A 119,705-nucleotide genomic window follows, 5' to 3' on the forward strand; every position below is an offset into this window, starting at 1 on the left:
GATCAATTTCTAATAATAATAATTTCTAGCTTTTTTTGTTAAAACATTCCACATATGGATATATGAAGATCATTGCCAGCATTCCTAAAAATAAACCAACGTTGCAGCCTTGACAGCCAAAACACAGCTCAAGATTAGGTCAGAAAATATTTTTATTTATTTATATTTTAAAAAAAAAAAACAAAAAAAAAAACAACTCTTTTACTTTTTACTGTTTTATTGGTTTTATTTTGGTGTAAAACACTTTGGTCAACTGTGTTGTTTTAACAGTGTTATATAAATAAAGTGGAGATGGAGATGAAATATAGGATTCAGTTAAATTTATTTAAACCCGTTTACTGAAAGCTGTTTACTGATATGGTAAACCCGTTGGCCATTTCACATGATGGTACCACTATCAGAGATGTAAGTATAATATGCTCGATAATGACCCTGAGAGAGAAACTATCTTTATTTTGATAGTCATTTAGCCTCATGCTGGCCTTTAATTTTGTTAATCATAGAAAGCAGGAACTGCACCACTGATTAGTCTATACTGAAGAGCAAGTGCGACTCACCATAAGAACTTAGTGTGATTTCTCTTTGGAAGCAACCAGCTACAAGTGGGATCAAGTTCTTACGGTGCTTTTTATTGAAAAATGTTCAAAAGGAATTTGTACAAAAAAAGGAAAACCAATGAACACTGTGTTATCGCAGTTAATAATTTGTTACTGGTATACCTACTTATTGATATGGGTGAAGTTGATACTCCCTGTAGAGTTTGTTAGTAATTGTGTTGCAGTACCTATGAGTCCAGTAGAGGGCAGACAGACCATTTATGTTACTTGGTTGCACGTTTTAGGCAGAAAAGGTCTGACAGTGACTCGTGTGTAAAAATGCTGCAAATGGTTAAGTAAAGAGATCATTAAACACAGTTCACGTGTGGACCTTGGATTTTATGAGGATGCAACAAACACAAATAAAAACTTGAACCATCAGTACACTGTACCACTGCTGGGCTGGGTCTGCTACAGACCCCCCACAGAATTTCACTTCCTGTCAGTGTAACATACATGTAGAGATTTCAAGAAGTCAGTTCCTTGATGAAAATGTACTTTCCATTTCAAAGTTGTAGTTTCCCTTTCAGTGATTAAAGATGTAACTTGTTGTGTTAAGAATTTAATAAATTTACAACCACCTTAAATGTGTACAGCACTGCAATGTGTTGAGGAAAAAAGAAGGGCAGACTTTGATTTTTATTTATTTATTTATTTTATTATTATTATTATTATTATTTTTACCCTGTTAAGCATCATAGCATGCAGATTGATGATCTGGCTGCTGTGTTGTGCCTAGCTTGCTTCGACAAGGAGAGCTTTATGAGCATAAGGCTTCACTTTATAATCTTTATTTATTTTGAAATATGGAATTTGTGTAATTTTGCAGTACATGACCAGAGGGAACAGAAAAAATGAAAATAATGAAGAGAAGTAAAAAAGAAAGTAGAAAAAAGGAAAAAGAGACCAAGACACCAGACAACCAATTGCTTTCACAGGTAAACTAAGCTAAAGACAACTAAGAGACAATCATCAGGAACTTTAGGAACTTTAGGAAAAAAAAAAAGTAGAAACACTCAGAGAGCGTGGACCTCTGTCAAGCCATCATAAATTCTTTTGCCAATAAAATTTGGGCATTCATTTTGAGTCAGACAGAAAATCTAATGGAAAAATTATGATGGTAACTGGTGTTTTAATTTTGTTTACACCCATTTGGATAGATGCTTATCTAGATAAACTGTGTGACTTTGTTTTTTTCATATCTGTTTTATATCATATTGAGTAGCTCCTGGATAGCTCAGCTGGCAGGGCAACTATCTCCTATGTGGGAGGCTGGATTTCGAATCCCACTGGGGACATATTAACACCTTCCAGTTGGGTCCTTGGGCGAGACCCTTTACGCTACTGCCTACTCTCAAATCTAAGTCACTTTAGAGAAAAGTGTCTGCTAAATGACTTATGTAATATCAGTGTATTTACATACGAGCACAGAGCCTCTGTATATGTATTTCATTTGTATAGTATGTGTTTTGCATAGAGGAAAAAATGCTGTTTGTTTTCCGGGAAGCGTATTTCACTTCGCAAATATTATCTCACAACACCTTTTAAATTTGAATCCGTTATGTAAATATATGCTGTCTTCCATGTGACTCGTGTTTCTGTCACTATATTATGTTACAGTGCATCCTGAAAATATTGACAGCGCTTCACTTTTTCCACATTTTGTTATCTTACAGCCTTATTTCAAAATGGAATAAATCCATTTTTGTCCTCAAAATTCTACACACAATTATGGAGAACTGAAACTGCCACAATAAATACAGAAATATAAAAATGGCTCAATAAACAAATTGATGTACTAATAAATTATACAACAAAATGTAAAAAATAGTTTTTCCATTAAGAAACCTATAAAACATGACACAAATATATTTTTCTTTTGTCATTTTAGCTGTTTTAAATTAACTTTTTTAAATATATTTATTTGCTTTTCCATGTTATTTTCAGTTCAATTTATTTGGTGTTTATTATTATGATTATTATTATTATTATAATTTCCTACATTATTTTTTACATTTGCTTTTCCAAGCATATTCATTTTTTGGTATCCTTTTTAAAATTCTGTCTCCTTTTTACATTTTCACGTCTCATTTTTTACATTACTGTATGCATGTGGACCTCATTATGAAGGTGTGTCTTGGGCCAGAGCCTTGCCTATTGACCAATCAAGACTGAGCAGATTACAGGCTGTTAATGCAGGGAGAGCTGTGGAGGCGATCCTTCCTGCATGGTCTTCCCAGTGAGACTGTGGGAAGGAAATTAAAGTTTTAGGTTGGCAGAAATGACTGAATTTCAACAGGTGACTGTACAGGATCGTCTCCTTTAGCTGAAAATCACACAGTCACTGATTACTTTTTACTATTTAGTGTGGATGCAGTAACTGAGAGGCTGTTCCAGCTGCAGATGTGCACAACTAACAGGCTGAAGGTTCTGGTGAAACAGTTTGTGATGCTCAGAAAACGTTGCCTAGATCGTTGAGATGAAAACTGTTTTAAAATGTTCCATGAACGTCCGCTGAAGGTCACAACTAAAATCCAAAGAACATTCCCCGAAACACCATTTCACTTCCTCCTTTCCTGTCCACTGCAGCCGCTGCTCCAGGAGCAAACGCGCTGCTCTTGGATTGTAGAGAATATTCGAGCCTTCATTTAATTCTGTCACCATACAAGTCACTTGTAAGGTCAAATATGCAGGAAAAAGAAATAAATTCAACTACTTGGTGGTTATTTCATTTGATTAATCAATAGAGTGTTCATTGTCAAGTACCAGCGGTCAGGACAGGGTTGGCTGACCGAATGCAGTGACCCTTTCCTGACTGCATCTCTTAGCTGTTCCCCGGTCCGGCTTGGAGCATCATCGTCTCAGTTTCTCATCTTCTCTGAGACGTACACTATCCACAATGACAATGTAAAAGTGTTGAAATAGATGTAATATTGTTTTCACTTCCCAACCACCAGTACCTTTAACTACAAGTGCTTATAAAATACAAAAATAGTGCAAAACAATCAACTTCATATTGTGTAACGGTTGTCTCAGGAAGACCCAGAAATTCAGCCCACACACGATGAACAGTTTGAACAGTTTATTAATGCTGGGATGGGTGGAGGCAGGAAGGCAGTCGCTTGGTCCAGGCAGAGGGATTAGGCGGAGATCGGTGGTCAGTTCAGAAAAAGGGTCAGAAACCAGGTTGGCAGGAAGCAGGAGAGTCCGACAGGGGATCGGGCAACGGGAAGTCCAATGGAGGAAGCAATGGTCGGCAACAGGGATCTAGAACGAGACAGTAATTAGCACAGGATCTCACACAAGGATAGTTGGTGACCATCTGGCGGGGAAGCAGAGACTGGGAAGGAATTAAATAGGGAGATGAACAGGTGAGGAGAGTGAGAACTAATGAGGCCCAGGTGGAGCAGATGTGTCTGATTATGGGAGCTGCAGGAAATGCAGACCAGCCCTCATGACAGTTTGGTCCGGTGTGTACACCGGCTGCCTTCATTGCGTCATCATTTGGTTACAGCTTCATCTTTGGACTTTGTCAGGCTGTCTTCAGAAAGGACAGTGGGAGCATACTCAGCTGGAGGAGAAAAGAAAAAAAGGCATTAAGAAAGTTAAATGTAAAAGTTATACCACACAAAGCACTGTTAAAGGTGTTAAAGCGATTAAAAAAAGAGAAAGGCAAATAAAGTGGACGTTAAACAATTACTTGTATTCTGAGTTGCGCTCAAAATACTCCTCACCCCTTTTGATGGTTTTTTTATTTTATTTTATCTCATTATCAAAACCAGACATTTTTTTTTCTTTTTCTTTTCTTCTTCTTCTTCAGTTCTATTTTGTAAAATGATTTAATTGGAGTTTGCCAAAATGCACCTGAAAGACTCTCAGACCACAAGAAACAAAATTCTTTTGTAGGAAACCAGGCCAATACCATCCCTAAAGTGATGCATGGTGGTGGCAGCATCATGCTGTGGGGATGTTTTGCAGCGGCAGGAAATGGGAGACTAGTCAGGATAGAGGGAAAGATGAATGCAACAATGTACAGAGACATCCTGGATTAAAAAAAAAAAAAAAAAAAAAAAAAAACTGCTCCAGAGCGCTCTTGATCTCAGGGGCGACAGTTCATCTATCAGCATGACAACAACCCTAAGCACACATCCAAGATATCAAAGGAGTGGCTTCAGGATAGCTCTGTCAATGTTCTTGAGTGGCCCAGCCAGAGCCCAGACTTGAATCCAATTGAACATCTTTGGAGAGATCTGAAAATGGCTGTGCACAGACGCTTCCCATCCAACAATGATGGAGCTTGAGAGGTGCTGCAAAGAGGAATGGGCGAAACTGCCCAAAGGTAAGTGTGACAAGCTTGTGGCATCATATTCCAAAAGACTTGGGGCTGTAATTGATGCCAAAGGTGCATCAAGAAAGTATTGATTAAAGGCCGTGAATACTTTTGTACATGTGATTTCTTAGTGTTTTTATTTTTAATAAATTTGCAAAAAAATAAAAAAAAATTCACATTGTCATCATGGGCTATTGTGTGTAGAATTTTGAGGACAAAAATGGATTTATTCCATTTTGGAATAAGGCTGTAACATACTAAAATGTGGAAAAAGGGAAGCGCTGTGAATATTTTCAGGATGCACTGTAACATAATATAGTGATAGAAACATGAGACATGGAACACAGCATATATTTACATAACGGATTCAAATTTAAAATGGATTGTAAGATAAAATTTATAAAGTGAAATACGCTACCCAGAAAAACAAAACACATACTGTACAAATTAAATAAATATACAGAGGCTCTGTGCTCCTATGTAAATACTCTGATATGAAACAGCTATGAAAAAACAAAGTCATACAGCTCATCTAGATAAACATCTATCCAAATGGGTGTAAACAAAATAGAAACACGCTTCCTGCCTGTCTTTTTTTATAATGGTGTCTCAGTAATATAGTCCATGTGTCCAGGACTAACAGAAAAAGTGCTCTGGATAGCTAGGATAATTTTTTATCATTCATGAATGTACAAATCATCTTATTAATGTACTGTCTTTTGAACAAAATATCTGAAACCAAAAGTTTTGTCCAAAAGCAAAAATTTATTCAGTTCACAAACAGAAAACAGACTGATTCATCTTGAATTTACCATTCCTCCATTAACTGAGTGTGTGGATGTCATGTTTTATCCAGTAGAATCTGCATTATTTCATGCTTTATTTCAGTTAGCTTTAGTTAGTTTGCAGAAGTGAGTTACAGCGGCACACATTTTAATACAGGCTGTGGTTTGGTCACCTAAATCCAAGTTAAGCATTAGTGGATGTTTCTTGCAGCAGACAAACTATTTCATGCATATCTGCGAGAATCAACTAAAACATGTTTTATGTCACATATCAGAACTTCAGGGATGTAGGAGTTTTTTAAAAAACAAAAAAAACACAAAAAAAAAAAAAAACACACACACACAACAAACCTGAAAATCTGGATCAGAGGTCGTACCAGGAAATCAGAATTTAACAGACATGGCCTCTCCAAGACAAGGAGTTAAATGTACATTATCACATTGGCTGTTGAGTGTATCATGACGAGAGGCGCAGCTCCCCAAGACCAAATATTACCAATTACCCAGAAAAAATTAAATCTCAGTTTGAGTTGTTTTCAGGTAAGTAAGCTAAGGTTTTATTTCATACAGTCAACAAATAGATCAGAGATAGAGTCACAGTAGAATTAAACACAAGAATAATATAGTTTGTACATTTAATTAAAAATCTGTTAATTTATATGTACAAATTAAGAAATAGATTTTGTATTTGATGACTGAAACTCCTTTAACTACAAGTGCTTATAAAATACAAAAATACGACAAAAAGATCAACTTCATATTTTAATATTAGTTCAGTGTAAAAGCTTTATTCTCTGAAACTCAGTTTAGTTGGTGTGTAAACTGGCTGCCTTCATTTGCTTACAGCTTCATCTCTGGTCTTTGTCAGGCTGTCTTCAGGAAGAACAGTGGGAGCATGCTCAGCAGGAGCAGCACAGCTGGAGCAGAAAAGACAAAAAAGGCATTAAAGTTAAATGTAAAAGTTATACCACACAAAGCACTGTTAAAGTCGTTAAAGCGATTAAAAAAAGGCAATTAAAGTGCAGTTGACTTTATTGTAGGTCTCTAGAGGTGTACATCTACTGTCTATAATTTGATGCAGTATTTTTTTGCAGCTCGTCCCTGAGCTGTCACCTTATCGTGGTGAAGGAGTTTGTGCGTCCTGACGATCCTAGCGGCTATGTTGTTGGGGCTCATGCCCCTGGTAGGGTCACCCATGGCAAACAGGTGTCTAGGGGAGGGACCAGATGAAGTGCGGCTCAAATCACCCCTATAATGATGAGAAAGCAAGGACCAGGGTTTCCCTTGCCCGGATGTGGGTCACCAGGGCCCCCCTCTGGAGCCAGGCTCGGAGGTGGGGCACGTAGGCGAGCGCTTTGTGGCCGGGCCTTTGCCCATGGGGCCAGCCCGAAGGGGTGACATGGGCCTCCCCTCCTGAGGGCTCACCACCTGCAGAAGGGGCCATAGGGGTCGGGTGCAGTGTGAGCTGGGCGGCTGCCAGAGGCGGGGACCCTGGCGGTCTGATCCTTGGCTGCAAAAGATAGCTCTAGGGATGTGGAAGGTCACCTCTCTGGTGGGGAAGGAGCCTGAGCTGGTGCATGAGGTTGAGCGGTTCCGGCTAGATATAGTTGGACTCATCTCGACGCATGGCTTGGGCTCTGGAACCACTGTCCTTTGGAGGGGCTGGACCCTTTTCCATTCTGGAGTTGACCTTGACTCAGGACGTTCTCAATCCCCCCAACACGTCTTCCGATGAGGAAGCAGAGTCTGTGGTAGCTGGTGCTGGATCTCCCACCTCTGGGGCTGAGGTCGCTGAGGTGGTTAAAAACTTCTCGGTGGCAAGGCCCCGTGGGTGAAAGAGGTCCGCCCAGAGTTCCTTAAGGCTCTGGATGCTGTAGGGCTGTCTTGGCTGACACGCCTCTGCAGCATCACGTGGACATCGGGGACAGTTCCCCTGGACTGGCAGACTGGGGTGGTGGTCCCCCTCTTTAAAAAGGGGGACCGGAGGGTGTGCTTCAACTACAGAGGGATGACACTCCTCAGCCTCCCTGGTAAGGTCTATTTAGGGGTGCTGGAGAGGAGGGTCCGTCGGATAGTCGAACCTCGGATTGAGGAGGAGCAGTGTGGTTTTTGTCCCAGCCATGGAACAGTGGACCAGCTCTACACCCTCTTCAGGGTCTTTGAGGGGGCATGGGCGTTTGCTCAACCAATTCACATGTGCTTTGTGGACTTGGAGAAGGTATTCGTCCATGTCCCCCAGGGACTCCTGTAGGGGGTACTCCGGGAATATGGAGTGCCGGACCCGCTTGTACGAGCTGTCCAGTCCCAGTACGACCGGTGTCAGAGCTTAGTCCGCATTGCCGGCAGTAAATCGGAATTGTTAGACTCTGCCAAGGCTGATCTTTGTCACCGATTCTGTTCATAACTTTTATGGACAGAATTTCTAGGCGCAGCCAAGGTGTTGAGGGGATCCGGTTTGGCGGCCTCCGAATTGGGTCTCTGCTCTTTGCAGATGATGTGGTTCTGTTGGCTTCATCGGGCGGTGATCTTCAGCTCTCACTGATGAAACGGCTGGGATGATAATCAGCACCTCCAAATCCGAGACCATGGTCCTCAGCCGGAAAAGGGTGGAATGCTCTCTCCGGGTCTGCAATAGGGTCCTGCCCCAAGTGGAGGAGTTCACGTATCTTGGGGTCTTGTTCACGAGTGAGGGAAGGATGGGGCGGGAGATCAACAGGCGGATCGGTGCCGCCTCTGCAGTGATGCAGACGCTGCATCGGTCTGTCATGGTGAAGAAGGAGCTGAGCCAAAAGGCAAAGCTCTCGATTTACCTGTCGATCTACGTTTCCACCCTCACCTATGGTCACGAGCTGTGGGTAGTGACCGAAAGAACAAGATCGCGAATACAAACTGCCGAAACGAGTTTTCTCCACAGGGTAGCCGGGCTCTCCCTTGGAGATAGGGTGAGAAGCTCAGTGATCTGGGAGGGGCTCAGAGTAGAGTCGCTGCTTCTCCACATTGAGAGGAGCCAGATGAGGTGGCTCGGGCATCATGTTAGGATGCCTCCTGGACGTCTCCCTGGTGAGGTGTTTCAGGCACGTCGAACCGGAAAGAGGCCCCGGGGAAGACCCAGGACACGCTGGATGGACTATATCTCTCGGCTGGCCTGGGAACGCCTCGGAATCCCTTCGAATGAGCTGGTGAATGTGGCCGGGAAGAGGGAAATCTGGGTTTCCCTGCTTAGACAGCTGCCCCCGCAACCCGTCTCCGGATAAGCGGCAGAAAATGGATGGATTTTTTTAATCAATTGATGCTTTCAATTTACTTTTTGTCCACAATTTTAAATATCTCTCTTTGACTTTTCTATTTCCTCCTAAATCCATCAATCTGAACAGTTTTACTTGAACTGGTGTCTTTGGAAGAGGTGAGGATTATTACCAGGAGTACTCCTGATAAGGACATTAAACAATTACTGCTACTCTGAGTTGTCCTCAGAATATTCCTCACCTCTTTTGAACATTTTTATTTTATTTTATCCCATTGTCAAAACCAGATAATCTTTTTCTTCTTCTTTTCTTATTCTTCACTTCTACTTTTGTGAAATGATTTAACTGACCCTCATACAATTTAAGTTTATTGCCCCAGTCACTATCTCATTGTGTCAAAGGAAAAATATCTTTTGAAACAAAAAATGCACTTTGATTGACAGAGGGAAGGGTTTAAGATGGCATATGGCAAGATAGGCGGTAAGTGATGGAGCATACACACGTGGACAAAGTTGTTGGTACCCTTCGGTTAATGAAAGAAAAGCTCAATGTTCGTAGAAATAACTTGAATCTGACAAAGGTAATAATAAATAAAAGTTCTATGAAATTTAACCAATGAAAGTCAGACATTGCTTTTCAACCATGCTTCAACAGAATAATTTTTAAAAAAATACTCATGAAACAGGCCTGGACAAAAATGATGGTACCCCTAGAAAAAAAAGAAAATAATTTGACCAAAGGGACATGTTAATCCAAGGTATGTCCACCAATTAGCATCACAGGTGTCTACAATCTTGTAATCCAGAGGTGCCCAGCTCCTGTCCTCAAGGGCCACAATCCTGCAGGTTTCTGATATGTCCCTGCTCCAAAACCACCTGACTCAAATTGATGAGTCATTGTGCAAAACCTAATAGGCTATTGGATCTATTTCATTTGAGTCGGGTGTGTTGAAGCAGGAAACACTGGAAAATCTGCAAGACAGCGGCCCTCAGGGACCGACATTACACTGTTAATGTGGATTTACGCATATTTTGTGTATTGTCCATTTAAATTTACTGAATCCCCTTGAAATTGAGCATCTTTGGGCATAGATCTTAAACATGTAAGTACATAGTTTACCATTAGAGTGAAGGTTCGTACCTGATGAAGGTGGTGCTGTGGTGGCAATATTGCTGGTCAGGATCAGGGGGTCAGTGGTCAGGGAGGCAGTGAAATTCCCAACACTGTCTGAAGATAGTGTTGAAACAAAATGGTGTCACTGTTATGACATTTTATTAAAATTATGGTCTCAAATATGTTTATGTAAAACAAAAAAATGTATGGTGGAATGCTGTGCCTTACTTCCATTTACAGTTCCAGACCCAAGGATGATGACATATGTGGTATCACTGGCACTCCTGGTGTTAGAGGCGTTCAGATTTGGAACAGTGAACCCACACTGAATACTTGAACCATTTACTTTGCCTTGGATCTGTGTTACAGTCTGAAAATGTTAAATGAAAGGAAAAGCAGAAGGACATAAAGAACATTTAGTTGATGAATGAAATATTTTGCCTCATGTTTTACATGGAGGATAAATCTGGAGAGTGTTAATTTCACATTTCAGTGAAGTGGAGGCCTCACCCTGTCTAGTGATGTGAGCGTGTTATTTATGTTGTTTCGAGTCTGTGTTTGGAAGAAAAACGACCCACTGCTGTTTTGAGCACAGACAAAGAGCATCGAGGTACCCTGAAAAACAGCAGCAGTCATCAAAGGTTGAGCTGGATCCTCAGAGTGAACACAAGGAGGAAAGTCAACATCACGTCTCTGTTAGAGTCAAGTAAATAAAATGAGGAAGTACTGCACATGATACTTGAGTTTCCAACCTTTCCAGTTTTGTCCGTACTGTACATATCTACAACATCATGTAACAGACAGCTTCTTTCTTCATACTACGCCTTCACATTGTTTTTGAAAGCCTTTTAGTTTGCATGATATTTGAGATATACAAAGCTAAAACATATTTGACTGTTTTTTATTTTCCATTCCTTAAAATTAAATTTAGCTGAGTACATTTTAGTTAAAAACAGATATGTTGAAGGAATATAAATGATTTGTATTATTTTATAAATATTTTGTTGGATGAAACTAATGCAATGCCTTAATCTTTTACTCTAAAAACAGCTGTTTAATTTGTCAGAGATTACTTCTAAAGTCAATTTTTAACATTTTAAGTCTGAAAATATCAGTAACTGTATCAAATTCAACAAATGTTTGCATGTGTGATTTTTGCTATTAATCAAGATACAAGTTGAAACAACATGGACACAACAGGGTGCGGCATTAAAAAGTGACGCTGTGTGAGTTTAGTTATTAATAACCCTGGTACAATATTTGCTGGGTGTATATTATTAATGCTTAAACACAGATCGTACAGACTGGGATGCTCCTGTGCATGGTTAACTCGCTGTTAACACCACATGGGATAACATTAAATCTGATCTTAAATCCCCAGACTTTTAAGAGTCAACTGAAAATTTGTTAGTGTTAGCATGAACATTTAGGGATTTAAACAAAAAGGCAAATGTTGAATTATGAAATTTGACATTTTTTTTCCCCATCATTTAAATTTATATCACTTTTGATAAGAGACATTTAAATTTAAACTTTAACCTCATTAAACTTTAAAAAAAAACTTTAAACCTTATTAAACTTTCCACCTCACCACCACCACCACCAGACAACTCAAACTGCTAACTTTTACTTAATCATTAACAATGTCTTTTACTTAATTTCACCACACAATTCTCTTTCTTGTTAATTTGATATTACAGTTAAAACACTTCAGATTTTAAGGAATAGCAACTTGATTTCAACTAAAGTGTTGTGTTGTACCACAGATGCATTCGAGGTGAGCCCCAGAGCGATGAATCCAGAGGAGTTTCCACTGAGCTCAAAGGCCATTTGGGTACCATTTGGAGGCGTTGGGGTGCTGGCATGCACAGATCCAAAAAGACATACGCCATTTCCTGCAGGGTCACAGCTATCCGGTATACTCACACACACTTTGGTGACTGCACACCCTGTCCGTGTAATGCTAAACTGGTAGACAACATAGAAACCATAACAATATATATATTAGTGCTGGGCAATGATTAAAATTTTTCATTTCGATTAATTGCAAGACATGTTGCGATTAATCGCGATTAATCGCATTGTTTCGCGGAAAATGTCTCTTTCCTTTAAAAGAAGGCCTATGGCTATATAAAGAAAATGTAGTAAATTTTGGTTTACAAACACTACATCAGGGGTCTCCAACCTGCAACTCTGGAGCTGCAAGTGGCTCTCTGGACCTTCCACAATGCCTCTAAATACGTGACTAAAATATTTCTTTAAATTTGTTTTTCTTGTCATTAAGTTGGAAAGCAGGGACTTTTTTTTTGTGTGTGTGTGTCTATCCTCTTTTTATAAAGATTTTATGTTTTTCTTTATTTTAAAACCTAAAAATGGAAATAAAAATGTGGTTCTTCATGAATAACAAATTTCCTATGGTGACTCTTCATTAAAAATATATATATTGAGTTGCCTTTTTGAAAAGACTCGTAACATTTGCAGCTCTAAAGGAGTTTTATATAGCTGGCTGAGGGAAAAATGGCTCTTTGGTTTGGAAAGGCTGCAGACCCCTGCACTAAACACAAACAGATTTAGCAGTTTTCTCTTTAAACAGCAACAGTTAAAATATTTCTTTGTATATATTTATAAAATCAAATATTTATGACAAAGAAGGATGAATATTTAGGATTTACTAACTAATAAGGTAAAAAGTCAGCAGGATTAATTTAAAGCTGTGAAGCTGCTTCCTTCTAAACACAGAAGGAACAATATGTGATGAATATCAGCATCAGGTGAACAGACAGAAAGCAGGATTAGAATCTCACAGCTTCTAGATGGTGAGGAGATAGAAATATTCACAATATGCACAATAACTTCCATCCATGCACCTTCAGTGTTTCATTATCCAAATTTCTGGCCTATAATTTCTCGAACCTTTCATTCTTAACTTGACTGCACCTGCACCTCCAGCCTTTGCTACCGGGAGTTAAGGGGTTAACATCTCGTTTCCGGTCTTGTATAGAGAAGCGTTTCCCTGTCAGGATATGACCCCTACCCCGGCCCATGGGAAAAGAGAACTAACCTGCGGATTAGCTGCAAATGACAAATCTGCATTGACGCCTGGTGCTACAAAAAGCATCACTGTGGTGAACAACAGGATCAATGTTTGCTCCATTTCTGCAAAGATGAAACACATTGAGACAGAAGAGTAAATGTAAATGAAGCAGATAAAAAAAAACTTACATTTTTCTTTTGCAAAATTTTAAAGATAAAAAGTTCTAGACTTTTTATGTTAAAACTTTTTTTAATTTAACATTTGAATGAATAATTTCAGTTCCATATAATATAATATATAATAAATTCCATAATTTCCATATAGTAAATTAAAGCAATATATATATATATATATATATATATATATATATATATGAGAAATCAAATTAAAACATATTTTATACTATAAATAGTAGTACCAGTAGTACCAATTTGTCAGACTTATTTAAATCTTTTTTCCAAATGATTAATACTATTTTTCAAAGTATTAAATTTAATTTAAATTAATTTATATGCATTAAAAAAATTAAGCAAAACTGACTTTCTATAATCATACAAATAAATAATGAAAACCAACCTCATGTGTGATTAAGGTTTAAGAGACTTACTTCGGTGCTGTAAAGGTTAAATGTTGACCTGAAGGAATATTTGATGTAAAGTTTAGCTCTTTCAGCTCCTCTGAGTTTGATCCCTGCAGGTGCAATATTTATATTAGCCCTGACGCAGGAGAGGAGGAGGAGGAGGAGTGTGTGTGACCATGCATGTTCACTTTCCTTTCCTTTCCAATTCATTAATGAGACGATTAACCTGAAACTGGTATGCAGTTAATTTACTGCTCTACTTCTACCGCAGTCACAGTCCACACAGCCAAAACCAACATGGAATCAAAAAGAAAAACCGAACTGGGAGATACTCCTACTTGTAGTATTAGTCGGCTAAAGTAAGGACATCATAAAAGGGAAATTCAGCAAAATGCTTGCAAGCCGTGATAAAAGAAACACATGGAAGGAAATTGCAAAACAACTAAATGCGCCTTAAGCCTTTCTCCTCTAACTTACCTGACTCAAATGAAAGGAATCCTACAGCCTGTGAAGTTCTGTGTAGCAGCTTATTAATTGGAGTCAGGTGAATTAGAAGAGAGACACTAAAAACCTGCTGGATTGCAGCCCTTGTGGCACCGAGTTGAATAGCCCTGCTCTACAGGCACCTCCTAACCACTTATGACACCTATGGAGGTCTCTTAAATATGTGGAGGAGTAGGAGTGATTCTTAGACTTCAGAAAGTTGATTGAAACTGAGACTGAGAGTAGGACTAAATTCCACAATTTCTCAGCACTTAGGACTAAAATGACACTCTAAGATGCTTGATAAATAAGGCCCCAGGCTTTTATGTTCATCAGTGTTAAAAGATGAAGAAAGACAGGTGTGCTTCAATCCCATCTGGCCAGCTGCAGGTAGAGAGTGAGGAGAAGTCGACTGACACCAGGAAGTGCTGGAATGCCAGGGAGACAGGGCAGAACTTGGAGGATAAGATCTTATCTTAAACCTGGTGAAGGCACCTTACGGTCATGGATATCTGCACAATGTTGTTCAGACATTTCTGCAAAGACATGGATGGACTAGAAAACAAAGTCACCGTGATGAAAAGAAATCCCTTGACAACCATGTCCAAGTACCATTAAAAGCCCAGCAGCGAGTGGACGTTGTTCCTCGGAAGTATTTCACATAAAGTTGATATACTTTAAGTGGAACTGGTTTTGTAGGAGAACTTACTATTGACTTGGATTTCTCTGCAGCAGCAGCTGTTTTCTTCCTCTTTAGATCAGCTCAGTGTGAAAATTGACTTTTGTGCAACATATATCTGATGCAACAAGACCCTGTTCAGCTAATCATTTGTTGTCGTCTTGGCAACAAAGAAGTGGAGACAGTTGATGTCATGATCATTTTGGTGTTTGGGTGAAAATTAAATGTCCAGTCCGTCTGTCCACAGAGTGTGTGAACGAGGACGAGATCCTCTCTGACTGTGTTTATGCTCTCTGTCACTTCCTCTCTTTTGACTCTCTCTTTTCTCCCTCCTCTTCACCTTTTCCTACTCCTCATCACCTCCTGCTCTCTCAAACTGTCCGCTCTATACTCTGCTCCCTCGTTTCTCCTCTCCCCTCTTTCTGAGCTCCTCGTGTCCTTTCCTGTAATGACTCCTGACTTCTTCCTCGCCGACTGCGTCTCTTTCCAAACGCTCTCTTCTCATCTTTCCCTCCTCATGACCTTGATGTGATTCTTTTCTCCCACTTGAGTTTTTATTATTTTCTTTTTTCATTTCTTTGTGTCCCTTTTCTCCTCTCTCTCTCTCTCTTCACCATCTCTGCTCTCCAGTCTTTCAGTCCTCTTTCCTCCTTTCCTCTTATCAGCCAACTGTCTTGTCGCGCTCTCCATCTTTGCGACGGCTTCCTCTCTCTTCCTCTCTTTCTCTTGTTTCATGTTTCTCCTTATTCTCTGTCTTTCTTGCTCCTGCCTCATCGTACGTCTGCCTTCTGCCTCCTTCTCTTGTTTCCTTTCTGACATCATCCTTCCCCTCATCCTCCTTGTTGCTTCTTCTTTCACTTTCCCCCTGGGTTTTGTCCCACCCTACATGGGTTTTTAAACTCCTATCATCTTGTTTTGAATCTCCTGAGCATTTCTTGGGTTCATCAGGCTTTTTTTCACTCTTCTTTCTATCCTTTTCCTTCCTGTCTGTGTTTTTATTTGTATTCTTTAGTCTTGTCTTTCTTTTCTGGTGATTATAGTCTGTACTCTTTTAACATAATATGTGACCCTCACATAGCCAGGATCACAGAGATCACCATTTCTGATATGGTGAATCAGAATATGTCTTTACTGCACCTGCATTTTAATGAACTCAGACTCAAATACAAGTGTTTTCAAGACTTTGCTTTACTTGGCTTTTGAGACGTACATGCAGAGAACTGTACACTGTTGCCCCCCTGTGGTCACAGATTCTGATGGGTCACAGGTTTTGCTGCAACACCGGCACATATTGACCCCAAAAGTATTGTTTTTTGGACGCCGTAGTAATAGCAACGCTACATCTATTAGTCTCTTGTTAATCAGATCAATGTCACTGTAACATGAAGCTAAAGAATGACAAATGCTGATAACAGACTATTTCAGTTAGATATTGTTTGCCTTTATTTTATATAACTGTTCAGTATTAATGAGGTTTGCTAGTGACAAAGCTGTAAAATCTACTAGTTATAAGACAGCCATCTAGAAAGGCAGATCAGGTTCAGATATCTAGTGAGAGTAAAACAGCAAAAGGAAGCAAAGCGAAATCTTCCCTAAATCATTGGTGCTGTGCAGACGTTGGAGACACAGGTCTGATCATTTAGGGGCCATAAATGTTGTGAGAGAAACTATGAACAGGTTCTGAGATACAAATAAGGGGAGCTTTCCTCTTTAACAAAGAAGTTTACATGTGTTAGAAAAGATTTATGGTTCAGCTATGCAGGGGTGGGTCAGGAAAAGTTTTGATGGGGGCCCAGGCAGGGGCACTGACCAGGAAAAAAGGGGGCACAAATGATTTAATTTTTATATTATATTATAAGGTCTTGGTTTTATGTAATATTGAACTGATTACTACAACTAAAGTGGTCAATTAAATTTAAAAAAGCAAAGAAAACCCCAAGTGAGCATTGTCTTGCTCTTTCCTTTGATACGATACAGTAAAAACAGGCATATTTCAGGCATAGTTGCGACTGGTGATTAATCGTGATTAATCATGGTTAATTAATCTGATTAAAAATTTGAATCAGTTGACAGTCCTAATATATAATTGTATATATATATATAGGAGAGGTGCATAGGACCCGAGCTTGAGATGAACAGGAGGTTGGGTGAGGGAAGAGCTTTTTATATACTTCCTTCCTAAAGCTTTCATCCTGCAGAACGAGGTTTGTGAACTCATTATAGACCATACCACTGCAGTTATCCATTACATTCTGCTTATTACCAAAGTATAGTGGTTTCTGCTGCTCACTCACTTGCATAAAGACTTAAAAAATACAGATGGAAATAAAATGTCTTTCTACACTTTAATTTTACATTTACATTAACCATAAACTGACAATGTATTGCACATAGTTTTCCGAACATTTAAAAAAAAAAAAAGAGAGGAAAAAAATAAAAAGAATTTAATTTCTGATCACAGAGCATATTCAGGCTGGACAAGAAACTTTGATTTTGAGCAGTCATCAGACACGCCTGTCTTCCTCACTGTGAACACAAGGCCTGGATTTTGCTTCTGTTTATCAGGTCAAACTTAGCTTGGATAAAAGTGGACACATGATTTCTAATAACAATAATTTCTTTTTTGTTAAAACATTCCACATTACACAAAGTCGATTGACAGCATTCTTAAAAAAAATAAACAGCCTTGTGCAGCCTTGACAGCCAAACCTCAGCTGAGGAAACAGGCTAATGTTACACTGTAATTCTAAAGAATTATAAATAACTAATAACTATTCCCCTTCAGGATATCCATGGAAGTCAAAGCTACTCTTCATGGTTTAAGGGAAGATCAGAAAATATTTACAGCATATTTTTTAATTAAATGTTACTAAATTAAATTTCCTTAAACCCACTTAATGAAAGAAGCACAGCAGTTTCAAATAATGGCACCACTACCAGATATGCAAGTATAATATGCTATAATATAAAATATTTTATTTTTAGTAATTTAGTCTCTTCCTGGCCTTTTATTTTGTTTGGTTTTCTTTATTGTTTTTCTCAATTGCTAAACCACTAAACCTTATTATCTAAACCCACTGATTGAATCAGTCACTCTTTTGGTAAAACCATAAGCATTTCTCATGTGTTTAGACACAACTTACCAACACACGTTCATTGTGATGCATCTGTGTTGCATAATGGTAAGCACACATGGCAAAGTCAAACACAATTAAAGCACAGGTGTCACTGGCTGAACACAACAACTCAAAACTGATCACACTTGTGGCCAATGATGTGAAGGAATATATATATATAAGCCTGTTCAGAGAGTGCTGGTTTGTGATCCACTACAATGGATAGAAATCTGAGAGGAGGAGTAGTTTGTGTTGTTTGTGTGAGAAGTGGTTGAGGTTGTCCGCGAAGACAAAGAACACTAATATCTGATGAAATCAGATCTACTGTGATTGACCATGTTCTTGTCTACAATATGAGCATGAGCGAGGTTGGACAAAGGGTACAACCAAACATCAGTAGATTCACTGTGTCCACCATAATCCAAAGATTTAGGGAACAGGTAATTACCTTTTTTTTGACATTACAGTATGTAAATGTTAACAGTAATTACTATATGACTATGCTATATACTGTACCACAGTATACTGTAAATAAATATATGTTTCAGTACATCACTGTGCCGATGTACTTTAGTACTGTAATGGAGGGTTAGTTTAACTGTTTGTAGGCCTAGTAATCCATGTATATTTCTGTAACTGCATGTTCTCTTTTTGTAAAATTGAAAGACTGCCACATGGGGGTGGGAGGACAGGTATGTTCTCCCCATACCAAGAGACCTAATTGTCACTATGGTCCATGAGAACAACACCATTAAACTGTGTGAAATTCAGCAGAAGATCATTAAGGAGCATGTACATTTTGAGGGTATCAACAGTGTCAGCCTCTCTACTGTTGATCGTGACCTCATGCGCAACAAATGGAAAGACCCTATGAATACATCTACATGGATGAAGCTGGGTTTACTGTTATCTCGTCAGGAGAAGGAGAGGCCGTAGTGTGATTGGCCAACGGGCCATTGTTGGCATCTCTCTCAGCAAGGTGGCAATGTCACATTGTGTGCTGCCATGAGCAATCATGGGGTTGTCCGCTGTCCCGCCAACCTACGACCCTACAACACCTGCTCCTCATTTTCCTCAGTCACATGTGAGATGCTCTGTTAGGGCAGCAGGATGAGCATCCCTTGTTTTGAAGTCCTCTAGCCTGACCCAGTATGAAGAAATGATACTGTGGCTGAGTAATGCACTTCTCATTTGTATATGTGTTCGTACTTTTATTTTTATGTAGGCTTACTGCATACAAGTGATAAATGCACAGGTTATTTGTTTTGTAACATGCATTTAGCCTACAGTGAACAAACTTTTATTTCTACAGCGTCATGTCCTGAGTATTGTTTTTTTCCATTTTTCCCTGTAGCGTTAAGTGACTGCTCAGTTGTGTTTTTCATTTTGATTGACTCAGGGCACGATTTGACAACAGTTCAGTTTTGGGAAAGATTTTGGAAGATTCTGAGGTTTTATGAATGTAGTGTGGAAGAAATTTTACTTATTATACTCTGTATATAATATTATAATCACACCTATAATTACTTCGTTTACTATATTAATTTATAAATTGTATTTACACTGATTGTTACTATGTTACACTTTTTACGTTGTGCATTTTTAGTCATCATGCTTTAATTTACTTTTAAAGTTTATTCTCTTCATATACATGCTCTGTTAAAAAGTTCACTACGAAGGTAAGGTGACCTTTTTCTGGTCCTTCCTCAGACCCTTAGTCAGACTGGTTCTGGTGGAGACACAACTATGTGAGGTTGTTTTGATGCCAGCTAAGACCCAAGGTCTTCAGGAAGGAGGATTCTTTCTACAGAAATGTATAACTATTGTTTTTCCTCTTGCCTCTCTTTTGACTTCACGTGAGTTAGGACGACCACTCTCATTACTTGCAAGTAATTCTGTATTCAATAATTCTTCTGTAATAAACTTTATATACTTTTACTCATTCCAAACTCTTGGTCATTTTTCTACAACAGTAGCATAAAACTTGGGTTTGGTGTTCAGTTAAGAGAGAAGGAGAGAAGCTTTCGAGAAATGTGTCTTAGCAATAGAGAAAAAAACTGTAAAAGCAACCAGTTGGAAGTGGGAGTTCTTACAGTGTTCGAGTAAAATATGTTCAAAAGGAATTTGCACAGTAAAGGAAAACAAATGAACACTAATAAAAGGTAGCTTAAAACATCAGTACACTGTACCATTGCTGGGCTGGGTCTGCTACAGACCCAGTTCCTGTCAGTGTAACATACATGTGGACATTTAAAAAAATCAGTTCCTTGGTTAAAATGTTCAGATACTTTCCATTACAAGGTTGTAGTTTCCTTTCCGGAATTCAAAATGCAACTTATTGTGTTAAAACTTTTAAGAAATTACCAACGGCCTTAGATGTGCACAGCACTGAAATGTGTTGAAAAAAAGTGCTGAGTTTGAATTATTATTTTTTTTTTTTTTTTTTTTTTTTACTTTTTCATAATTAAGTATAGTTTAAGGCATTTCCTGGTTTATGATCCTTAGTCTCTGTTCTCAGTGTCGCCCTTGATAGCATTTTTTATGCAGTCAATTTCATTTTCTCCTAAACTGTCAGATTTGTTGTCTTTCTCTTTTGTGTCACTGGTCAAAGCTTTGGTATTGCTACCTGTGTTTTCTGGCGTGGTGGAATGGAGCACCTCTCGTATGCCGTTAAGCTCCACCAGACCGTCGTGCAGCTGCGTGGCCACCTCCCTGATTTTGGCAGCAAACTCTGACTTTGCCCCTTTCTTGAGTTCTCTGGAGTCTTTGGCCACAAAGTAGATATCCATGCCTACGAAGAGGCCGGTGAGGACACCAGTGGCCATACTGGCGATCTGGACTGCTCTGGCTGCGGTGCTACCCGCCACGTTTGCGATGTGCACCACACGCATGATCTCATTGGCGTTGATGAGGATGGCTTTTCCTGCCATGGCGCCGTCCATATAGAAACTACTAGTGAGTGCAGGGAAGTCCTGGTTGTATGCGTGTTTTTTCATCTTAACAAGGTCAAACCTACGCAGATTCTCGATCCCCTGCTTGATGAACTTCAGGCAGTTGTTGAGGTCGATCATCTTCTCCTGGTAGTCCTCCACAATCTTCTCCACCTTCTTGCGGTCCATAGAGTTATTGACTTGGTTGGAGATGCCAGCACCAGCTGATGTTAGACCACCTGCTGTGGCAACACCCAGCCCTACCGCTGTCACAATCAGAGAGGTTCCCATTGTAAATGGAGCCAGAGCCAGGCCAGCAATGGTAGCAACGCCCCCGATGGCACTGGTGGAGCCACCGGTGATTTGAGCGATCTTTGTGTTCTTGTTGAACTTGTCCAGGCCGTCGGCAATGCTGTTGAGTTCAATGACGTGCTGCCAGAGGCTCTCAGCGCGCTCTGAGAACAGTTTGTTGAAGACACGGATGCCCTTCTGCACTTTCTCTGCCGTCACAGCAAATGCCCTGAGAAGGGAAAGTTGGGGGAAATAAAACATGTAAAACTGAGGAGAAAGACTTATTTCCAGTCTACCATGCAAAGCGTAGATTGCCATTTTGTTTGCACAAGTTTTAAGATATCAGTGGAGGCAAATATATTTTACCATGTTGTGCCACTGTTTGTCAAACTGCATTTAAAAACAGCAAATCTCTGGTAAACCATTTGCATTTTGATGACAGTCTTTAAATTATTTACACATTCCATCTGTTGATGGGAAGGAGGACATTTTGGATGCAGCTATACAAGCTTCAACTAAAAGCTTGGTTACATACTAAGGAAATTAAAAAATGTATTTTAACAACCCTTATGAGACAAAAAGAAATAATTAAGTAAAATACATTAGCACATATTTGGGCTTTAACTTACTTGGCCTCTTCTTTTTCTGTCATGTCTTCATTTTGTGAAGTGTCGTCCCATGCTGAAAAAGTAAAAAAAAAAAATAATATAGCAACCATGTATATATGCATTATAAAGACAAAGCATGAGGACACAGCAAACCCATATGTGACTGAATTTGAAATACACAAGCATTAATGATTTACACCGTCCATCCTTTTGTGAGGACCCACTTCTTAACATAACTGAGCTTGACATTTGCTTGCTTTTACTTTTTATTCCAGTTTTATGTAATTGTTTTTATTTACACTGTGTAGTGTTTAATTTTGTAGTTGTTTTTGTTGTTTAGCACTTTAGGCAACTGGTGTTACAGTTAATGTGCTATATAAATAAAATTGTGGGCGTTATTTTTTAGTCAGAGCACTAATGGAAAAATTAGCCCTACCTCCCTCCCCATAGTAAAAAAAATCCCTGGATCTAGGTGGTGATCTGGATTACCCCCAAAATATAATAACTTGTTCCTTTATTCCATTTCTGAGATTTCCTGAAAATTTAATCAAAATCCATCCATAACTTTTTGTTGCTAACAAACAGACAAAGAAACGCTGCCGAATACATGACCTCCACCTTCACGGAGGTAAAAAACACCACTGACCTAAATCAAGAGCAAAATAAAATTGTAGCTTACCCTCCACAGCGTTCCACCAGTCCATGAGATTCTCCATATCCTGAAAGACACCTATAGATTATTAAGGGACTGGCATTTTAATGCTTGCTTAAAATAAAGCCACAGATCATTTTAAAAGTTCTCAGACTATTTATATTGATTTTTTCCCCCTTCCCAGAGACCAACCTGACTGTTTTCAGGCTGTAAGGGGTTAATACGGAAGTCCTCCAAATGGTCAAACAGGGACTTGCTGGCACCTTTATTCTGAGAAAAAATAAATAAATAAAAGAGATTACAATTCCAAATCCGTGCCAGGACTTCCCCCCTTCTTTATGAACAAATGTATGGGTCTGCAGTACAGTTAAAGTGTATGTAAGTGAGCCAATTAGAGAGAGAGGTATGCAGCATGCAACAATTCAACTTATCAAGTTATTCTCATTGCCCCTGTTTCCCCTTAATACTTTGTGTTGCGGTTTTTAGCTTATGCTCCGATAAAGAGGATAATGTGTTCTTTAAAAAATATGCCATCAACTTAGTGCTGTTTTTATAAAGGTAAATGATCTCATGCTTCTTTTGACATGTTAAAAAAAGGAAACGGAGAAGCAAGTCTGGTGCACATCGTAGCCCAGTCTTATTTCACAAACACATGTCAGGGTTTAAAAAAAAAGCTAAGAAAAATGTTGATAACAGTAATATCTGAGCTGAGTGGACATCCTGGAGATAAACACCAAATGGCTGGAAGAGCGAGGTTGTTTTCAGGGTGGATGGGGTAGGGAGCTGTGACTGAAACAGACCTTTTGTAATTCTGAACCACAAAGCAATATTTCTACACAATCTGGTTGACAATTACACTAACAGACAGAAAGAAAAGCCAGAATAAAAAATAGCAAACGACAAATATTTTTCTGTCTAGTTTAGAGAAGCAAAGATTGTTTCTTTTTCCTTACCTCCGCTGCACTGCCTCCAGCTGTGTCCTGTACATGCTTCTGAATAACTTTGGTCTGAAATCAATAAACACAAACAAAAACAAACAAGTTTTACAGATTTTAATGATAACTTTGAGCTTTTAGTTACCTAATGGTTGCAAACTGCTCGGCTGTTTTTTAAGGTACAAGTGCTCATATTCATTAAAATACATTTTAAGCAGACGTGTCCTCTGTGAAACTAGTGCAAGGATTTGCTTATACAGTCAGGATCTGCCTGGAATATTAGTCATGCACAATCATAAATATCACTAAAGAAACTTGTCAATACTGCATATTTGTAGTTAACAGCAAGAAAGATACAAATATGAGACAACCTATTAAAAGAAAAAAAAAGTGGGGGGGTGTATTTTCAGTTTTAGTTAATGATTTTTGGCTCCACGAGACAACTCTTGAACCTTGATCCACCTACATCTTGGAAATAGAAGTGGAAGCAACACATTCAGCTGCAGATGATAACTTTCTCCATCTAAAAATATTTCAAATGGAGCAGAAAGGACAATTTATTGTTTTTAACCTAATACTGCAATGATAAAAGCAGTGACTGTTAGCATAGAGATTAGTTCTATATTAACCAGCTCCACCAGAAATGAACTCATATTCCAATACTTTAAGCTTCTCCGTGTGCATTGCTGTCATGCAATTCATTTCCTTTAGTAAACAGGTCAGCTGCACAGAGAAGCACTCCTCACTTACTAACTCAGATGCATATTCCCGCTAAGTGCATGAGGGGATTGGGGTTTTCTGTCTGAATTACACTGATATTTTCTTTACATACATTTACTACCTTCCTGTGGTTCTGGCCCAGAATTCTTCACTAAAACTGGGACATATAAATGTGGTCATCCTGCCCCACACAGAAAGCATTAATGCTTGTTTAATGAAAGCATTATATAGTAGAGACATTTCACACTATTATAATCGTGCCAGAGGACCAACATTTTATGTGGGCAGCTACAATATTTAATGTGTTATAAAGTTTTGATTTATTAACTTTTTCTTGAAATGTAATATTCAAAATGAATGTATTATTGAACATAGATGTGAATGGTGATCAGGGTGCAAAACTTGGGTAAAAATTCTGGTTTCTCCAGTGATATTCAAAGAATATTTTTATACACAAGTCTCCAGACTGAAACGGATTCATATCTGATTATAACTTTTGTCAGGATGAAAGAGGGAATTTGGGCAGTGCTGTGTTTTCCCCCTCTGTGCAGCACACAGATGCATGGTGAGAAACAGGTTTGTACAAGTCAGATTCTTAAAAGTTACCTTGACCTGAGGCATGAAAGGATTTTGTCTCTTGGGTTTCTTGACTTTAGTCTGAAAGGAACAAACAGGATCACTACTTTACTGTTAGTCAAATGCAATCATGATATCATCCCTCTGAGCAGTAACAACAGTTAAATGAACACTTGTTCCTGATAAAAACAATACTTTTAAAAATCATAAAACAAGTTCAACAAGCATAAAGGAAGCTGAGGTAATGTAGCTGACAGACAGACCTCCTCAGTTTTGTCCTTTCCATCCTCTTCTTTCTTTTCTTTTCTGGATGAAGACTCTTTTTCATCTTTCAGTCCTTCATCAGACGCAGCCTGGTGAAAATAACATAGTAAAACCAAAGAAATCAAATAAGCATAAACATAACAAGAACATATATAATCAACATATTTGGTAATGAATAAAGACAATGTTCTAGTTAAAGAAGCCACTTTCATCTACTGGTGCAACACATACACACACAGAAGTGAACACTTTCCCTGGTGCAATAACCTCATTTTTATCTAGTATAATTTTTTAACTCAAATTCTATACAAAGTCATATCTAGCTATTTTTGTCTTTATTTATCTTTATTCTTATTTATCTGTGTGTTGCTCTTTTTAATTCATTTTGCTCTTTTTACCTGTGTGCTTATTTACCTGCTTTGTTTTCTTATGTGCTGCTGGAATTGTGAATTTCCTGAGGGGGTTACCCCAAAGGATTAATAAAGTTAAGTCTATGTCTCTAACAGCCGGCCATTCACCTTGACTGCAGCTTGAGGCATAAATGCATTAATTTTCTTGTTTGTTTTTTTTTGTTTTGTTTTTTTGTTGTTGTTTTTTTGTTTGTTTTTTTTTTTTTTTTTTTTTTTACTTTGTTCCAAAAAAAAGAAAAATGGCAAGACAATAACACATGAAGCAAAAACATGAAACATTTCTTTTCACCAATTAGTGATTTATAAGACCAGTAACTGAGTCAGTTGTCAGCGCTTCAACACAAACTATTCCTTCCTCTGATGTGTATGCATAGTATACCATGTGACTGTTCCTACTCTCAAATACACACATCCTCTTTCGACTTTACTTACTTTCTAAAAAATTAACTATATTTCTTTATCTGCTTTCATTTCTAAAAAAATGTACAAATTTCTCTTCAAACACCCTTAAAAGCAGCAGCCTCCCAGTAGAGTCTTGAGTTTTTCCAGTATGCCACCCAGATAAAAAAAAATAAACATTCAGCTTTAAAGTTTTTATGGAAAATTGTGTACCACATATACAAATTGTGTAAAATATGCATTTTGACTACCTTATAGTGAACTACTTTAAAGGGAAACAATATATTATTACTGATTGTTGTGGGATTAAATTTCCATGTAACATGTTTAACTGAAATGTCCTCTGATAATTGTCTGTGAGAGTCATGCTGTTTGCATGACTTTGGACTTAAAGAGCTGACAAGGAAGCAGGAACTGTAAAAAGTAGATCGAAACGGAGCTGCTGACATGAACACCTCTGGTTTTCACCTGCCAAACATATGTGGGTTCTTAACAACGACTCAAACGCTTAGAGAAAAAAACTCCAAAACTCACTTAGTATAACAGTTGTCTTGGTTAATACAAGAAATCATATTACTCTGCTTGCATGAAAAAACTTTGGGGTTAAATCTAATACTGTGATTTGGAAGTGAATCCTGCTATGATGTCAAGGCAAACTCACCGTTGTGCTCGCCGGACGGTTCTCGTCACCGTCTTTGGTTACAATAGATTCATCATCTTTGGTGCCTTTGTCAGCTGATCGGTTCTGCAGTAAATTTAAGAAATTCATCAGTTTGCTCAGAGGAGATTCAGGTTCACATTTGGATAGTTTCTAAATTAAACCATGATTGTCATCCAAATTTCAGAAACCCTGTTTATTTGATCACTGAGACTGAAGATAAGTACAGAAAAACAGGAGAGACAACAGTTCTTCTGTTACATGCTAGCTGTATATTATTTAAAGAACAGAACTAAAACATCTAATAGATGTAGCAATAAGAACATTCTTCACTGGAGGGAAACCTTTACTGTATTTGTGTTTTTTTTGTTCCAACAGTCCAGTGGACGCTTCCACCAAAGCGAGCAGCTAATGTTCATCAGCTAACAAGACGACCCTTGTACTTTTTACATGTTTAGTTGTTCTTATGCTGCTTTGTTCATCTTCTGAAATCAAACCACAGCAGTTTCCTAAATGAACGAGATCAAGGTATACCTTTGGTGTATACTGGATACAAAAACGCAAAAAAATTGTTTGTCTGATGTTTGGCAAGAGCAACAGGACTTTCGGAGAGATCCCCCTTTTTTTCTCTTAGGGGCTTGGATTTTTCTTTTACAAGTCAAATAATTTTCCCAAAGGTCATCCATATATCTTAAATACCATTTGATATAATTTAGCTATTGCAAATAATTTGAATAGCCTAGTTTGTGCAATACCCCGATTAATATGCTTTAATGAATACTAAGAATTTGCTTAGCTTGAGTATTGAACTATCCCAAAACATGAAACTCTAAACAAGAGGAACAGACAAACAGTTGAGACATTATTTAGTAAATGTTGACCTTACCTTTTCCTCAGGTCTTCTTTGTTGTACGTTGCTGTACGCAGACATCCCCTTCATCTCCTGTAACACAACAGAGCACAGACGGGCCAAGCAGAAGTCAAAACAGTTTTATAGGGAACGCATGTTTCTGAGCAGGAGCAGTGCTTTATTATATGTGAATCTCTTCAGCTGATCTGGGTGGGACTGGTGGTGTTTCACTTCTTTTCTTCCTTTCCGGCGAGATCAAATTACTTTTGACCTGGCAAGGACGCAAACATAGAGGGACTCAGTGTACTAGAGTAGAGAACAAGGAGATTGACTGCAAGCTGGCAGGAGTAGGAGGGGGAAGTGGTAGCATTATGGAAGAGGAGGAGTTTGAGGACTGAGGGTATTTCTGGGAGAAGTTGTTCAGTCACATGTGTGCATGCCGTCAATGAGTCATGAGCAAAGCACATTAGACTGATTCTCCACGGCTTTCTCTCTGTCTTCAGTGTCCTTCTGAGAAGAGAACAGAAAATATTCGTTTTTAAACCATATCAGGCAAAAGCAGATAAACTGCTATGCAGTATTAAATAAAACACTAGCAGCATTAAAAAAAATTCTGGTGTAGTTAATACAATTTTCCATAGCAAGAATTCAGCGTCAAAGTCTCAACAATTGCTTGAGTTGTTTTCTAAACATAAGGAGAAACATTAAGTATGGAAATCTTTCTCTTTCATAGAAGAGAGAAAGAAAAATAGCAAACTAAATAGAAAGAACGCTTCAAAATCATAAGTCACACACCAAATATGAGAAAAGCGAAGATGTAAAGTCTCTGTGATGTGGAGTAAATAAGTCCAACATGCAAAACAACTGATGACCATTTGTGCAACACAGCTTTCATCCCTATCACCATCATCATCATCGTAGTCTCATCACCACCATGATAGTCGGTCATGGTTATCACACCACCACCACCTGCACATTCAACTGTAAAGCTACTTTATTTGTAGAGCAGAATGGATTCGGTTTGGACATGGCTTCAGCCAGGATGCTCTGAGAGGGAGAAGATATCGTCACAAAAAATGTTCAGGACAGAAACATTTAGTTAACTCCTACTTTTACAGAGAATAAACACATCTGTTTAACATCTGGACACAACACAACAAGCAGCTCCATGAGCCAAACACAAGCGGTCAGTTTGATCAAATGAAAAATATAATTTGAAGCAACAGGATTCTCCTTGAAAAAATACAATTTCCTATTATAGATCTTTCTTTGAAATATGTTTTCTTTAAAAAAATAATCATTTGAATGTCCAATAGAATGAAACAGAAGGAGAAAATATGAAAGAATCTGTTTGTTGCTTGATAACTTTTCACTGCTCACAGCTGGAGCCTCATCATCTGATCCACTCTGCTTCTCATGCTGCTTGCAGGAGACAGGAATCATCACTTTATGAAAACACACATGAACATTTTTCCTTTTTTTTCCATTACTCAAGCACCATCAGTTAATTAGTGTAGTTGTCCTTACTTTGTTTGCTGCTTGATATGGATTCATCTTTGTCACTGCCGCCACTGAACTTCATATCTTACCTTAGAGGACTCCTCTGTCAGGCCTTTGGCAGAGTGTTCATCATCCACAGACAAGTCATCCTAAACCAAGAGAGGCAAGGTATGTTAGAATGTAACAACCAAAATGAAAAAGGCTTATTTGTTTTTATTTAAAGATATTCACCATTTTACTAAATAACTGCAAGACCAGCTGTGGGTTAGCATTAATGACCAGCTACAGAAACTAAAGTTACCTAAATGTTTAAGGAGTTAAACACAAGCTGAGAGTGCTTACTGGTTTCCTTTCAGTTAATACTGGCTGAAGAAAGCTGAATATTCGTTAGTAGAGCATAATTAAGGATAGCTGTTGGCACTAAACAGCTAGTAAGATAACTAAAAGATAAGCTAATGCAACAACCATCCTAAAGGAGAATTTTAAAGCCAGCATGCATTTTACTTGTGATGAGCATTAAAAAAATATGAATCTGTCAGACTTAAACATTTTTAAGTAGTTTCATAGTTAATCCCTAAATCCACAGCTTTTTTAGTGTCCTGATGAAATATACCATAAGATAGCACCTCTCCTCACTTTGCACTTGTCTTGGACCAAAACTGTCTGCAGTTCTTCACTTTCTCAAATGTTTTACCTGCGACTGAGATTTGGCACCTTTCTTCTTGAACATGCCAGAGATTCCTCCCTTCTCCCGTAACATGAGTCAGCATTAAATCTATCTCATTCACGTCCACATACAGCTGCAGTAAATTTGTCAGTTTGGGATAAAGGTTGCATCTGAAACCTCACCTTTGTGTAGTTATCTGAGAGATTGTCACTGCTGCCTGCGAGTTCACTAGCTGCAGACAAATTCTCCTGAAGGCGAGAGACAAATGGTGACCATTTAGTGTTCATTCATTCATTCTCATAACTCTACAGAGCCAAGCTTTAACAACGATCCAAAGACCCAACCTGAGATGGTGTTTTAGCTCTAAAAGGATATGGAGACTTTTTAAATGCCCCTGTCAAAATCCCCTCTGACTCCTGAGCAGAAAAAGTCAAAACTAAAGTTGCAGGTTTATCTTAAAGATCCTACTGGTCCCAGAAACATCAGGCATTGACTATTGTGTGTTTTTTGCTTTTGTCTAGTTATATTTTCAAGCTGATTCATAAACCAGCTTTTACAAAGCTTGCCTTATTGATATGCTTGACAAATACCTGAGATGGTGATCTTGCATCACTGGACTTAAGGAACTTTTTAAACATCCCAGTGAACAACCCTCCAGACACCTTGAAATAAAAAGGAAATCACGTAAAATGACATTAGTAAAAGACATTTTTTCCTAAACATGTGTTTTTTTTGTAGCCTTTTCTAAATGAAAATACCAAATCCTTTGAGTTTTAAACTGGTGCAGCTGTCAGACAGACAGGCAGGGATTTAGTGTGTCACACATTTGCCAGCGCCTCTTTCAAATGGCTGATGCATGCAGGTTTTTGATCTTCCAAACAAATACATTAAACAAAACTGTCCATTCATGAGCCAAGTTCAGCACAGTCACCATGGATCACTGGCTAACACCATCAGGGTTATTTCACTATGCAATGCTCCATCCATAAATAGTTTAAAATCACATGCAAACTTTCAACAGTGGTTCTTGTGGACCTGGCAGTTCACATTATTTTAGCCAGTCTTATTTTACCCCCTTTGTTTTGGCTTTAGGCAAATGACAAAAACAGCTTAGATTTTTAGCTCAAACAGAAAATAAATCAATAAGTACTACAATTCTTTTGCTTTGTGCGTCTGTAATAAAACAAATATTTTTGGCTTCAGGACATTTGATACAAAACAAGACGTTTGTATTTCATGTCAGGTGGTAGGGCCAAATCACAAGTCAATAAATCGAGGAAATAACCTAAATAAGTCCACTGTTAGTTGCAACCCTGATAATTTATGTGCAGAGATTGTCATTAATGTCATTCAAAATTATATGAACTGATTAATGAACTGTTTTTTATTGTTAGAGCATTAAAATATAGAAACTATTATCAAATGTTAGACTTGTTTATAGTCAAGATATACATTTATTCATTGTAATTCTTTTGTTGTTTTCAGTTATAATTGTCTTTGTAACTTCATACTTATTTTTACTATGGCTTCTTATTTTAAAATATTTACTCCAGTGTATGCAGAGGGGTTTTATTGTGAACATTAACCTTTTCTTTCTTTCTTTCTTTCTTTCTTTCTTTCTTTCTTTCTTTCTTTCTTTCTTTCTGTCTTTCTTTCTGTATTTTCTTTTTAATTGAAAGAAACTCACCTTTGTGTACTTGGTGTTTTCAGACTGGTTGTCATTATTGGCCGAGAGCTCCAAAAGATCCTGAAGGACAAAAAAATAAATAAAATAAAGCACCCATCTACCTCTTTACTCAAACATCACTATAATACATATAAGTGGCAGGTAGCTATTATCAGGTGTTGTGAAAGAAATGATTATGTTTCACCTGTGAAGGCCTGTGGACATGTCCTAGTTGGGGAGATCGTTTCAGTAGCCCACCCAACATACCAGATTTTTCCTAAAGATGAAAGCACAGAAAAGAGTTCAGTTTCACAGCAATCTTAGGAAAGAAAACCAAAAGATTAACAGTCGAAAGTGAACTCACTTTCAGTGTCTTATTTTTTGTTAAGCTGCTGGCTTGTTGGCATGGAAACCTTTTAATGCATTAATGTTGTCAGGCAGCGTTTTTAGATAGTTCGTACAGTCATATATAAAAGCAAATAATTTAACTTTAATGTAATTTCTTGTTTGTGAAAAAAAGCAACCTGGACAACTTCTTTTCTGTAATCAGCCAAATTTAATTTATTGTCATAGAAATTGAGTTAAAGTAGGCAATCCTCTGGTCTGGTTGGGAAAACTGCTCATAATTTATCACTATTACAGGGTGGTGTGTTTACAGTACTAACTGAAACAGCTTTAATAACAGCTTTACTGGGGGCCAGATCAGGGCCAAAAGTTTGAAACTGAAAAAACGGAATCTGAAAGTTTGAAAAATAAAGATCTAAAGGTGAAATGAAAATCTGAAACTGTAAATACAGTACTGAAGATTACAAAAAAAAAAAAAAAAAAAAAACAAAATCTGGATTTGAAAAATCTAAAACTGATAGAAAAAATGTCAAACTTGCAAAAATTAAAAATCACTATTGAAAATGAATTTTAACGATGTTTAAAAATGCAAAACAATCCCACTGTAATTAAATTAGATATAAACATTTGATACACTTTGTATTGTTTTGAATACACTGATTTGTTTTTCAAAGTTCACAATAAAAACTTTCATTTTCAACTTAAATTTTCTCAGTTTCAAATATTTTTTTTTCCGCATAAACAAACATTTTGGCCCTGATTTAGCTCCACAGAAAAGAAGCCCAGTTAGGGCGACACTGCCCATGTCGCTGCTGTAAACAGAAAGAAACAGTTGCTGGCCAAAACGTTTTAATTTAGCTAGTAATGGACAAAAGTACCATAGGGTAACAGTAACCGAGTTACTTTATTTAAAGTGTAGTGCATTAGAGTACCTTGGTTACTGGCTAAAGTAACGGCGTTACAGTAACGCTGACTGTTTTTAATACACGTGCTCGTGACCCTGGTGCGTCAGTGTTTGTCCCCTGATAAATACACGGTAAAGAAACGGAAAGAATATGATGGATGATAGGGTGTTACAATTGACAGTGATTTAAACGCGCGGGTGTTTCTAGTCTTCTCGTTGTGCTCGGTTTATACAAGTTTTTTTTATTAAAAAAAAAACTACATATTGGAACACTGCTTTTACCGTTAACTCACCATTTAGTTGGCTGCTCTGTCCTCCTTTAATGTAAAGTTATTCCACTGGTTTACCTACGTTAGCAGATAAGCTGAAACACAATTGTGACAAGACTCAGGAGTTCCTGTCCTCCTCTGATTGAAACTGTCGGGTGTTTTGCTCTCTCTCTCTGGGCTCTGGGGTTTAAACACCTCTGTGAACACAAAGCATTCAAAACATTCATGAAATCAGCATCGCCGAGACAATAGAAATGAGCCGAGGTTAAAGTAGACTACATATAGAGCGGCTCATTACACTGCCTTATCATGTATGTTACTAATTCACATTTATATACTTTTTAGTAGCCTAATTTATTTCTAAATAATATTTAAAACTGTTAACCAAAGTGCTGCACAGTTAAAAAAAAAAAAAAAAAAGTGCAGTTTTAATATTTGTCAATAACAAATACCCAAACATTAAAATTAAAATAATAAAATCCATTTATTTTCAAATTTAGAATCCAAATTTTATGTGAATCTAAATTAAGCAGACCTAATGTTTTAGTGGTTTATTTAAATGGCTGAAAATGTAAAAATGAAATATCTATCCATTTTCCCTGTAATCCTTATTGTGCACAAAGCATTTGAATCCAGCTCCACTTTGAACAACTCCAATGGTTTGAAGTAAAGTATGGGATTTGGCACAGACTTATATTGTATTCCTGGTTAAATACTTTATCATTTCTGCTTCACTTTGTTATTAGACATCTGAAAACACACAACACCAACCAGTAGTTAGACTTGGTGGATGAAAAAAAAAAAAAAATCCTTAATCCACTCTGAACTCTGATAATAATTAATCTGTCCAGATAAATGCAGATCACAGTAATTACATGTTAAATATGAAAATAAGATTAAACATGTTTTATGATCTTTGGTTTGTTAAACAATCAAAACAGAAAGATGATTTGGACATCATTTATTGGAGAAATAAACAGACACAACACATGCTCCTTTTCATGAGTTCTTCATATTCCATGTTCCCATTTTCACCGTTACAACCTTTGAATTACAATTTATCAGGAATTCTCATCATACAAAACTTAAAGCTGATTGGTTTGAAAACTTGCTTTTCACATCAACAAGTTTAATACACCCTAAATAAAGCCACACCTAAACACAGAGCAGTGTAACATCATAGACATGCATCTGCTTCCTTTATTAGTACATTTACTGCACATTGACAATAAATATAAACAATCCTCAGAATCTTTGGTACAGTACTGATAAAGTATAACTCCTTAATCCAAGCTTTGAGAGTGCAATAAAAGATTACTCTTTCCATGAGAGAAAATAAAGCTTTCCTTGTCTATCAGCACAGACCAGCTCACTGGGTTTTTGTGGATTCACCTCTAAAATCTGAACCGGACCTCCACACACAAACATCCCCACCTATGGAAAGAAAAAAACATAATCAATGCATAATAGGCTTCATAGTTTCACAGAGTCTAAAACTGTACACTAATAATATTAGTTCCTGTTTTTGACTATTTCATGAATATGAGCAGATTAAATGATTGAAAACTGTGGCATGCCTGTCTTTTTGTGTTTCTGTCCCACAGCTTCACTGTGTGGTCGGAGGAGGCAGAAATGATGATGCTGTCAGTGATTCTCAGCTCGCTGATCCGGTCACCATGAGCCTAATGACAAAACATCAGTATTAACATCACACATGATTTTTAAAGCCACTTTCTTGCACATATTTGGGATTGAGAAAAACTATTTTGATAATAAAATAGTTGCTTATTTTTCCAAAGTAAATATAGCTAATAACGTTAATCTACACATGAGAATTTTTAGCTTTTTTCTTTATTTTGACTTTTTAAATTGATAATCTTGTAGTGTTTAAGTCTAACAATTGGGATTAAAAAATAATGTTTTCTTGAGGTTTGGGCATTTTTTTATATATATTATTTTATGATATTGTTTAGGCAGAATCATAAGCTGGAACCAAACAGATGCAATTCTTCTGGCTCTTACAGGTTTTCTTTTGCTCCATGAGGTAACATCTGGCTGCTGATTGAACCACATGTTCCCATCCACGTCTCCACACACTACAAACTCTGAAACACACACATGCATATGACATTACAACTGCAATAAAAACAGAACTTGCACTGGAAGGCGCTAAAGTGGTTTGATTAATGCATCAGTCACCTGAGTGGTTTTAGAAGCAGCCATTTCTCAGGTTCAGCCAGTCATGTGTTAGATTTGCTCCTGTTCTTTATTTTGCAACATAAACTTGAAGATACAGCGTGTAGCTTATTTGGATTTTTATTAGCAAAAATCAAGTATCGCTTTCATAAATACGTATTTTACCAAAGTCTAATCGTAATCGTACCCAAATGAAAGAGTTCTTGTAGCTTAGTTGTTTATGGTAAAAAAAAATCAGGTATTTATATGGAATGATACCCAAAGCACTTTACATCATACATCACATTCACCCATTCACACACACATTCAGGCACTGATGGCGAAAGCTGCCATGCAAAGCGTTCAACCAGGACCCATCAGGAGCAGTTAGGGGTTCAGTGTCTTGCCCAAGGACACCTTGACATGAACTCGACTTGGCTGAGGATCAAACCGGCAACCTTCACTTTACAAGACGACTGCTCTACCTTGCTAAGCCATGCCGCTGCAGCATAAATACATAGGTGGAGGCGCACCCAACTGGAGGCTGCCATGTTGCATCACCATCTTTGACTACAGTAGCTGAAAGGGGACCAACTTGTTGGCCTTACGTGTTTTACATGCAAGCACCCGCTGTTTCGCGCACGCGCGGGGGTGGTACATCAGTGGAGCATTTACCAGATGGAGGCAACTGATGAAGAAGAGGGACTTCAACACTGACATGGAGGTTGCAGGCTTTCTGCTGGATAGTTAAGTTAATTCAATCTGTGAATTTTGGCGTTGTGTTAGAAACAGGGCAGGGTAGTCCAGCAACTACTTTATCCTCCCGTTTAAGTCGGATCATTTACTGTTACTTGCTATATAAAACAGCAGAAACGGCTAATTTGTTATTTAGCCTACAGTAAAAATGCTCCATTGCAACAGTTTTCCGTTGTTACTCTTCACAGAAGTCATACCAGTAGGCAACCGTGCGCTTCTTTTAGACGTATTTTCTGAGAGCTTTCCCTCGTGTTTTATAATTTATTTCAGCTGATTGTCAATGGGTGTGGGGGTAGTTGTTGTCCTTCTAGTCAGACAAAATAGACCAAAGTAATACCAGTTTCTCGTCATGATTTAATCACTAGAACCTCAAGCATTCTAACGCAAACATATCTATCAGATAATAATTATTTAGAATCAATACGTCGCCCACCTCCTTGCTGAAATACATGTTATTAAACACAGAGTAATGTTACAGCACGGGATCTTCATCTTGCAGTGCCGACCACTGCCCCTGTTTTGACTCCCTCTTTCTCTCCCTTCATCAGATGATCTCAGAGTCTGCAAATCATGAAAAAAGATTTCACATGATAACATTAGCTATTAGCAGCAGCTTGCTACCAAATATGTAGCGGGCATGCTTATAAACTATCGGCATTTAAAAAAAAAAAAAAAAAAAACAAACATTATTACGCATCGTTCTGTACCTTATCACCTGACGGGATACTCGAACTTCTGAGAGATGTTGGTATTTTCACATTTATGATTCTCCGCAGCTTCAGTAGTTGTAATAACGCTCTTCAACGGTGAGGTTCCAGTAGAGAGCTACTCGGTTGCTTGCATTACATTAGAGCACCACTATATGGGAGTAATTCTTACACACTGGGGCTTTAAATATGACATATTTTTGCATTTTTTTCTAAGTCTAATCAATGAGACAAAAGAGTAATTAGCTTAACATTTAATTAGTTTCAGCTGTATTCTCTACCTTTGTCCAGAGATATAGCTGTTATCAAGCTTCCTTTCTCCTCTTCCACGTCACACTTCATGTTCATATAGCTAAAAGCTGTAGTGACCTCAGTCGTGGGGCCGATACCAAACTGAAAAAAGAAAGAAAAAAAGAAGTTTGTCATCTGTAATTCTTTTAAACATAGAGAATTATTTTTGACATTATAATCAAAACAAGTTGCTAAAAGCATAAAAAAGTGTGCTTTTTCTGATAAAAGTAAATTTTTAAACCCTTTTACGACCCGATGCTTTGTTTAAAACAACTGTACAAAACCTGAGGGTTTTCTGGCATCTTTAAAGATGTTCACTAAAACTTCTCATTTTTCAGTCTGTGAAGAAACTATAAATATGAAAACTATTTGAGACATTAAATCTGTTACAACAATTTAATGGGAAACATTTGTCTTAAAAACTGTTGATGCAATGTTTTGCTGTAGCCTTGACATCTAAAATACACATATATATATACACATATATATATACACATATATACCACCGTCTTCTGTTTTCACATCTAAAATTGTTGTAGCTGTTGTGTTTTTTTGTCATTATAATGGCAATGATGGATATGTTATATCCAATTAGAATAAAAATGATCAAGAAGAGTTAGGTAATTGAGTAAAACTCACAAAAAACCCAACGCGAACTTTGTTGTTTGACTCGCCCACCAGCCACAAGCTTTTCTCGTCGTTACGAGTCACCCCCAGAATACAGACATCATTTTGCCAACTGGAAACAAGAGACAAAACAGTGACTGGTTTTAAGGTTTACTTTAAAAATGAACCCTCACTCTCAGAATCTAAACTAAGCACATGATACTGATTAGAGCTCAACTCTGAGACAAAACTCATTAGATGTAAAATAGCCGAGGCAATGACTTATTTAAAGCATGCTGAAAGCTACCTGCAGTTTGTGCTGTTCCAATCATCAGTCTCCTGGCGTGCCACATCACACAATAATCCCATGTCAGTCACACCGATCAGCAGTGAGCAGTAGAAGAGGCGCACCATTGGGTTCGTTACTTTATACGTGGTTACCTTCATCAGACTGGAAATGGCAGAAACAGAGGGAAGAAGAACTGGTCAGTGAGCAGAATCAGACTCACTGTACCACATCTGCACAGCTCAGAGCATCTCATGCAATACAGTGAAAATTAAACTTAAAATGTCAGGGACACGTAGTTTCTAACTACTGAGACACTTGAGGTATTAAAAGTATTGATTTATAGAAAAGTTTTAAATTAACAGAGGGAAAGGGGGTGAAAGTGTCACACCTAAATAAAATATTGCTTAAAAGGAATTAAAATGAGTTTCTTATCAACGGAAAAAAAAACTCCAATTTAATAGGAGATAAATGTCAAATTGAATACTGAAATGTGACCATTTTTTTGTATCGTGTATTTTATTTATTTTACATATATTCTGTTTAACCAATCTTCATTCCTATGTTGATATGCTGCAGCTTAATCAGTTGTTGCTGTTTTTCAAGTGCTTTATAAACAAAGTGGTCTTGGCTTTTTCTAAAATTCATGTATTAAGCCTACAGGCGTAGTTTTTCAAAGAAAATGTTAAATTTTGATATTGAGAATTCAAAAGGCTGTAGCTTTTGAGTGGTTAGAAATAAAGGCATACTGTAAATGAGAAAAATGTTGAGTTTTTTGATAGGAGTAAATTTGCATGTTGAATCAGAGTCACAAAAAGCTGTGGAAAAAATGTACTTTTTTTTATATTTTACTTAGCTGTTTACCTCGCTTTGTTTTGCTGCTGGTTCCACACCATCTTCCACACATCAACAACTAAGTATTTCTGGTAGCTGACAGCGAACGTATCGCCAGGCATGCAGCAGGCAGCTACGATGGAGCTGTCTGACACCTGACATACAGAAACACTGTTAACATAATATCTGGAAATATTTATTTTAAATTAACATTGATGAGACAGACTAAACTGTAAAAGATTACAGTGTAGCTAACAATACTGTTGAGATCACTTTCAGATATTTCTATGAAATATCCACATGCCTCTAGTTAATGTTTTCCCAGCAAAAAGCAGTGAAAGCTAATAAAAACGCTTCCATCTGCATCATCATCTTTATAATTGTTGTTTCTCAAAAACCTTTTTTGTGCAATTCTTTACCTGTTTGTGGCCAACCACTGTGTTATGTCGCCACAACTCCAGCAAACCGGTTTCGTAACAAGCAAGCAGCACATCATCAGTCTGAGAGAAGCACACAGCTGAAATGGGGCCTTTCAGGTTTGGAGGAGTCTCTGAGCAGAAACATCAGACATCATATCAGATCTCAAAAGTTTGTTTTGGCTGAATCAGCATTTACAAGTTTAAGAATAAAGAACAGCAGCAGACTGAGTGTATGCAGTTTTACTTGTTGTCCAGGTCCAGGATCGGAGTGAGCAGTCCTCAGAAACTGTGAGGAATTCTGAGGCTCCTTTCTTATGGGCAAATCCATAAACTGCCCCACTGTGACCCTGGAAGGTGCCAAAGTGCTCCACCTGCATGTAAAAGTACAAATTATTCTATGGGTGAAACAACTAAACTATGGCTGAAATTAAGGTATAAATGAACGTGAAACTCTGTGTGAAGCCATTTGGTCATCCGTTAAAAACTTGCACAGAAGTTAAAGCAGACGTTTAATGAGTTGGGTGGGTTTTGTCGTTGCTGACAGACCTGTAAGGGTTTCCAGAGCTGCACAGTTCCATCATCAGATGCTGTGATAACTGTCATGTTCTCTGGCTTCACCTCTTTCTTCTTGTCTTAAAACCAATGCAATAATTCAAAAGCATTAAATACTGTTCTAAAAAAATGGCAAAAAAATGTCACATTATATTGTAAAAGAATAAAGTGGGAGGACACTGGATAAGTTTTCCTACCTGTGTTTGGGAGGAGAGAGCAGTGGTGTATGCGATGCTTGTGGGCAGAAATGTGGCAGATTTCTGTGTTCGTTTCCCAGTTCCAAACATGCAGTGCACCCTCCGAGCAGCCGGCCATCACATGCAGTCCCTGCACATAGAAACACCAACACACAGTCCATTCAGTCTTCATCAGGTCAAACAAAGTCTTCATCAACCCAGCTTGATATAACAGATAACCTCTTTGCTGCATCAATAAATGATAATTTGCTCACCAGACAGCAGACGGAGGTAAGTGGATTCCTCCAGGAGATTTCTCTGAGATGCTGACCTGCCTCCAAGTCCCACAAACAAAGCCTCCCATCATTTGAAGAGCTTATCTAAAAAGGTAGGAGATACGGGAGATAGTTTCTTCAGACTTAATAATCATATGGCTATTTTGTGTAATAAATGAAAACCAGAGTCAGAAGTTAAAATTTCTTTTTTTAAATAAAATATAACGTGAGCACACCACACAGCCTGGAGTCCAAACACAGCCTGTGATCCAGTCTCTGTGAGCATGAGGGAGCGATTTAGAGAGAGTAGCAGGAGACGAGCTGACATCCCACACCATCAGAGCCTGAAACAAACATGCTTCGTCAGAAGTACACACTTGTAAATTATGCTGTAAGAATGTAACTAACAAAAAAAACAAACTGTAATACCTGCTAATGTCTGGCTTTTGAGCACAGTGGTTATGTGTTTAACTTAAATGTTCGGTCTCCTGTCAAACGACTGCAAAAACTATATTTTTAAATGACTTTTGATCAGAGCTTGTGGTAAAAAAAAGTGTTTATTAACTCACACTTTTCTGTCTATTGGGAAAGTGGGTCCAAAGGTTTGTGTTAATTTATATTTCAGAGACAAACATTGTACTGTTGCATTGCATTCATTAGATGACTTTACTTAGTTTATAGTTCACCTCGTGTGAAAAGAGGTTTGCAAACCAAACAAATGAAGTGCTGAAATATCCCATCTTTCCACTTATGTGAATTTGCATTATATTCTTTAAATTATTTCAAGTTTTAATCTATTGCTTACAGTTTAAAGGTTTTTGTGTTAAGAAAGATTGATAATACGAGCAGAAAGACCTGGTCTTTTCCACCAGACAGCAGCTGTGCACCATCAGGACTGAAAGCCAGACAGGTGACTCCTCCCTTGTGGCTCCTGAGCACCTCATGTGGATCATTCCCAGATTCAAGGGCCAGTTTGCTCAATAACCACAGCACAATGGTGAAGTCATCTAATCCACAGGAAAACACAGAAGGCAACATAGTAAAAGTTTATTTATAGAAGCCCGGAGTGAGGGAGTGAAAACTAAATAGGAACTGCTTTTTAAAAAAACATGATCGCTACTGTTACCTGAAGCAGTAGCCAGATAAGTGGAGTTTTGGGCCAATGCCAGGATGGTTCCCGTTTGCACCCCAAACACTCCCAGACTGATGAGGCCTCCCATCAAGGCCTCCTCTTCATCTTGTCTCTTCCACACCCTCAGTAGTTTGTCACTTCCTCCAGAAACTAGCAGCTCTGGCTCATTCTGCTCTGCATCCACAACCACCCACAGCATGCACTGTACAGACATGTCAAGGTCCCTGGAGGTCCAAATCTTCTCTCCTATGATCAAAATTATTTCATGTTTGTTTATTAAATTCACTTCACGGTTAATAAAAAAAAAAAAAGCTCTAATTTCTCCTCTGTTATTACAGAGGTTAAAGGTGAGAAATAACACAGAAATAAAAATAAAGCTGAAGAACCATGCAGGCCTTATTTATTTGCCAATTAAATGATCATTCAAGTAGTTTTATGTCCAAATTATGTTTTCTTTTTTTCTATCATAAATTCATGTTAAGCTGCTGGAGTTTTTCTGTGTAAACTCATACTTAACATATTATGTACCTTTCCATTTTTATAGAGAAATACAATTATTTAATTCAAGAAGTGACATAAAAGCAACAGAAAAGTGCATGAATTAGTATTGAGATGAACACGGTTCATCTTTTAACAAACCTTTATCTTTTATTTAAATACAAATTTCAAAAGGAAAATTAATAGTTTTGTTATTCCAACTTAAAATTTTCTAAATAAAAGTTTTATGTTTGAATAATTTCAGAATGTCTTTTTCTCTTTATTTTAATGCTATGAACACATTTATAGTTCCTTGTTAGACTGCTGCCTGACCCAGCAAGTCCATCGAGTGAACATGAAATATAAACACACCTGAGTCCAGACTGAAGACTTTAATGCCGTCACCATGGTAACCCACAGCAGCATAGTCTCCATTCACAGCCACGCACAGAGCAGCAGGTTCAGACATTACACGTTTCATTTTCTTCCGAGGAGGCTCCTGCTTACAGTGGAGAGACAAACAAAACAAAAACACTTTCATTTTAAAGGAAATATCTGTGGTTCAACATGTTAAAATGACCAACTTTCTAGTTTAAAAACAAAAAGTAAAAAAAAATAGTTAGAAAAATGATCAGTCATCCCATAAAATGTATTTATATGTTAGGTTTTCAAGAAATAGCATTCTGATAAACATGTTAATGCACAACATTGAAGAAAGCTGTAACCAGTTAAATTGGTTCTATGGCAGGAACCTTTGAAGGCATGGCTTATATAGTAGATAAAAAGAGGCTTACTTCATCACTTTTTAATGCAGCAACTGAACGTCCAAGTCCCCCTGACCAGAGCTGGAGCTGAATACATGCAAAAATAAAAAATAAATGTACAAAGCACAGATACAAAGAGCAGTGCCACAGAAGTCAAACCACAAACCACAAACAGTTAAAGGCTTAATTACATTCAACAGAATATATTCATGTGCTGAGTAAACTCTCACCGTGTGATCTGAGCCGCCGCTCAGAAGCAAGGCGCCTTCCTCCAGGAAGCTCAAGGCTTCAGTGGCTCCACTGTGAGCCTGGAAACATCCCACACAGGTGGAGGTGGGTACAGACCACACCCTCACCTCTCCGGATACAGAGCCAGAGCAGAGCATGGAGGACGAGGGGGAGAAGGAGAGGCTGCGAACTGACCGCTGGTGACCGCACAGAGACTGGAGGAACAGGGAGGAACTTTAGGATAGAAAAAAAAAAACTTTCTCCCGAAAAAAGCTCCACCTACCACATTAATCATCATATACTGCACAATCTAATCCATTTCCCAAACTAAAATGAAAGATTAATACTAAAAACTGGAATCACCTTCATCATGACTAATTTATAAAACGGTGCATAGCATTTTTTTTTTCTGTTGCATGGTTTCTGTTGAGATTTCAGATTTATTTCCCTTGTAAATGATATTCCACAGACACGTCTCTACAAAACACTTCATGAATCTAGCTGTATGGACATAAGCCTGTTAAAAGGTGAATATTTAACATTAATCAAGTTTAATAAAACGAATGAGCTGAAAATGAAGGAATCAAGGCAATCCATCCCATCAAAACCCTGGGGTAGTGCTGCATTTTACATTTTCTTTGTTTTTATCACAATTCACTATTCACCATCTTATCATAAAGGGAACTTACTGTCACTGTTTTACTCTGGAGCCAGTTCCACACAATGATGTTTCCATTCCAGCATCCAGCAGCCAGCAGGTGACCCTCAGGGTTGAAGGTCACACAGTTCAACGGGCTGCTGGTGGGCAGAGAGGCCACTTCATGACCTTTAGCAGAGGACCACACCTGAGGAACAGACACAGAGTTTAACTCAGAGAAGTGAATGTTTACAATTGGAGTTCATTGTTAGCTTTGCTCTTGTAACACCCAAGATCTTGGAGGATTGTCATTCTCTAGATCAGTGGTTCACAAACTGTTTGAGGCACGACCCCCAACACTGTAACCCCCACCCCAACATGACGACTTAAGCTGGGCATTCACCAGAAGACTTTTAAAAGATTTGCAAAAGATTCTAGAAAACCACCAACTCATACACCAGCTCACATCTAAAGACAAATGTTTAGAGTTTTAAGTCTTGGCCTAGTCTCAGACTGAGATTTGACAAAGACTGTGAATCACTATTTACAAGACTACAACTAGATTCTTTTAGCCTTTTGTTGCGATATGTTGGACAGCTGATATCAAACAGGGCTTATGTGCCCACAGCAAATCAAGCAAGGAGAGAGTTTCCCTCCAGGGAATTACGCATCATTATTAAGTGTGCCTTTGCATCTCCACCTGGTGTCACACTGACTCATCAGAATCTGGTGGGATGAATGAGTTTCTATTATTCTCTCATTTGTTAGATCATGATACTGTAACACATAAATGATCCACAGCCAGTGACGTGCGGTCAGGGGAGGCAGGTGAGGCATGGGGGTTCTGGCTCCCAGTTTGAGAACCACTGGTCTAGATTATTAATTTGTGTTTTAAAGCACGGCATTGAAATTAATTTGACTTTGACAGCTCAACTGGCAAAATTCATTTAACAATAGTTGATGTAGATCCAGGTTTGATTGAAGAAAGTGGTTAATGGTGTTTCTGGGATCCAAATGAACTGAAATGTAAACAAGGAAAACAATGCACAAATCCCTACTGAAAAGAATAACTCGGGTGCAGGTCTTATCAAAGAATAAATCATATAGAATACCAACAGTCATTCATTCAGTTTGCATGCAGCACTTCAGCTTTACATCAGTGTAAATCCAGACAGTAAAAATAGCATTATAATAGAACTATTGACATGAACACCAGTTAGCAAATAGAACATGATTATTACAAGAGGATTCATTCAAATTCAAAGATAAAGATAAATGCAAAACAAAAATACCAGGAATCCCCCCACTACACAAAATTAATGCTAAAACAAGATAATAAAACCCAAAACCCAACTTTTAGTTCAACTAACTTTTAGCATGAAGTCAAGGGACACTGTAGCTAGGTGCTTCCTGTCTGGCGTGATGTCACTTGCGGTTATCATATTAGTGTGGCCATCAATAAGAGCAGTCCTGCACAGAAATATGCAGTCATCAGATAATTCAAACATCATTACTTTATTTGCAGAGTCAAGCAAGATTAGAAGAACATTATGGATTTTAAAAAAAATTTCTTTCAACTCTCCTCTCACCTGCATCCATTCTCAATGTCCCAAACCTCTATTCGTCCATCAAACGATGTGGATGCAAGACGTGCATCTTTCAGAAAAACACAAGTTGAGATGCCATCACAGCTGCTCACCAGTGACTTCACTTCCTGCTCACAGAAAGAAGAAAGTGGATTTTACACCATCATGAATTTTCTGATTTTCAACATGTAACAATATGTCAGTTTTAATAAGCACAGCAAACAAAAATCTACACACAGGGGCTATCTGCAAACTAGATGACTAAATTTCTTTTTTCATCTTGTGAGTTTACATGTGTGGATCTGGATTTAAAAAAATATATATATTACTGCAGATTGGGAAAGGACAAGGACAAGGCAGCTGAGATGCTCAAGTAGTGTGGAGAAGAAGCATTTAGCTGTTATGCTGCAAACAAGTGGAACAAACTGCCAGTGGAGATTAAACTTTCACCAAATGTAGACATTTTTAAATCCAGGTTAAAAACATTTTTTTCTCATGCGCCTATGCATGAAATCTGCATGTTAACTTTTTAACTTATCTTGCTTTTAATAATTTTAATGTAATTTATGATTTTATTGTGATTCTTGCTACGTGTTGCTGCTTTTTACTATTTCTTAATATCTGTAATGCTTTTAATGTTTTATGTAAAGCACTTTGAATTGTCCTGTACGTGAAATGTGCTATACAAATAAACTGCCTTGCCTTGTGTAAATATTGAACAGATTTTGGAAAATAAAATCAGTCTGCCAAAATATGGCCCAATGAACAGGAGGTAAGAAGGGAAGCAGAAACATTTCTTTAGGAAAATACCTGTCCGGTCTGAGAATGGAGGATGTGCAACATTCCCTGTCCAGTTCCAACAACAATCAGCTTTCCATCCAAGCTCATGGCCACACAGGTCGGCTCAGAGGGGAAGGTTGACACCAGCTCACTGAGGGGGACGCAAACAAGGTTGTGATTGATTTCTGAAGAACAAACTTTTGACTCAACTACAATTATTTGACTAATAGAATAACTGGCTATTCTGAATACAGTTTTGTTGTGTAATTATTATTATAAAGTACATTCTACAGCTTGACTTTATCTTGTATTTAAGAGCAGCACTGCTTCTTTTACTTAAATAACAGTTTTCAGTCATTATTTCACAAATGGCTCCAAACTGAAACCGACCTTGAAGATGACTTACCTGATCTCTTGACCTTCCGTAATGTCATTTAGACATTCAACCACCCGGAGTCCTTTTCCCACCAGGCCTTGTGCCCAGGTGTGAGCAGAGGTCCCTGAAGGCTCGTTGAGGGCCTGCTGAATGAAAAGAGCCGGCCAGGTGGAGAGTGTGGAGGAGTGACGTCTCAAGAAACTATGACAGTCTTCCAGATGGCCCTGTAAGGAAACTGAGAGGAAACAGGAATAAGAAATAAAATACATTTTTTATGACTTACATGGGGGTGCAGATTCCCACTCTTTGTCTGCAGAAAAGGAAGAATTTAATAGGATAAAATAGTTAGGATTTTTGTTTATCCACTCTTTACTGAGAAGAGTAAAGCTGCCCTGGTAAGAAATTCATATCTGGATAAATGCAAACCAGTTAACATGTGGATGATTATAGGGAAACTCAACTTAAAAACTTAAGAAAGATATATTCTCACCATTCAAGCTGTATGTCTCCATAAGGTGGTGCAGGAGGCCGTGGCTCACATTAGCATGCAGGAAATAATAGTTAGAGAGCAGGGAATGGAGTTTCTCCAGCTGTCCACTTTGAATCTAACCAAAGCAAAATAACCAGGAGTTAAAGTCTTCATCTGAAGGCTATCTGTAACACAACTTACCAGGTTTATATTTTTCAGTTGTTTATGTTGTGCAGTGTTTAAAAAATGAAGTAATATTTCTAACCAGGCTGGAAGGCAGATGCATGACAGAGTTGGCCTCACAATGAAGGAAGGTATCCTGTCCCTGAGGGTCCGCCATCGCCCACAGATGAGCTGTCGAATCAAGAATGTTTTAAATACACAGGGGCTCTTGCTTATGCCTAACAAAAGTAAACCGTGGTAGAGTACCAGCCAGTATCAGATGAGCTGTGGTTCTGTCGCTTGTTGTTGGGAGAAGAAAATCCTCGAAGGCTTGCTTCACCTCCGGATTGTTAAGAACCAGCAAGTCGTCAGTGTCATGACAGTGAGACGGACCAATCAGACTGCAGGAAAGCATCCAAAGATTGGACATAATCAATCTAAACAGCTTGCCAAAATCTATATTATGCCCCTAACAACAACTTAGAATTTAGACATGATCGAGAAAAAAAGGATAAATGTTTATCAATCAAAAATATTATATATAGTAATACTTGACAAATTTACCAGTGTACATAAAACTATTAAATCAAAAAATACTTTAATAATCCCTGACGGTAAATTAAAAATCAAGAATAATGTAGAGTTAAACTCAGATACCAACAGTTAGGTTCCTGCCACCCAACACCTTTACCTCATAAGTGAATAATACCTTTGCAAACACTGCACTATACGGGTAAAAACTGCCATGGGAATGCGTCCTTCAGGCGTCCTGGATAGGTGAAGCACTTCCTGCCACGTGACTTGTCCATCCCGCGAACACAGACAATTGCATGTGTTCAGTACAGAGTACAACTCTCTCTCCTTCAGGCCTGGGAAAAAAGATGAAAAATTAAGCGAGCGGAGACAATGCACCATCCTCAAACCAAACTTCTTAGCTTCTTTAGTTTAACAGATAGTTTTCGTGTGCGGCAGACTTTAGAGACAGGAAGTATTACGGGGTACCAAAACAGAGAAATGAGTTTTGGTACTAGATCATGGGTCTGCTTGGTTCTGTGGATCTACAGGTGATTGAATGTGTTTTTAATTCACTCTTACAACATTAATATGAATGTATTGCGTCTGTTTATTGATGATTAGGGTGATAACTCCAACAGTGTTGGACACTCTATTGTCTGGCTGTGCTACAATGGTCTTTGGAAAATATTTTTCTTAGATTTTTTTTTTTTTTTTAAAGGGACAATGAAGGCTTATCATAACTATTCCTACTTTTAAAATCTGTCCCCTGCCAAACTGCACCTCAGGGACCCATTGTCCAAACCACTCCTAAACTTGTTTTATTCTGCTGAAGAAGGCCACAACCAAAAGGGAACAGAATGCCATACAAGCATGGTACCATGTCTTACTAACCTTTATTCAATCATGGTCATGGTCATGTGGGATAAAGTTCTGACAGTCATGGTCACTCACGGCCCTATCAACAAAATTTGACCTTCCTTGGATCAGATTTAAGAAATACTGAACAGAGCATAGAAGAAAGATGTAGACTTCTCTAAATCAAGTCTTTGCATTTCAGTTTTTGAAAAGTCAGTAATTTGTTAATTCCAACAACTCCCCTTTAAAACTGACTCTTCACTGGATGCCTTGTGTGTCTCACCACTGAATTGCTGAAATTGTGACAATAACATCAAGTTTATTCTCTTCACCTGTGATGGTTTAGATGTTCTGGTTGACAGGAAAATTTTACACCAGAATCTCTCAAATAATTGGCACTTACTCTATATTCCGCGCTTTCAACATGCGCAGCTGTTGGTATGATAAAAACTACATAAAATCTTGACTAATCTTACCGGTGGAGCTAACAGTGAGAGCTTGTAGGGCCCAGCGGAGTCCCATCATGCCTCTGTGCTGCAAGCAGAGTCTCTCCAGGCTGTACTGCACCAGCTGGCTCAGAGACTGCGGCAAACCCTGCAGGCTCTCCTTCAACTGGGACACAAAGGTAGAGGACCATCTTATCACAGTTATTAATAAACAAAAGTTCATCAAGATCACATGACTAAACTAAACTAAACTAAACTAAACTAAAGGAGTGTGTAGAATTAACTTTGTTAATATTCTTCTGCTGTACTTAGCCATCTTATTTCTAGTCCTATATTATGTTTTGTGGAGTTTGAGTTGACACACAAAATAAAATCTGTGAAACCACATTGGACGTAGATTAAAAAGTGAGGTCACACCTTATCAAAAGAGGAGAAGTTCCTCAGGTCTTCGCAGGCCAGGTACAGGTACAGAGGACTCACTGCTCCTTTCTTCGTTATTAATGTCTGAAGCTGCACAAAGCACGGTTTGAGGTAAAAAGACAAGTTTTTAAACCATTTAAGAGCCTAGCAAGAAATGAAACACTGACTCATGTAGAGAATGTGAGGAAACATCATGGTTTGGTGCAGTCTGGAATGGGTGCACTATGTTGTGAGATACTTCTGTTAACTACAATCACTATCTGGTTGAATTATGTTTTGTTTGGCTGAAAATGATCACATCTTTTTTAGCTATATCTTACTAAGATTGATAAAAGGTAAGGAGAAATTAGATGGACCTAAATGAAAAATCTGCCAGTAACAAACCAGTATTGTGATTTAATCTAAAAGCAGAACATCTTACAATAGAAATGTACTCAGATGTGTTTTTTGAGGCTGATCCTGTAGTTTGAACAGAGAAAACCACTGTCCTGAAGTAAGCATTCAGGGTCTATGCATTCAGAAGACACCCTCAAAGCAAGGAGGAATACCATATGATGTCTAACCAAAACAATATGTGATGTCAATGTCACATTCTCTATAGCAGCCTTTCTCAAACTGGGGGTCCTGACCGCTACTGGGGTCCCAAAATAATTTCAAGGGGTTGCCAGATCATTGTAGAAAAAAAAATAGGAAAAAGCCCACATTTATCAAATAAATTTGGGATTTTTATTAGGGCTGTCAAAATGAACGCATTAATGCTATGAAATTAGAGAGATTTACAGAATGCCCATTAGAATGACCTATCTGATATATCACACAATTAACTCAGTCATTCTGGGGGTCGTGAATACCAACGTATGTCATCTTGGGGTTTGTAAAGTTTGGGAACCACTGCTCTGTAGGACAGGAGCCATAAATCATAGAACCTGGTTGTTGAATGCAGAGTCGCTGAGTTTCTTCCCGAAGGTATCCAGTTCCTTCTGAACGATCTCCTTTCTGTCCGGCATGCTGAGCTGTCCCAGGGAAAACAGGAGAGTTGCTCTTTTCTTGGCCAGTGTTTGCAGCAGAGCTGCTTTGGATGTGATGCTTAGCACTAAACACACACCCTGTCAAGAAAAACCCAGAGTTCAAAGTTGTAAGAACAGATATGAGCTGCTCAGGATGCTGCTAAAGCTTTTGCACATCTTTTGCTCTGAAATTAGATTTTGGTTTTGCTGACTGTGAAATACAAGATATTTTATAAATATTTCTGCTCAGTGACTGTACACACTTCATGCTGATAATCAACCAGAAAAGAAAATCAGTCAAAACTAGTAAAACAAAAATCAAAATATTAGATAAATGGCTTAATTTGCATTCCTAATATTGAGTATTTTGTGGTATACAATGAACTGTAAGAAATTTCAGGGGCCTTGAAATCATGATGCGAGATCTGAACATGCTGCTTTTTCCTCCTCCTGTGACTGACCTGTGGAAGCTGCTGTGGGATCCAATCAGAACTGAGCTGTCCTCTGCCATCCTGGACGAGATCAACCCCATCAACCAGCAGCACCAGAGGCTTGTTCTTCTTCATGTCCTTCAATGTGGTGTGAAATTCTGACAGCATATCTCTGAAATGAGAAAATACTTTAAATAAACAAGAACAGCTGGAAACTCCTGGTAGTACATAAACTTAATGATGTAGAAGCTTCTCACTTGTACAAATGGGGAGGAGGAGATCCCTCGTCTGTTTCTTTCATCTTTCGCAGCCACTGAATGAGGCAGCGAAGCAGGTTTTCCACAGAGCGTGCTGGCTGACTAGCAGCAGTAGAGTAGGAGATGACGTCACAGCTGAGGTTTCTTCTGGACTTAACTCCAGATTTGAGCGCCTCTGCAAGAGCAGCCTTTATGTAGATACATAAATAAGGGCGGCAGTGTTTACTTTCCAGTAGTGACAAAGTTACTGTTTAGTAACATCTTTTCTGATTAGAAATTAGCCAGTTTGTGACCTTTTACAGACAAATAATAATATCAAGAAGGAAATATTTTGTTAACAACTGTCACCTGCAAGATAACATCAAAATCTTTAATATTAAAAATAGATCATTAACATGTCCTGGCCATGTCTCCATACAGTGTTTCTGTACTTCCTTACAAGCTAAACTCAAAAATTTACCATAAAGACAGATTTGCCCTCTCCGGGTCCTCCCTCTATCACCACCATCCCTCCCTTGGTCTGGGCCTGCTCCACCATCTCCACAGCACCGGACAGCACCTTCGCCCTGCCAAAGAACTGCCTTTGCAACGCCCCCTGGTGAACCTCCTGCTCAAACACTTCCAATGCAGCTTCAGCCTGGCCCCCCTCCTAGCAGATGAAGAGTAAAAATCACCTCAGCTGTGAATGAGCAGAAGAATCAAAAATGCTGAGGGTACATATAGCAGCAGTGGTTTCAGAGTGTTGAGTTACTGACTTCCACAAACAGTTTCTTAACAGCCGCCCAAAGATCCTCCAGCACGGACTTGCCGAAGTCTTCCAGGTTTTTTAGATATGGCTTTCCGTCCACGACACCTCCCCACGCACAAGAGTAACTACAATAGAAAGACACATGCAGGATAAGCAGGAGCTTTTAAGATAATGTTGTGGTAGTTACTGCCTCACAATGTTAGTTTTTCAAGAAAATGAGTCAGACGTCACTTAGAAAAAAAATACATATTAAGTAGAAGTAATTAAAGCAAAAATAAAAATCTAAAACAATAAGTATTTGCAAAGTATAGTAAATTATTCCAGTTACAGTGGCTGTGCTGCAGACATGTGACAGAGCCCTTACTTTTCAGTGACTTTGACATCACTGGCCAAAAGTCTTGTCTTCAAAGACGACATTTTATCCTCAGCTTCCTTTGATTCAGGAGCAAAATGAGACCTCCAAGCTACAGGAACTGATCTGAAAAACATCAGAAGAAAAACAGAAATATGAACAGTAATTAGCTTTTAAACTAATTTATAATAATTACAAAAAAAATCTGTTCAGTTTCTGCCATCAAAGATCATTATTTAAAAAAAATGCTTACTTAATGATATTTGGATCTCTGATGTAGCAGAGCATCCGCTGGTGTGCTGTTTCAGGGTAAAGAGCCTGGAACTGACGGATCTCCATCTCTGTGATAGACAGTCCCTCCGGGGCCGAGGCCAACTGCACATCAACAAGAACATCATCATTTTAGTGCTATAAAAGGTAAAGAACTTTAAATAAAATGACAATGAAAATATCATTAGCTTTTATGCAAAGCATTTGCCTCAAATCCATATAAATACACTTTTTTAAGGTATTCTTGCCTACATAATTTGCTATTATGTCTTCTTGTCTTGGTCATTTGATGGCCTGCCTTCAATAAAACAACTATTTACACTGTTTCAAGATACTTTAATTTCAAATATACATGCAGAATGTAAACTATAGACTTTAACTGGGTCTGCAAATAATATTTATTTAACTATTTGGAAATTCTTTTAATTAATTCTTGCAGAAAACCGTCTATCAGAGATTCTTATCCACCTTGTCTTGTACAGCAAAGATCTCAAAACTCAGCAGAAAACAGAAAATGGCAGTGATGCCACAAAATTAAGATTTTGTAAACTAGAGATTTTTATCATTATGATTAAAAGTTTTTAAACAATCATTTATCAAAACATCCGTAGACGGTGGGATGAGTCCAGTAGCCTGTGTTCAGCTTGACTAAAATCATAATTCTGTCTGTGTGTTACTTATTGCATTTAGAATACATCTTATATCTTCACTGGTAAGTGATTTTATAGTATTATGGTGGTCTTATTTAATGCAAGCATAAAAAGTATGTAAAGTAAGACAAGTGTAGTTTTGATACTTTTTAGTTTGTTCTTCATTCATTGATTTTAATTCCAACTGTGATTTAAGATTTTTCCTGCATAAAAGGTTATAAAAATATCCATCTAATACTGAGGACTTTGATCATACGTCTCTACCAGCACATCTTACCCAGCTGTACTGTGGCAGGTCAGGCAGGGCAGGTCTGGGGGGCACCTGGCCATACCTCTCCCCCAGGATCCCCACCAGCATCTGGCTGCGACACACCTCAGACAAACAAAGATCAGTGGACCTCTCCGACTCCTCCTCTGTCACACCCCAGCGCAGCTCCACCTCCTGTAGGCTGAGGCAGTGCATGGCAGCACGGCGCCGGAGCTCTGGGAAGACGCTCCGTACCAAGACATCCCGCTCAGCGTGCATGTCTCTGAAGGTGGAGGAGATGAACACTCGCACACCTTGCCACCTGATTATACACAGGTTCAAGCTTGTGTTAAACTACTGAGAATAAGGAAGGAAACTTAAAAGGAAACAAAAACTTAAGTCAGAAGATGCCAAAAAATTGCTTCTTCACTGTAAAGTGACCTTATTTTTGGGCTGGCTGGTATAGAAACAATGTTGTCCAAGGTCTGGGGGCCTGTAGCGCCCTCTGGTGGTGGTATGTTGTACAGCTTGTCCAAATGTTCAACATGATCCAGCAGCCTAGAAGATCCTCGTTCTGCCACAAATCTGGTGACATGGTCACAAAAAAACTTTGACATTTTAGCATATTTATTCATTCACTTTATTACTGACAAGCTATTTACCTGTCTAGAAAATAGGCAGCTATAGTGTACAGCAAATTAACATGTTATACTGTAGTCTATGACAGTATTTAGATGTCATAGATTACAAACTTTGTCACTTTAATGATCAGTTTACTGTAAAGTAGAAAATGTTCTGCTTGACAGGACAAAGCTTTGAAATGAAGTCCACCTACTGCAGATTACTAAGCCCTGCTTTAAATCTATCTTGCCAACTTTAAACGAATGAGCCAGACTACAACTACTTCATTCACATTTATTCTCATGTTTGTGTTATGCAAAGCAAACTAGCATGGTTTGCTTTTGCAAACTTGTGGATGAGAAGAATAATTAGGCATTTTACCTCAGCATTTGCTCACTGAAGCCGCTCAGTTTCACACTGTTCCTGTCAGGAGAGTCTTCGTGTGTCCTAAACACAACAGTACAGTAAGTTAAGAACAGACAGAGAAAATGGAGTTAACTTCCTAACGAGGTGTAATATTAAGGCAGAATGTCACATAACAGAAAGACGAAGAATTACCTCTCTGACAAATAGATTTGCACCTCCAGGGCTTTGTTGTTCATCTCTTTCTTGTAGGTCCTGATGGCCTGCTCAACTTCACTGGCCAACCAGGATTCTGTCAGCACGATGATGTTGTCAATCTGAGGCACAGAGGTATTACAAGATCTTAGTCAAAAGTCGGGTGGAGCCATACTGGCAGCAGCTCCACCCTGCAGACATTTGATCTGAAGATGTCAAAATGTGATAATCAATGCCATATTCTTTGACCTCTTCTCTTTTTTGATTATATGCACTTTTCTGCTGCTGGACCAAATTAAGAATTGAGACTTACATTAAAAATCAATATTAGGGGTTAAAACATTACATATGTCTACTGATTTTGGCATAATGGGGACAGATGTCTCTGGTCAAGAATTTTCCTCATAAATATTTTAGTGTTTAATTTGTGTCTCTGTCACTAAATAGAAATCAATGCATTTCTATAACATAATGACTCATCTACAGGAAATTTTAGAGCACTTATAATGTCAAAATTATTTCTTCTAATGAACTGGCGGTCTGTTCAGGGTGTACCCTGCCTCTCGCCTGGCAACACCTGGGATAGGCTCCAGCTGAGTGTTTGTTGGTCACATGTGGGATAAAGTTCCGACATGCAGTCCTGTGACTGTGTAGCCATGATAAGCTGGTGCTTTAGGACCCTCTCTGTGGCTTTCATAACAACAGAGGTGAGAGCCACGGGTCGAAGGTCATTATGAGGTCTGGTTGTGTTTCTTTTGGGGATGGGGATCATTGAGACCACGGTTTTCAGTCCCTGTCAAGCTAAGTGAAGGTTTCCCCCTAAATTTCTGCTCCACTTTGCTCATGTACCTCAGGTTGGCAGATTTTATGGCCTGCTTCACATCTCTGACAACTTCCCTCTTATCTAATTCAGAGCCTGTGTGCATCTGGGACTGAACAATATTCAACAGCATTTGTCCAAACCATCCCCAGGTGGGTGGTGCATCTTACATACTGATGGAAACCTTTAAGGGAGTTATTAGGAGAGCAGAGATCAAAGTCACCCATGATGAACTTGGAGGAGTCTAATGATAACTGTTCTAATTTATTTAAAGTGCTGGTGATGTAGCTGTGGCAGCATTGGCTCTGGGATGAATGTATAACAGAATGGGAAAAAGCTGTGGAAATTCTCTGGGGAGGAAGGACGGGTGGAGGGAAACACACAGAAGCTCAATGTCTGATGTGCACAGTTTCACCCTCACTACGAATGTGGAGCACCAGCATGTGTTTACATAAAGAAACACACCCCTGACACACTCTCTGTCAACAGAATCAATAGTTAACAGCAGATAATTAAAAACTCTCAAAAGAAACTTTTTTGTTTGTTTTTTTCAAAGTGGCATGATTTAATACCATTTAAGTCTAGGTGTGACTGTAGTAGGTAAATGTCCTACATTACAACCCTGCAGAAAACATGAAATAAACTAAATATATCAGATAAACCAACCTTGTTTTTAGTGGTGAGCATTCTGTAAAAGAAACTCCTGTCTGACTCTGACTGACTGGAACACTTCTGTGAAAAAGAAGAGCGTATCAGCAAAGACAAAACAGGATAACATGATGCTTCAGCAGTGCAGAAATGTAAATGTAAGTTCCTTTCTTAGATGGTAAAATACCTCATTTCTGTTTAACCCTCATACACAAAGATAAAAGTTGTGTGAGAAGTTAAACTAGAAAAAAAATATTTATCATTTGAAATTAAAGAGTAGCACAACTCCAGAGAAACATCCTGACCTCCATTTGTTTGAGCACAGATCTGACATTGTCCAACAGCTTGTCAGACTCCAGCTTGGCTTCTTCACAGTGACTGTATGAGCTTAAGCAGAGCTGGCAATCTTCTGCGCTGCTGTTAATCATCAGAGCGAGCAGAGCTGCCACCTCCATCATCTGTGAAGATTTACAAATGTCATGAGCAGTTAGCTTATTCAGTGTTTTTACACCAGCCTTCCTCTGAGTTACTGCCAATGTGAAAAACAGACACTTACAGAAGGAGTGAGTTTGCTAGGCTCCTCCCTCCTCATGGAGTCATTTTTTTCTTCCTCATCCTCCTGCTCCTCTTTTTGTTCCGGATCTGGAGGGAGGCAGAAGTCCTGTTTCCGACTCCAAGACACATCGTCTGAAAAGGAACAGGAGAGCAGGATAACGGTCCTCCCAGGAAGCGGGGGAACGTTGTAACGACAGGAGATCTGAACCGCTGTCTCCAGAGCTTTACGGTAACGGTCCAACAGCTCAACAGTGTACTGCCTCTGACTGAACACAGACAAGGGAAAAGAAAAAAATCCAACTGAGCAAAAACATTATGAAAAAGTGCATCATTGTAATTATTAGTTTTGGTTGCACATTCTCAGTGATACCTTTTAATACTCTTTTTCTTCTCTTTAAGTGCTGTGTGTATGTCTTTAGTTTTTATGAATGGAGCAGCCTTAAAACTCTAAAGAGGCAGAAAAATGCCCAAACTAAAATTCGAATCTCTTGACTCCGCTTCACTGAACTTAAGACTCTGTACACCTGAATATCTGACTGACAGTGGTGATACCAAGTTACACTAAGAGGGGATGCATCATCATTCGCCTCCTCAATAACCATGATGCGTGATAAAAGACAAAACAAAAACTTTAAGCCTTTTATTTATTTATTTTTATTTTTTTGTTATTTATTTTTTTGCTGTGTTTTCTCCAGTTTGTTCAGGAAATGTGTGCTATGGTCTTTTGAAAATCTTTTTTTTACCTTTCATAGTTCTTAAATGATTAAGTATGTAGTCAAATTTAAAGGCCATTCAAAGTTATAGGAGAAGCCTCGATTTGTGGGCAGAGCAGCAAAGTTGCACCATGGTTGAGGGTGCACAAATGATTTTTAACTTTCACAAAAGCAAAGTCATCAATCAAGGCTGTGAAAAGGCAAATGTGAGAAAATTCATTTGGATTATACGGTCTGTAATATATCATTTGGACGGCTGATATGAGCACACATTGATAAAGTTATTCTTCTTGTTTGATGTATACCCACCCGTTACACCAGACTGGAGGAGCAAAGTGACATTCTTGTATGCATTTACAAAACATGCATGCTTATGTGTTGCAAACATTTAACAGTATCACCCTTTAGGTTATTGATTTATCACCAATGCTTACCCTCAAAGCTTTCTGCAATGAAGGCTTCTCTTTAAATCTTCAGCATTTTAAGCACGTCAAGAACATTTTAAGATAGAAATCTTTTGCTTTTGCTTGTCAACCCAAAAACTTCTGCTAAGACTTCACCATCACATCTTTTTTTAAACAAGATTTCCATTTCTTTACCTTTAACATAGCAGATGACATTTATTCAGCAGAAAGCATACAGGGCTATTTTTTTGCAATGATCAGTTAATTCTCATTTCTTTGGCTGGTCTGCCACAGTTTGCATTACAGCTTCAACACATGCTCGTCTGTTCATTGCAAATTACTGTGGCTTGTTCTAACATAACAGATAAAACATCAAAGCACTAAAGGCACACTGCCCGAAAAGAAAAAGACAACTACAAGCGATGTTAAAATGAAGACAGAAATACAAGATAACGTTCACTTACTTGGCCTTTATGATTTGGGCCTTCTTCAGTTGGTACAGCCGATAGATAAACGGCACCCCAAGCGTCACCTTTTTTCGGCCCCTCTGAGTCGTCTCCCAGTCCTGCCGATTGAAGCGCCTGCTTTTGGGGATATTTTTCAAGATGCTCGCCAGGATCTCTTTAGTGGAGGGTGTTGCTTGCTGCGATGCAGAGGCTACAGAGCAAACGGTTTTAAAAAAGGGTACTTACTGTATTTATAAAGGTACTTTACAAGGTTTACATGATTCGTTTCTTATGGCAGTTTCCAATAAAGCGGTTTTGTGATTGAGCAATCACTGCAATCAGTTATTTAGACCAGTGTGTGTGCAGTTGTGTCATTTATGATTCCTGTTTTAATTGTAGACACTGCTGCAAAGTAACAGCTCAAGAAAAGTCCTTACAGGTGGAGTTGTTCTTAATATTATATGGCTTATGAAAACTACACAAAACTGTCATAATCCATGCAAGATGTGCTTGTTAAATCTTATTAATTAAAAACTTTTATTGAGCTTATTGTGGGATTTATACTCTTGGCTAAGACTAGCAGTCTGGTACAGATGAATCAGATGTTCTTCCACAAAAGCACAGGGAAAACCAAACACTGGCACCACAGATGCACGTTTGCTTTTCTCCTTCAGCTGGTTTTTAATCTGCAACCTCCAAAGCAGGACAATGTGAAGTGTCACACCAATGAAAGTACTCCAGCATCATATTAAATAATATAAAACAGACTGAGGTTCAAACTCCCAGATTCTGGATTTTGGAACAAGCCAAACCCATTAAACCTGTTAGACTCCACAGTATGCCATCAGAGGTGTTGAGCTTGTGTCCCATTAAGTTTAGCAAAAAAAAGGGAACCACACAAGGCAAGTGGATTTAATGCTGCAGTTGATTGGAGGAAATAATGCAAATGTAGAGTTACATCCAATTATGTTACTCTCAAATAAAGTTTTCTTTTTTTAATTTTGGGTAATTTACATTTAATACTTGCTTTGGTGGCAATTCAGGACTTTGGCAACATTTTCAATGTAATTCTTTAACTTTATTTTTCTTAAATAATAGTTATTTACAGAAGCCAATGAGCCACAGCCTCTCAGCTGTAGTGACAAATGTTTATGCAGTTTAAGGAGTCTCACCCAAAGTGTGCAGCTCCATGATGACTTTGTAGGCAGCGAGAAATCTGAAAGGAAACTGTCTGCTCTGAATAATCGCTTTCTGAAAGCAAATCAACAGCACAACAGAACAGTACTTCAGATAGATAAAACTACACATTTACAGTGTACAATGGAAGAAAGAGAACCAGATGATGGACACAACATGCTTGGTTACAGTGTTAAACACCTGATTGGTCAGTCTGCTGAGGATCTTTTTGTGATGAGCCTCACTTATGCCTTTAGTGATCATGTTCCTCAGGTTCCTCAGCATGGCCATGAATGGAAGACACTTGCTGTCTGCACAGTACAAACATAATCTATCAGACATTGTGGAAATGTTTGTCTTTGAGTATTTGTCCTGTGTTATGGAATAATGTAGGACTTTCAGATTGACAAGTGTTGGACTGAATCTTAAAATTGTAGGCAAGTTAAGATAATACGTAGGAGACAAATTTTTCTGTGATGAGTTACTTTTTCCTCTTATTAATACCATCAACTACTTGGAACTAGTGATGCAACGGTTGTGCTGCTCTGGCCTACAAGCCTGTGCATGCTGCTGAGAATGATGACAGGCTGCAGCTATGTGTTTATTTTCAGACCTATGAGTTTCTCCCAGGTTGCTGCCTTGTTGCCTTCCAAGCTGAGCAGCCTCTCCCACGTTTGGGGCTCTTTAAGTTTCATTCGCTGCCCAGCTCTCTCTCTGTCCCACACACCCTTTATTCCAGAGCGATTGAACTCCTTTGGGTCACTAGGATACCTAAGAAAAGACAAACATGATCCATTTGAAAGTGTTTCCGCTTGCATCCCCAAGACTTTGTCTGTTTTTTTTTTATTTATATTTTTCATGACCCAGGAAACCAAACTTTGCTTAGCTTCTTTGTTATACAGTAAGAGATCTGAATTGGTTAAAAAAAAATTAAAAAGGTAAAAGCAAGTATAATAAGAATGAAAGTGAAACAAGCTTGAGGAGTAGTATTTGCTTTGGCATACTGACATTTCTTGTATTACAATTCTGAAGAACATTTTTAATGTCTTAATTAACAACATTTATCTGAAAGCTTTATTTAAAAATAAATTGACATACAAAATGCTTCAAGGGTTTATAGGATGTTGTTTTATGCTTTGAAATAATAAAACTGTACAGGTATGTTGAAAAGCAGCCATTAAAGCTTTTTAAATCTACTGGCCTTCTGTTTTTCCTCTTAATTTTGTTATTTCGGAAGTTTGAAATTTCCTTTGTTGGACACAGAAAAATGCTGAAATCCATGAGAAAGTGCAACATTTCATAGGTCCAAAGGGTCATAAACCAATCAGTCCCAGAGAGGTAGAACAATCATTTGGCTGATTCATCCTAACACCAAACATAAACCCTATAATGTTTTCATTTAAATTTATAGCCAATAAGGAGATACAGAAAAATTAGAAAATGCATTTAAATGGATGTAAGTTATGTACACAGACCAAAGTGCAGGATGAGAAAAAAAAATATATCTAAACACCACCTACAAAATGTCTTTGGGTAGCCAAAAACTAGTATAACATGCTTCCTAGTATAACCTGTTTATGCAGGACGTGCTTCTGAAACAATTGGTGGGGTTCTTCATGGGTGGATACATACTGTATGTTAGGACTTGTGTATCCACCAGTACACCAAAGTCAATTCAGAAGTGTTACTGTACAGAAAGTTTTCATTTCTTTTTTTGCTTAGGAAAGTCCCCACATGACTGAAGTGTCCTAGAAGTATCTAAAGTAGCAGCCGTGATAAAATGCTTCTTTTACTCTCTCATTTAGTACAAAAACACTAGACCAGGGATCTCAAATTCCAGTCCTCGAGATCTAATGCCCTGAAGGTTTTACATGTTTCCCAACTACAACACACCCATTTAAATGAAAAGTTCTGCTCAAGTCTGTTGATGGCTCAGTGATTTGAATCACATGTAAAACCGCAGGTCAGTAGCTCTCGAGGACCAGAGTTTGAGATCCTTGCATTAGACCATCATTTATGGAAAAAAAAAATTGAAAATCTGTCCCACATTTCCTTGCTTTTTAAAGTGAGATTTTATTATTTTCATTCAATTGTACTATTCTAAATTAGCTCTAAAATCTACATACAGAACTTCTACCCATTCAGGAGATTCTTTCTCTAAGGTACCATCTACTTTTTCTGCCTTTTGTTGCTAATGTCCAATCTTTGAAAGACATGTAGCAGCCATCAAATTAAAAATATCAGCTAATATTTTTTATGAAAAGTAAAATCATCCTTGTTGATTTATATGCTTCCTACATTTTATTATGAATAATATACTAGTTTGTGAGATTTGAATATCACCGCAGTTATTGCCCATATTATTTATAATATACGCAGCATTCCAGCTTGTCTTGGAATTGGGGGTTGTTCTTTATTATTAGAAATAATATCTTGTCTTACATCTCGTTATGCTAATATAATATGGCCTCAGTAAATCAACCCGATTTGATGGGAAGTCAATAGGAGGAGTAATTAATTAACTTTTTTTGAGGAAATTTTAAAGAGTTGTAGTTTCTGTATTGCAGACAAAAAAATCATAAACTAACACAACAAGCCAATTGAGGCCAGAAATCAACCAAAGAATTTTAACCATGGACTGAATTGAACTGAATGATTGTCAGTGTCAATCAGGTGTCAGTAATATTGAAACCATTTAACTGCCTTAAGGTGTAATCGCTGTGTGGATTTGTGCCTTTGAGGGTCTTACTTTCTTCCCAGGATGGCCATTACATGTTCAGCAGGTTCTTTAATGTGAAGCCTTTTGATCAGCTTCTTCATGCTGAACTCACTTTGCTTTTTATCCACCACTCTGTCGTCTTCTATCTGCAGCTACGCATACACCCAGACACACATAAACCATTGTTAGTGAATGCTTAAACAGCAGCAACACAAAGCAAAGCAGAAGAAATTAAATAAATAGCTTATTTCTTATTGTTTCTTCAACAGACATATGTTTAGATCTGCAGTCAGGACCACATTTACATAAACGATGTGAACTGGAAGCACAGTAGCTATAACCTTTTAGAAAAAAAAGATTAAACAGAGAGTCCTTTTTCATAAAAACCCTAAATGCAAATTTTTATAGAGTCTAAAAATGAATAGTGACTTACAAACTTCTTCAGAATAGAAGTATCTGATCTGAGCAGGTCTGCCCACTTCTTTAATTGTTCATCAGTTGGTTTCTGGAAATCACAAATAATGTGTTATGGACAAAAAAAAAAAAACATGAAATGTGTATTTATTGAACACGACTTTGCAAATTAATCCAACTGTATCAAAATAGTAACCACAAAGTTTTAGTCATGTTTTAAAGGACAATAAAACACAAGCAGTAATTACTAGTGCTGATTATGGTGGTGGTCATATTAGTTTTATATGATTAAATCCAATTTTAACAATGAACAAAAAAAAGGATAAGATTGCATCTGTACCTTTCCTTTGCGTTTCTTGTGGTTGTGTTTGCAGCGGTGTTTGCGTGTGTTGTATTTGGCCAGCTGATATTCGCTGAACTGCTTGAACTTGTCAGTCATCCCCTTCTTCAGACACATTGGCAGAGAACGGCTGAAGCACTGGAAAAATGAGATTACAGTTTAAAGACAGAAATTAAACATGGAGATCCACTGTAAAATAAAGCTCCCTAAGGCTTACTGTACTGTAGATTCTGACTACTTCCAGCCAGTCGGAGGGCAGCTGCACAGCAGCACAGAAGTATCTGCGGACATGCTGCTTGGTTGAGGGCAGACTGGCAGCCAGAGCCAACAAGAAGTTTGCTGTGATGCGGATGTTTAACTCTTGTCTGCAGTAAACTGCCACCTGCATGAGAAATGAAGAGCAGACATGAAATATTTGATGGTCAAAAAGTAACTCCAGTCTTCATCAATCTGTGCTATTTGTTTGCTATGCTTGTTTAACTGGGCCAAAAGATATTATAGTGCTTTAAGTCTGTTTAGAGAAAAATTCACAATAGTATGAAAATGTGTAACAAGCTGGTTACAATATAATGCAAATAAACATGGAATAATGCTACTACTGGAACAACTTAGGACTTCAGAAAGCCCCATACCAAAAGAAAAGTCAATTGCCCAATGACTATGTTGGAGAAATCATAGAAACCTAAACTATGATAGCATTTTCAAGAATGTCAACTATCCAAATACATTATGTTTCTGAATAAAACTGTAAATCATTATTGTGGTAACATGCTGCTTCAATGATGGACACATCCTCGCCAATGCAGGAAGATATAGAGCTATAGAGATGGATGCTATTTAAAGGTTTACCTTTCAGGGTGCAAAAAAAGTGGGAAAAAAATGGTAACAGAGTATATGTAATGCATCCATATATGAAGAAAAAAATGTTTTAAAGTTGAAAGAAAGATTCAACTCTTGCCTGTATTTTGTAGTGCTTTACAGAACACAGGCCACAACTTCAGGTAGGAATAATGTTAATATTACTGTAGATACCTGCAGTAACCAAATCAGCCTTTTACAACCTGAAGAATATATCTAGAATATGAGGACTGATGACACAACATGATTTAGAGAACTTGTTCATGCATTTGTTTTCAGTAATCTTGATTAATCTAATTGAGTTTTTACACACCTCTCTTAAAAAAATCATTATGAAATCTGCAACTAATCCAGAATGCTGCTGCTCGTGTCCTCACAAAGACCAAAAAGAGGAACATATCACTCTGGTTCTCAGATCGCTGCACTGCATTTACCACTGACATCTGTATGTATCATATGTACCTCAGTTTATGCATTCTATTGTATTTTTCCTCTCTGTTTTAGCTTGTTCTGTTTCTATTTGTTTGAATTCTCTTATTTTTCATTTCTTTGAATCTTTTTAGTTTGTTTTAATTCTCCTGTTCAATACTTTTCTTGATCCTGCTGTAATGTTTTTAAAGTCTTATGTAAAGCACTTTGAGTTGTCCTGTACATTAAATGTGATGTACAAATAAACCTGCTTTACTTCACTGGTGTGGAAAATTAGTTAAAATGTGTGGGAGTGTAGAATTACATCTAACAAAGGGAAATTTTTCCTGGAAAAACAGCTGTAAATCTGTATTTTATTATTATTATTATTACTATTATTAGGGATTCTTTCCTTTAAGGGGTTTTACCCATAGTTTGTTATGTTTGATCATAACATCAGGATGATGAAACACCATGAACAGTAAAACAACAGTTAACAAGCTTTCGTTCAGTTTGATGTTATGCCTTCAGAGCATGCAAACACACCTTGAGAAGAAACTGTGGGTCACAGTCAGAGATACCCTTTGCCAGGTTTATAATGGTGGTCCAAACACTGTCATCCGAGTCCCAGCCCTGTTGGCCTGGAGCTTTGCTTTTATTAACCAAGGAGCAACATACTGCATTCAGCAAGAGGTACTGAAGGACAGGCAGACAGAACAAGAAGGTGTAAGATTTCTTTAGTCAGTATAACATTAACTTAATGGAAGAAGTAATATTCAAGTGACACAAAAAACAACCTTTTTATCTTTTAATTCCTCTTTAGCTTTTTCATTTCCTTTATCAAGCTCTGCAAATTCCTCTTGTCTGATGACCACAGCGTCTCCAATTTCCTGGTTGCTCAGCTCTGTTTCCAGGACAGGTAAGTCCACGGTTGTCTCAGCATCAGCCTCCCCCTCATTTTCAGACAATACATCATCTTCATTAGGATGCTGCTGATGCAGAAGTCACACATATTAAAAAAGGAAAACATACATTAATAAGAATGGTAGCCAACATGCTTAAATAAGCATTAGCAGTCAAGTCATTTTTACTTTGAGTTTATTCTAAAAGACCAATGAAAAACTGCTCATGTACCAAACTTGTTCCCTCAAAACTGGACTGCATCTCTTCAGATATTTCCAGGACATCCTCATCTCCTCCATCACCCCTTTTCTGTTCTTCATCAATACCATGATGCATAAATGATGGAGCTTGAGCAAGACGGTTGAGCAGAGCACCACTTCCCAAGGATGTTGAGAGCAAAGGCTCACTTTGGGCAAAGGATGCAAATGAATGAGAGAATTGTGGCAAATTGCTAGTTAAGAGCTTGTTCTGGGTACTGAGGAGGGGTGAGGTGAGGGATGTTGCAGAGGAAGAGAGAAGCAAGGATGAAGTGGAAGATAAAATGGAAGGCTGGAGAGATGGGCAAGTGTAAGGTTGCACAGCAGAGTTTGAGAGTGAAGACAAAGGATTGGGCTTCATTGTGGAGGCTTGAGCTAGAATCCTATTCTCCAGACTTGGAGGAGAATAGTTGGAGGACAAACTTCTCCCACATGCAGCCGGCAGCTGCTCTTCTTCTTGGGCTATGTTTACCTGCTGCAATGTCAGTGCCCTCATCTGTTAGGAGAAATAAATAAATCAATGGGTTAAAAGCCATCATATGATGAAACCTCTCCTTTCATGTCCATATAATCCCATACAGTACAGATACAAGTAGTTCAGCTGCATTCCTGTTAACTGTTTGACCAAGGATTATTCTATTGAACTTAAGGGCGTGTTACTCACTAAAACCATCCATAAAACGGTAACAAAGTCCAAAAAGAGTTTGAACACTACCCAACAGATAACAATGCATAGGAGAGAGTTTAACTGACAAACAATAATACATAGATTATTTTAAAAGATTCAATCAAGCACAAACTTTGCTAACAAGAACATTTATCAAACATCCCTTAAATAATGGGCTGGTCCATGGCGGCCATGACCTGAGATCCATGTGCACAGGGTTTTTAATATTTCATGTTTGTATTTAGACACACTTATTTTTAGAAACTATATTTGCCACTAAATATAATAACCATGAATGAATTAAACTAAGATTGCAGACATCATTTGACTCAGGTGAAGACGGTCTATTTCTGTAATGACTCAACAGATTGGATAGGCGTGGTGATTAGCTATGAACACATATGTCAGATGCTGAAAACTCACCGCAAAACCCACAATTTAAACTTCACAGGCCGACAGTCTCGAACTTTTAACAAACGTTTCCTCTGTTGTATGGTGTTACTGTAAAGGTCCTGCAGAGTTCTGGGGCTAAATGTAACTTCCGACTTCCAGTTGTGACACAGGCAGCCGCTTGGGTTAGCCACAGGGCACTGATTGGTCAGTTTTGTTGTGTACTTTTTTACCGTAATAACCAACATTTGTATGCTTCCCTTAAATTTCGCAGTCATTAAATTAATTCAATTAAAATTAAACTAAAATAAAAACTATAAAGGATGGATTATTCTGTATTTAAAAAAGAAAGGAAGAAAAACGCGTATAAATAAAATCAGGAACTAAAAATGTACGCATGGTTTGATGTTTAAACTCTGTTGGTTGCGTGAGGACGTTACCGTAACTGTTGTGCGCTTGTGAAAGAGGAAGCGAAAATCCTCTATTTCCGCTGCAGTAGCGTCAACGGGCACGTCAGAAAATAAAAGAAAATGTGGACAGTAAGGACAAACTGAGGCCGGATTAAGGACGTCGAATCATTGCTGTTCTCTTCGTAAATCAACGTTGCTAGGTAGCTGATTCTTTTTAAATATCCAGGCTTTACATTAGACTGTTGAAGGGTCGTTTCGAGGTTAACGCGACCCTTTGTTGTGTGGTTATTCGTTTTGAGGAAGCAGCTCGGCTAGCTAGCTGAATTAGCCAGCCTGCTAGAGATGGGAACGAAAGCAAGTCGCCTACAGGAAGACCCGGTTCCTTCTCCTTTCGGGAAAGATGGCACAAGGCGGGATTCCTATCGGCGAACCCGCTGTCCCAGGCCCACCAGTCTCGTTGTCGACTTCTCCGTTAGTTTCGAGGACACGGAGGCCAACCGGAGCCGATCTGAAGAGGGCAGCGACTCGGACTTAGGGCAGCATGCAGCAAGCGCGGAGGGTAGCCCATCTGACCACCACAGCATCCCCTCTAGCATTAGCCAAGCTTCGCCTGCAGACGATAATAACAGCGAGGGGAAACCCGAGGAAGACGGCAGTGTTAGCCCAGAGGCTTCTGTCGATGTGGAACACCAGCCCGGAGAGGAGACAGGCCGCACACCCCACCGCACTTTTTCTGAGCGACTCCCCGGGAATCGCCACTCTTCTGCCCGCAGCGTTGGCGCAAGATCAGCCCGGGTCCGTGGCACCCACCAGCGCCCGGTGTCAGAAGCTTGGATTGGCCTTTACCGTGTTAACAACCGACATGGCAGTAAGTAGCTTACACAATGTAATTTGTATGTATGGGATGTTCACTGTATTTGCCGCATAAATAAAGCAGCAACTAATAATGGGGTATTCACCTTTACAGATGTTGGTTTGCTTTGTTTTAGATGTAAACATTAAAAGGCCATTTTAAACAAAAGCCTCACGGACGCCATGGATGTGTTAGGGCTTGACAATATGAGCATAATATCATTACCTAACTGGAAGGTGATGAAATGTAGGTGCTGACCGTTGATGCTCTCATACGACTGTTACCATGTAACCGAAAGTGATAGTGGGGGACTTGTTCAGTAAAATAGTCATACAGATATACAGTGGCTAAGTTGTAGGTATTCCTTGATGTGTTGATAGTACCATGATTTTATTATCTATTTCAGACACAAACTTCCAACAACATCAAAGCAGTCTTTGAGACCAAAAAATAAATAAATAAAAATGTGAATTCCACCAAAAATGTCTCCTAGCATAACCCTAAATCAACCCAGTCTGAAATTAAAATGGATTATTTGAGGAATTTACATTCCTGGACAGATAATCCCTTTTCCCGTGCTTGCATGCTGACTTAAATCATCAGAGACCCCATTGTCTGAAGTAGAGCTATGGCGTAAAACTGGAAGTGATGACATACAACCACTTTCATGTCACAAGGCCTGTTGACAGTGGTGGTTTTCAGCGTCCTGCAGCATGCAAGAAAAAAACATTAAACAACCAACCACATTTCAGATAGACTGCATTAAAATGGGAACATGAGTTCACAGTAGAGGTGAAAAAGTGTTTGCTGGATTATGAGATGTACAGAGATGGTGATGTAACATCAAATGTGACATTTTGAGCCAAAACACTACAGTGTGGTGGGTTTCCCAGGCTAGCCCTCTGGCAAGTGTAGGGAAATGGGTCACAACTTGATATACCCGCTCTCTGCTGGCAGCATCTCATAGATGGAGGAGGGGGTGGGATGTAGGGCAGCAAGGCACTGTTTTTGCCTGGCTGTCACATCTATGAATGGCTCTAGCAGTGCCTATCCTAGAGGGCTGAATCACTGTTTTCAGTGATGCATACAGTGAAATGAAGTCATTTCAGGTCAGCTTCACTTGAGTAATATCTTCCACACTATCAAGGATTTACTCTGAATGATACCGTCTTCTCCTCAGTTTAACATCTTTGTAATCTAGCTGTCTAAACATGTTAATACATGTTCTCAATGTGGTGTGTGTGTCATTTTTCAATTATGTGTCTCAGGGATACAGTGCGTTATTTTCAGTTCTGCTTTGCCTCTCCCCTTCACAGATATTCGCTGTCCTTTCTGCTCAAAGCCTTTCCCAGGGGGCCGGATTGAGGATCACCTGTTGAGCTGCCTCACATCTCCTCCCCTACCTTACAACAGTGAGTATCAAATCACAACATGCGCCAACAGCTGGTTTTTTTTTTTGTTTTTTTTTGTTTTTTTTTAAATAAAGGTGATGACTGTTGCTTGTGTGTGTATTCACAGCGGATGTGCTAAGTAAAGACAGTGGAGAGTGTTCTATCTGTTTGGAGGATCTGGTGCAGGGTGAGACCATCGCCAGGCTGGCTTGCCTGTGCGTCTACCATAAGAGGTAACAGAGTACAGTGTATGCATTGCATTCCAAATTAAATGGAAGGCAGATAAAACTGAAATAAGTATTAACAAGAGAGTTTTAAATAGGGTGGAAAATGTATTTGCCCTTTTCCAGTTCTGAGAAAATATGGCAGCAGAGGTTTTAGAAAAAAGGAAGAAGTTGTTTTGCACTAGTGTACATCTATAACCACACATATGCAATCGGTTCTGCACAGGTTGTTTTTTTTTCCAGTGATGATATATTCTAAAGTTATCTTTTAGGTCCTGTCTTGAGCAAAATTTTGTTCACATAATTTAAGTACATAAGTCTGTTTTTGCAGTCTTAACAGCCTATTATGAATTAGGCCTCTAAGATTTCCCAGTGAGAGCTTTTACAACTGTGAAAACATCATTATATTTCAACCAGGCACACTTTGAGATCTACCAGATTTGTGAGCAGATTTTTTTCACGCATTCAAAACTTTTAGATAAAATAAATTACAGTGAAGTTGTCAAAGGACCTCCGGTGTGGTTGCATGATTCAGCTCATTGACTGCAAAACACCATCTCATTTTCAGAACATGCTGTAATGTTCAAACACTTGGTTTACCTCCATTTTCCAAGAGTCACTGGTTTTCCATCATTTAACTGCAGCACAAGATTTCCCAAGATGTCCTAATCTGTTGCAAAGATGTTTCTGCCTGCAATAGACTTTATTGGGTTATATCATGTATATGGTTTTTAGTGGATGGAATTTTGGATTAGGTTCCAGTAAAATTTATTTAATGTTAAATAAGTTTGGTTTTGTCATAACATATCAGAAAGGTAAAACAAAAAGACTTAAAATCACTTAAGCACATAATTTTATTTTCATGTGTTCAGCAGCCAGTACGAAGTGAAAATGAAGGGGAAAAAAACAAAACACCAAAACTACTTGATTTAGAGGCTGCAAATATAACATATATTAGTGATTGCTATTTCTCTTTTGAAAAAAATTGTCTCAACTAATAGTCTGAGCTCTACAAGTGTGTCTTTAAGCCAGTATAAATAAATACTACCCCATTATACACTTTGTCTGATCTCCTACACATCAGTGAATCATTAGAATTTTTTACAGCTAACTGCAGGGATAAGATTAATTCAGTTTTCATACCTTCACTAAGTGGATTAAACCATGTACGCGACACCACAATTTGCCTTATTAACACAAGTTAATCAGTGTTTTGTGTGTCTCCACCCATAAACCTGCTTTGTTTTTGTGCAGCTGCATTGATTCCTGGTCCAAGGTGAAGCCCTGCTGCCCTGAACATCCCTTTGATTGACTCACAGGTCACGTGTATTCAGCCAAGTGACCAACTCGACTCAGGTACGTGCACGTCACATTGGTGAATCATCAGCATATACAGTCACCTTTAACACTGGGCAAAGCAGTATCACAACAAGTGTCACTGGTGTTTCTTATGGTTGGTAGTCCCGACACAGGAGAGGAAAGGAAATTGTAAAGCTTATAATTAATGTGGCATAAGTAAGCTATGTTAAAAAACAAAAACTTAAACTGGTCATTTTCATTATCTGGTTCCACTGAGTTACACCTTCCCTGTAAGCTGCAAACGCAGGAAGAGTTGACATTCACCCGCATACCTCTGGCTGAGGTGGATAATGGTTCTGATATGCATGGCTGTTAGAATTAGGCAAGTTTGTTATTTTTCACAAAACCAGACAGCCTACACATCTGCACGGAGAGTAAACTGCTGTCTGTGTTGCAGACAGATAAGTTAATCAATCTGATCTCTTTTGTCCAAAATTGTTTCTATCAACTTCAGATTTTCCATGTGAAACCTTTCCATCAGTAATGGCATGTTTCTGTAAAGAAAAACTGAACTTTCTTGCAGCCCAGAGTGCAGCACATTGAAATTAGCATATGTGCCCAGGTGTTGTGTTCCTTTTGATGTAGACCAGCGTTTATCCCTGCAGTAGTTGTTTTTTTTTTGTTTTGTTTTTTTAACTAGTGTAAAAAGGGCTTAAGTAAAGTGGCAAATGGAGCACTGCATGCAGGTGGCTAAACACAAGTTAAAATACAATCTCATCTATCAGCTAACATCTGAAGATTAAATTTATCCATGCTAAAAAAAAATATCTGATGAACTAAACAAAGTCACCTGTTATAGAGGCTTGTTCTAGCTACAGAGGAAACCCACACTCACTGGGTGTCATTTCACCCAACAGTCAGAACGGTCCTTTTTTTAATCTATAGTTTTGTCTGTCAGAAAGTGTTTTTTAAAATATCCTTAATTATGTGTGCAAATGTTTTCCTTTATTTATTTAATTTTGTGCACCTATTTACAACAGTGAAAATCTTCACTGTTTAGAAGCTAGAACGAGTATATTTTTGGCACTAAGCCTTAAAAGATGACAACTATTATTGCAGACAAATTTTCTGATTGTCATTGACACAGAAACATATTGACACATCAGCAATATCCATAAAAGATTTTCTGTTGCTGTGATACTCTAAACTTTAGAACATGTCAACATAGTGTTTAATTAAACAATATATTACTTTTTTTATTCACTTGCCATACTCATGTAAAGGTAGTTATAATGAATTCACCATCTTTGTTGTCCTGTTGCAGACTATGTTTAAATGCAGTTTTGAAAGTTGTATTCATTTGTCTAATGGCTTCTATTTTTTCTTTCCTTCTAGGAGACTACACTGAATCCCAATAAAATACAATAAAAATCTGTAATTGAACAAACAAAAGTCCACTGTCCCTCAGACGAAAATATTTGAATGGCGAACAAACGATCCCAAAAATAAGCTACAGTCGGCTTTATCCCCTGACGCTCCTAGCCTGGATCAATCCATTTGAACCTAATCCAAACCTTTTCATGCCAAACATCAATAGTATAACCAGCTGCTTTTTAATGTGTGGTTGAGTCCCTGATTGGAGCAGAAGTTCTGCCGTTTCCCCATCTTCACTGTGGACCGGGCATAGTGGAGCATCTAAAAATGATCCTCCTAAAACAATGGCACTTGCCCCATGTTAGACTTGGGGAGTAAAAGGTTATCTTTACTGTTACTCTGGCTCCTCTCCTGTGTATTTTTTAGTCCCCTTGAATGGGATCATTCATTTTATCAAGTATTTTGCAAAGCAAGTGTTCCATGTTGTACGTCAAATGAATGTTTTCATTTCTTTGGCTCAGCCCAAATGAACCAACCTCACACTGAAAGCGCAAAGTGTTACCACATAAGGTTTGTTTTACTTTAAACTAGCTTGAGGGCTTCTTTTTTGGTGAATGGGGCTGTTGTCACTCTTGTTACATACTTTCCGTAACCTGTAACATTTCAGGGGAAATTTATATATATATATTTTTTTTCCTCTCTTTATAGGTCAGTTTCTCATTGAGAGTTAGTTAGTGCAGAGTTTAACGTGCTGCTACTTGGTGTGTGTTTTGGAGGGTGGTGGGTGTTTTACAGGGCCATAGTAGCAACATGTTGGCACTAACTTGAGCACTTTGTCGAAGCTATTTTTTCTTTCTTTTTCTGCTAAAAGGTCTGGGATGACATTGTGTTTTGGCGTGTTTGTACGTGTGTTCAGATGATGACTAGGGACTGAATATGTCCTGAACATGACTGTATTTTCACTGAACTGTGTGTGTGTGTGTGTGTGTGTGTGTGTGTGTTTACTGTAACTTGCCCTGATGTCTGCTTGGTCAAGCGGGTCATACTTTTTCATTTTCTGAGGTCATTTCTGATTATGTTCACGCAGGGAAACACTCTGTTACAAGTTGACTTTGGTACTTTGAATGCAGGTTGGGTTTTTGTTCCCCTTCTCCCTTTTAAATCTGAAACACTCTGCGGTGTGGTCTGAATTTATTATTTATTTTTTTGGACTGGGCCCTGAGCAACAATTTTGCCATCTGGTTAATGCCAGATCGGGGAGGTATAAAGGGACAGACTGACTGAGGGATGTATTTTTGGGGCATGTGTACACCATGTGGCATCTGCTTCTCTCCACAACACTGGAGGCTATGGACAGCTGATGGTTAATAATTGCATAAGTAGCCCCCTCCTTTTCCTACATTCTTTTATTTCAAGCGTTTCAGCTTTGATATTATCACATTTCTCATGATTATTGCTAAATGTGTTAAATGGCTTTCCTGTGTGTGTGCTTTGTGTGTTGATTGCCTTTGCTTAGTGAAGGGGCTTTTGTGCAAACAACATTTAGTCTTTTTTTTTTTTTTTTTATGGGCTGAACTGAAGTGGAAGCCCAACAATAAGGCTGCTCAACAGACACAGTCTGACAGAAGTAGTACACAGGCATGTGGAAAGAACAAAAACATGAACTCATTGCTTTTTGCCTTCTGCTTTAAAGTTGAGTCCATTACATGTTAAGTGTGAGGGCAGCAGCGGTATGGATCAGCTTTAAGGTCGGACATGGATTCAGCTGGCAAGTTAAGGCACCACGGCCCCTCTGGTCTCTGGTGTGCTGCAGTCTGAGGTGCTACAACTTGTCCCACCACCAGTGGGCAGCCCTGTGCATGTTTCTCATATTTTTATATATATAAATAAATATATTGGAGAATTGGAACAAGATGCCAAAAGTCTGTGTGTGCATTGGGAGCATTGTGTGAGCGCGTGCAGAAGAGAACTTGCATTGATCGTTAGATGTTACATATGTTGTGGTGATAAGTTATGATGTATACTTTGACTGGGGGGTGGGTGTTTGTGTATGCTTGGGTGGGGGGGCGTGGGGCCGTGGAGGTTGGGTTGTCAACAAAGATGACAGACAATCCGAAACCCACATAACTCATTTACTTTCTTACCCCCTCTGAGCTGTGTGGTGCAATACCTCTATTTTTACCAATGCTAGCTAAATGCTCTGTGCTTAAACTAGCTCCTCATCAACCAAGGATGGTATTTTATATAAATGTCCCTCAACTTTTGGTTTTGAATCACATGGCTCAGTGTCTGAGCTGTGCTTTGAGATCAAGGTATTGGATAAGAATGTTAAAAAGGTCATAACAGCAAAATCTGCTTCCCCGAAATATGGACAATCTGCCTTTTACTCTGGTATTAAAACTAATTGAATTTTATTTATTAAATTGTAAATATGTAATGCAATTTAAGAAAATGGCTTGGTCCTTGTCTGTTAAATATACTGTTTCTAAGCTCCGATCTTTTGTATGTCTCAAATTGTTTTTATATGTATTTTTTACAATAAATATGTGAGAGATGTTTGTCCATGTCTGTTTTTTGTGTTGATTTTTTTTAGTGTCTTCATGTTTGTTTGAAAGTGAGAACTTTCTATCTGAAATGTAAGAATTCTTACTTTTCTAAAATGGTATTTTAATTGTTTTAAATACTTTAAAATTCTAGAGACAGGATGTTTTATCACCTGATGGATCAGTAGTATAAGTTTTCGGTACCTAAACTTTACTAATAAACATTTACATACGAGTAGTTTCTGGTCTGAAAAGGTGAAATCTGTTTGGTGGTATAATAAACATTTCAAAGAGAAGTCAAACATTTATTTAAAATAGCTTAAATGTAAGTTTTGAGTTTTTTAAAAATATATAAATAGATAAAAGCAAGTTTTGAATATGTAATGGATTGTCACCCAAGTCACCCCAAGATGTAACATATGTTTGAACTATTTTCTCATATAATTGCAAAAATTGCCACAAGACCTTAGGATTGCATTTAGCTGCAACAACTTTTTGTTTTTGCTGTTCAAACCACACCATGTCCTTTAAACTGTTCACCACTCTGGAGGTTTTTGCTCAAGTGACTATCAACCACTTCCTCTTTGGTGTTTTTCTAAAACCAGACCTTTCAGTTTCAGAACCTTAAGCCAGCACAGACAAGACATTAGACGTAATATTGATGGGGGTTGTTTGGCAGCAAACAGAAAACACTGAAAATAGAGAAGAAAAAAACTACATGTGAAATAGATATCAGCAGAATGTGCGCACTGTGCCGTCAGTTGGCTTTTGCAACAAGGAAATGAAACAAATCCTAAAAGAAATCCACCATTATGAGCTGCATCAAGAAAAACAAACTTATTCTAATCTGAGGGCACTTCATATGTCTAAGACGTCCTGAAAATATCACAAAACTGTTGTTTTAAAGAAAAAAATCAGAGGTGAAAGCAGTGATAATCGCAAATCAGGAATTTCCAACACTGAGTTTTTGGACAGAAATGGTTTGCATCATTTAAAAACAAGCAGGAAGTGAAACTTCACCACAGTTTGGTGGGACATGAACGTCATCACTGTGCAGTGAAGGCCTGCGTTTTAGTTCACCCTCACACAGGACGTTGTTGGACTGCTATGACACATGGACCTTTAGAAGAATCATCCAGGAGTAGAGGTAAGAGGATCACTCATTTTATTCTCTATGACAGAGCAAACTACTGTAACTGAGGGGCAATATGTTTAGCTATGTTCAAACTTTGGTTCATAACTAGGATTTAAAGTGTCAATTAACTCAAATAGAGCACATTCAAAAACAGCCAAGTTGACGAATTATGTTAATAGTAAAATAATACATTTAGAAGGTAAAAAGCTGTTCTGAATGGATTATTGATATACAGCAAACAAACAATAAATCAGTTTTATGGATGGATCAGTTAGTTCATGAAACACTGGTTACAGTCAAAAAGATCCAGATTCAGTAATGCAGATATGAAGAGAAATGTGACAGCTGAAGCTTAGGAGGAAATCTAAACTACTATATGGACACTTAAACTATCAAAATTACCTCAGGTAAGAGACCAAGCTCCACACCACCCCCTTATGTATACTTAGTATAAAATCCATAAGAGTGCTGTATGAATGTGAGTGTGATGGGGTAACTGTTGTTGTAGTTAAATTGCTTTGAGTGGTGAAAGCATTATATAAGTACAGAACATTTGCCATTTTGTCTCCAAACCACACAGTGACAGTTCACCATCAAGCAACATATATTTCATGTAAATATGTTCAAATCAAGCCATTGCTCTATTGCTACTGAAGCAAGCCCATGAAATATCAACCTGAGACAAAAGAACAACTTTGAAAATCAATCAAATTTTCTGAATTCTCCCCAGATTTGCAATTACGTGATGGCCATGAAAAAAAAATGTGAGAGCCAACTGGTCAAAGTGCATGTTTTTTTGGGGGCTTCACACAAACTCAAATCAAAGCAGAGGTTTCAAAATGCTTGACCAAATGTCTCAGCCTAAATCTTCTTTAATCACCATCATAAGTTAAGATCTTGGCAGAATACAGAAAATGGTGTTGACTGATTGTGTTATTTCAGATGTACACCAGTCCCAAAAGTAACTAAGTCTTTATTGTCATTTTCATCTTGAAGTTGAATAAAATGTGTCATCATTACAGTTACTCTTTCTTTCTTAATCTTATTGGATTTAAGAAAAAAATCAGATGAAGAGCAGTTTATTATAAATATTACCAAAGCAGTGAACCCTTTAAACATGTATTTATCAACTTGTGGAATAATTATTTGACATTCAGAGCATGGCAGTTAATCATATGATTCAAGATGGCTGAATTCCATTTAGCTGCTCCTGTGTCTTGCTGTAGGTCAACATGTGAGAGCAGAGTCACTGTTAATGTATTCAGTCATGTGCTTTTCTTGTGTGTTGTTGCTCAAACTGTTTGGAAACCGTGTATTTCCAAACTCTGCATATTCTGCTCAGCCTGAGATCATCTTAATTCTTTTCAAGTAAGTAAAAAGACTAACCCTGGTTTTCCCACAATAAGTGCAAGCAGAGAGGCCCCTTAGCCAGTTTTACTTCTTCATGTCTTCTCCAGAATTGGGTAAAATTTATGTAAACCCAGAACTGCTCACTTCTGCTGGTAAACATCCTTTTTGCTTTAATTCGACTTTGGCAACCTTGACATATAATCATATATAAAATCTTCAGGGATTAATAATTAATAAAGCTTTTTTATGTTTCATCTATCTTTCAGTTTCATCCACAATGTCAGAAACAGAATTCCTTACAATCAAACAGACTCCAGATGCTCCAGGCTATAATGCATCCTCACCACCATCGTATTCCTACCAAGGCGAGCAGCCTCCACCTTACTCTGCAGCTCCAGCAACGTACAATCCATCCAAACCAGAGACTGCTTCCACCTCTCAGCCCTACGGTGGATACGAGTCTTTCAGAGACATAATCCCAGAGGCTGCAACAGAAACCACTCCAATTATATCCTCATTGTCTTTTGATGACGATACAGTGAGGAGAGGGTTTGTTAGAAAGGTTTGTGTATTCCCACTTTTGATTGATAGCTTTAAGAATATGCAATAGATTCTTTTTGTGGGATCAGGTTGACTTTATATGAGTGTGTTTGGAAAAATACAAACACATGAACTCTCACTTTCTGTGGTGTTCAGAGGACTGAGGAAGGTGGAAGACAGATTGTCCTGTTATGCTACTGTAGCTGGTGCGTTACTGATAACTATGTTAATAAAGGTCATTTCTCTCATCTTTTCCTGCGCAGGTTTTCAGCATCCTCACTCTCCAGCTGCTGTTCACCTTCAGTGTGGTGTGTGTGTTCACCTTCTCCAGCGTGGTCAAAGAGGCGGTGCAGAAGAACCTGTGGGCCTATCTCAGCTCCTTCATCATCTTTGTTGTGGTGGCTTTCTCTCTCAGTTTGTGCAAGTCCTTCAGCCGACGTCACCCCTGGAACCTTGTGGGACTGGTGGGTCACAGATACAGAAGTAAAAGATTCAATTTATTTACTGAAGATTGTAAAATATGCTTCATTTATTGTGAAAGCCCCTCATGAAGGTAGTTTAAAAGACAAATAACATAGCTGGATATTAAAGTTTAAACCTTGTAGGTCACTGGGGACATTTTTCACTCAATTTTGTGGCCACCATTATGGTTGTTTCTCCAAAACAGAAGTTTTTTTGTAAGAAAGTATTGCTCATGAGGAACATTGAAATTCCAATTAAAAAGACACTGGGGACAAATTTATCCCCTTTTAGGCACATTAGATGCCAAAAAAGTCTGCTATCAAAGCATTTAAAATTTACATATTTTTTCACTTTTCTTGGTCAGATAGTGGGATCTTCCCTAAGCAGTCAAAAGATTTCATAGAAGTCTGTTTCATTTGATGATTTTAAAGGAAAACCACAGTTTCCTCTTCACATGTTTTCACACACTCACAAGGTGTTTGAGGTTTTTCTTGGTATGTTAGTTTGGGACAGGCTTTTCTTCTATTATGCTTGTTAAATACTGCATGACTAATAAAACTTTAAACTAATAAAAACTGTTTCTTAATGGATTTATCTTCAGAATTATGGTTACATAAAAGAAAAGCAAATAATCTCGATCATAATGTTCTTTATGATCAGTGATGGCTAACCAGACATTTTGTGGCTGCAGGTGGTTGTCACCCTGAGCTTGTCGTACATGGTGGGGACCATCGCCTCCTTTCACAACACCACCGCTGTGGTTATCACTATGGCAGTAACATTGGTCATTACTGTCGCCATCATCGCCTTTACTGCACAGGTTAGAAAACTGGGCCAAGCTGAAGTTCTCATTTTTATTTTAGATGTCATATGTATTTGTTTTAAACACAGCAGCATGGAAACATCTGAGCACACCTTTTCTTCTGAAATGAGTATTCTATTTATCTTTTTATTAAGGGTTCCTTTCCTTGTTCCATTCAAAGATTAGTTTGGTTTTCTTTTGATATCAAATTAAACTTACCTTTTCTGTTTTCGCAGTTAATGAATTAAAACTGGACTCTAAACTCTGTCTATGCAACTTCTTTTAGATACAAATGTGTTCTTTTCTCTATGTCTTGTCAAACAATAAATGTCTTTAGCACAGCTGTTCTTCCACAGCTGGAAAAGTAGACAGAAAAACAAATGTGTCCCAACATTAAAAAGATGGGAAAATATGCTGAGTTCAGCTGATTAAATAAAATGATTACTCTGAGTAAATCAGTCAAACTGAAGGCTTCAACACTGATTCCATCTGAGAGATTTTATAAGTAAATAAAGATCAGTGTTTTAGAAAACATCTGTAATATACTGTATTACAAATCCAACTGCATGAAGCTATATGAAGTTAATGAATTAGCTGCTATGTTCCTATGTTGTTTCCAGACTCGTTATGATTTTACTATTTGTTATGGCATCCTGTTGATCGTGGCTGTGGACTTCGTCATGTTTGGGTTCTTCTGCACCTTCTACTACTCCTACATCACTGATGTCACCTACGGGTGTCTGGGAGCTCTGCTGTATTCACTGGTGAGAACAGATGACAACATACATTAAGATGACAGTGCTGGTATCCAAAGTGATATAGACTTTTATGTGTCTTGCTATAAGTTAGAAAATGCAGCTATGTTGGATATTAGTAATTTGTAGTCCTGGCTACTTCACAAGTGTTAAACATCACTGATTTGTGAGCTAATCAAATCTAATTAAACATCATAGTTTGGACCATGAAGAGTTTGAAAACCCAATTAAAAGGTTTGATGGTGAAAAAAAAAAACCAAAAAACAATGCATAGAACCACAATAATGTTATTTATTTAATTTTAAATGGATAAACTGAAATATTTTAATGTTTTTTAAAGAGACAAGTTTAATTTGCTACATTTTTAAAAAATGGTTGTGTCCAAAAAAAACTGTAAAATGTTGTGTTTGCATATAAATGAGTGTGTTCAATCAGAGGCTTCTTCACCTCAGCTGCAATAAAAACAGCTTATTCCTGGCCTCAGGAAAAACTCTGCACAATTACTTTTTTACATAAAAGAAATTAAATATACTTTATTTATCCCAGAGGGAAATTGGAATAGTGTTAATGACTAATTACTGGTAACTATTGTTGATGTTTTAATGGCAGTTAATCTGTGAAGCTGTTAATTTGCAATAAATGAGTAGATGTAAGTTTTAAAGAATGAGCAAAGTTTTGAGTTTTGCTTTGCATTTTGCATATTAATATTTAACAGTCAGAATTTTTTAACTTTTTTAAATTGTTCATTTTTGCATAGGGTTTATTTTAATACCAATTTTAAAAACACAGTACTTAAAGTATGACAAATATTAATAAAAACAACTGTAGTGATCAGCTTTGACTTATTGGACAGGTAAATAAATGTACTGATCACATCTTTGTCAGTTGTTAAACAAACTCATACTTAGTTCGAGTTTGATTTCTAGTGTTATTTTTCAGTCTGTTCTCAGGTTTTTTAGTTTAGGTTAAGTATTTTGTTGCATTTACTTCCTGCTCCCATCTTACGTCCTCTGTTACCAATCACCATACCTGCTCCTTATTTAGTCGTTAGCTCCTTCTGTGTAAATACTTTGTGTCTATCCTGTCCCTGTTTGTCTTTATAACTCCAGCTCTACTTTGTCAGGTTTCAGTTTTGTTTATCCTGCCTTTGCTGTGCCTGTTGTTTCTTTTCAGAAATCTTAGCTTAGGAGGTGCTTCCTCCTTGGCACATGACACATTTATAAATGACATTTAAGATGTTTTAAGTCTTTATGAAAAGCAAAATCAACATCAACCTAACAGCCTTGAAAGTAAAGGAATTGCCATTTAGTTACACTATCAATGTCTGTATTTTCCCAAGAGTTGAGACAAAGTGTGCTGAATGCAAAATACCTGTATAAATAGAGGTAATCCAACATTAAATCGTCTTGTTGTAAACCTTCCTCCCATCCTCTCCCTTTGCCTCAGTTCCTCATGATCGACTGTCAGCTGATGATGGGGTTGATGAGCCATCGCCTGGATCCAGAGGAATACATCAACGCTGCTCTTATGATTTACCTGGACATAGTCCTCATCTTCCTCTACCTGCTCGGGAGGAGGTGAAAGTGTGTGTACAACACACATAAACCAACAGACACTCCAGCTGATTGAAAAACCTTCATTGCTGTGTATATAACATTTTAAGTGAAAATAATGAAAGATTAATTTCAATAGAACCTTTTGTCTCATTTTTACATTACCAAGACCTATTTCATCACATCTATGTTGTATAAAAGAGCTCCATCAAAAAGTTGGATCCTGTCATTCAGATGCTGCATTAAATCAAAGAAAACTTAAGTTTTAGAGCAGGGAGGCAAAAACCAAGGCAATTTAATATTTACAAATACAGCTTTTATTGATACAAGGACATTCACCGTATGAACAAAACATAGTGTAAAATGTGACTTTCTTTATTTCATGCAAGTTCCATCGAGTAATCTGTTTGAATCAATTCATTATAAAATAGCAGAACTTTCAACCTGAAGACAAAGAGTAACAGGTTGTATTTAGAGGATTTAAAGAGTATTATTGGGCTTCATTGCACCAAATTAGGAAAAGATTAGATTATTATAAGGCTGCTATTTATTTCTGTTCACTGTATTTCAGTGTCTGATCCAAAAAACCCACGGCTGTTAACTTTGGAACTAAATTAAGTCATTTTTTACACAGTGGAAATGAAGAAAAAGTCCTATGACTTAAGGAGTTTGTATGTCAGTTATTTTGATGAGTATTACATCAATAAATGTGTTTTTTTTTTCCCAAGTGTTGAAAATGTTGCTTCAGTTTTACACGATAAGTCAATCCAAAACATATTCAAGTACCCAGATTATTTTTTTCCACCAGTTGATAAATCAGTTTATTCATGAATTGCTGCAGCTTACTGCCGGCAAAGTCAATATCTGCCAAGTGTGGTGTGGTCTAAATACATATCCCTTAAACTCAGAAAGAAGTGGAGAAAACTGTACATGGAACACGAAGGCGTCCTCTTCGCTTCATGAATGTGGGAGCCCCAGATTTCCACAGTTTTCACCAGAGAGAAGAATAGTTGAACTTGAGCCGCAGCAGGTACTTCATGCGGATCTGTGCTGGATTGTAAACGATGAACTCGTTGTAGAGGAGGGAATAACCGCTGGAGTTACAAGCTCCTGTTTTCACCCCGGGCCCCATTGGCACTGTCACACCATCCCTGAAGAAGAAAAAGAAAGGAACCATACAGTAATCACATTCATTTAAGGAGATTTTAGTGGTTTTAACAATTATTTCTTGTTTTTATATAAAATGATTAATATTCTAACATTTGCCACAAACAATTATTGTCATTATATATTAATTTATCACTTATTTCCTATATAAAGGAATTATTCTTTGATCCATAAAATGTTATAAAATAGTAAAAAAGCCAACTCAAGTTCTCTAGATTGCATTTGTTCTTCCGAATTCCCTGTTTCTGCAAGAAGGCAAAAATAAAAAGCATTCAGTGATTATTTTTTACAGGAAAAACTGTTGATGCAGCGTGTGCAATAACTAGCATGAAACTAGCAAGTGTTTGCTAACCATCAAACCAATACAGCTCTCAAAATCATACACCTCATATAAGCTCCAAGTTTCCTTTAGACATTTACAGTTGAGTGCTAGTGTTATTTAATAATTAAGAAAATGATTCTCCAGATCCCGTCCTTAATATTAGAAATTAATCTGTCGTGCAGGTTTTAGACAATTTGAAGCCATTTACAATTTAATTTTTTTTTTGCTGCTAAATATTTCCCCCTAAACAGGTGCTACAAAAATAGTCAAAAAAATAATTTACAATGTTAAAAAAAAAGAAAAAAAGCATTTTCATTTTAAGTCATTAACCTGAGCTCTATTACACTGTCTGAGAAGCTGAATCAAAACATGAGCAGCTGCAGGAAGGAGGCAGTCAAAATAATCACTGATTACTTCCCTGCTGATTAACATACGTATTGTTGTTATTATTAGATTAGAAACATGTAAAACATGTCCTTTACAGAGCCATTAAGCACATCCAACGTCATCAGATGTTTTGTCTGGAGTTAGGTTTAGAAAAACAGCAAATTCTCACACTTGAGGATCAAAAAACAGTTTGCTTTGAAGTAATTTGCAGCTTGGAATTTAGTTAAAATAGCTATTTTTGCTAATATGTAAAGATAATCTAATCAGGTATCATTAAACATCTAGAATGTTCCAGTAATTAAGGCAGCTCAGATTTTCACTTCAGAGTTGCACAAATCAAAATGACTGCTGTGCAAAGAAAAACCATGTTTTCATGAGCAGTCAGCACAGCAGGACAAATAACAGCACAGATGAGGGCAAAGCCAGGTCAGCATGGCTGTGTCACTTCAGAGCAGAACGAGTTTCGCATTTAGTTTTGATTTTCATTTCAGTGGCTTTCCTCCAAATTGTCTTTCTGTACCAGAACAGGACATTTCAAGGTCATTTATAGCTCCCCCCAAAACAGAAACGTTTAGGTGGATCATATAAATGGTTTATGTATTTATAATCTTTGAGCTTAATGTCACCCTAAGTGAATCATGTCCTGTCATATATGCATACAGGAACCGGAGAGGGGTAAATCAGGACATGTCACATGATACCAGTGATTATATAACTTTAAATAATCTAAGCCAATGGTTTAATTACCCAATAAAATAAACAAGCCTGTGTGCAGACAGTGTAGTGATTTTGTTGCGTAATAGTCAGACACAGCTGAATCGATGTTTGGCCTGTATGAATGCATAAATGTAATATGACCAACTTACAGCATGACTGAGTTTTTGAGGTCGGGTCCAGTCTGTCCCAGGCCCTTGGTGCTGTGTTTTCCAGCAGGCAGGTTACTGGCCTCATAGTCGGCGTCCAGCAGCTCATTACTGTCTCCAAGGGCAACCTGTAAACACACATGCAACACTGCTATATCTGCGTCATATCTGAGCCAAACATGCAACATAATGTTCAAATTATGTTGCATTTATGTGCAAATAATTTTGGATTTTTACAGGCAGATAAATTGGTATTATCAGAGCGCCATCTAGTGGTGCATTTTATCTTTGAAGGATAAAACAGGAAGTTTTATTTTCTGTTTTTCCTCGTAAACTAAGCACTCTTCACATAGTTTAAGGTGAACTGAGCAAAATTAGGAGCGACAAATAACAGAAACAAGAAAACTTGTTGCAGATTACTTGCCAGATACTTTCTGAGCAGCGATCTTTGGCCAAAAAAAGCAACTAAACAAAGCAAGCGTATCCTGTAAACAAATGCTGTAAACTACTCACCTCACACAGGAGCAGCAGTCCAGTGTCGTTGCTTTGGTTTGTAAAGCAGTAGTTGGCACTTTTTGACGACATGTCAGCAAAGTAGATACCTTTACCGAACTGGGTTAGAGAGAAAGTAATATTTTTATCAGGGGTGGGACTTTAAAGCATTAATTGTAATTAAATAATTACAAAAAAATTAAAGCATTTCATTGCAGTTTGAAATCCTAACAACACAGAACGTTTGTCAGCGCATAGTTTCTGGTACACCGATTAAACTGGTGCACACATCAGAGCTCGGCTAACATCTTAGCGACTTTGGTGCTATATTTAGCGAGTTTTCAGATCCTGCTAGCGACTCTTTTTCAAATAAGTGACTAGCGACAAATCTAGTGACTTTTTCTGGTGTTATTGGAGACTGACGTAAAAGCACATATAGTTTACTCTTCTCAATGAGCTTCGGGCGCTGCTGCAGGCCCCGCCCCTGTACAAGAAAACACACAAGAGGCTCAGATTCATGCTGCACCAGTCTTGAAGCTGCTGCAGGCTGATCCCGCTTACCAATGAAAACATTAAAAAAGTTAAAAGTTCTGTAACATGTTGTAGGCTCTTAATTAAAGAACCAGAGCTGCTAGGTAAAGTAATTAAAATTACACTTTAACTTTAACAATTTTGGCCAGGGATATTTTCAATGTTTACATTACTAGAGCTTCAGTTTACAATATTATTGTCTGTGTCTATTATTTGATTCATTAAAATCTATTTAAATAAATTATTTTTTGCTTTTTGGTGCAAATATTTTTTGCAATTAAGATACAATTATTCAAAATTAATTAATTGCAAAGCCTCCATTTAATTTGATTTTTTTTTTATTTGAGTAGAACCCTATTTTTATAGAATTTTTTTTTTTTTTATTAATTTTTTAAATCGAGTCCAACCCCTAATATTTATAACTATAAAACCAATTTATACTGTATATCATTCAGCATTTCCTTCATAGTTGTCAAATGTTCAGAAAACACTACATAAAACTTAATATTCATTAAAAAAAAAGTAAAAACAAAAAAAAAGGATCCTACCATGTAACCAGTGACAGGGGCTTCAGGTGGGGCCACTCGGAGGCCCTTACTGAGGATGCCGACCCAGTTAGAGAGTCGGGAACCATGCCACAGCAGAGTCCTGATGGTCACACAGACAGAAACAAACTGTGCTATACCCACTGTGGTTGGATTGAGAAATCAGTTCACAAAATCTAAGCGCGAGGAAGCTTGAGCCAAACATGGAGAGGTTTTTCTGACCTGTTGCTCAAGTGTGACTGGAAGTTGCTGCTCTCCTTGTCTCTGTCCACTGAGAAGATGTCGGTGACAGTCATGGTGTAGTCACTGTGGGTGGGGGCGTGAGTGGACTTGAGGTACTTCTCTATTACCTAACACAGAAGTTAGGAAAATGTTTATATTTGTTAATATTTTAAGGCCAAGATTGTAACCACATGACATTTAGAGTCCTGGGAGATCCAATCTAAAGTGGGCAGCTGTAAGGACGTATTCACACTAATAAAATTTGGTCTGCTTTAAACCAAGCCTAGTCTGCTTCCACTGACAGTACAGATCATTTGGACTCTGATGTGAACCACAGAAGTGAACTCTGGTCCACCTGAAAACTGGGGATCTCGGTTCACCTGCAAGTGAACCAGGGTGCAGTTTGTGGGCAATGTGAAAGCAAATGGACCGACCAGTTAACCAAAGCAGAAGTGACGTAGAGCATGTTGCAGAGTAACATGCTGGATAGCTCGCCGCCTCTCCTACGGATCATACTAGGCAGATTCTTGAGAAAACGGCATTAAGTTTGGACACCAAAGTAAAAGCGTAAAAACCAAAAGACTGCATCAACTTGTTTTCTTCTTTCTCCTGCTTTCTTTCTTCCTGGTCATGGTCAGTAGTTTCAGGCTATACCGCTCATTGCAAGCAGCTGTTGTAAATATGTGACATTGTCCAGATGGTTTGATCCACTTGAGTAAAGTACAGTGTGAAAACAAACCAAATGATGGTGCAAAATATTTGAGAATTCCTCACCAAATCAAACCGATTCCCCAAACTATCCTGGTGTCAATGCGCCCTAAAAAGCTGTGAGTGCAACACCAAAGTATCACATCCACTCTGGGAGTCGCCTTTTACTCATCAACACAGTTACTTGAATCATATTTATGATCCTCAAAGACTCATCACACAGCACAGGAGCAGAGGCCACATACAGCCTGTAGGCAGTACAGTTACCAGTTACAGTGAAGAGAGTGGTTTATTGCCTTTTTATAAGTTACTGGAGGGACATCCGATTACTCCAGATCAACAAAATGATCAAACTTCTGCTTTTATTGAGGTGCTCACACTTGATGGTGATGAGTGAATCAAATGCATTTGATTAGCTGCACATGGCTGCTATTTATACTCTTGTTGAAGGTTTCAACCCACTGTTCCTGCATTTTGACTTAGTTTTGTTGAGTAACTAATGGCACACAAGTGTGTCCTATGCTGCTCATCAAATAAGGATTTATTTTCTTAATTTCAAAACCTGGTAAGGAGCAAACGATTTTCTTTATGTCTGACATAAAAAGCATTTCTTTTTTATAAGACTGTATCTCAGTCTTCATACTTCTAGTTCTGACTTTTCCATTTTTACAATACCGGTTCAGATATTAGAAAATATTGATTCATTATTTCAATTAAACTGACCTTAAACTCATTACTGCTGGAGTCCAGAGGCTGCAGTTTACACTGAAGGGAGTGGTACTGTCTGTCCAGAGGATGTTCATCACTATCTGCACTGGACTGGACCATTTTCACTGCAATCTGGATGTCACTTAGTGCCTTCAAGAAAAGACAGCATACATTTTTTACATACATTTTGTTCGATTTAGACTTAGATTTAACTTTAATAATCACTTGGGTGACTCCCTCAGGAAATTCAAAATTCCAGCAGCACATAAGAAAAAGCAGGTAAATGAGCACACAGATAAAAAGAGCAAAAAGGGTTAAAAGAGCAGAACATTGTTAGCAGAACATTAGATGAAAAAACAAAACAAGTAAAGCTCAGATTATAATACTTTACCTCCAACAGAGCAATTTTCTCCTTTAGCTCATCTTCTGTGCGGATGATTGGGGGAGTTTTCAGCCTGCAGAATCATACTTGTTACTCACAGGAACGTATTGATCCGATAAAAATGAATAAGACATTATTATTTCTCTGCAGCATCACTGCAATCTGACTATAGCTCAGCTGCACACTCCCTACCCAAAGTCATGTGGGATGCGGGTGTAAAACTGGTTGCATGCTTCCAGCAGCTGCTTACTGCTGCCCTTCTTCTTCAAGCACTCCTCGATTTTCTTCAGAGCGGCGTAGCCTGCACGGATCTGCTCTGAGGTCAGTTTGCCTGTAGTAGAAGGAAGGGTTCAAAGTGGTAGAAATTAAAAGACTACATTGTAAAATTCCAACTTGGATTTCATTTGAATGTTTTTACCAACCAAGAGGAGCTTTCCGGGTGTCAAACTTCATCTCCAGCACACACTCCTCCATGGCTTTGAGGTCACATATGAGCTCAAGGAGAGACTGAACCTTTGCATCTAGCTTGCAGGTCCTCTTTTTGGGTGGAGCATCAACCGTGGTCTCATTCTCCTCCTGGAACAATGAAAAACATCCATGAACACATAGACACACTCTGCCTTCAGGAACTTTGAGGGTAGAAACACAAAGAAACATGCATTTACAGCTCTTTATGCTTAAATTTACCTTTTCATTTGTACTGTAGTCCATAAACACCATGTCATACTTTCCAGCTACTTTCTGAAAATGACCTCGGTCTTCCCACTCGTTCTTCGTCTTGTCCAAAAACCTGCAAACAGAAGTTTCTGAATTCCCCTCCATGTTTTCATGTAAAACATCTGGAAACCTTTCAGTCAGTTACACACTCACTTTTTTTTGAAGGTGTCTTTGGCTTTCAGCAGGTCTCCACCACAGGCTGTGAGGCTGTTCTGACCCACTTTGCCAACTGTGGGAAAAACACATCACACAAGTTTCAGCTTCAACAGAGAGAAGCTTAAATCTGAGCATTTCCTTCTAAGAGCCAAACATTTTCACTAATCAAGTCAAACTGATCCAATCAACCGATCAAGTGAAACTAAAATCGGTGAACAGTGAAGTCACCTCTGCCCCATCTCATCCACACGCTGTAAGCCTTGGAGTGGTCGTCCTGCAGCAGCTGGATCAGGTAGTATTTGTTGTTGTTGAACTGAAGATTTGTCTACATCATGAGACAAAATAGGACCATTTTTGCAACAGGTTTAAAAACCACTTTGGCTTCTCAGCAATTAAAACACATGTAATTAAAATAAAAAGTTATGAGATGATGTTTTAATTGTATTAAATCAGATATCTTTGAGGAGACAGGACAGAAGCTGCATTTAACATTTAAATATATAAAGGTGAAACTAAAAGAATAGAATTTGTGCTAAAGTTAATTTATTTCAGTAATTCAACTTAAAAAAGGTAACTTAATGTATTATATAGACTCATTATATTCAACATGAGATATTTCAAGCATTTATTTGTAATAATTTAGATGATTATGGCGTCCAGTTTATGAAAATCCCAAGATCCAAATCTCAGAAAATTAGAATAATGTGAAAAGGTTCAATGTTGTAACCTCTGAGTGCCACACTCTAACCAGCTAATTAATCCAAAACCCCTGCAAAGGACAACTTAGCATTTAAATGCTCTCTCAGTCTATTTCAGTAGAGTTCACAATCATGGGGAAAATTGCCGATCCGACAGTCGTGCAGAAAACCATCATTGACTCCCTCCAGCCTCAAAAGGTAATTGCAAAAAAGGTTGGATGCTTTTTAAAGTGCTGCATCAAAGCACATCAATAAAAAGTTGAGTGGAAGGGAAAAGTGTGGAAGAAAAAGGTGCACGACCAGCAGGGATGACCGCAGCCTGGAGAGGATCGTCAGGATAAGGCCATTAAAAAATGTGGGGGAGCTTCACAAGCAGTGGACTGAGGTTGGAGTTAGCGCTTCTAGAGGCTCTACACACAGACAGATCCTGGACATGGGCTTCAAATGTCGTATTCACCTGGTTAAGCTGCTCCTGAACAAAACACGTCAGAAGTGTTTTACCTAAAGAAAAAATAAACTGGTTTGTTGTCCAAAGTGCTCTTTTCTGATGAGGCAAATGTTGCATCTCATTTGGAAATCAAGGTCCCAAAGTCTGGAGGAAGAATAGAGAGGCAACAATCCAAGACACTTAAAAAGCAGTGTGAATTTTCCACAGTGTGTTGATTTGGGAGCCATTTCATCGGCTAGTGTTGGTCCACTGTGCTTTATTAAGTCCAGAGTCAACGCAGCCGTCTACCAGGAGATTTTAGAGCACTTTTAGAACAGAAAAGCTTTTTGGAGATGCTGACTTTATTTTCCAGCAGGACTTTGCACATGCCCACAAGGCCACAAGAACCAAAACCTGGTTCAATGACCGAGGGACGACTGAGCTTGATTGGCCTGCAAACTCTCCTGATCTGAACCCCATAGAAAATCTGTGGGTCATTGCCAAAAGAAAGATGAGCCATACATGAGTAGCAATGCAGAAGGGTTGAAGGCCGCTATTGAAGCATCCTGGTCTTCCATTACACCCCAGCAAGGCCACAGGCTGATAACATCCATGCCACGCCACACTGAGGCAGTAATTCATGCAAAAGGAGCTCAAACCAGATACTGAATTTATGTGCATGACTATACTCTTCAGATGGCTGACATTTCTGTATTCAAAATCCTTTTTTTTCTTTTTTGATTTCATGTAATCTAATTTTCTGAGATTTTGATTTTTGTGTTTTCATAAGCTGTAAGTCATAATCATCTAAATTATAATGAATAAATGCTTTAAATATCTGTTTGCATCCAATGAGTCTATATATTTTAACTTTTTAAGTTGAATTACTGAAATAAATTAAGTTTTGCTCGATATTCTACTTTTTTGAGATTCACCGGTATACCAAGCAGCAACCAGGTACTATGTTATTCTGGTCTAAGTGTGGATGAAAAACCAGCAGCTTTTGGATAAATTAGGAAATAACAAAAAACCAAAACACTTCCTCTTAACATGGTAAGATGTTTGTCTTTCGAGCTTTTGACTCAGCTTGTGGATGTTAAGTTTTACCTGGTTCAGCATAACGTCGTAGACATCATTTCCTTCAATGTAAACATGCGCCTGAAAGAGAAATGTAAACAAATGTGTTATTTGATAGACGATAACTGCTCTAGTAAAACGGTTTGCCTGAAAAACGTTTAATACAGAAATAATAAAGTTGACTTTTATGAGGATTTAAGAGGTGATGAAAGATTTTAGAAAATGAAAAAGTAAAAGTAAAAGTGTAAAAGTAAGACGATCTTATATTCTTTAAAAGTGGTTTTGAGTAATAGCTCCAGACTTTCTGAAGGTCTTTCAATGTTTCTACACTGGTTGCTATTCCACTTATTGTCTGTTCAGTTCTTGTACCCAATCGATTGCATATGAAGGGATGTGAACTTTATCTGGTGTAGATTTGCTAGTTTCAGACTTCTGTTCTTTCACAGTTTCTGATGAAATATTCCTGCAATAGGATGGATTTGTGCTTTTGAGGGGAGTAAAATTAACACCGGACTTTATTCTTTACCTGCTGATCCAGTCAGCAGCTCAAATCGTAGCACCGGCAACTTACAGCGGCACTTCCTGTAGCTGCCACAACCTGCTGCGAGTCTCCACAGCTTTCCAGAGCTGCTGACAGGCCAGTGTAACAGCACTAACGGCTCAGACAGGATCACCTTGTTCATGCGTAGCTGAGTAGATTCAGGATGGGAAAGTCTTCTACCTCAAAGACCGCTCTGTGGCATAGGTGCTTTGTGAATCTTGCCAGTAAGCTGAGCTGCTGTCTGTCAATCATTTCTGCCTGTGTACCCCGACCGCCCACTCTCCGCTCCCTGATCACCCCACACCTCCCACTCCAACCCTCGCAGTTTCAGGCATTTTTCAAATATGGCAGTGGGTGGAGTTACGCAACAGTAGGGTGTGTAGTTACACTTTAAATATGTTTTAAAATGTTAATCATTTGAACTATTTATCAGAGGGAATGAATGCTGCTGCACACACACACAGCCCCAGGCAGACTTCTTAAAAGGGGAACTACACAGGAAGCATCCAGGTTTGACCATACTGAATAGTAAATGATTTATAAAAGATAAAACAAATACAAACACTTCAAGAAACTTACTCTGGCAATCAAAACAAAACAAACTTTGATAAACTTTCAAGTTCTTTAAAGTTCTGTAAAGTATTCATAGCAGATCATCCTACTAACAAGAGGAACTGTAACTGGAGCTGTGCTTTACCAAAGGCCTCAAACAGCCAGGTGTCAACCACAAAAATGAGTTTCATATTTCATGTGGACGTAAAAAATCTACCTTTCCGAGTTTAGCTTTGCATTCAGGATCCACCGGAGCTTTGCCCTTCATCACCACCGTCCTCACAACCTCTGGTGAGCACACACACAGATCAAAAACATAACATCAATGTGGAAAATGTTTCCTAGATTTCAGAGCAGGTAGTACCAGGAGGTGTTTCTCTGCATTTATAATTATATTAAAAATAGCTACTAAACTCTGAACATATCAGCAGTACATCCACAGCTGATAATGACTAATTTTAATGTTATTACACGTGAACATAAAACATCTGATCCATTTTACCTTCACTTTTTATTTCCTCTTTGGGCATGTCGTCTGCTGTTTTCTGATTCTTGCTTTGTCCTCTCCTCTTCTTAGTTGCAGGCTGCTCTTCAGTCTCCTCCTCTTCCTCTTTAACTTGAACTGTTTTTTCATCACCAGCTTCTTAACCCAATAGGAGAGCAGACAAATCAAAAATACAAATATAGAAACAGTAGTGCTGGCACTTTATTTAAACATAATTGGAAAACCTCAATAGGAACAAAGTAAATTTAATACATTAAGTTTGGCAGCTACTGCAAATAAAACGGTTCTTTTAAAGATTAAGGCAAACGTGTGTTGTAATACTAAATACACACCTGGTTTTACAGTCTGAGAGCGGATTTTCCTCTTGTACTTTGTGACAGGATTAATTTGGACCATCTTCTTTAGATCAATTTCATATGCCGTCCCTGAGCCCAGATTCAGGGTGACAGACGTCTTCCCCGATAAGATGGCAGAGTCCAGTAAGGTGCAGGCTGCAGGTGAGTACGACTCCCACTGTCCTTCATCTCCCTTCCACTGCCACACTGATAATAGAGGCAAAAGGACTGGTTATAACATATTATTGTACAGAATATTGAGAATAATATTGTACAGAAAAGCTGGTATGCGAAATAATTTCATGACACTACTAATTGTCATTGCAGATTAACAAGCAAAGGCTTACTGCATAAATGTTAAAAGTTATGTGAAATTAGATCAAATTAATTACATTTTTACAACAAATAATTACTTTTTTCTGTCTTTAGCTAACTATTTTCACATTCAGTTAATTTTGTAAGATTAAAGTTTCAAAAATGCTTTGAAAGCAGTTTGAACAACCCGCTAAACCTAGCTAAAAGCAATTCCATTACTGATTGTTTGGTGGATTATTTCTTTGTCGTAACAATGCTTCTTGGTGATGAGTCTGATAACATAAGGAATCCTGTTTATATCCCTTTAAATGGAGACACGTTTGTAAATCGGCACGCAGAGAACTGCTCATCCCACAAATGCATTTTCCTTACCAACGTGGCACCATTTAAAAGGAAAATAAAAGGCTTTCCAATGGTATGATTCATTTACATAAAGCATTGTTATAGCTCCTTATATTTGGAGCTATATTTTAAACAGACTGAATCTACTTACTCTTTTATCCCCCCTTGACTCGGATTATTTTAGCTGTAAGTTGAACTAATCAGTATCAGTAGTGAATCAACAACAAAATGATAAGACTAGCAGGTTTGTGGTAATAGTGGTTTTGATATGGGCAGGTATAAAACAACATGGTTTACATATAGTTGTGTAACACCTTTTGCATAAAGCCGTTTGATATTTGGATCTAGATATCAACAGTAAATCCTCATTTGATTTGACCGTAGACATGAATTTCCAGCAGTCTTGTGTCCAGACATATCCACAAGCTCTGAGTGACAAATTACAACCTGAACGGTTCTCCTGTGATGCTTAGAAACAAGCACAAACCTGTTCTCGACTGAATTTCTCCATTTTCTAAGGCGGTCTTAATGTTATTTCTTGAACCTCTTGTTCGTCTCATAGTTATTTAAATACAGTCTGCAATGGTGGAAGGGGCTAATTGATAATAAAACCAGGCGGGAAACTTTTTTGTTGTCGTTTCCTGGTTGCGGACAGGTCGTGTTAAAGATCGTTTAGCACGAAGACGACTCACTCAATTTTTAAAAGCTAAATCTTTTGTATGTCCAGCACTGTTAGTATGAGAAATTATGCTAGCCGAAACTACGACTACTTGCAACAGAGCTCAGCTCACATCAGATACGCTTAGAACTGAATTTTATACTATCTGCCGAGGTATAACCTTTGTTCCATAACCCCTAAGAAAAAATCTAGAAATAATCCAGACGCTGGACAGCAACCGCAAGCAAAGGTAGAGAGAGCGCTCCTCTTTTTCTTGATGACGGAACAGAGCTTTGAGGTTTAAACGTTCCGCTTTTGGTGATGATCGGAATTATTTTGCTGAAGGACCGAAATCTTTTAGCGTGCTTTATCAAGATGTGAATGAAAACGTATTTTAGGTCATTTTAACTCCGCTGAGATACAGGCGACATGGCTTCACGAAGTTATGGAGCTTGCGTTCTCTGTCAGAGGGTGGCTATCGTGAAGATATGGTTCAGGGTAGGTAGAGTTTGTTGGTGTCATTGAACGCAACATCTTCCCTGCGGAGGTCAGATGACATGAAAACAGGAATGTGTCTTTAAACGTAAAACATCCATTTGGTCTGTTTTACTGATATTTTTCCACAGAGTTTTTTTTAAAATCAATGTTTATGTCACTTTCTCAATTGTCACCTTTTAGAACCTGTTTTTAAAGTTCTCTGTTGAAAATATGGAAGAGAAGTTAACCACATCATCGTTTTTAGTTTTCCTCTATCATTCTTGAACACAGCGAGCTCTTTGCCGTCACTTATTTGCTTTATATTTTCTGAAATTATGCCACAGTTATTGTTTTCTTTCCCCCACGTTACACATTCTCTTGGTTTCCCAAACCTGTAGCCTCTTCATCACTGCTGTGGATCTGATTTTAATTCTGTGTTGCATGCCGTTTTATTTGTATAAATTAATTGAATAGTAATTTTAAAATTGTCTTTAAACTAGCATTTAAGCATTTTTAAAGATATCTATGGAATTTTTAATTAGCCTGTTTTGTTTACGTTGATATATTATATTCCCTTAAACTTGCCAAATTTCTACCCTTTCTCCTTTTCTTAAGGCTTTATATGTTGCAGCTGTGCAACAACACTACAAGCAGTAATTCACAAACAGTTATTTGAGAAATACAATTTTAATGCAGCTTCTGCATTAAAACATACACACACATATATATATATATGTGTGTGTGTATCTCCTATCTTACTGCAAACACAGAAAAGACACAGAGGTGAACTCTGAGCAGATTCACAACTCCTTTTTGACATCATCACTGTAAAACTGAGTACCTTTTTTGTCAAGAGGTTAATACATCCAGAATTCATGTCATTCACAAGCGTGACTAAACAGGACATAATCTAAAAATGATGAAAACACTGAAAAGCAAAATGTGAATTTGTTAGCCAGTCACAACAATCACTGTAAAGTGCGTTTCTTGCAGATTAGTTGTATCTCAGTTGGCAGAGCATCCGTCTCCCAAGCTGGAGACAGAGTTCAATTTCCCCCAAGGGATGAACATTAACACCTTCCAGTTGGGTCCTTAGGCAAGACCCTTAATGCTAGTGCCTAATCACTGTAAGTCGCTGTGGATAAAAGCGTCTGATAAATGACTGTAATAATAATAATAGATTAATCAACATGAATTCTTTAGTTCAGACCGTTGGTTCATCAGAAAATATATGAAACACTAACACTTTAATCATGTTCACATTTAACTTAAAGATGTTTTAAAATGTTATTTATTTGAACTATTTTTCACAGGGAATGAGTGCTGCTGCACACCCACAGCCCCAGGTAGACTTCTTAAAAGGGGAACTACACAGGAAGCATCCAGGTTTGACTAACCTGAAGACCATGCGACTTCCTGAGGAACTCCAGATGGCTGCACAGTCGATTATTCACAGTGAGCTCAGTTATCATGTGGTATGAAGTAGTTGTAGATTGACTGAGCCACAAATTAGACAAACTTCTGTGTCACTCATCTGTCTTTTTCTACCTGTAGGAGCTCAGGTGACACAGCTTTCAGAGCGCACTCGCAAACTTACAAACTTCCTGTGGAGCCGGAAGCGAGCGGTGGAGGATTTGACGCTGAGGCAGAAAGCAGTGGGCCTGGAGAAAGAACTCTGGGAGAAAGCTATGCAAAAGAGTGGAGGTGAGCAACAGTTGCATCAAATGATAACTGTGTATATGCTGTGAGAGAAGTTTAAGGTGCAGCAGCATGAGAAAATAAATGTGCTTCATTTTGCAGATATTGATGAGCAGTTGCTGGAGGACCGCATCAGGAAGAGAGTTTTATCAGAGCTCAGAAGAACAACATACCGCTGGACTCCATTGAAGTAACACATGATTTATTTATTGTACATTTTATTCTTTTTATCCTGATATGTAGCATTGCTAACACATATGTGACACTTTAAACCTTCAATCAACTTAATAGACTTAATAATCTAAAATCTTAGTTGGTTCATTTCAAAGTATGAAAATATCACGTTGACATATCACACAGTAAAGTCTGAATTCAGTCCTGCAGCCACATCTCAGATTCAGTTTGAGACGTATCAGGTGTCTGTCCGTATTTCAGATATGATGAAGAACTGGGTGTGGTGTACATGGCGGCTCGGCTTGCCGGAGGCTACGCAGCAGTGAGAAGAGCTCTAAATGAGGTAGTGAAGAGCTGTGGATGAAATCTAGAGCTATTATTTTATTATATTTATAATATTTTTCTCTCTCTTTTTTTCCATTTTTCCCCCAATACAGATAAAAAAGAGGGATCCCTCTTTTGCTCCTAAGACCCTCTTGGATTTTGGTTCAGGCCTGGGAACAGTTGCCTGGTTGGTGTCCTAATTTAAATACTGTGTCTATAATAAACCGAGTTTGAACTTCTGCATCTATTAAATGTTTCTTTTCTGACCCACAGGGCATCCCACTCAATCTGGGGTGACTCTTTAAAGGAGATGGTGTGCGTGGACAGCTCTGGCCCAATGAACATTTTAGCAGAGCGTCTTCTCAAAGGTAGATGCACACTGTCATTTTAGTTTTTCTTTTGATTCAAAATACAGGATTGAGAACTGGTGTGTATCCTGTTTCGCAGGTGATGATGAACACGCTGAGCCTCACATCAAACAAGTTTATTTCAGACAGTTTCTTCCTGTCTCTCCAAAGGTAAGAAACCCTTTTTTTGTAAGAAGATGATTTTTCTTTTCTTTCATTTTAAGCTAGGGCTCATCGTAGGCTTTGACTCTGCTTTGGACCAATATTCTGTTGAACAAGTGCTACACAGATTTTGTAGCCTTTAAGAAATATTTTTCTACATTTTATTTCTCTACCTTTTATGTTTTGAAGAGTTATATAAAGCAAGTTTACCTTAGTCCAGCTTATAATAACACTGTTCATACAAGCCAATTCATCAATAGTAATAGCCAAGCTAAGGAAGACCAACAGATTCTATTGAAACTTGTTTTTGATTCAGTCCTCCATCCTGAGCTTGCTCAGGGCGGCAAACAGTGAAATGGTAAAATTTCCTTTTTAACAGCAAGGAAAGCCTCTAGCAGAACCCGGCTTAGAGAGGGCGATTGTCTGCCTCAACCGGTTTTTAACCCTTAGACTGTACCCAAAAGCTCTGGGTGGGACTCTAAGCAGGCTTCCCAACACTTCAGAGAAACAGGCTTTTAAGGAAGGAGGAGCCTTCCTTACAGACAGAAGATGGCATTTTGGGTTGCAAAGAGGGCCATGATTGAGGGCTCGGATTATTGAATTTTAAGAAATTTTGTTTGTTTTTTTGTTTTTTTCTTGTTTTGTTTATTTTTCTTCATTCTTTTTTTCCAGACTCCTGACAATGCAGGGATTTTTTTGTCTTTGTTTTTTTTTTGTTTCCACTATATAATTTTTTTTAAAAATAGAGGTGTTAGTGAAAGAATATGCAAAAATATAATTTCTATATTTTAAAAAGTTTTAGGAATAAAATAGTAAATAAGAACGTTGATATCTGAGACTATTAAAGGACTACATGTTAAAAAATAGAGCAAATTAATAAAATGGAAGTGAATAGTGAATGATGGTAATTTTGAAGTTGGTGTAAAGGATGTGTAAAGCCCTTACCATCCACTTTCTTCCCGCAGGTCCAGTTTGACTTGGTGGTTGCAGCTTTCACCTTGTCGGAGCTTCCCGACACGAAAGATCGAGAAGAGGCAGCGTTCACTCTGTGGAGAAAGACGAGCTCCTACCTGGTCAGTTTAAACACTGATGAAACTGTCTGTTCTCTCTTCTGTATGTTTTTCTGCTGGTCCTCTGACTACAGTGTGATCAAATACAGAAGCACGCATATTAGAAACATTCTGGTCATTTCTTTTACTCTCCGTTAATGTTTTTTATATTTGGTTCTTTAGGTTTTGGTGGAAAGTGGCACCAAAGAGGGACACCAGATGCTTATGGAGGCCAGAGATGCTTTACTTAAGGTACTCCAGTGTAGTGTATAAGATAAGTACAAGATAGCAGCTTAAATGTGACTTGTTGATGTTTAAAATAAAAATGGCTCTTTCTCCAGAAACAAGAGAAGACTCTCCACGATCCCAGACCAGCATCAGTTTTCGCTCCAGTATGTTGAACAACTCTTAAGATGTTAGTGAGTTTTTTTTATGTTACATCAGCTCCTCATTATTGTTTGGGTTTTTTTTTTCAGTGTCCTCATGAAATGATTTGTCCTAAACTGGCCCAGCAGCCCATCACACCCTGCAACTTCCAGCAGATGTACCATCCTCTGCATCCGTCGGGCGTAAGACACAAATCATTCAAATTAAACATAAATGAGATATAAAAGGTTCATATTGACTGCAGAAATAATTTTTTTATCAGAATTAATACTTTTATCTGGAGGTCAGGGCTCCTATACAGTTTTTACCTTTCATTTGTCTTGGGTACTCAAAGCATGGACCTTATAGGTGCTTTGAGACTGAACAAATCAGGCTTTTTTTAAATATCCAGAAGCATCACCTCCTGTTATGTCATGAAAGCAAAGCTGTTGAAACATTTTTGCATTAGCCTCATGAGGCAGGTTGTTTAAGCACAACAGCTTTAAAAAAAAATGTGTATTTGTTTAGCTATGAGCTGCAGAACTACAATCTTCTGATATTTGGCTAACTAATATTTGACTGCAAGAACAGCTGGAAACAGGCTCCTACAGGCAGGACTGGAGTCATGCAAAATACCCCTTAATCTGTGAGAAGCAAAGATCTCAGGCTGAGGTTTGAAAAAGACCACAGGAACGGGAAAGTAGAAGACTGGAGTAAGATCATCTTCTCCTCGTTGTCCTAGTCATAGAGGTTTTATGGTTAGATGGAGACCTGGAGAGGCCTACAAGCCACATGGTCTCACACTCACTGTTAAATATAGAGGAGGATCAGTGATGATCAGGAGGTGCTTCAGCAAGGCTGGAATCAGATGCGTCGTTGTGAATAATGCATTAATAAAGCCACATACAAGGTTATTATATAAATAGACTTGTTAAACTTACAACTTTAAAACTGTATCTTATTTAGCTGAAGAATCAGCATCTTAAACGTACCTCTGTAACACACCACATGAAAATGTTTCTGATAAAGCCGGGATAAGTTCCACATCTACCTTTCTTTCAGCACAATAATACTCAGAAAGAGAAGTTCAGCTACCTGATTTTGAGTCGATCTGAACCAGCGGTAGCAGAAGGTGTCGACTGGGCCAGGTTGATCGCACCGGTGCTGCGCAGAAGTCGACACGTCCACTGCAGGGTGTGCTGCCCCGATGGACAGCTGCAACACCTGGTGGTGACGGCACGAAAACACAGCAGGTAAAAAATCCTGCATTATGCAGACCAAGCACTGATCCTAAGTTTCATGATTTCTCCATCTCTCTTCCCACTTTCTTGTCTCTTTGTGTCAAATGATGACTTTGTTTATCTTTTTTCAGAGATGTGTACCGCTGCGCTCGGAACAGTGAATGGGGAGATCAGCTGCCGATCATTCAGAAAGTCGAGGAGGAAGATGTTCAAACTGAGTCAGAGTAAAGGTGGAAATACAATATTTGGACTTTTGAGATGATGAAGAACCACAAGACAAGACTTTCATCCAACAACACATCAGCTGCTGATCACAGCAAAACATTTTCTCTTCTGGATTAAAATACAGATGATTGTGGTAATTGTACTGAACATATATTTTTGTTCAATAAACCAGATTTTAGTGGAGGGAGTCGATTGACTGTTGAGTGATCATGTGGAAACATTTACACCACAGTGAGTGAAGGGAGCAAAGAAGATGTGATTCAGCACTTTTCAAAGTTTTTATCCTGTTTCCCTGTGAGCTGCAAAAATTAACTAAATAAGTCCACAGTTAGTATAAAACTAGGTCACTTTTTACACATTCATTGATCTTGTATGTTTTTTCTACTTTTTACCTGGCATTACATACTGTATTTGGTGATATACAGCTAGTTTCCCCACAGAACCTCAGATTTGAGGGTTTTCCATTAGGTCTTAGCCTCTGGTACCAGGTACTGTTTTTAGTGCCTACTCGATCAGGATTCTATTACGTTACAGTAATTTACCAGACACTTTTATCCAAAGTGACTTACAGTGGTTAGAGAGTAGCGTTAAGGGTCTTGCCTAAGGAAGGTGTTATTATTCATCCCCTGGGGGAATTGAACTCTGGTCTCCTGCATGGGTGATGGAGGCTCTGCCAACTGAGCTATCCAGCCGTTCCAAGTGAGCTCAGACGATATAGATGTCATAAATATGACTATAGGCTGTGGTCATGAGAGCGTCTCCTTCATAAGAACCTCGCCAAACTCCTGTACTTTTCCAGTTCAACCTTCTCTGGCTCTCCTCTTTTACCTCGAGTCTGACAATGTCATGGGACAACCCCACCCACATAATGAAAAAAAGGCTATTTTGGTTCTGTAATACCTGTAATACTAGGACTTGTTTTCCACTTCTGCATGTTGATTAAATGATTGAGGAAATAACAGAATTGTTTCTAACTGTAATAAGTGGACTAAAAGCCTTATTTTACAGCTGATCTCCAGACTTGCAAAACATTTCTTCCCCAGGGCCATTTGAACCACAAACAGCCAAAGATATATGTGTTTTTCCTTTTGCCCAATGTGCTCACTGAGGCTGTACGACAGTAGAGCTTATTCATTTTCCCTATTCCTGATGCATAAAGAATCCTCAAATTTCTCAGATATATCAGAAAGCTCCACCCTATTCAGATTTTCTCTTGTTCAAAAGTATGTTACAGGTAGTAAAAGCTGTATAAAAGGAGAAAACGGATATTAGTTTATAAAACAAAGGAAAAACAAGGTAAGATTATCAACAGTTAAGCTCCTTTGTAAACTTAATGTAAGTGCACACCATCACATCACCTAATAAATTCTGGAAAGATTTATTAGAAAACTCTTAAGATCTGATCTTTATTATAATCACACAGTAAGATCAGTGCAACACTGCAATGTTAATAACAAACACTAATTATAGACGAACAGCTCCGTATTGATTCTTCATTATCTCATTTAAGGTTTTATTTAGCATTATTTAACTTTAAAACAGTTAAATAAAATAATTTATTGGCGCTTTTTGGTGTGCTGATGCATTTTTTTACTGCATCCAATTCATGGAATCACCTCACAACAATACTTTTCAATCTACCAACAATCTTGACTCAACCAGGGAAATGTACTTTAGGACAAGACCAGATAAACTGGGTTCAGATTCCTCGTGTACCACTTATCCTCATCGATGTTCAAACAGACAAAGACATCGTAGAAACTAATGTAGGAAACTAATTTTTTGTCAGATGTATATTAATCAAAAGGATGCAGAGCACCACACAACTTTTATTTTAAATAGCAGCTTTTAAAACATAATTTCTTAACTGGTTTAACGTCATCACCAACACTCACCACCACCAACAGTTACATCAATCCTCAGGTCTGAGGAGATTTACAACATTTCATACGAGATGGTGTATATTTGTTTAAAGTATTGTTATACAGTAAATAATAACAGAAAATGAGATGAAGTCCTTTGTTGTCTTTTAACTCCCAACAATCTGCTTCAGCGCTGAGGTCAGGTCTGGGTACCTGTACTGAAACCCAGACTCTAAAGTCCTCTTTGGTATGACTTTTTGGCCCTGAGTGAGGATCACGGCCCTCTCAGAGCCCATCAGGGTGTTCATGACAAAGCCAGGCACAGGGAAGATGGTGGGCCGCCTCAGGACCCGTCCCAATTCTTTAGTGAACTCATAGTTGGTGTTGAGTGCTGGTGCAACTCCATTGTACACCTGTGGCGAGGGGGAGGGAGTATCAGCAGAGGGCTCCAGAGAGTGGGCGATAATTCCTGCCAGGTCTGAGACGTGGATCCAAGGGAAAGGCTGTCTCCCGGAGCCCAGGGTGCCACCGAGACCGAGCCAGAAGGGAAGCAGCATTTGTTTCATGGCGCCACCATCATGACCCAATACTGCCCCTGGTGGACAGAAGGAGGAAGAGAGGAGGAAAACATGAGGCATAACATCAGAAATAATCAAAGACCTTACCCAAGAGTCAGAACAAGACACAAATAAATAAACACAATAAATATGCGCACTTCTAAGTTTATATTAGATGGGTGAATATTAATATTTTATATGCAGGAAATGTATGTATACAGATTCAGATAACTTTATTGATCCCAAAGGGCAATTCATTTGCAGCTCACCCATATCCACATATCAACAAATCAGCAGCGGTCTACATCAGCACCAGCATTTCAACAGACAAAAAGATCATAAGACCATGAATGAATAAAAATAAGAAAAACAAACACATAAAATCCATCTTAAATTAAATAATAATCAATTAAAAAGAAAAAGATGTAAGGGTTACAGTCTAGGCTGAAATATAAATTAATTAAAGGACTACTGTCAGATATCAGTAGCCTGATGGCTGAAGGAATAAATTACTTGTGGAAAAAATTTGTTTTATTCAAGGAAGCGCGGTAGCAGCAACTTGAAGGCATCATCACAGACTCACCAGCCGTAATGTGAAGGGACTGGCTGATGATGGTGATTCAACCAAGCTGGCCAGCGCATCTTCAGAATTGAACCAAAATGTTTTTGATAATGGATTTTAAGTTTAGTGGTGTTGTTACACCAAACATTAGTTTCCAGAAGTCTTAAGAGAGTATTAATTTTTACATTTGTAAGACACAAACTGAGAATTTGTAGAAGACTATTTCAAATGTATTGAAGGTGGAGTGATGCAATTTTCAGATAAATCATCCTGATGAGCGCTTTCTTAGCAGCTGACAGCAGCGATTTTCCCCTCTGAATCATGCTTTTTGCACATACCAGGCCGGATGATGACTTGTTTGATGGTTTTTGCAACATGCTCTGGAAGAAGCGCTGCAGCCTCCCACTCTTTCACAAGTTTTGAGAGGAGGTCAAACGGCGTCCACTCGCTGTCTTCTGTATACTCAGCTGTCTGACTGGGTTTGTAGCAAGCTGTAGGTCAATGAGCAAAGCAAAAATGTGATGGTGAATGTCACTTATTAGCTGAGGAGTCAGTTGGCCTGCCAAGCATGAAGCAGCAGGTTAAAAATGAAAGTTATCAGCCAGAAACTGACCTACACCTGATACCAACACCCAGGAATGAGGTGGGCTGGGGGACGCAGTGATAGCTTGAGACAGAGCTTTTGTAGTGTCGATGCGACTGGAGAACAGATCCTTTTTATAGCTTTCATTCCACCTTAACCAAACAGAAAAATATCCTGAAGTTTAAGCAATAAAATCACAAAAGACAAAAGTTCAGATGACTTGATAAAAAAACAACTTTGTCCAGAAATATTTATATTTCTTTTAACTTGTGCCCCTTTGTGGTATTTAATGTGGGATATACTGGATGGGTCAGCACATAAAACAAATAAAAACAAGGTAGCAATACTTAAGACTGCCAAATGGCTGCCCCCAGCGCTGATTGTTAATAATTTTATTCCAAACACAAGGTGAATCATGTGGTTTACTGAAGCTGTGACATTTCTGGTTTCAGGTTTTCCATCATATTTTGGAGCCTGTGTTACGACCAGACTCAGGGGTATGGAAGGGCGTAACAAAAAACACGGTGAGGACAGGTGGTAAGTTAAAATAAAAGCCCATTTATTTACAATTCCCGTGACAGTGACTGACAACCTGTAAAACAAAAGATGAGCTGGGGTTAGCGGACCTGCAGAAAGAAACAAACAAAACCCTATACCAAACACACACCGAGTACAAACGGAACACACAACCGCAACTCGGTGGTGAAACTAAAAACAAACAAAAGCAACAGGCCCATAACTAAAGTGACCGCTGTCACAACACAATAAAACGCTAACCTAGCCCAGCTCTAACACAACTACACAGAAACAAACTACCACACAGAACTAAACTCCTAAAACACCCAGTGACACAAAAGGATATCGCGACACCCGCACACACCCGGTGCACAACATGAGGGGGAGAGCGGCCTGAGCCTTTCTGGCTTCTCCCCCTCCAGACCTGCCTCGGCTCCAGCCTTTTCAGCCTCAGCTTTCCTTTGGGCTGCAGCCTGACTGGTCCAGAGGGATGCCAGTCAAAACGAGGGCGGGGGCAGAGTCGCTGGCCTTAGCCACTCCGGGCAGTGCTCTGCGGTCACTAATCAGCACATAAACAGCCACAGCTGCCTGCAACAAGCAGGGGCCGTAACAGCCTGCCTTTAAGTTTAGATCCCTTTTTAACCACATAAGTGAGGTCTTTTCTGAACAATCGAGATTTAAATTTTGACTTTTTCCATCTCATTTCAAATATACTGGATTAGATAAAACTCAAGGCTTTGTGTGGATTACTTTGTAAAGTAGCACAAATTACAATCACTATAATAGTTTTATTCTTATGCAGGAGGTGTGGGTAGGTTAGGTTATTGGTGTGAAGACAGTGAAAATGTGACTCTTATTGAGATTAGGTTGATTATACCATAAATTATCAGGACTAGATCAAATTTTTTTATCAAATGAAAATCAAAGAACATCACTGCATACTTTATTTAATAGAAAAGGTTGTTTTCTCTCAAGCTTCAGTATATTAACAGCCGAACATTAGTTTGTTTCAGTGTAGTGTTTATTTGTTACTCACCATCGAAGGGGGTTCATGACATTCTCTCCAGCCAAGTTGACAGCTCCATCACATGGTGGGAGGCCGCGAGACTCTAATTCATCCTGCAGAACCACAGATGAGAAAAAATACAAACTTAAATGGATCTGTTGAAAAGCATAGTGACTGTCAATTTGTAAAAAGAGGAAGAAAAAAAATTATAGATTTAAATCTCACTATTTTTTTAACACAGTTTAGTTACAAATATAAGCCATTATGAATTGGGGGCCTTTTGTTGACCTTGAGTTTGGCTCTTATAACTCTGTATTAACCTGAGATCATACCCATGTTAACTTTCCAGGACCTGGTTGGCGAGATATTACTGTGACCTCATGGCCCTTGTCTCTGAGCAGGCGCGTCAGTTCACGGCCCACAAAGCCAGAGCCCCCTCCTAGAAGGAAGAAAATAAGAGCATTTCTGCAATTCATTGTTTCATTGGATCATTTTCAAATTATACAGAACTATAATTATATAATTATACAAACTATTTTCATGTCACCCCATTGTTAATTCAGCTGGACTGGCTCCCCGTACACTACAGAGTTAATTTTAAACTTATAGACCTTTACGTGGTCAAGCATCAACTTATATCAGAGAACTTCTGCAGCCATATGTCCCCAGCAGGTGCCGGAAGTCATATGACTTTTTAAGGCTGTTAAAAACTAAAGGTGACAGAGCATTTGCAGCAGTTTCTCCTCTGGGACGTTCTTCCTCTGAGCTCTGATCTATGGAACTGGTGATCTCTTTTAAAATGCAGCAAAAACCCCATCTCTTTAAACTTACTTTAGCTTAGCTTTTGTTGTTGTGTTTTATTAATTTTTGTTTCTTGTATTTCTTTGTGAAACACTTAGTGATTTTTATCTTGATAGGTGTTAAATAAATAAAAATTTCTTACTCTGACTAATTTCACTACAGTAAGTATATGCAGAAATAATTGCAGTAAGGTATTTGTAGCAGAGGTGCTGCTTGAAACCTCTTACAGCAACCCTGAAGCTTTGTTCTGTTACTTTTAATTGCTTCATAATGTTTAGTTTTAGTCTCTAAAAGCGCGTTTGAGCTGTTTAAATGTATTGCATTACGCAGCTGTATATTATATTTAATTCGACCTCTCTATACCCAACAAAATAAAACAAACATGCCAATATATTTTGACTGGTACTAAAAGACTGATTAAAACTCCAAGCAGGGGTACAATCAGAACAGTACGCATGCGTACTATTACAAGCTTACAAAACGGGACATTGCTTTACATGCCCGAACTTAACTTAAAAAACAAACAAACTAATAAATAAATAATAAATAATAAAAACACTGTAATATATTTCAATGTGCAACCCATTACAATGCATACTATTTTTGGATGACCATCATAACCACGTATCAGGTTAAACAAACATGTATGCTACTCAATTTGTACCTGCAGCTAACAACTAGCTGGTAGCGTTGTGTAACACTGACCTTTCCGAGCTACTCTGAAAAAAAAAATTAACTCTATAAACCAGCACACATACCTATTAAGACTCTCATAACCAGCAAATTTCCACCCTGGGCCGAATTTAACTCTCTGAACGTAGCTGGGGTTTTTCACACTTTCTGTGACTGATTGTAGCACTCTCAGTAACGTTAGCGAGTTGTAGAAGTATTTTTGGGCGAACAGGCTTCTGTACTGCAGACGGAACGAATCTAGACGTCATTTTTGTAGTTTTACTTAGATTTGATTGTAGGCCGATAGAAACATCTGTCGACTGCAGGTTTCAGGGATGTTTTCTTCGGAGCGAATGCTTAGGTAATGGCAAAAAACTAGAACTAATTGAGGGCACACGGTTTATACCGGATTGTTTCTTGTTATATATGAACAACTTTTAATATAACACTTAAGTCACGCTAAAACAGGTAGCATGGGGAGTCGTTTGCTTCAGAATAAATAGTACGCAACCATTTTCATATATTTTTCAAAATTTATTTGTTAGTGTTTTATATTTTATGCTTTTGATACCACATGCTGTGTTTAACTATGACAGACTGGTTTGTGTGGTTAAATATGTTATATTTTTATACCTATTCTGGTATTTTCATCTTAATGCCGTATTATACTTTGGTTTGTTCTGTTGTTTTTTAAATAAAACATTTAATATAGTCTTTTATTAACGATGAAAGTGGGTAAGGCTTGACATAGCTCCATATACTGTTAAATTAATAAAATCACAATATGTAAGATTTTTTTTAAGTTCAGCATGGATTTCATGCAACTAAAATGCATTATTTCAGTGCATGATGTCAAGTTAGTTCATTAGCCATGATAAATCATTAACATGATAAATAATGATGATGATAATAATACATAAACAATATTCGTTATCGTTGACAACTTAGGTTTATGATTTATTCAAGAAACAATCTTTTAAGTTTTGACCATTTTTAAAATTGCACCAAACCCGGAAGCTGTTTGTGTGGGACAGCAAACACGTGGTTTTGATAAAGAGATAAAATGAGGCGCAGCCTCATTTAACGTCCTCTCTTCCTTGTTGCGGTAGTGGGAGTCGCGCCTGTGGTTGGCGATCAGCCGAAAACCAGCATATTTTAACCTTTAATTACAGTAAGTGTTTGTTTATTACCAGGTTTTACTCTTCTCGCCGCAATTTGTTTGTATTGGTGCATGTAGATGCTTATTGCGGTTATTATCTGAGTATCATTGTTAGCTCCTTGCTGCACGAGCGCCAAACAGACCTCATGGTATCATTTGATGAAAGATATTCGACATTTAATTGCTGAAACCCAGAAATTGTAGCGCTTTTAACTACAGTGTTCACATTTAGGTCACCAGGGAATCCTTTCACGGCTTGTTTTGGGCGTTTTTCTTATATTTTGAAGCACTTTGAGGTCACGATTAATTTACGCTCTGCAGATGAAGCTTCTGATCCAAGGCTATCAGCCTTGCACGTGTTGTATTGATATGTCGCAGCAGTCGCCTTGGATCTGCTGAACATGCATTGCCTTTTTTATTATTTGAAAATATGTAGAAAAATCTGGAAGATTCTACTTTTTTTTTTTTTTTTTTAAACTTATTTGGTCAAACCTTAATGATGAGTTGCATGTGAGTCCGTGTTTCACCTGAACCTCATGATTATTCTTTCACTGCACTGATGGGTTTGACTGCCTGGACACCAGTCAGAATGATCCGTGTTGTGGTTGTGAAACTAATATGTTCATATCTCTTTCAGGACTGAAGATTTTGCAGTGGATGTTTTTTAATAAGGTAAGAATTTTGGTTTGCTTATACATGAAGGGAATTTTTCAGGTCACATCTACTTGGTCTGTGGGTGAAAAAAGCCTTTATTTCTCATCTGTAGGTGATTTTTTTTATATAGCAGAGGTGGGTGCAACAATAAAATTGTGCATTGTTTAAACTCACTGAAATCTCAATATATACTTTTTTCTCTACTCAATTTACAGGTGGGATGAATGATGGAGCTCATACTGCTGGTAACTTCAAACAAGGAATTAAATTCAGTGTTCTTTCCATGACTTTCATTGTATGGGTAATTTGAAACTTGTATGTATAAATGTGATTTGTGTTCAGAATGGACTGATTGCATCATAAGTTTCCTCTTCCCACTTTACACATTTGTTTGGATTCATCTGCTGTTATTTGTAAAGGATTTTCCACACTTCTGACTGACTTCTGTAAATGTGGCAGTGAATGGTATAAAATGTTGTTTTAGACCAGTAATGGTGAATGCCAATGTATGTTGTGTAAAATGAATATGAAGTCTAAATGCATGTACAACAAATTATAAATAAAAAGTTAACGTCGCTTAATCTTTTTCTTCCTGGGACAACTATAGTATTCCGGGTAACTTGCACTCAATCCTTGTAAATGGTGCCATATAAAGCCTCGTTCAACCTTTCAAATCTGGAAGAGTTAACAGAAGCAGCGGCTATTCCTCTCCTTTAGTAAAGAAGGTGTTTGTGCTAACCAATGGTGCTGTCATCGGTATGTTCCACAACGATGGCATGATGCATTGGTGTGAATTACAAAAGGGCTGCACGGTGGTGTGGTGGTTAGCACCGCAGCCTCACAGTATTGTAGCCTTGTATTTGTACTCCATGTAAGGGGTTTTCAGTAGTTCTGCATTTGACATTAGAAGTGGTTTCATACTGTAAACTGGATATGTTCAACTTGCTCTTAAAACAACCTTTTATTTCTACGCTAAGCAACAAGGTATTGGTATTTACAAACAACACAACAAAACAGACAAAATTACATGAATTGGAAAAGTACAAGACTGTCCAGTGCTTTAAGAAATGGAGCTGTCCCATGAATGACTTTGTAATTGCAATGATCAAATCAGCTTTTCAGCCTGGGGAAAAAAGTGAGCTTTTGTGGAGGATTTTCACAGGGCTTAATGTAGAAAACATTTCATGGGGTTCAAATCTTTATACAGTACATAAAGTATTGGAATGGGTAAGACAGTTTTTCATTTATGTGCACTAGATAATGTGGTAAAAACACAGGTTGTCTACTTGCAATATATTTATATATAAATGAAAAATACATTAAAATTAATAAATGTTCTCATCAAAACCTTTGTTTCACTGGCTATTAAGACTACTAAATATTACAGAAGTACAAGTTTCAGAGAAAATATGACAAGGGTCATATTCTGGATAATGGTAACTGGTTTCCAACTTTTTTCTGAATATGCTTAATAAAGTAGTTCAAGAATATTCTAGATTAAGAAAGCAGTGTAACATTTAAGATTTTTCATTCTTGAAAGACTTTTTTCAGAATTAGATTATAACAAAAGTTAGAAAAATTAAAGGTGCAAATCCTTAAACAGCTTGTGTTTGTTTCACTGACATCCTGGTGTTTCTGGTTTCATCACATTGTGGGATGAAAAACTGGTGAAACATATCCCAAGTGTAACTTTCAACATTTTTTTTAAGACTTAATTGGTGTCTGTTTGCGTTGAAATGTGAGTATTTCCATTTTCTGCATAAGTGCCAGCAGTATCATTGCATGCTGCATCTTTGCCCATTCGACTCTTTTTGTTTCCAAACTGGTCCTGTGAAGTGCCTTCAAAGAGCTTAGCCATGAAGGCTAAGCCGTTCTTTTTGATGTAGGACTTTCCAGCGAAGGTGTAGAGGACAGGATTGGCACAGCTGCTGATGAAAGCCAAAGCTGAGGTCACTGCACGGCTGGACTTATGGATATGGTCCAATCTGCAGGTAAACAGAAGAGTTTATGACTACAACTTTTTAAACCTGGACTGGCGAAAAACTTTTATTGACCTCAACCTGGATTTTTTTGGAGCTTACTATCTCTCCTAAAATGAATTGATAAACCTTATCGGGGATCCTCAATACTGGTCCTTGAGAGCCGGTGTCCTGTAGGTTTTAAAAGCTTCCCTGCTGCAACACGCCTGATTCAGACTCAGAGTTGTTCCTGAACTTGATGTTGAGCTCTGCACAACTCTACTAAGTAGCCATTGATTTGTGTCAGGTGTGTTTCAGCAGGTAAACTTCTAAAATCTGCAATCTAAAATCTAAAATGACAACAAATAAGTCTTCAGATGTCTTTTTTTAAAGTGTTACCAAAAGTAGGACATCTAATAGATAATGGTGCACAAAGGCATGATCTTTGGATACCAGCCGTGAGCAGGGAACAGCTAAAAATTGCAAATTGTAAATTTAACTTTGGCTGTATGGAAGGGCAAGACTTGGCAAGAATATAGTATTTATAGTGAGAATCTCACTTTTGAAAGCATAAAACCAAGCACAGTGTCAGCATGGGGTGGGGCAGGTGGTCCATGGCTTTTTAGTATATTAATGATATATTATTTATCAACAGTTCACTTTGGTTGATCCTGCGTTGTAGGACTTTTATCACTGCTGCACAAAGATGTTTACTTCAATGATAAAAAGAAAAATGTTTGATCAGATTATCATTATCAACATCACATTACATGCTACATTTACTGACCCTTGGACATCTGATGTTTACTTAAGGCAGTGGTTCCCAAACTGAGGGGTGGGCCCCTGACATGGGGGGGCACAGAAAGGCAAAATAAAACTTAGTTTTTGTACTGCTAGCAAAACATGGACAAATTTGTGAAAGTACCAATGGGCAAACAATGATGAACAGAGATTTCAAATAGCAAATAAAAAAACAACACAGAATAATGAGGCATATCTCGTCCTAGGCTTAACCAGGTAATTGTCAAGTAATGGTCAATGGTTGCATGTGGTGGTGGGATCAGGGGGGCAGGGGCTTGACATTATTACATTATTATTGTTGATGAGAAAGGGGCCCCTGCAGAAAAAGTTTGGGAACCACTGACCTGAGGGAAGGGCAGTTAACCTTAAATATTTATGTTGCAGCATTGATTTGCTCTTTGGTTTGATACAATACAGTAAAAACGAGCATATTTCAAGCATAGTCACAAATGGTGATAAATCATGATTAATTCATTTGTAAACTGTGATTAATCTGATTAAAAAATGCAACTATTTATCAGCCCTAATTCTTTTATATGCCATACAGACTCAGAGTTTTAGCTTTTCTATAGACAGTGTAATTATCAGTCCAGTCATGGACATTTGATTTTTGTCTCAGTACAAGATGTAACCTGAAACCTTTTCGTGTTAAAAAAACAAGGTTTAATCTAAAAATTGTTTTTGTTTTGTATAGAAAACAGCCCCATTTTATTGCCATTAATAATCAACACAATAACACAGATTTTTTTTTAAATACAGTAGAAAATCTTATGTTACTCACCTAGTTTTTGTGGGTGAACCATTTGCATACCACTCAGCTGCCACCTTGAATAGACCAAAATATACTCAGTATTTATTCAGAAGCCAGTTAATTGATATAACTTAAACTCCACTGACTCACCTGTATCATGTTGATAACGTGGTACGGCAGCCAAAACAAGCCAAACATCACCACAATGGCCAGGATGAGTTTCTCACTGCGAACCTTTCGGCGGAACTTGGTCTGCCTCAACCGTCTCAGGATGTGGACATAACATGTTATAATGACCGCATAAGGAAGAATAAATCCTGACACTGTCTCAAAGGCATACTGAAACCTCACCTGCACACAGGTAAAACAAAAAAGACAAGACATTAAAACATTTTTTGATTGGTTTTAGAGGATTTGTATTAATATTATAATATTATTAATAATTATTATTATCAGACAAATATGAGACAAAAATGTTAATTTAATTCTTGTTAAAGACCTTAGTTGTCATGATTACCTCCTTTAGAGACCAAATGATTCATTAAGCCAGTTGTGAAAATAATCAGCTACATATTAGAAGATAAGATAACCCGTCCATGTGTACTTACATTTCGAGGCAGTGTGTGATTGGGTGCACACACTAATCGTATTGATTGTCCCTCACCAATCTCCTGTTTCACATCTCGAAACACCAGTGAGGGGATAGCAATCACCATCACCAAGACCCACATGCCTATGAGCACCCTCCTCACAACCTTTTTGGTTATGAGGTACAGTTTTTGTGGAAATATCACAGCTACCATCCTGTGCACACTCATCAATGTGATCAGAAAGATGGAGGCGTACATATTGGCATTGCACAAGTAAAACAGTCCTTTACACAAGGGTCCACCAAAGATCCACGTCTGCTTGGCCAGGTAAATGATAAAGAAGATGGTGAGGGCCATTAGGAATCCATCAGCACATGCCAGGTTAAGGATTAGGAGGGTGGTGACTGAGCGTTGCCGTGTGCATGCCAGGATGCTCCAGACGATGAAGAGGTTACCAGGGACACCCAGAAGAAAGACCAAACTGAGGATAAGTGCGCCCAAAGCTGTCGAGAAGTCATTACTGACAACATCCTCAATTGACTCATCTGTTGGGGTAATCAGGATGGAATCATTTGCGTCATCCATGGTAAAGGTATTGATCTTGCAGACAAAAGACAAAGGCCGAACCTGAAACAGACCACACATTTATCCATTTAGTGGCCAATTTATTATCTAAAATGAATGCAATACAGTTTACAAATAAATGCTCTTTTCATGGAGACAGGTTTATATTTTCCAAGATTTGTGCAGTTTTAGATAAACAAAAGAAAATCTAATAAGGAATGTAAGATGTAAACTGAAGCAGAGCAGTCAAAACAATATGGTGCTTCCACCCCTGCATGTTAGACATGATATATTTTCAAATTCTCTATAATCACTGGTAACTGGGGAAGGTAGATATTTGCCAGCACAATTCCTTTAAAATAATTCTTTGTATGCCAGACATTTGTCTATTTTTCTCTTTTTGCTAAAGTTTACAAGCCTGACTCATACATGTGCATCACTGAATCCTAGTTTAAAAGGGCTTTGCATTGCTCTCACATAATGCAATTTTAGAACATTTTTGAATGTGAGGTTCAGCTTTGTAGAAAATAAACTTTAGCTTTATTCTTTTCCAGCATGAGAAAAGCACAGCTGCTATAAGTTAAGCCTAGCTTACAGACACTAGCTTAGCCTAGCATGAATACTAACATAAAAGTTGGTGGACAACATCCATAACAAAGCTGTTTACAGTGGAGACAGCAACACTTCATTAATTTATGGAAGGGACTGACTCGACCTTTAAAAATCTGAGACTATTTCTCGAGCAACAGTAGCAACACTTATGAAAATGTCTCACTCCTAAGGTTCATTGGATATTTCAGTACACACCAAAACTGTAAGAGTGGTGTCACTGTCACACCTGTTAATTTATTTTCTTTTTGATTAGATTTAAGATGTTCTTTATATAATGTCCCCATAAAATCCAGCACATAAACATACATATTATTTTATTATGTGTTTATAGTAGAAATCCCCCTTCAAGCCAATATCAGGAACATTGAAAGCTGATTTAACAGGTACAAGTTAGAATTACAACTAAGCACTAAGCATGAGAAAAAACAAACAGCAGGACTCTATAGCAGTGGTTCCCAACCTGGGGTCCAGGACCTCCCAAGGGGTTTTCCCTAAAGAGCGCAGAGGGTACCTGGGGCAGGGGGAACATTCAGGGCTGCTGTGATCAATGTCCACACATTGTCCCTATTTTAAGAAAAAAAGTAAGGGTATATGTTGTTAATTTAACTTTGGCTCTATCAAAGGACAGAACTTAGCCAGAATATATAATTTATGGTGAGAATCTCACTATTCAAAACATAAAACCCAGCATTAGTTGGGGTAACTGGTCAAGGAAAATAGGTTGGAAACCACGGCACTATAGTACTATATGCAGCACATATGCTTGCTCTTCTTTTTTTGTTTGTTTGGTGTTATTGTCAACCATTCCTATCTTGATAGATTTAAAAGGTTATTAAACGGATACATAAGAAACCCACAAGCTTTGCCCTGCCACATAAAAAAAGAGATGAAAATGCCTGTTACTAGTTTTGCAGGTGGTTTACCGAGCTGGGGCATGTCTGCCAACTTGACGCAATCTCAAAAATATTTAATTTAGAACATGTAGCAAACTCAGAGACAGCATGTTAAAACATGCTTAACATTAGCAATCTTTGATTCTTCTGTTTTTTTTGTGTGTGTTTGTTTTTTGTGGGTTTTTTTTATTCTTCACCAGTCAAAGGTTTGGACACACTTTCCCATTAGATTGAATGGAAATGTGTGTCCCAACTTTTGACTGGTAGTGTATGTCCACAATTGTGTTCCTTGGTGGATTTTTTCCTCAGTCAATTCACATGGAAGTTAGTGACACAAAGGTCAGAAAAGGTTGCCCTTTGAGTTAATTTTACACAACAATGAAACTTATTGACCGGCCCTTCTGTGTATTTGCTAACCACAACATAAAATGTTAACATATAGAGAGTAATTTGAGCAGAAACTTAGCGTCATCTGAGAATAAGACAACAAGTCGTCATTTCCTGATTAAGTTCTCATTTCCTCGCGCTTGTCCCCATGAAAACCAGCTGTTTATTTTCCCCTGATGATTTTATGCAAGAGAATGGATAAACAAAATGCAGTAAGATTACATCAACAATGAGAAATGCAACATAAAGCCATGTCTGATCATTACAAATAAGGACTGTCAGGTGGGAGTACTGTTTTTCCAAAATGATTACGCTGTGACAGGAAAGCTGCCACAGCTCTGCATCATCAAGCTGTTTCTACTTGTGGATTCTATATATTAAGAGAAAATCCTTTAAAAATATATTCTAATAGAAATTAGAGGGGTGGGGAAGCCTAAGAAACTGAGATAGTGAAAGCTTTGTAGTCTCAAAGTATTAACATGTTGAGTCAGAGGTTTGTAATTAAGCTGTTCTGTGTAAATAACAGAGTCTAGGAAAGCAAAAAAAATATTTTAAGGTTACAATCGATAACAAGACAGAAGACAAGAGACTGACAAGAAAGTTAGTAACTCACCCCACAAGAATGTGAAGCTTCTCAGTGATCTACGCCCGATTGAGATATCCGACTGCTGTCCAGTTCTCCGTTAGCTCAGCTCATAATGAGCTGGATCACATCCTGCCTTGCAGGTAGTGACATGCAGTGATCTGGGAAAGGGATGCAGAGAGGAGTGTCTCTTCTAAAACTCTCACTCTTCCTGCTTCTATCAAGTTATGTTTATTTATCTCCATGTATGATCACCATCTGGATTTATTTTTAAGTATTTATGCACAAAGTATAAATGTCAATTATTCTAATAAACAAACATGCATTCTTTATGGTAACACGTCAAAGTGTCATTGTGCCAAATGCATTTTTGTGTGTCCTCAGGCCCCTTTTACTTTGACTCAACTGTTGTGTAATGAAGGGGAATGGAGGTGATTCACAATGCTTGCACAAGCTTCTTCTGTCATGGATGCTTGGCTCACAGGCACGAACATGAATGAATAATGCACACAAAAACCCTACCCTTGCTGTTTCAAACAAGTCTCACTCTGACAGGAATGCTCATTTCCAAGTAAGCATGGAGATGAAACTGAAGAAAACTAAAGCACTGAGTACCGGAGTCCCCTCAGGAACAGTTTACCCTTTTTTTTTTTTTTTTTTTTTTTTGAACAACTTTATAATATTTTTCATATTAAAAGACATTGGCATCAATTATTAGACTTTGTTTTTTTTTTTTTTTACAAAACCCCCTACCCCCAACCAGGTGGTATCCCAAAAACAAGACAAAAAAACAAAACAAACAAATAAAAAAAACATTCACACAAATTCCAAAACATACAGACTCAAACCAGTTCGTCTGACCACTACGGACATAACAACCCAGATAGCCCAAATATGGCACACTCCTGCAGTTTGGTTTGGCCGATATTTGGCCTTGACTTATGGCTTTGACTCCATGTCAGTGTGGAGCCAAAACTCAGACACATGACTATCAGATTGGGGCCGACAAGAAACCGGCTGTAATTCCTGTCCAGGTCGGATGCTCATATTTGGACCACTTCTGGTCCACACAACACTTGCCAGTGCCCTAACTGAGCCATAATTGCCAATAATAGCCCGGATCCAGTGAGAATGCAGCAATGTATATGTGACTGCATTTTTTTTAGGCAGGAGAACTTAAGCTCTTCCTTAACTACACCGAAGATAGCTATGAAAGAATCTGGCTGAAGCATTTTGCCTGGTATCGCTGAGAGTGATTGAAAGACTGAAGACCAAAGATGGAAATGACCAAAACATGTGTCCTATAGAAACAGAAGAATACTGACAGATTATTAAACATTATTGGAAAGAAGCTGCATATATTTGTTAGGTTAAAATGTTTTCCCCATAGAACGCATTACACAGCACAAAGGATGTTCAAGATGGGTCTTAATCACACATATATCTGCACACAGTGCACAGGTAACACAGCAGATGATTACCTACACGCTTTATGGCTATGTGCACCTGTCCAAAATATCTGGAACAAGGTTTGTGAGGATTTATCAACATACGTTGGATGTAACATTCCTGCATGTCCTAAACTTTATTTACTGGGTGACCTAAGTGACATCAATATAAACACTAACAAAGCACACATGGTCCTCATGGCCTAATGTATCGCAAAGAAAACTATTTTAGTGAACTGGAAGTCTAAAAACAATTTAAATATTAACCAGTACAGAAATCTCCTGTTGAATCACATCAGTCTAGAGACTGCATCAGCATCCATTAAACACCAATCAGTTAACGCTCAGTCTCCCTGCTGATTAGTCACATCACGTAGTGGGAAAGGGTGCTAAGGTCTAGTCACTCCTTGGGGGTCCGGGGTAGAGCTAGCTGGGGGTCCTTGGGGGGTCCATCGGCCCTGGCCGTTTCTCTGGGTCGGTGGTCTAGAGGGTCAGTGCGTGGGAGACTGTGTGCCTGGGGACCTGCGGACATGTTCTTGTCCCTGGGGTGCCCAGCGTTAGTGTTGGGCTGGCGTGGCTGGTGGTGGTTTTGCCTGGGGCGGTTGGCCCCTCTGCTGGGGGTAATGGGTGGCCCTTGGGCCTTTGGGGTGCCTGCCCTCTGTGCGGCCTGAGCCGCGGCGCCCAGCGCCTGCTGAGCCTGCTCACTATCGCCCTGGGCTGCCCGGTGCCCCTGGGCTCCGGTCTGGGGGCCCCTCTGCTCTGGTCTGAGTGGGCCACTGCTCTCTCTGCTTTGGCTGTCCCGGGCTTGGTGCTCTGTGGACCTGCTGGGCCTTTGGGCCTTGGGCTCCCTCCGTCCCCCGCTGATGCTTCGGGGTGCAGCATGATCACAGCCCCCTTGCAAGCACACATTTCTTCCTTGTTGCATGGCCACACACGCACGTTCACACGTGCATGCTCACAAACGTGCATGCTCACAAACGTGCTCGTCTCTTCATCCGCTTCTGACTAGATGTTGCTGATGTTTGTGTGTTGATATCTTTCTCTGCAGGTACGTTTGATGACTACTGTACTTTTTCATATCATCATTATCCTATTTTTCTTTATGTATCATGTAGTACTGTGGCAGTTTATAGTAGTCTTTTGTGGTGTGTTTTAGGTAGCCTAGACAACTGTTATTTCCACATTTTAATCCTGTCCTTTTCTCTCTCTCCCCCCCCCCCCCCCCCCCTCTTCCTCTATCTCCCTGTCAGGTTTGGCACTGACATATAAAGACTAAAGAAAATAAGATTACAGTAAAAATATCAAGGGCAGCCATGTATATAACATGTCTTCCTTGGTAGAGCAAATCTGTCAAGCAAAATATGGCACACAGACCACCGTTCTGTATGTTAGGATGCTGGACAGGACGGGGTTAAAAAAATGTTTTCTGAAAAAAATTTAAACCAAATTAGTTCCCCGTTAATGTAATTAAATGAATATTTCTTCACCTAGAGCTCACACACACACACACACACACACACACACACACACACACACACACACATATATATATATAAATATCAGTTTATTAGCATTTACTTAAGCCTCTGTGGAAAAAAAATTTAACAAAATCTAATAAATATTTCAATTGATGTAGTTTGATTTATTTCAGTCTCAAGCAAAGAAAGAATAATTGAGGCTTTATTACACAAAAAAAAAAAAAAAAATACCCAATTTTTCCACCATACTAACAGCAATTAATATGTATTGTGGGTAATGTGGGCACTACCAGATGGGGGACGGGAAATCAGGGCAATCAGCAGTTTGCCTGCACATTAGGCTTAGAATGAAATGTTAGAACTTCAGCTCTGAACAGCATGTCATGTGTCCTTTTTGTAATGTATAAAAGGGGTTAAATAAGATGTTTAGTCAGAGGTTTGTATGATTTGAATTAAGTGTAAGATAAGCAATTTAGGAACTAATAAAGGTTTTCTTATTATTCTTATGAATTATTTCCTTACCCTTGCAGTTGTATCCCTTCTTTGGTTATTTGGACCTAAACACTGTTTGATAAAATCCAGAAGTGTTTTATCAAGATGATGGACCTCAAGGTGATGTGGAGACAGGGGAAACAGACCCTGGGGGTGCGGTCAGATCATTTGTAATGTTTAGGGCCTGTTTTATCTGACTCGTAACTTTCAAACTGACGCTTGATTATGTTTATCGAGTGGTACAAACTGAGTTTTGTCTAGATAAATATGAAGACATAGGGGTGAACAACACTTGACAACAAAATGTTTCATTTTTTACTTCAATTTCTTTCTTAATTATGAGCTTTGATGACAAATATTTTAGATGATCTTTACAAATTTATGTTAATATGAAATATTATAATCAGATGAAGTATCTGAATCACTTTATTGAACATCTGCAGTTTCAGTGCTGCAGACCAGCATCAGAATGTCAACCTTTCCTAAATTGTTCCATTATTTTCCTACCACCTTTCCTTAACCCCATTACATTGTGAAACGTGTCTATAAATGTTTTAATAACAGCATTTTGAACCTTTGGAAAACGATGCAAGAACTTGCATTGCTTTAATATCAAATGTGTGTTTGTTATGTGTCTGTCATAATCATGATTTAATCTAAAGGTAAAAGTGCAGTGGAGAAAAACTATTTATTACTACTTTCCTTTATCAGATTGTTGGAAAATTGCACGTTGATTTATAATACCATCATTCTTTAGTTAAACTATGGATTCAGCCAAAGAAACATTTAATTTGTCTTCTTGTGATTCAAAATGTCAGTTTGTCTGGAGTTGTAACAAATGGACATTTTAAGGGATGTTCTGACTTTCACCACATGAGGGCAACATGTCTACACAAGGCATGCCAATTTCTCTTCACCTGACACTCAGCAGTTCCTCTTGTATGTTGGGTTCATCCATCATATCACAGCAGTCCTTTGAACTATTTAATAGCCATTCAACTTTACATTTTTTCAATCCCCCCAAAACTTTCCATTTCTGGTAGTGTCCTGTGTCTAAACAGCTGCAAATGGGTGCAAAGACAGTACATGCCTCTTAAAAGAAAAAAAAATAACTTTAAACTTTAAACTTTTTATATTTTACACAACCTGGCTTTTCTAGATAGTATTTTGTCTCATTTTGGTATATGAAGTATTGTTATATACTGTATATATACTGTACTTACTGTGTATGACTGAGCTGAAAATGTCAACACAAAGTTATGTTAATGATGTTCCCTTTATGGACAATAAGTGTTACAAACCAGATTGTTATTTAAGTAACTCATGTGGAATAATATGGTACAGGAATAGATGGCTATATAAAACAAAATTATTGAGTTTACTGGGATTTTCTGCACTGACATTTTTCCTGATTTTATTGTTTCACGTTACGATAGATTATCATATATTTGGGTTGAGTCCAGCCCAAATTTATGTATAGAGGTATTTATTTCCTTCTTTGCATATATATATACACACCAGTCAAAAGTTTGGACACACTTTCCCATTAGATTTAATAAAAAAATGTGTCCAAACTTTTGACTGGTAGTGTACATACAAAAACCCTAAAAACACCCTAAGCAGTAAAACATCACATTGCTTGTTTTCTGCTTGGTAAAGTAATTGTTTATTTCTTTAAAATATCACTATGCAACATTCCTTAAAAATATGCTTCTGACTTGTGAAATTTATTAAGTCCATTCTTCAAGCTATCATTGCCCTGCAGTATCTAGAGAAACCACACTTCTTTCTCTCCCAGAGCATCACACAACAGCTGCACTTTGTTTTACACCTCTGCATCACACTGACTAGTTATCAACACATTGGCTGTTGTCAATTTGCATCATGGTTGATTCAGCAAAGATTCATTATGGGAGAAAGCAAGGAAATGAAAGAGAGAATGTTACAGAGCAAACGAGATAAGAGTCTGACTGTTACTAGCTG

At 38.2% G+C, this 119,705-nt stretch overlaps 9 protein-coding genes and 1 long non-coding RNA gene across 14 annotated transcripts; 4 read left to right on the top strand and 6 right to left on the bottom strand.

Annotated features, from left to right (window-relative positions):
• Window positions 1-5,671: 5,671 nt before the first annotated feature.
• On the bottom strand, window positions 5,672-13,808 carry LOC121644937 (putative ferric-chelate reductase 1). The gene is made up of 7 exons (XM_041993203.1): window positions 13,711-13,808; window positions 13,131-13,225; window positions 11,831-12,037; window positions 10,580-10,684; window positions 10,298-10,439; window positions 10,097-10,183; window positions 5,672-6,628 (listed from the first exon to the last, which is right to left on the bottom strand). The coding sequence occupies exons 2-7, from the start codon at window positions 13,221-13,223 to the stop codon at window positions 6,576-6,578; spliced, it is 687 nt and encodes a 228-aa protein (XP_041849137.1). The 5' UTR covers window positions 13,224-13,225; window positions 13,711-13,808; the 3' UTR covers window positions 5,672-6,575.
• Window positions 13,809-17,274: 3,466 nt separating this feature from the next.
• Window positions 17,275-28,709, bottom strand: apol1 (apolipoprotein L, 1). Its single transcript, XM_041993171.1, has 9 exons — window positions 27,291-28,709; window positions 26,408-26,491; window positions 24,937-25,026; window positions 24,704-24,754; window positions 23,396-23,449; window positions 22,635-22,712; window positions 22,470-22,509; window positions 21,812-21,863; window positions 17,275-21,411 (listed from the first exon to the last, which is right to left on the bottom strand). The coding sequence occupies exons 1-9, from the start codon at window positions 27,342-27,344 to the stop codon at window positions 20,463-20,465; spliced, it is 1,452 nt and encodes a 483-aa protein (XP_041849105.1). The 5' UTR covers window positions 27,345-28,709; the 3' UTR covers window positions 17,275-20,462.
• A 4,842-nt stretch (window positions 28,710-33,551) lies between these two features.
• tep1 (telomerase-associated protein 1) lies at window positions 33,552-65,547 on the bottom strand. Of its 3 annotated transcripts, none has more exons than XM_041993154.1 (55): window positions 65,423-65,547; window positions 64,307-64,828; window positions 63,970-64,161; window positions 63,719-63,868; window positions 62,124-62,288; window positions 61,907-62,044; window positions 61,586-61,657; window positions 61,183-61,304; window positions 59,047-59,204; window positions 58,635-58,744; window positions 58,430-58,508; window positions 57,276-57,468; window positions 55,696-55,960; window positions 55,445-55,597; window positions 55,158-55,223; window positions 53,672-53,793; window positions 53,495-53,560; window positions 52,934-53,077; window positions 52,523-52,814; window positions 51,579-51,700; window positions 51,338-51,451; window positions 50,981-51,098; window positions 50,686-50,874; window positions 50,226-50,413; window positions 49,999-50,140; window positions 49,457-49,636; window positions 48,528-48,620; window positions 48,141-48,276; window positions 47,003-47,162; window positions 46,561-46,694; window positions 46,397-46,485; window positions 46,153-46,267; window positions 45,693-45,897; window positions 45,317-45,437; window positions 44,510-44,634; window positions 44,291-44,390; window positions 42,973-43,128; window positions 42,286-42,498; window positions 42,086-42,142; window positions 41,664-41,793; window positions 40,809-41,060; window positions 40,538-40,689; window positions 39,919-40,026; window positions 39,683-39,787; window positions 39,429-39,558; window positions 39,226-39,311; window positions 38,924-39,050; window positions 38,680-38,810; window positions 38,291-38,415; window positions 37,448-37,591; window positions 37,174-37,273; window positions 36,525-36,636; window positions 34,628-34,710; window positions 34,183-34,287; window positions 33,552-34,039 (listed from the first exon to the last, which is right to left on the bottom strand). In XM_041993154.1, the coding sequence occupies exons 2-55, from the start codon at window positions 64,826-64,828 to the stop codon at window positions 33,920-33,922; spliced, it is 7,776 nt and encodes a 2,591-aa protein (XP_041849088.1). In that variant the 5' UTR covers window positions 65,423-65,547; the 3' UTR covers window positions 33,552-33,919. The 3 variants fall into 3 exon arrangements, with proteins under 3 accessions (XP_041849088.1, XP_041849087.1, XP_041849086.1); XM_041993153.1 differs by having other exon boundaries at window positions 41,664-41,790; window positions 63,970-64,164; XM_041993152.1 differs by having other exon boundaries at window positions 63,970-64,164.
• Window positions 65,548-65,880: 333 nt separating this feature from the next.
• Window positions 65,881-73,498, top strand: zgc:66427 (uncharacterized protein LOC406256 homolog). The gene is made up of 5 exons (XM_041993198.1): window positions 65,881-66,667; window positions 67,969-68,064; window positions 68,171-68,276; window positions 69,522-69,623; window positions 70,962-73,498. Exons 1-4 carry the CDS (start codon window positions 66,142-66,144, stop codon window positions 69,577-69,579), a joined length of 786 nt encoding a protein of 261 aa, XP_041849132.1. The 5' UTR covers window positions 65,881-66,141; the 3' UTR covers window positions 69,580-69,623; window positions 70,962-73,498.
• Window positions 73,499-73,911: 413 nt separating this feature from the next.
• On the top strand, window positions 73,912-80,393 carry si:ch211-284o19.8 (protein lifeguard 1). The gene is made up of 6 exons (XM_041993192.1): window positions 73,912-74,630; window positions 76,235-76,530; window positions 76,772-76,972; window positions 77,662-77,790; window positions 78,393-78,536; window positions 79,974-80,393. The coding sequence occupies exons 1-6, from the start codon at window positions 74,591-74,593 to the stop codon at window positions 80,106-80,108; spliced, it is 945 nt and encodes a 314-aa protein (XP_041849126.1). The 5' UTR covers window positions 73,912-74,590; the 3' UTR covers window positions 80,109-80,393.
• Window positions 80,394-80,717: 324 nt separating this feature from the next.
• Window positions 80,718-92,859, bottom strand: parp2 (poly (ADP-ribose) polymerase 2). Of its 2 annotated transcripts, none has more exons than XM_041993164.1 (17): window positions 92,560-92,859; window positions 91,413-91,622; window positions 91,078-91,218; window positions 90,793-90,863; window positions 89,513-89,563; window positions 87,509-87,605; window positions 87,278-87,353; window positions 87,095-87,197; window positions 86,830-86,983; window positions 86,600-86,738; window positions 86,417-86,480; window positions 86,041-86,175; window positions 84,610-84,737; window positions 84,391-84,490; window positions 83,333-83,431; window positions 82,823-82,947; window positions 80,718-81,231 (listed from the first exon to the last, which is right to left on the bottom strand). In XM_041993164.1, exons 1-17 carry the CDS (start codon window positions 92,630-92,632, stop codon window positions 81,072-81,074), a joined length of 1,926 nt encoding a protein of 641 aa, XP_041849098.1. In that variant the 5' UTR covers window positions 92,633-92,859; the 3' UTR covers window positions 80,718-81,071. The 2 variants fall into 2 exon arrangements, with proteins under 2 accessions (XP_041849098.1, XP_041849099.1); XM_041993165.1 differs by having other exon boundaries at window positions 91,078-91,215; window positions 92,560-92,857.
• Window positions 92,860-93,055: 196 nt separating this feature from the next.
• Window positions 93,056-98,976, top strand: mettl17 (methyltransferase like 17). Its single transcript, XM_041993175.1, has 14 exons — window positions 93,056-93,228; window positions 94,521-94,662; window positions 94,762-94,911; window positions 95,008-95,095; window positions 95,341-95,422; window positions 95,517-95,590; window positions 95,677-95,771; window positions 95,851-95,921; window positions 96,878-96,985; window positions 97,145-97,213; window positions 97,303-97,353; window positions 97,438-97,530; window positions 98,390-98,580; window positions 98,700-98,976. The coding sequence occupies exons 1-14, from the start codon at window positions 93,160-93,162 to the stop codon at window positions 98,794-98,796; spliced, it is 1,380 nt and encodes a 459-aa protein (XP_041849109.1). The 5' UTR covers window positions 93,056-93,159; the 3' UTR covers window positions 98,797-98,976.
• A 1,224-nt stretch (window positions 98,977-100,200) lies between these two features.
• sdr39u1 (short chain dehydrogenase/reductase family 39U, member 1) lies at window positions 100,201-105,587 on the bottom strand. The gene is made up of 6 exons (XM_041993195.1): window positions 105,439-105,587; window positions 104,212-104,318; window positions 103,910-103,992; window positions 102,388-102,509; window positions 102,113-102,265; window positions 100,201-101,250 (listed from the first exon to the last, which is right to left on the bottom strand). The coding sequence occupies exons 1-6, from the start codon at window positions 105,452-105,454 to the stop codon at window positions 100,823-100,825; spliced, it is 909 nt and encodes a 302-aa protein (XP_041849129.1). The 5' UTR covers window positions 105,455-105,587; the 3' UTR covers window positions 100,201-100,822.
• Window positions 105,588-106,397: 810 nt separating this feature from the next.
• Window positions 106,398-107,740, top strand: LOC121644941. Its single transcript, XR_006011330.1, has 3 exons — window positions 106,398-106,523; window positions 107,149-107,183; window positions 107,381-107,740. It is a non-coding gene; the product is annotated as an uncharacterized LOC121644941 (long non-coding RNA).
• A 371-nt stretch (window positions 107,741-108,111) lies between these two features.
• ltb4r2b (leukotriene B4 receptor 2b) lies at window positions 108,112-114,441 on the bottom strand. Of its 2 annotated transcripts, XM_041993182.1 has the most exons (6): window positions 114,335-114,372; window positions 112,902-113,005; window positions 111,284-111,892; window positions 110,826-111,026; window positions 110,706-110,749; window positions 108,112-109,150 (listed from the first exon to the last, which is right to left on the bottom strand). In XM_041993182.1, exons 2-6 carry the CDS (start codon window positions 112,968-112,970, stop codon window positions 108,877-108,879), a joined length of 1,197 nt encoding a protein of 398 aa, XP_041849116.1. In that variant the 5' UTR covers window positions 112,971-113,005; window positions 114,335-114,372; the 3' UTR covers window positions 108,112-108,876. The 2 variants fall into 2 exon arrangements, with proteins under 2 accessions (XP_041849116.1, XP_041849117.1); XM_041993183.1 differs by lacking the exon at window positions 112,902-113,005 and having other exon boundaries at window positions 114,335-114,441.
• Between the last annotated feature and the right edge of the window lie 5,264 nt (window positions 114,442-119,705).

This window comes from Melanotaenia boesemani, chromosome 8 (assembly GCF_017639745.1).
Source record: "Melanotaenia boesemani isolate fMelBoe1 chromosome 8, fMelBoe1.pri, whole genome shotgun sequence".
Taxonomy (NCBI): Eukaryota; Metazoa; Chordata; class Actinopteri; order Atheriniformes; family Melanotaeniidae; genus Melanotaenia; species Melanotaenia boesemani.

Excerpts from the sequence above, each read along its gene's own strand:
- LOC121644937 (XM_041993203.1), bottom strand. The coding sequence starts at position 13,223 with ATGGAGCAAACATTGATCCTGTTGTTCACCACAGTGATGCTTTTTGTA. Across the intron at positions 10,184-10,297 it reads GTCTGGAACTGTAAATGGAA|ACAGTGTTGGGAATTTCACT; the intron begins GTAAGGCACAGC and ends CACTATCTTCAG. Across the intron at positions 6,629-10,096 it reads CACAGCACCACCTTCATCAG|CTGTGCTGCTCCTGCTGAGC; the intron begins GTACGAACCTTC and ends TTTCTGCTCCAG.
- apol1 (XM_041993171.1), bottom strand. The coding sequence starts at position 27,344 with ATGAAGGGGATGTCTGCGTACAGCAACGTACAACAAAGAAGACCTGAG. Across the intron at positions 24,755-24,936 it reads GAAAGGACAAAACTGAGGAG|ACTAAAGTCAAGAAACCCAA; the intron begins GTCTGTCTGTCA and ends TGTTCCTTTCAG. Across the intron at positions 22,510-22,634 it reads TACAGCCTGAAAACAGTCAG|GATATGGAGAATCTCATGGA; the intron begins GTTGGTCTCTGG and ends GGTGTCTTTCAG.
- tep1 (XM_041993152.1), bottom strand. The coding sequence starts at position 64,828 with ATGAGGGCACTGACATTGCAGCAGGTAAACATAGCCCAAGAAGAAGAG. Across the intron at positions 52,815-52,933 it reads CCAGCCAGCCCAAAAATAAG|GTGGCAAGGTGTGCGAGTGT; the intron begins GTCACTTTACAG and ends GTGTATAATCAG. Across the intron at positions 49,637-49,998 it reads TCCCACAGCAGCTTCCACAG|GGTGTGTGTTTAGTGCTAAG; the intron begins GTCAGTCACAGG and ends TTTTCTTGACAG.
- zgc:66427 (XM_041993198.1), top strand. The coding sequence starts at position 66,142 with ATGGGAACGAAAGCAAGTCGCCTACAGGAAGACCCGGTTCCTTCTCCT. Across the intron at positions 66,668-67,968 it reads TGTTAACAACCGACATGGCA|ATATTCGCTGTCCTTTCTGC; the intron begins GTAAGTAGCTTA and ends TCCCCTTCACAG. Across the intron at positions 68,277-69,521 it reads CTGTGCGTCTACCATAAGAG|CTGCATTGATTCCTGGTCCA; the intron begins GTAACAGAGTAC and ends GTTTTTGTGCAG.
- si:ch211-284o19.8 (XM_041993192.1), top strand. The coding sequence starts at position 74,591 with ATGACACATGGACCTTTAGAAGAATCATCCAGGAGTAGAG. Across the intron at positions 76,973-77,661 it reads CCTGGAACCTTGTGGGACTG|GTGGTTGTCACCCTGAGCTT; the intron begins GTGGGTCACAGA and ends TTGTGGCTGCAG. Across the intron at positions 77,791-78,392 it reads TCATCGCCTTTACTGCACAG|ACTCGTTATGATTTTACTAT; the intron begins GTTAGAAAACTG and ends TGTTGTTTCCAG.
- parp2 (XM_041993164.1), bottom strand. The coding sequence starts at position 92,632 with ATGAGACGAACAAGAGGTTCAAGAAATAACATTAAGACCGCCTTAGAA. Across the intron at positions 91,219-91,412 it reads CTCTCAGACTGTAAAACCAG|AAGCTGGTGATGAAAAAACA; the intron begins GTGTGTATTTAG and ends TATTGGGTTAAG. Across the intron at positions 87,354-87,508 it reads GTGGATGAGATGGGGCAGAG|TTGGCAAAGTGGGTCAGAAC; the intron begins GTGACTTCACTG and ends TTTTTCCCACAG.
- mettl17 (XM_041993175.1), top strand. The coding sequence starts at position 93,160 with ATGGCTTCACGAAGTTATGGAGCTTGCGTTCTCTGTCAGAGGGTGGCT. Across the intron at positions 95,772-95,850 it reads AGCAGAGCGTCTTCTCAAAG|GTGATGATGAACACGCTGAG; the intron begins GTAGATGCACAC and ends CCTGTTTCGCAG. Across the intron at positions 97,354-97,437 it reads CAGCATCAGTTTTCGCTCCA|TGTCCTCATGAAATGATTTG; the intron begins GTATGTTGAACA and ends TTTTTTTTTCAG.
- sdr39u1 (XM_041993195.1), bottom strand. Across the intron at positions 103,993-104,211 it reads GTCCTGGAAAGTTAACATGG|GATGAATTAGAGTCTCGCGG; the intron begins GTATGATCTCAG and ends GTGGTTCTGCAG. Across the intron at positions 102,510-103,909 it reads GTCATGAACCCCCTTCGATG|GTGGAATGAAAGCTATAAAA; the intron begins GTGAGTAACAAA and ends TGTTTGGTTAAG.
- ltb4r2b (XM_041993182.1), bottom strand. The coding sequence starts at position 112,970 with ATGTTCCCCCTGCCCCAGGTACCCTCTGCGCTCTTTAGGGAAAACCCC. Across the intron at positions 111,027-111,283 it reads ATCACACACTGCCTCGAAAT|GTGAGGTTTCAGTATGCCTT; the intron begins GTAAGTACACAT and ends ACCTGTGTGCAG. Across the intron at positions 109,151-110,705 it reads GGTTCACCCACAAAAACTAG|ATTGGACCATATCCATAAGT; the intron begins GTGAGTAACATA and ends GTTTACCTGCAG.